The sequence below is a fragment of the Quercus lobata genome, chromosome 6 (genome assembly GCF_001633185.2).
Source record: "Quercus lobata isolate SW786 chromosome 6, ValleyOak3.0 Primary Assembly, whole genome shotgun sequence".
Taxonomy (NCBI): Eukaryota; Viridiplantae; Streptophyta; class Magnoliopsida; order Fagales; family Fagaceae; genus Quercus; species Quercus lobata.
This window is the reverse complement of record NC_044909.1, coordinates 7,216,571-7,328,596: the sequence shown is the minus strand read 5'-3', so window position 1 is coordinate 7,328,596 and position 112,026 is coordinate 7,216,571. Positions and strand designations below refer to the sequence as shown.

At 33.8% G+C, this 112,026-nt stretch overlaps 7 protein-coding genes across 18 annotated transcripts; 3 read left to right on the top strand and 4 right to left on the bottom strand.

Annotated features, from left to right (window-relative positions):
* Window positions 1-3,466: 3,466 nt before the first annotated feature.
* On the bottom strand, window positions 3,467-16,766 carry LOC115994766. 7 transcript variants are annotated; one of them, XM_031119018.1, is made up of 13 exons: window positions 16,433-16,766; window positions 14,027-14,139; window positions 13,556-13,642; window positions 11,688-11,734; window positions 10,336-10,393; window positions 9,739-9,852; window positions 9,369-9,491; window positions 7,350-7,461; window positions 6,820-6,908; window positions 6,015-6,122; window positions 5,549-5,763; window positions 4,589-4,802; window positions 3,467-3,920 (listed from the first exon to the last, which is right to left on the bottom strand). In XM_031119018.1, exons 2-13 carry the CDS (start codon window positions 14,109-14,111, stop codon window positions 3,868-3,870), a joined length of 1,305 nt encoding a protein of 434 aa, XP_030974878.1. In that variant the 5' UTR covers window positions 14,112-14,139; window positions 16,433-16,766; the 3' UTR covers window positions 3,467-3,867. The 7 variants fall into 7 exon arrangements, with proteins under 7 accessions (XP_030974878.1, XP_030974882.1, XP_030974877.1 ...); XM_031119022.1 differs by having other exon boundaries at window positions 6,841-6,908; XM_031119017.1 differs by having other exon boundaries at window positions 14,027-14,132.
* Window positions 16,767-37,906: 21,140 nt separating this feature from the next.
* LOC115994942 (sodium/hydrogen exchanger 2-like) lies at window positions 37,907-44,078 on the top strand. Of its 5 annotated transcripts, none has more exons than XM_031119289.1 (15): window positions 37,907-37,973; window positions 38,336-38,684; window positions 39,159-39,277; window positions 40,002-40,099; window positions 40,592-40,651; window positions 40,755-40,801; window positions 40,889-41,083; window positions 41,159-41,205; window positions 41,501-41,567; window positions 41,670-41,770; window positions 41,935-42,036; window positions 42,173-42,311; window positions 42,411-42,473; window positions 42,754-42,837; window positions 43,274-44,078. In XM_031119289.1, the coding sequence occupies exons 2-15, from the start codon at window positions 38,511-38,513 to the stop codon at window positions 43,598-43,600; spliced, it is 1,623 nt and encodes a 540-aa protein (XP_030975149.1). In that variant the 5' UTR covers window positions 37,907-37,973; window positions 38,336-38,510; the 3' UTR covers window positions 43,601-44,078. The 5 variants fall into 5 exon arrangements, with proteins under 5 accessions (XP_030975149.1, XP_030975150.1, XP_030975148.1 ...); XM_031119290.1 differs by lacking the exon at window positions 37,907-37,973 and having other exon boundaries at window positions 38,106-38,448; window positions 38,527-38,684; XM_031119288.1 differs by lacking the exon at window positions 37,907-37,973 and having other exon boundaries at window positions 38,106-38,684.
* Window positions 44,079-45,478: 1,400 nt separating this feature from the next.
* LOC115994943 (vesicle-associated protein 2-2-like) lies at window positions 45,479-51,163 on the bottom strand. 2 transcript variants are annotated; one of them, XM_031119293.1, is made up of 9 exons: window positions 50,789-51,163; window positions 49,610-49,662; window positions 48,877-48,947; window positions 48,514-48,595; window positions 47,980-48,095; window positions 47,728-47,910; window positions 47,288-47,482; window positions 46,771-46,848; window positions 45,479-45,845 (listed from the first exon to the last, which is right to left on the bottom strand). In XM_031119293.1, exons 1-9 carry the CDS (start codon window positions 50,800-50,802, stop codon window positions 45,723-45,725), a joined length of 915 nt encoding a protein of 304 aa, XP_030975153.1. In that variant the 5' UTR covers window positions 50,803-51,163; the 3' UTR covers window positions 45,479-45,722. The 2 variants fall into 2 exon arrangements, with proteins under 2 accessions (XP_030975153.1, XP_030975154.1); XM_031119294.1 differs by having other exon boundaries at window positions 45,479-45,833; window positions 50,789-51,160.
* A 14,334-nt stretch (window positions 51,164-65,497) lies between these two features.
* Window positions 65,498-68,743, top strand: LOC115994928 (acyl carrier protein 1, chloroplastic-like). The gene is made up of 4 exons (XM_031119270.1): window positions 65,498-65,715; window positions 66,841-66,948; window positions 67,402-67,524; window positions 68,386-68,743. The coding sequence occupies exons 1-4, from the start codon at window positions 65,662-65,664 to the stop codon at window positions 68,512-68,514; spliced, it is 414 nt and encodes a 137-aa protein (XP_030975130.1). The 5' UTR covers window positions 65,498-65,661; the 3' UTR covers window positions 68,515-68,743.
* Window positions 68,744-81,793: 13,050 nt separating this feature from the next.
* On the bottom strand, window positions 81,794-82,544 carry LOC115950888 (classical arabinogalactan protein 27). The gene is given in 2 exon segments (XM_031068165.1): window positions 81,794-82,053; window positions 82,055-82,544. Coding segments are annotated over 2 exon segments (441 nt in total). The 5' UTR covers window positions 82,457-82,544; the 3' UTR covers window positions 81,794-82,014.
* A 1,303-nt stretch (window positions 82,545-83,847) lies between these two features.
* LOC115994832 (serine/threonine-protein kinase RUNKEL) lies at window positions 83,848-91,320 on the bottom strand. The gene is made up of 11 exons (XM_031119111.1): window positions 91,010-91,320; window positions 90,803-90,892; window positions 90,257-90,309; window positions 90,033-90,108; window positions 89,080-89,141; window positions 88,902-88,980; window positions 88,746-88,805; window positions 86,953-88,596; window positions 85,834-86,703; window positions 84,089-85,221; window positions 83,848-84,005 (listed from the first exon to the last, which is right to left on the bottom strand). The coding sequence occupies exons 1-10, from the start codon at window positions 91,055-91,057 to the stop codon at window positions 84,106-84,108; spliced, it is 4,098 nt and encodes a 1,365-aa protein (XP_030974971.1). The 5' UTR covers window positions 91,058-91,320; the 3' UTR covers window positions 83,848-84,005; window positions 84,089-84,105.
* Window positions 91,321-97,426: 6,106 nt separating this feature from the next.
* Window positions 97,427-98,374, top strand: LOC115949747 (F-box protein At3g56470-like). The gene has a single exon (XM_031067032.1). It carries the CDS (start codon window positions 97,427-97,429, stop codon window positions 98,372-98,374), a length of 948 nt encoding a protein of 315 aa, XP_030922892.1.
* The last annotated feature ends 13,652 nt before the right edge of the window (window positions 98,375-112,026 follow it).

Genomic DNA, 112,026 nt, shown 5'->3' with positions numbered 1-112,026 from the left:
AAATGAAACCTTTAGAATTTTGATGTATATACGTGGGTAGGCATCAGAGAATCCGATCGTATTTGTATTGACTACACCAATTGGAAAAGGATTTTTTTTTTTTTGTTAATCATATAAAGTTGTGAACAGAATATAACATATATAAAGCTACAAGAATCCGAAGCTTTACCTTGAGCAAAGAGGAAGATTAGGGTTTTTGTCTGTTAATCTATCTTAATATTTGTCTAATCAAATCACACGGGACTAAAAAATAATTTTTTCTTCATATTCGGATCCAAAAGGTGACTAGTAAATGAATAAATAAACATCAATATAAACAGTGACCATCAATCAGCAAGGCGACTAAAAGCGAATAATGAATACGAGACCTCATGCAGAATAAACGCGGTTGTAAGCCAATGAATTTTACATTAAAAAAATATATTAAGAAGGATTCCTAAAACAATTTGCTTCAAGGTAAAAGTAAAACAGAATAAGGAAGGAAAAAGTTCTAACTATTTGTCCAATTTTTTTTTTTTTTTTTTTGGACAAACGAAGATATCCAAACCTCTCCAAATATCCCACACGTAAATTAATTTTATGGAGGTAACCCAAAGATGCTTGCAAGAGATTTCGAATTCAAGATCTCGTGAAACCTTAAGTGTCATTAAGTCAATCCAGGTTTGCCCAAAACAGTTTAGATGTTTCAAAATTTTATATTATTTGCCCAAAGTTTATTTCTAGTTTATTCAATTTATTTAGTCTTAAGTATATTTTTTTAAACTTCAGTTTTATTCAACTTGTTTTTCAAACCCCATAAAACAAATAAAGTACGCTCTCCAAACCAAAAACCGTACCATTTCCTTTACCATTTACCATGCATCGTTAAATATTCTCAAAAAACCAATAATACAAAACCAAAACAGAAGATTGTTTTCCTTGTATCCTCGTGGGCGTCGTGTTTGGGAGCTGTCATTTCTCATTATTATATTTCCTAGGAAAGCAAGATATTTCTATGCTCCCCATAGGACAGCACAGCTAGAAACGATAAATATAATATAATAAGCATAGCAGCCCAATTGGAACAGAGAATATGCATCTATGAAAGGAAAAGGATATGAATACTCAAATGTCCACCCCTCGTTCAATTTGCTCAGGAAAACGCAAGTGGATACCAATTCATTGGTAAAGTGACTTTCTTTTCAAAGGTTAAAAAAATATATGACACTTTGAACAAAGAAAAAGACAGATACCAGCCTTACTAACCATGTGAACAATACGATAATAACAAAGACAGAAGCTACCTCTCCACAATCTTACCACTTATCTTTAGTGCCCCACTATTTAATTGCTTAAATATAAGCAAATTGTCAAAGCATTTAGTGACATGATTTTCATGATGGGCTATGAACAAGACCAACGTTTGTCACGTTTGCTCCATCGTTAGGCCTATTAGGGAAGTGGCAAGATTAAAACCGCTAAGAAAACATCTTAGCAATAAAAATTTACCTCACCATTGTTTGTAATTTTTATGATTAACCAAAAACCAACTCTTTTTTTCCCCAAGAAAGAGTAGCTAGAGTACTCAATAAGTTGAACCCTCAGGGCTAAGATGATATGAAATTTGATTCAAAGATCATTGGCAAATCAAAAATCAATTCCTAGTCTAGATCCTATTTGGCTTAGCTTAAAGAATACACTTTATGCTGCTTAAACAATTCTCTTTTTTTTTTTTTTTGGGGGGGGGGGGGTGGGGGAATCCCTCCATCACATTTGATTAATGAATAGGTTTATACATTTAAAATTTTGAAAATATTAGTTAAGCCATATGATTATGTGATAGTAGAGAATATCCGTACAACTAAGGGTCTGTTTGGATACCCTTATATTGCTAAGAATTAAAAACTTATTACTGAAAATATTGTAGCAAAATAATTTTTAAAATACAAAATATTGTAGCAAACTTTATTGCTACATTTTTCAATACTTGGCTGGTTAGTGAACAATGCCGTAGGACCCAATAAAAAAACGCAAACGGCAAAATCATTGCTTGGCAAATGCACACTAAGTGTCTAAATCGTGGTGGATTGGCATTTGAGACCCATTAAGTGGATGTGCAACTTACCAATTAAAATAAGAAAAGATTTGGGTGGGGGGTGGGAGAGGGGGGATATTGGGTATCCATATTGAGTACATGCATTTAAAGCTTACAAGAGGTCCATACCGTCAAATGCAGATGTGGAGATTATGGAGAAATTTTTTTTTTTTTTTTTGGTTAAGTATGGAGAAATTATTTAATCTTAGAGGAGGAATCCTCCCTCCTCTCATAAGATGTGGGCCCTATCTTCCCGTAAGAGTGAATAATTTTTCAAGATTATGAGAGGCTATAAATCAAGTATCATATACTATTAGCAGTACAACCTTCGGTAAAATTGGGGGGGGGGGGGGTGTGGGTATTTGAGAGTGTTGCAGGCATTTAAAACCTATAGATGTGGAGATTATGGAGAAATTATTCAGTCTTGCAGGAGTCCTCTCATAAGATGTGGGCCCTATCTTCCCGTAAGAGTGAATAATTTCTCGAGATTATGAGATGCTATAAATCAGGTATCATATACTATCAGCAATACAAGATTCGGTAAAATGAGTGGCAGCACCCTAGCTGGCCCTTTGCGCCGCACCATGAACCAAAACCACAGATTCCTGTAGAGTAATGTCACCATCAGAATACATACTCTGATCATTTTATACAAAATATAAATCCTAAAAGTTGCAACTGAATGCTTGCCCAATGTATCCTACAGTTCATAAGAGAGTAGATTTTTTTTTACCGTACGAGAAACTACTTTATAATTTAAATCCCAGGCATTAGCACAAACAAAAGAAGCTGTCCAAGTCTGTTGCTGTCACTCAAACATTAGTCTTATGCCACTTAATTTGGATAATCGAGAATAGCAACTTACCAGGTCCCGCCTGATGGAGATTCCTAATTGATATCTCATTGAATTGGAGCACCAGGTCTGCACTCCCACCAAACCTTGAATAGCCACAACAAAAATGACATGTATTCATGAAATTCACTTTACTATCCTTCAGATGCTGCCATCATCAATGACATTATAAAGATATAAGATCTTAAGTGAGTTTTGCCACCTGAAAAAAAATAATAAAAGAAAAATAAAATCTTCAAAAGAATTAAGAGGAACTCAATGGTCTGTTGTCGTCATTCTGCAGCCTCGTTTAGCTTACCCACATTACTACCCGTCCAAAAAGAGCGAAATATTTCATTTCAAAAACTTACTTCCAGCCCCTTTGCTTCTGGCAGTAGAGGTTGGTCAACTGTGATTGGAAATTCAGCAGAAGCTTGAAATCCAGATAAGGGCAGTTCTTCCTTTACAAGATCCTAGAAGATCTAACACCATAATAAATCATTATCACAGATTCACAATGAAAACAAAAATTCAGAACACATGGAAGGCAAAGTGCTTGCTGTTGCACTCACTCAAGGCTCTTCAATTTTTATTTTTGCTGAGATTTTATTTATTTAATTTTCTTTTCCAATTATTACCTTGGCAAATCCTGCTTTTTTACAAAATAAAATATGAACACTTGATCAATATAAATACTGTAAGGAAGAGAAAATATACAATTGGCAAAGCCAAAAAAAAAAAAAAACTCTTCCTACTCCAATCTAAATCGGGAGAAAATGCCGAAATAAAATTTCCTCCATTTTCATTAACTATGAACATAGGTCAGAGATCAAGTAATGCAGAAGGCTGGAATAAACAATTTGACTCATTTGCTTTATCAGTTTCAAAATGGGATTCTAATTCCTAACCTCATGTATTGGGCTAATTACACCTTTGCCTAGCAAAAATCCCACCAGGACTCCTATATAACAGGAACACTTCCATTTGGCTGCTGCATGGTCCCCAGTGGTTTTCCTACAAGACCAAAAGACATCACGCATATGTACAACTTACTTGCCAGCTTTATAGTAGATTGCACCATAAATAACATGGAAAAAGAAAACAAATGAAAAACGAAGGGAGTATACATATGCTGATAAACAAGTGGGTTCCAGTTAGCTCAGTCTCTTATCGTTGAATAAGAGATCTTGGGTTCGAACCCTGCCTAAACCAAAAACCGATTGGTGCCTGATAATAAGAGTAATTATCATGGAATAGATGGCATAGGTTAAAATCCTATCATATCTATCAAAGTCACAAAAAAAAAGGGATAAACAAGCTGTGCATATTTTTGTCAGTAGCATTGCTTCTGTCGAAGGGATGCAAAAATTTGAGATATTGAACCTAATAAGGCCCATAAGTTGTGGTAAAAACAGTTATTGTCAAAATGAAGTGAGCTCATTCACAAAAACATTGCACCCCCTCTACCTGCTTATGAGCTTAGCAAACAAGTTCCACACCCCCCCCCCCCCAAAAAAAAAAAAAAAAAACAAAAAAGCTCCTAATTTCTTAGCTTAGAGCCAAAGATCATGCCTAGAATTAGCAACTGATCCAGAAATGAAGAAATTTATATATTTATTTGATAAGCAACAAATGAAAATTTTATAAATGTGGAACTGCAGTAAACCTTAGCAACAGACTACCTGAATTTCCTGCCAATGAATAAGGCTTTGAAATATAGTTGCTTCTCATCGATCCAACAGGAGCAGGCTGAGGCCTCAGAACATTATCAACAGTAAACTGATTTGAGAAGCTACCGGCTGAGAGGTATCCTCCAGATTTACCCAAGCATACTTCTGAACTCTGTGCAAGAATTTGATCAGGACTTCGCACAGAAGACAAGGTGTTTGTATGTCCCTGCTTTTCAAGGAATAATAACAGCTTTATGTCCTTTGTAATAAATTCATGCAATCTGCAGGATGTCAAGAAGTGTACTGATAAAATAAATATATGAAATGCACTAATCATAGCTTTATGTGGCTATATCACATACATAAGAGGTTCATCTTACACTTCTAATCTCTTTTTGTTATGATTACTAACATCAAACATAGAGAGTCAATTAGTAAGTTATTATATTGCAGGAATTCTAGAGTTATGACAACAGCATTACTAAAATGAGTAACATTGTAAAAGAAGATATGTTAATAACAATGAGTAGGAACTCTGTGAATTTAGTTTTTTTTTTTTTTTTTTAGAGTGTGAATTTAGTCGATAAGCCACTCTACATCTTTTGTTCTTTTCTTTTTCTTTTTTTTTTTTTCTTTTTTTCACTTTCTACATGCTTAAAAATATGAAGAGAGAGTACAAAAAAGGAAATTTTCAAATCACAAACAAAAAAAGAAGATTCATAAATTCATTTCACATGCCTTGCACCCTTTCTTGCTATTCAATTGAAAGAAAGCAAGATATTGGAAATTGTACAAATGTAGCTTTCAAAAAATCAAAACAAAGTGATGCCTGGAGGATGCATAACGACTCGATATTTCAAATGATCTCTCTTTCATAAATTTCTATTGATAAAAGAACAAGCCATGTACAACTCCCTGCAACAAGTGCATGTGTACATAATCAGCCGAAAGTAATAAAGAACAGGGACAAACCTTCCTGTTGAGCTTGTCACCCATTGTTTCAGCAGAAGAGTCCCTTGGAGATGAAACTTGTAAGGGCATTGTGTTTTCCTGTATTGTTTTTGAACTTGGCATGTCACTGCAAAGTTTCTTAGTTGATGCCTCACAGTAGAGATGATTAAGTGCTGAACGGAGACGGTTGTTTCTTTGTGAGTAGTATATTTTGGTAGCAAGAGGAACTGGAATATCTGATTGGATTACATCACAATAATCATTGTCACTGTGGATCCAGAAAGCACTCCAAAGTCAACAAATCAGAGAAAAATAAAAGTTTAGGATGACTTTCCAAAACTAATACATGTGTATTAGGCTACAGGATAGTAGTTGCAATATTCATCAACATGATTCAGTGAAATAATATAGCAGAATATATATATATATATATATATATAGCAGACTATATAAACCAGACACCCCCCCCCCCCAAAAAAAAAAGAACCTTTTGTCGGCAGGCACGATTGATGGATTTGCCCACACTTTTTATAGCCAATCATACAATCATTAGGCATTTCACCTTCTGAATTTGTCCCTTTCGGAGAATCCCTGCCTGCACACAAGCATGGGAAACAAGTTGCACATGAACATACAAAGCAATATCATACATGAGTACCAATATCTATGTGAAAATATGTATGAATATAGTCTGATATATGAACCATAACAATGAATTGAAAAAATTTCCAATAAAAAAATAAAAATGAAGTTAAGATTGAAAACTGACATTCTTAAAATTGCTATGATTAGAATTACCGCATCTATTATTCAACAGTAATTGTGGTCTTCATAGATTTTATCAAGTAAGGATATAGACAACATCTAAAGCAGAAGATGCATAACTAGACGTAGTCATTAGAAGGAGAGCCACAAGGATAAAGATAAAACTAAGAAATAGAATGCAAGAGGAAATTTTTCTCCCAAGCCCCACCAAAGACAGTATTAGCATCAGATAGAAAGCTGTTGGTGACAAAATATCTTAGTTGAAAGCAGAAGCTATTGAATTACATTACACTTTAATAATTCAAGAAAATTCTAGAATTTTCATAAGATATAGGTTCAATGCCTATAAGATTGATGATTTATATATATATATATATATATATAAAAATTATAAGATTGATGATTCTTGATTTGATAGGCATTACTATTTGACTGTCTATTCATTAGATAAACGCTATTAGAGAATATTCTGCTCTAAAATTGCCAAGGAAACAGCATTACTTCAACAAATATAAATTTAGCCTTACAGGGGAACACATCCAACGTACTTGTGCTTTTTGTAACAACAGATGCTGTTTCTAGATCATTTGATAGAAGTCCATGAGCAGTTGTTATCCTACAAGGCCAATAAAGAGAATGCATAATATATTAAAAACCAACAATAAAATTTCATAAGGTTCCATAGAAGTAGCATGAATGAAGAATTTTTTTGAACTTTTTTCATTGATAAGTTACCATGCACCAAATAGGCCTTGAACCCATCACCTCACCCTCCAACCCAATCTTTTGCAATTAGCTCAAAAGAACTTTGATAAGATCTCTATCTTTGACTTCTTTATTGAAAAAGGTGTCTTGAACATAAGAATGCAATATTTTTATGGATGGCATGAGACCAACCATAATGTATAGAGAATATAGATGACTTAATGAAACAAATAAGCACTCTAATGCACTATGTATGTTCAAAATCCAGATATAAATTTTTTCAAGTAGTTGAAAAAATGCAGATAATAAGTATTCAAAGAATTGTAACATCACAGGAACAAAGAAAGCATACAATTTAGAACGTTTTGTTGGAGGAGGCATTACACAGGCTGAGTGGTCCATATTTCCAGAAATAACTCTTGAAACATCCATCATAGGTGCTGCATCTGCACGTGCTGAGTTTCCTTTAAAAAAATTATTAAAAAAAAAAGTTTAAGTAATTAACCAATCTAGACTGAAACAGTGAAGTCTACAACTTCTTTGCAAACACAAACTTTTTTTTTTGATAGGTAGGGAAAAAAAAGTTTGCGTTTGCAACAAAGTTATAGACAAACTTGTACGCAGAATGTAAACAGTAATGAATTATTAACAAATTTACAACATATACTAGGCTATATCACTAAGCCAAAAAGAATGCAAAGAAAAATGAATACAACTTAGCTTAACTCAAGAAATCTGTAGTCCCAAGTCCCAACTGTATGGGGTTTGCTGCATGATGTTTATAATGAATAGACTAAATTTTATGTTCACGGACAAGACTACAGATTATTTATTTAAATGAGAGAAAAAAAAAATGACTACTTATGTGAGAAAGCATTTCCATAAGAAGCCACACAGATACACAAAGAATTAAAGTTCAGTTCCCTCTACAAACATTGAACATATCTTTTCAAGTTGTAGGATACAGTGGTATATTACATCACCATGTTTACTCTACCAGTGAAAGGTCTAGCGATATAATCATATAATATAACAATCATTTAAAAGGGAAGGGGGACAAGAAAAGAATGAGGGGTCCTTTATAATACCATTTTAGTCAAAGGAGTTACTAAACATCATAAGCATCACTGTTTACAGCATTAACTTAGATTTGAAAGGTGTTTACAGGAATCAACCAAAGCCCTTTTTTTTTTTGTGGGGGGTGTGGATAATAATCAACCAAGGTTAAGGCAGGCAAAAAAAAAAATGAGATAGTAATATTATGACAACAATAAGTTTGTTTGACAAAATGATTTTACGTATCAACCAAGACAAAAGATACAAAAGAAAGCCACTAAAATGGAAACAAATATCTCATCTACACCACAAACATCAAATAGAATACAAGGTCACAGGCCTCTTCCATATCTCATTATGACATTTTTTATAAAGTGTTCAAATAAAAATCTGTGGAAGTACCTCCAAAGAGCCCTTCCATAGTAGCTGCTGTCTAATCTTAAAGGTTCTACTATAGTTCCTATTTCTTTTGTCCTAACCTTATATACAGTAAACAAGAAATTTAGAACAGTTATCTACTGAATTAATCACCAAATCTAGCTACAAGAAATGGTTGAATAATGGTTTCAATCTATGGAGTATTTTTAACTTTTTTTTTTTTGACAACTGGAAAATTTTCGATCAAAATTTTTTACCTTAGTTCCACAGTAGCAGAGAAATATAACATCTGACCTTCAATAGCTATTAGATGATCATTAGGGTGATCCTATTGTCAATGGAGGCTAATATTACACTTGATCTCTCAAAAAAATTGAAATCCAAATGCAGGGGAAAAACTAGAATGAATATAAATAAAGGAAACTTCTTATGGATAATTCCTTTGAATGATATAGACGAAGATATATATCCCTTCGCTGATATCCCTTCGCTGATATGCTTTATGTTTGGAAGTTCTATTCTCAAAGCATTGATGTGTTTACCACCATATATTGATTAGAGTAACAATGCACAGGTTTCTCTAATTCTTTCTGATGTACCTCTCTGTCTCTGTCTCAGTCTCTCTCTCTCTCTCTCTCTCTCTCTCTCTCTCTCTCTTGTTTGTGATTTTGGATTAACCTCAGCTTTTATCTTTCTTAAATATTACTATTACTATATTGAAATTTCTTCCCAGGAATTTGCTCAGTTTTTATTTTATGGCTAGAATATTACTAAATGGATATCAGTTTTGGCAGGTGGGGGGTCATTTGCCATAGGTTTTACAGCCTAGAGGCGAGTCCAAAGGACACTTCTTTAAAAAGGTTCCCAAGTTATAAAATATATATATATATATATTACTGAATGGATATGAGGATGTAAATAGAGCAAATGATGTTACTTTTTGCATCCATGGCAAAGGAAGCCATTCGAACTTGACTCCCCAACTGGTATTCTGATGCAGCAGTGTCATCAGCATCCACGGGTTCAGACTTTTCTTGCTCCCCAACCGGAGTAGCTTGGTCTAAGAGATGTCAAGAACCATAAAATAAATTTCATCCAGCAACAGAATATAAAATTCAAAACTCAAATAATCCAGAAAATGTTTCCAAACAAAACAATTGATTTGCTAAATAGCTCCAGATATTAGGGTATTTTTCATTTCAGGAAAAAAAATGAAAAAGAAAATATTATCATAAGAGAACAATTGTCTGAGACACCAAGAAGCTTGTCATTTAAACCCGTGCAAGATTTTTCATTTTAAAGGATACTAGCATAAGCAGTAAGTAATTTCTTCCTCTCCTTCCTTGGAGGTTTTCTGTTCCCTGTACTGCCATTAAGCTCCAAAATAACTTCTTCTGTACAATTCAACGACCTACAGAGTTCTGAAAAAATAAAAAATAAAAAAGAAAAAGAAAAAATCCACCTTCAGTGAAGCACCAGAACCAACATCCACAAAGACTTACAGCTAAGATCCCAACTAGTAACATTTGGCAACCGATTGGGAAACACCCCACATAAGTCAACAAACATTAAGTTCTAAAAGAAACTGGGTCCTCAATTAGGTGTGAAATTGGGGGTCATGTACACAATTTATCACATGCAGAACATATCTATGGCTCTGTGACTATTGCAATGACAATCAGAATTTAGGCAATAACCAATAAATAGGAATTACTGCCCAACAACCCTTTCCCTTTTTGTACAACTTCTATTCTCAAATTCCATGTAGGTGCATGGATATGTTTTGGCTGATTATAAAGCATACGAAGTGACACTAAGACTAATTTTCTAAACCAACAAAAATTATTAAAAATGAAATAAAAAAAATGGGGAAGGGAGGGGGAAGGTGGGAAAAGCCTCCAAACCTGCATGAGCCGCATATTGACTGGCCTTTACTGGCTTCTTGCAAGCATTGCAACATACCTTGACATTCATATAAAAGAAGTAAATATAAATCTTATGTGAAAAGCAGATCTGCCATGTGAACAATTACAAACAGAATCCAAATCAATCACATTTCTCAATTAGTTGATGTAACTAACAGGTCCAAATTTAAAAATGTACTAAACAAGCTACTCTCGTTTTAGGTGAGGTATTCATCCAAATTCACATAAAAACCTGTCCTAACAAAGGACTCTTCAATATGAAATAAAGAGAAAACATACTATGACTATTTGACACCAAAAGAAATAAGCAACAAGGTTGAGAGATTGCTAAATCAGGCATAAGATTACATTTTAAAAAATAACAGTTTCACAGGATCATGTGATTTTTTCTTTCAAAATCTGTTAGAAGCAAAGGCAAAGCGTTACAGCTTGCCATATAAACTACATACATTAAATCAAAAGGCTTTTAACGAGCCTTTGATCTAAGCCTCCATTTTATTTTATTTTGGTCATTATCCGGGGATGCACTAGTCCCATTTTTTCTTCATTAAAGTAACACACAAACCACTTATTTCATATGCAAACCAATGACTCAAGACCATAGATCATAGCAACTGCTAACTCCAAATAATCACAAATTCATGCAAACTTCTTTGAAAAGAGGGTTAATTTAGTTAACCAGATGATCAAGACTAGTTTCTAATAATTTCTGTTTGGAGAAGCTTACTAAGTCATTACCACACATAAATTACAGTAGGCTCCCTTATGATCATATTAGATATTTTGCAAGCATTTAACACCCTTCACATGCAAAATACCCATCTTGTGGTCAGAATTATATATAAATTTAAAATAAATAAATAAATCCATATTTCCTTTAAAATTTTCCCATATGATCAGATTAAAGATTTTGCAAGCATTTTCCATCCTTTGCATGCAAAAAAATGGCTTGAACTTCATAGAAATTCTATTTTTCCTTTTTCTTTTTATAAGTAAAGAAACATTTATTGCAAGAAGACTACTTCATGTACTTTTCTTTTTTTTATCAGACTAATTTATGTACATTTGACATAAAGAAGCCTAAAGAATCACAAATAAGCAAAAATTTTAAATTTTCAAATATCACCCAGACCAACTAAGGGGGAAATTATTTTTTTTATATAAGTAACTAACAGGGAAAAATATTGTAGCCTTTTAGGAGGAAAACAAAAAAGGCAAAGAACTATCATGTATATATGAAAACAATCTCTACAAGACCAGCTTCTATACCATAATGTCATGAAGCAGTAAAATGTTGATATAAAATGATTTATAAAGATGCCAAATCTTACCAAATTCAAAGGTTCAGACATAGGCTTCAAACCAAAGACATGCATATCTGCAAAAGGAAATCATCAAAAAACTTCACCAAAGCAATAAAGTCAGCAAGCAATTTTTTTTTATAGATAATAAGAGTTTTATTGATGAAAAGAACAATGTGTTTACGATTGTAAACTCACTACCCTTGAAACAAATACAATCAAATCATAAGGAACGTCTAATAGAGATAAGGAAATCAAACAAGGAACTACAATGCGTAAGACCCCAAATACGAAACCACTCAAACAGAGTCCTAGCAAGCAAGTTCTTCAACATATCTATAGGTCTCTCAATGTCCTCAAAAATTCAGGCATTGCGTTCCTTCCATACTAACCACATAAAGCAATAAAGTCAGCAAGCAACAAGGTCAGAATGCCCCAATCTGCCACTTAATTAACCCTATGAGCATGATTTCTTTTATATATATCTTTGATAAGTAAGTTTTGGCCCAAAGGAAGGGGGAAGGCATGGTCCTCAGTTGATTTTGCTACCCCTTGGGATTAGTTTCTTTTATATTTTCTCACTGGTGTGCAGGAACTTCTTTGTGTGTGTGATTGACAAATCAGTCACGCAAAGCACATGAATCTATCAAATCAACAACAGACCATAAGGACTGACTGTGCAAAACTGTCATCCAATCCAACAAAGTTCTAAAGAAAAATATATAAAAGATCAGGCATAGTTTTCTCTATGTCTTCAAAACTCCAGTTGTTCCTCTCTGTCCACAGACACCACTTCAAACAATGTGGGGCAGCCATCCATAAATGAACATTCAGACGACGCCGAAAATGGCCTGGCCAACGTTTTACTGCTTCGTGACACTGTTAGGCACTGATCAAGGAATTTTTTTTCCAATAGTACAAACAAATGGAGAAAAGCATCCATTCAAATATTTTAATTCATCACAGCTTGGCATTGTGAGCTTAGAGTTTGAGGCTTTGTCAGAAGATGTAATCTGAAATGAGGAGGAAAAAGCAGCAGAGCTTTCACTCTACACATCTTTTTCTCTTCTTTCATTCTTTCTTAATTTTATAGATTTTGAATAGCTTTCCCAAGCAGCATGGCCTCTACATAGTAGTTTCATCATTTCTTGAAGGACTACTACTGCTCTCTTTTTTTATTGATAAGTAAATCAATTATGTTAATGAAAAAAGGAAGGTTTTCAAACCCAAACTGAACTGCCCAGTCCAACTGGGTTAACCACAACCAGATTTCAAGCCGGCCTTTTTTACTTAGAAAATAATGTATTTTAAATCATATGAGAAAACGGGCTGCCCAAACTGCCAGTTGCTGAACCATTCACTGGTTTGACCGGTTCATGGAAGTGACTTTTTGTAAAAATTGACAAAGGGTGCCATGGGGTTTCAAACCTCATATGGGCCCCCCCAGAACTACCATCATGCATGGGAACAAATGGGTTTATTTGCATTATACCCAACAATTCCCTTAAAAATCAGAAGTAATATGAATCTATGAAACATACAGACTAGACGGTCAACTTCCATCCCAAGCCAATTATAAGAAAAGGGGCCAACAAACCATTTCATCCTCTCTACAGATCACTCAGACCTCTAATGACAAACAATCATATCCAGTTTTTGTTCCCAGTTAAAATGAATGCCACGTTGCTAATATTCTTTAATTCTTTTGATACAAAAATGTAGTGTTTGCAACATCAAATGATATTAAAAGTTATGCCAGAAACCCGCACTACAATCACCTCTTTATTTTAAAGACTACAACAGTATATGACTTTCATGTAAAAGGAAAAATGATCATTAAATTGAAGAACATGCAAAAAATGTTGGATATAGCACTTCAAGAAAATTGAAAAAATTACCTTCTTCGTCAAGCAAATTTGCTTCATCTGCCTCACGTAGTTCTCTACAGATGTATTGAGCAGCTAATTTCAGGTGCCCAACTTCCTCTGCCAAAGGAGGAGGAAGATGGTGATAAGAATTCAAGTTAGAAGTATACATACATAAAGGTATACACACACATAGATATAAATCAAGTTTAAAAGTTGAACAGATTAATTTGAAAACAAATTAACTAAGTTCTCATTATTGGAAGCCTTCATCATTTCATAACTTCTGGCATAAGATTTCTACTAACAAGCTCTTTTTATTCCATATTTTCCAAAAACTAGAAATACACACTCTACACAAATAGAGAGAGAGAAGCGAAAATTCATACAAACAGAAGTTTAATATGTTTACTAGCATAGATTGAACATACTATCTTGCACATTATGCAAACAGGTGAGACTATAGAAAGACCGTATAACTATAAAACCTCATGGTAACCATACCTGCCATGGTTTGCGAGTAGCTCCCAGCTGCAAGAACCCTTGCCATGACTGCCATTCTCCCACTTCCACCAAGAGAGCATACCATTGAGAAAAGTAACTTGTATATCTGTACACTAAAATTAGCAAAATCAGCATAGAATGACCCATTTTGTTTCTTGAATGAGTGAATTTAACCCCAAGGGGAACATTCAAACCAGTGACCTCCGCTTTATGAAACGCAATCCCTTGCCAATTGTAATACCCCTTGGGGTTGGAATGGCCAATATTAAATTGTGAACAACGATAGTATTGTAATCCCAATTACATCAGCATTACCACATATTACTTGCTAATCAACTCCATCAAACAAAACAACAGACCATCACACACATAATCATAAGTACACTCGTAGAGCAGAGAAATTCAGAAAGCTCACGCTTTTAAATAATATTAGTATCAGGGTCCATCATAAGAATGCATTACACAATCTGACTCTGAATGCTGCTAGCTTAAATTAAAATAGACATGCTATATATGTTACACATAATTACGTATTTAAATAAGTACATAAAACTCTCTTAAAACAATTTCCACTATATACTTTACAAGAATACTTCAACTTGACTAAACTTTGATGCTCTTATTGGCAATATAATTGTTTATTGTTTCAATGAGTATTATTACATACAACAATAAAATTATTGAAGTTGGTATTCTTAGTTCCATACTCTAATGTTTATAATTAAACAACTACTTTTCATCTTTATATTATGATCCTGATTTTTTTCTTTGATCTACTAAAATTTTTATATCATTGGGACATATAATGTAAGTATAGTACACAAATCTTATATTTCAAATTAACAAAAAAAAAAAAATCATTTTAATTATTTAAATTACATGAGACAATAAATACTTTTTTTTGTTAGTTTGCTTTTTCATTTTTCAGATACATAAGTGAAAGGAGGAATATAATAAACATCCTCTCATTCATTTACTTATTTTTTATTGTGCTTGAAAACATAGTTAAAGTAGGAAAAGTGTACTAAATATATTAAACAATTAATTAGTTGGTTTTTTATAAAAAAATATCTTATGAAATTATATTAAAATAGCATAAGAATGCTACTAAATCGGATTTTTATTTTTTGATTAGTAAAATTTATTAATAACGAAAAGAACTACCCAGGTACACTAGATGTGTGCACCTGGTACAACAAAAAAATAAATAAATAAATAAAATAAAAACACAACAACAACGGCAGCAAAAATACAAGAAGAAACAAAGCTAACAAATGCCCAAAAAGTCTAAAGCCTTGATAGTAAACGCCACAGAATGTGAAGTCCAATCATAAAGAGTCTTCAGCAAAGAATGCTTCAATTTCGCCGCACTTAGCTCAATTGCTGCAAGACAATGGGTCTTACGCTCTCTCAAAGACAACACATAAGACACAGAGGGGCTGCTTGCCAAATACCACCAACCCCATGCTTTCCTATCCGCAGCTAGCAAATCATGCACCTACTTTTGCATTACCAAACAGAAACCAAAGATACAAAACAACACAAACCACACCTCCCAAGCCACATCACAATGTAAGAATCAATAATTCACATCCTCCCTATTCTTCTTACACACGTAACACCACTCCATAACAATGATGCCCCTCTGTCTTAGCCATTCGTCTAGACCCAAATTTTTTTGTTCAAATCCTTAATATAATTGTATCGCATGTCTATTTACAATTTTTAAATTTCCAATTTTTTATGACAAATTTTAAAACATTTTTGCTGTTAGTCCCAAATTTTACATTCAAATCCGTAATATACTTGTACAGATGTCTATTTACATTGATTTAATTTCCAATTTTTTATGACAAATTTTAAAACATGTTTGCTGTTCTTTTGATCCCGAATTTTACAATCAAATCCATAATATACTCATACAGATGTATATTTACATTTTTTTTTTAATTTCCATTTTTGTATCAAAATTTAAGACATTTTTTCCGTTATTTTAGTCCCGAATTTTTCATTCAAATCCGTAATATACTTTTTTTTTTTAATTTCCATTTTTTATGCCGAATTTTAAACATTTTTTCAAAACCTTGAACCAAATGACATACTATATACATTCAATCCCAAACATTACTCTTACACTTTACATTACGAGAACGAAACGCATTTCACAATTGCACGCATAATTAACCACTAGAAATCCAACAACACCAACATTGGCAGTATAATCGTTGTGAAAACAATGTTTTCAGGATCATGCAATTCAGGCACAAAAGGAACGGAGAATCTAGATCAACTCACCAAGTTCAAAAAGCAACAAACGCGTACAATCCAAAGCTTACTCAAAGAATCGCATTCTAACAAATCCGAAACTTCAAAATTCACCAAATTAAACCGAAGATAAAAACTCACCTCAATACGCGAAAAAAAAAATCTCCACGAAAACACACCGATTGAACCCCGAAAATTTTGTCCGAGGATTCGTAGAGCTGGAAACGAAAACGACGATCTCCGTACAAGAAGTGGAGGTGAATGTGAGAGAATAGAGAAAGCGTGGTAATGGAGGAAACGGAAACCCTAAGAGCTAGAGAGAATTTGATTTTGCAAAACGAAAGCTGTGTTTTGCACTCTCTTTGCTCTTCTCTCTCCTCAGGGAGGAGAAGAGGGAAGAGGTGGCAAAGCTGGAAAAGAAAAATAAAAAAGAGAGAGAGAAACTAAATTCTGAATTGTGTTTGTGCGACAGTGTTGTTGTACTTTTACAACAGACGCAAATTTTGGATATGTAGTAGTAAAATATTTCGATTTATTCGAGGAGAACCGTCGTCGTTTTGACTTCCCAAACTCCTTTCAACCAAATTTTTTATTTAAAATAAATAAAATAAAGTTTTTGGATAGTACCGGTGCTTTCGATTCTTTTTCTTTTCTTTTTTCTTTTTTTTTTAAATGAGGTACTTTTGCATTTTAAAACTCCTATTTTATCGCTAAGTAATAGTTTATTCTTTGGCCCACCAAGCTACTTTGTCACCAAATATGTTAATGTGAATGGAAGAAGCATTATCTGAAAGTTGATCATTAATATAAGTAAGTTCGTTGTATTTCATTTAAGAAAAATCTTATTTTTTGTAACTCGGTGTTTTTGCTCTCAAAATGTATTCAAAAGAGGTGTCAAACAAAAGCACAAGTAAAAATAGGTTTATTTATCCTAAATTCATATTCAAGAAATTGATAAACGATATTTTGGCTTGGGGAACCAAACAAACAACCACTTTTTATAAGAAAACATTTATTAAAAAAAAAAATCATGAATACATTTCAAAGCTAATATTTAACCCTTTTTTTAGAACATGTTTCAAAACTCAAAATCGAACAAGGCCCTAGAGTGAGTATCATGTTTCTTATGAGGTCCCATATTCATAATTTTATCAATTAAAGCTCAAGACTTATGAAATTGTTTCAATTTAAAATTTGTGTCCATCTTTAATGATGTGTGGCTTTAAAGGAGTTCCATACTTGAGTTTGGATGGGTGGATTGGTTAGTTTATGAATGTTGAGATATAAAAGTGGGTTTCCTGCTTGCCTTAGGATTTTTTTGGCATATATATATAAATATATATATATATATTTTTTTTTTTTGAAAGCGGATTTTTTTGGCATATTAGATTGTGTTTTGGTGTCAATTTGTTATAAAAATGTGATCATGTGTGTGTCCCGAGTTTGTCGACCATGGTAGGGTTTGGCCATGACTAACATCACAAACGATAACCCATAACTTTGATTATACAAACTATCTAGTACTTAATGGAGTGACCATTATGCCAAGATTGCATTATGGCATCTTTAAGGGATATTCTAATTATTCACTTGATTGGAAGTTTAGTAGGAATGCATTGAATGCTTATAAGGGAATGTCTATTATATTTCGTTCATATTTTGGGGATATTCCAACAATTCTATTGTTTGGGAGTTTATTAGAAATTAACTAAATGCTTACGAGGGAATGTCTATTCCATTGCATTCTATTTCTTCCTAGAATTCCCCATTTTTTAGGAGGAACACTTATTCCTTCATTTAGGAGGAGGGAAATGAATAAAATGGAAATAATTAATTTGGAATATTCTTTCCATTCATTTGTTTGAGAGCTCGAATGAAATAAATTGTTAGATCATCCCCTTGATTGAAATTTTAATAAAATATTTACTAAAACTTCCAAAATACCCTTAATACATTTTTCATGTTAATGTTACAGCAACGTTGTTATACAATGATTTCATTCCATTCATTAAAATGTCACTCCCAAAAAAGGTTTCTTATATTTTATTAATTTATTTTAAGACATTCAAACAAAATTACTCAATTTCATTCAATTCTTTTATTCTTCTTTCCTTTACATCAATTAAACAGATTCAACTAAATTCTATTTCTTTATAATTTACTCGCCCTATTCTTTTTTTTTTCTTTTTTTTTTTTTTTTTTGAGAAAGAAAGACAATGATATTAAAGATGAACCCGAAGGTCAGATCATACAAAAGTAGAGATGTCTGGAGGAACAGACTCCATCCAAACATCTAAAGAACAGGATAATCTGGCTCTCTGGGCTAAGGCATGCGCTACCGCATTTCCTTGCCTACCAATATGAGAGAAAGAACAACTCACAAAAGAGTCTGAAAGAGACAAAATGTCTTTTAAGATGTGCCCACCCTGTGAGTGGGACACATTACTATCCTATAAAAACTTAATAACAGTGGAAGAGTCTCCTTCAAAAACAGAGTTGTAAAAACCCATTTCAGTGGAGAAAAGCACTGCACGTCGTGCAGCAAGGGTCTCCATTAACTCCGCTACTTAAGGTTTCACAATTTTCTCAGAAAGGGCGGCCATGATCTCTCCCTCCGAATTCCTAATCACCACACCAATTCCAGCACTATCCGATTCCCCAAACAAAGCACCATCAAAATTAATTTTAACCCGGTTTTCACACGGAGGACTCCAACGGACTGTTGTTGCTGCTCTTCTCACTGGAGGTATCGACTGTCCATTCCAATCTGCATAATTTTGCAGATAATTCTCTGCGAAAATAGCTAACCTGTCAAGAGGTACCGTGGCTGTTTGAAGCTTGGACTTGTTTCGGTGGCGCCATACAGTCCAAGCTGTGACAACAAACAAAGGGAATAGCCTGGGATTTCCCTGCATTAATTGAACCAGGTCCGAAAAAGAACCATCCACACCCCGAGAATTATCCGTCCACCCAAAACTCCTTTACCATACCTGACGGACTTTTGAACAACCCCACAGAGCATGTTTAACATCTTCAGGATGAGCGGAGCAGAGATGGCACACATTCTCTTAAATGATGGTTCGCTTCATCAAATTTGCCTTAGTGGGTAACGAGTTGGAACAGGCCTTCCATAGAAAATGTTTAATCTTTCCAGGAACTTTGAGCTTCCAAACCCCCTTCCACAACTTCCTCTGAGCTTCAGCTATTTGCGGGTCGAGCCCATCTGTCTGTTGATCTTCACAAAGGATTTTGTAGCCCAACTTTACTGAATAAGAACCATTTTTTTCAGCAGGCCAAACAAAGGTATCGGTCTGGGAGGTGATGCAAAGGGGCAAGGATTTTATGCTATGTGCATCAGGGGGATAAAAGCTTTGATCAATCAACCCAAGGTTCCACCACCCCGAGTTGGGATCGATAAGCCCATCACCTGTAGCAGTCGGAGAAAGAGTGCCTCTGTGGAAAAGGATCCTACTTGCATTAGAATTTGGTAACCAAGCATCATGGAAAATCCGAATACTTTTACCATCCCCCATTCTCCAATGGCCATTTCTTTCAATTAGATTTTTTGAGCGAAGGATGCTTTTCCATGCAAATGACCCTGTGGCTGACTTTGCTTTAAACACGCTGCCATTTGGAAAATATTTGGCTTTGAACACTTTGTAGAAAAGGGATTCCATATCATGTATCAATCTCCAAACATGCATAGCTAACATTGCTTCATTAAGCTTACAGAGATCTTTAAAACCGAAACCACCATCTAATTTTGGCTTGCATAAGACCTCCCACTTCTTCCAGTGAATTTTCCTTCTATCACCCCTTTGTCCCCACCAAAATTTTCGAATAAGCATTTCAATGTCTTGGCAAAGTCCCACCGGAAGATGAAAGCAACTCATAGCAAAGGTGGCAATAGCTTGAACAACTGCTTTCAACAACACTTCTTTGCCCGCTTGAGAAAGTAATTTCTCCTTCCACCCTTGAAGTTTTCCCCACACCCTATCTTTGATGTAATTCAAACTAGCTTTCTTATTTCTTCCCACCACCGCTGGCAATCCCAAGTATTTCTCATACTCCTTAATCTCAGCAACACCCAACAAATTTTTAATAGTCTCTTTTGTGAAATCCGAGACATTTTTGCTAAAGAAAAGGGTGGTTTTTGTCGAGTTAATTTTTTGACCCGAAGCTCTCTCGTAAAGACTCAATAGGGTTTGGATGACTCTCACATCCTTAACCCGAGCTCGATAAAAAAGGAGACTGTCATCCGCAAAAAACAAGTGAGAAATCTTTGGACCGGAGCGACAAAGAGAAAAACCCTCAATCTGACCACCATCAACCGCATGTTGAATAAGCCCGTTCAAACCCTCCGAGCACAGTAGAAAGAGATATGGAGACAAGGGATCCCCTTGCCGAATACCTCTAGATGGAATGATGTGGCCTTTAGGTTCACCGTTAACCAAAATGGAGTAAGAAACCGATTGGATGCACCCCATTATTCACCCTATCCAAGTAGGATGGAAACCCATTTTCTCCATGATCTTCTTCAGAAAACCCCACTCCAACCTATCATAGGCCTTGCTCATGTCTAGTTTTAGGGCCACATGTCCCACTTTTCCCACCTTCTTCATCTTCATATGGTGGAGAGTCTCAAAAGCCACCAATATATTATCTGAGATGGCTTTGTCCGGTTGAAAAGCGCTTTGAGATTCAGAGATAATCTGGGCAACAGTCTTTTTAATCTGTTAGCCAACACTTTAGAGATAAGTTTAAATAAGACATTACAAAGCGCAATAAGGCGGAATTCAGAAATAAATTCCGGGCTCTTGACTTTGGGAATAAGTGTAATATAAGTATGGTTAAGACAAGGCACTACCTCATTGGAATTTAGACAGAATAAAACAGCCTTAACAATATCATCACCAATACTATCCCAATAATGTTGGAAAAAAATTGGGGGCATACCATCGGGGCCGGGGGCTTTTAAAGGTGCCATTTGTTTAAGAGCTATTTCAACCTCCTCTTTTGTAAAGGCTTCCACCAAGCTATCATTCATGTCTGCACTCACCACCCTTTTAGTATGTTGGACCACCGACTCCATGTCACACGGGTTTGAAGAGGAGAATAGCTTACTGTAAAAATCTACAATCATGGCTGAGACATTTTCCTCTCTTGAAAACAAAACCCCATTTAGGTCGTGAAGCTCATTAATAGAGTTACGGCGGAAGCGTTGGGACGCCCTATTATGAAAGTACTTCGTGTTGCTATCTCCCGAGACCAACTAATGAGTGCGGCTTCTCTGTTGCCACATTTGCTCTTCCATGCGAAGGAGATCATTTACTTCGGATTTTAATTGCATGAAAACATCTACACTGCCCCCCTGTAATGCCGCTATCTCTGCTTTACCCAACAACTTCTTCTTATCCACTAAGGTCCGGGAAATATTGCACACTGAATTCTTGCTCCACTTCTTAAGATTTGATTGGCACCTATCAATTTTACCCATAACAGCTGCCATGGGAGAACCCGAATGTGTTGCAGCCCAAGATTGAGCCACTGTGTCATGACAACCTTCTTGCTCAAGCCAAAATTGTTCAAATCGCCACGGCCACTGAGATTTCACTAGAATGCCCTCGAGAAGGATTACAATAGGGTTGTGATTGGACTGCCCACAAACCAAGGATTGGACTTTTGTTGCAGGAAAACGCTCAACCCAATCAGCCGTACTTACTGCTCTATCGAGGCGTTCCCAGATGCCACCTGAGGGATAATTCTTAAACCATGTAAACTTCTTCCCACTGAAACCCAAATCTAACAAGCCGCATTCATCTAAAACTTCTCTGAACTTTTGCATCTGACCGTAAGGGTGAGGACGCCCAACTTTCTTCTCATGAGACTTCACAAGTTCATTGAAGTCCCCTCCACACAACCAAGGAAGGGAAAACTGATTATGAAGGTTTCTCAACAAATTCCAAGAAATAGAGTGACGATGAGTCTCTGGGGTTCCATAAAAACCCGTAAATCTCCAGGCTTTTTCAGTACCCCCACTGATCACTGTATCAATGTGATTGAGAGAGGAAGAAACAACCCGTAAATCAAAATCTTTTTTCCAAAAATGGGCTAAGCCACCACCATTATTCACTTTCGAAACACCAAAGTAATGACCGAATTGTAAAGAATCGCGAATGCTTACTAGCCTAGCTTCAACCAGCCATGTTTCGGCTAAGAACACAACTATAGGATCTTGTGCCCGGATAATATCCCCGAGCTCTTGAACTGTTTGCCGGTTCCTAAGCCCACGACAGTTCCAAAATAGGATACTCATAATCTTTGGCAGGGCTGGGATCCAGCCGCCGCCAAAAATTCAGAATTTTCCTTATCATCCTGAGAAATTATGTATTTCTTGTTTGGTGTTTCAACCAAAACAGAAGCCACATCCAAAGCTCTTTTTTGTCCTGCATGTGCAAGCACAACATCCTTACTGCCTGGAGAAGAACGCAATACACGTGACCACTTTGAGCCTGCAGCACTAGAGCCTTGCCTTGTTGACCGGTGATTAGAAATATCAGCTAACATGGGGCAATGGGTCACGTGAAGGTTTTGTTTCAAAAAGTGCTCATGCTGTATCCTTGACTTGGTAGAGTCAGTTGACATGTTGGCTTTACTTTCTTCCTGATAGGGCCCACTAGATATTTCAAAAGGAGCATCCAATGTTGCTTGCTGGGGATATATATGCTCTAAAGTTTCGTGGGTCCCTACATGCCCTTCAAAAGTATTTGCATCCTTAGCCACTTTATCACCCATCCTGTGCTTCCCCTCAAAACCTGGTGGGTACTCTTCCACAGATCCTAATAGCTCAGTCACAACATGACAATTGGTGCAGAGAGACGTGGGAGAGGAGATTACCTCGGGGTGTGTCTTCCCCAGATCATGCACATGAACCTTTTCCCACAGCATCACGTCTGCCAACTCAGTTCGGGTACCAAGTGTGCCTGGCAAACTTGCACTCAAAGGGGAAGGTTCTTTTCCCACCTTTTCCTTTGACACGGTAGCCTTGCCACTTCCATGTAACGTCCCTGCCAGCTTTCTCTAAAGTTTCGTGGGTCCCTACATGCCCTTCAAAAGTATTTGCATCCTTAGCCACTTTATCACCCATCCTGTGCTTCCCCTCAAAACCTGGTGGGCACTCTTCCGCAGATCCTAACAGCTCAGTCACAACATGACAATTGATGCAGAGAGACGTGGGAGAAGAGATTACCTCGGGGTGTGTCTTCCCCATATCATGCACATGAACCTTTTCCCATAGCATCACGTCTGCCAACTCAGTTCGGGTACCAAGTGTGCCTGGCAAACTTGCACTCAAAGGGGAAGGTTCTTTTCCCACCTTTTCCTTTGACCCGGTAGCCTTGCCACTTCCATGTAACGTCCCTGCCAGCTTTCTCTAAAGTTTCGTGGGTCCCTACATGCCCTTCAAAAGTATTTGCATCCTTAGCTACTTTATCACCTATCCTGTGCTTCCCCTTAAAACCTGGTGGGCACTCTTCCACAGATCCTAACAGCTCAGTCACAACATGACAATTGGTGCAGAGAGACGTGGGAGAGGAGATTACCTCGGGGTGTGTCTTCCCCAGATCATGCACATGAACCTTTTCCCACAGCATCACGTTTGCCAACTCAGTTCGGGTACCAAGTGTGCCTGGCAAACTTGCACTCAAAGGGGAAGGTTCTTTTCCCACCTTTTCCTCTGACCCGGTAGCCTTGCCACTTCCATGTAACGTCCCTGCCAGCTTTTTTGGCTCCTCCAAGGACGTTTCTTCACCCGACAAACCACTGTTGCCTTGAGAAGACTGTTGAGGTGTACCCTCTTCTTTCTTTTCCCTAGGCAAGTCGGACGAGACAGGAGGCGTTTCCAGCCAACCTCCGACCGCCCCACTTCTGTGATCTTGGTTTACTCCTCCACCATGTTTGGCTGGTTCATTCGGGTACCTCCTAATAGGGTCGCCTCTCAACCATGCCCCATACTGAAGGCTTCCATCCCCCGATTGGTTATTACCAGGAGATAATGGGCATTCTCTAAGGGTGTGACTGAGCAGACCACACCGGTAACAGAAGTTTGGAAGTTGTTCAAACTTTAGCTGGACCCACCTTGCTTCACCTCCTTCAATGGTGACTTTTTTACCTCGAATAAGTCTTTTTGTAACGTCGATTCGAACTCTCACCCTAAGACATTTGCCCTAGTTCACTCCTGATTCTGGGACATCAACCTCCATGACCGTCCCTAAGGTGGACCCAATCTCCCATCTGGTTTCCTTTGTTCTACTCTTCAGAGGAAGATTGAAAATCTGAACCCAGAATGGTGCCCATTTTATTTCAATCTCCTTTGGTGTTAACTCACCTTTAAACTCTTGTAATAGCACCAACTGTTTTTCAAAACTCCAAGGGCACATATCAAGAATTTTCTTCTTGTCTTTACCATCTCCAAACTCAACCAGAAACAAGTCAGCTTCTAGCTCAGAGATATTGACCCGCTTGTTTGTTTTCCACAACATCCGTAAGTTTTTCCTCAGTGTATCTAAACTAATGCTTCTTGGGGACATAATCTTCATAATAACACAGTTTTTTCCTACTTCTTTTGCAGCTTTTGTGCTACTGCTCCCCAGTTCAACACCTTCACCCTCCTCCTCCGTGAAGGACAGCTTCCTTAACAACACCTCCAGTTCCTCTGCCATTAGTAGCCTTCTCTCTCTGACCACCACACTACGGTGCTTGTGACTAATAAAAAACCATGACCCGACCTTACCAAAGGAAGGACACTAAAACTCTTGCAAGACTGAAACTGCTACTACGTGCATGAAACACGAGAGCACTCTTAAAACATGAGAGCACTTGTGACCATTTACTCACCCTATTCAATTCTATTATTTGATAAACTCCCAAATGACTTTTATTTCATTTCCATTAATTATTTTTTAAACTCTCAAGCACATTAGAAACAATATACCTTGTTTTATTCAATTTCATTCATTTATTGTATATATTTTTTTGCTAAACATTTATTGTCTATCTATTCCAAATCTTTCTTATTTGTTTTGTTTTTTTAATAAACTCTCAAACATAGTGTAAGAATTTCATTTTTTTTTTAAATAGTGTAAGAAAATATGAAAATATTATTCGTAAGTGAATAAATCAACAAAAGAAGCCAAGAAAACAAAAAGTTCAACATCGATTCAGACCAATAGTGGCCCAATATTGTCCACCATGGTCATATAGTATTTGTTGGGTGCCATTTAGATGAGAACGAGCAAGCCCTCGTAAACTAGAAGACTAGTCTGGAACATCTAACTCACTAATGGGCTTAGAACGGCTTCACACCCCTCTGGCTCTGGGCTCGTTTTTACCCAACAAGCAGATGATTAAAATCCCAAGCCCGTTCCCATTTTAAATATAAAAAATAAAAAGCTAAATGCAAAACTAATCCCCTAAGTAGGGGTGTGTATGAGTCGGGTTGGGTCGGTCGGGTTAAGGGAATTATTTGACCAAACCCACTATGATGAGTTAAAAAAAATTCAACCCAACTCAACCCATCACATAAGTCCAACCCAACCCATATGGGTTGGGTCAGGTCGAGTTGAACCCAAGGATTGGACAATTTTTTTTATTACTATTATTGTTAAATTGAAAAGGAAAAAACATATCACACCTACCACCTGAGTTAATAAATAGAATATACATTAATATATGAACTAATATTTAAACTCAGTTATACATTAATATATGAACTAATATACATTAATGTTGGCTTTTATATAGGATAGGAGGAAGAGTTGGTTATTTCAAAAAATTTATTAATTATATAATATATATTAAATATATGTGTGGGTTGGATTGAGTTTGGCGGGTTTGGAATTTTATGATCCCAACCCAATTCGACCTGTTATCAAAAAAAATTTTGTAACCCAACCCAACCCACCATGCCCTTAAAACTGACCCAACCCGGCGAGTTGGGTCGGGTCAGGTTGGTTTTGGTGGGTCGGTGGGTTGGCTGCACACCCCTACCTCTAAGTTTCTCCAAATTTCATTACAATCCTTTAACTTTGCTTTTGTTTATTTCAGTATTTTAAATTTCATATTTATTCAATTAAAATCTTTCCGTCAACTTTTGTTAAAATTTGTTGAAAAAAACAAATCTAGAAAATATTTTTCAATCATTAATTGAATTTTTTTAATTTGAAACTAAATTTAAAAAATTTAAAAATTTATCACAACATATAACAAATTCTTATGAAAAACTTTAATTGAATAAATTTGAAAGTTAGAGGATTGAAATGAACGAAAGTAAAGTTAAGACTGAAATGAAATCTATAGAAACTTGGAGGATTGCTTTACATTTTAGAAAATAATAATAATAATAATAATCCCAAGCACGTTTAGAGCCACATTTTCCTGCATATTCTCCTAAAAATTTATTTATTTATTTATCCTTAAAAATAAAATAAAAAACTTTTAATTTCATTTTCATTAAACAATACATTATAGAGGATTTGACTATTGTGATTTCATTCATAAAAAATAAATAAAAAATTTTATTACATACTTGCTATTGCACATTTCATACACAATCCATTTGAAATTGTGTTTTAAAAACATGATTTCGGTCTATGTGACAGTGTGTACTGAGACTATGTTCCTATCATTAGTTATAAATATAAAGAAGACCATTGTGAGTTTGTGGATAGGGAGTCAAGAGACTCAAAACCTTTGATCCAACGACTATTCCCTTTCAATCTACTCGTTGTGTTAATTTTAGAGTTGTCAATATCATGCCAAAGACCGTATTGACCAAATGAACAAAATATTTCAATACCAACTAATACGAATGTACTATTTTGCGATTACTACTATCAATAAACGAATAAATAAATATGTTTATGAATAGTTAAAATCCACATTTTTTATAATTATAATATATTAGTTAAGTACTTTTTTTTTTTTTGAGAAACAATTAGTTAAGTACATCAGTCCAATTTATTAGCCCAAATAGCAGGTTTTATAACCTAATTTTATTTATTAAAATAATGTGTGTGTATATATATTTATTTATTTATATATATATTTTTTTGTTCATGTACTAGCCAAAACATCAAGAATGTTTAAACCACCTGAAAAACTCCTAGTAAATTGATATCTTTATTAAATACATTTTATGGTTTGGTATACAATACATATCCCCTAATACAAATACATTTTGGCAAATTAATATGATTGCTCATAGTCTAGCTAATTATTCTAGAAATGTCTCAGATTATGTTGTGTGGATGGAGGTTATTTCACCACAATCTCTCAATATATTTCAGGCGGATTTAGCCAACTTTGCTTAATAAAATTTCAGTCTTTCCCTAACAAAAAGAAAAAATTAACTCTTTTCTCAAGGCAAGATTTGGGAGGGGAAAAAAGGGTGGGGTTATTATAATACTTTTTTCTTTTCTTTTATTGAGATAGGTAAGAGAGTAGGGTAGAAGAAGATGGAGTTCAAATCAAGATATGAAGCACAAAAGACGGTATTATCAATTTATTATTGGGGCATCACTTGAGCCCCTATAATGCACATTTAAAAAATAAATAAAAAAAGAAGAAAGGTACACATGTTAATTATTCAAGATAGTTGCATTTGTTGTTATTGATATTTGTATACAATTTAAATTTTTTTGAAGAAAAATGCTAAAGCCACTGGAAATTTTAATAAAAACCTTACAAATTAACATTGTAATGAATGTGATTAGTATAACATGAAAATGGTAATAAACAAATTTCTTATGTACATTTTTTTTTTTTTTTTTTTTTTTTATTTAAAAAATGACACATCATTTTTTTTTCATTTTGTAAACATTTGTGGTAAAATTTGTAGTAGCCAAAACATTACTCATTTTGAAAAAAAAAAAAAATCATATAATATTAAATGCATTTTCCATAAAAATTTCAAATTTTAATTCCACTGAAGTTTGGAGGAATCAAAGAGAATAAAATTAGATTTATGAAATGTTTACTAAAACATCCAAAATACACTTAATACAATCTGCTTGTTATAGTAACGTTGTTATACAATGGTTTCGTTTCTTTTCATTAAAATGACATTCCCAAAGAATATTACTTATATTTCATTCATTTATTTTAAATGACAAAATTAGTTATAAAATTAGTTGTAATCTTAAGGTACAACCTTACTCAATATTTTTTTATTGGAGGTAAATTTTGACAAATCCACTATTGAATTACATTTTTTTATATCCTCCATGCTTGCAAAATTTCTAGAAAATAAAAAATTAATAGCTATGTCATCAATAAATTATTTAAATTGCAAGTTTTTTTAGTTTAAAATTATGCATAAAATATAAGTTTATAGATTATATAGTAAATAATATCTAATTAACACGTGTATTAAGGGCATAAAGAGTATGCAATTCAATGGTTAGATTTTCAAAATATGCAGTAATGTTGTAGTTTTAGGTTACAACAATTTTGTGGTTAAGCTTTGTCCTATGTTAAAACATCCAGACAAAATTGCTTAATTTCATTCAATTGTTTTATTTTGTTTTGTTTTTTGTTTTTTTTTTTCCTTTCCACCACTTAAATAGATTCCACTCAATTCTATTTATTTATGATTTACTCATTCTATTCAATTCTATTATTTGATGAACTCCCATTCGACCTTTATTTCATTTCCATTTATTCTTTTATAAACTCTTAAACACATTAGAAATAATATAGCGCATTTCGTTTAATTTCATTCCTTTATTGTCTATCTATTCCAAATCTTTCTTCTTCTTCTTTTTATAAACTCTCAAACATAGTGTAAGAATTCCATTATAAAAAAAACAGTGTAAGAAAATACTCTTGGTAAATGAATAAATTAACAAAAGAAGCAAAGAAAACTACAAATTCAAACCCTCAAAAAAAAAAAAAAAAAAAATCAACATAGGCTCAGAGCAATATTGGGGCCCAATATAGTATTTGTTGGGCGCCATTCAGATGAGAACGAGCAAGCCCTCGTGAACTAGAAGATTTGTTTGGAACATCAGACTCACTACTGGGCCTACAATGGCTTCATACGAACCCTTTGGGTAAGTTTTGACCCAACAAGCTAATGATTAAAATCCCAAGCCCGTTCCCAAAAAAGTTTTTTAAAAAATCTCAAGCACTTTAGAGCCACGTTTTCCTGCGTATACTCTCCTAAAAATTTACTTATTTATTATTTTTCCTTAAAAATAAAAAAATTTTAATTTCATTTCTGTTAAACAATACATTATAGAGGGATCCAAGTCATCTGCCTATTGTGATTTCATTCATAAAAAATAAATAGAAAATTTATTACACACTCGTTATTGCACATTTCATACGCATTCTCTTTTGAAATTATGTTTTAAAAACATGATTTCCGTTCATTTGACAATTTCAAAAAATAATAATAATAATAATAAAGACTATTGTGAGTCTGTGGATTGGAAGTCAAAACCTTTGATCCAACCACTATTCCCTTTCAACCTATGTGTCATGTTAATTTAGAGTTGTCAATATTATACCAAAGAAAGTATTGACCAATACATATCCACCTGAAAAACTCCCAGTAAATAAATATCTCTATTAAATATATTTTATTTTTTGGTATACGATACATATCCACTAATACAGATACATTTTGACAAATTAATATGATTGTTCACAGTCTAGCCAAGTATGCTAGAAATGTATCAAATTATGTTGTGTAGATGGAGGATATTCTTCCACAATTTCTCAATGTATTTCAAGCAGATTTAGCTAGCTTTGCTTAAGAAAAGTTCAGTATTTTCCCTCAAAAAAGAAAAAAAGAAAAAATTAACTCTCTTCTCAAGACAAGATTTGGGTGGTGAAAAAAGGGTGGGGTTATTATAATACTTTTTTTCTTCTTTTTTCTGTTATTGAGATAGGTAAGAGAGTAGAGAAGAAGGAGATGGAGTTCAAATCAAGATATGAAGCACAAAAGATGGTATTATCAATTTATTATTGGGACACCACTCCTATAATGCACATTTAAAAAAGAAAAGAAAAAAGAAAGGTATACATGTTAATTATTCAAGATAGTTGCATACTTGTATTTGTCGTTATTGATATTTGTATATAATTTAATTTTTTTAGAAGAAAAATGCTATAACCACCGGAAGTTTTAATATAAAACATTACAAATTGATGTTGTAATAAATGTGATTAGTATAACATGAACAAGGTAATAAACAAATTTCTTATGTACTTTTTGTTTTTTTTTTGTTTTTGTATTGTAGTTAGAAATTGACACATCTTTTTTTTTTTTTTTTTTTTTTTTTGAGAAGAAATTGAAACATCATATTGTAAACCTTTTGGTAAAATTTGTAGTAGCTAGAACATCTCTTTTTGAAAGAAAAAAAAATCATATAATATTAAATGCATTTTCCATAAAAATCTCAAATTTAAATTCCACCGAAGTTTAGAGGAATCGAAGAGAATGAAATTAGATTTATGAAATGTTTACTAAAATTTCCAAAATACACATAATACATTCCGCATGTTATAGTAACATTGTTATACAATAATTTTGTTTCATTCATTAAAATGACACTCCCAAAAAATGTTACTTATATTTTATTCATTTATTTTAAAACATCTAAACAAAATTGCTTAATTTCATTCAAATCTTTTATTTTTCTTTAATTTCCATCACTTAAATAGATTCCACTCAATTCTATTTATTTATGATTTACTCATTTTATTCAATTCTATTATTTGACAAAACTCCCAATCGAACTTTATTTCATTTCTATTCATTCTTTTATAAACTCTTAAATGCATTAGAAATAATATACCACTTTTCGTTCAATTTCATTCATTTACTATCTATCTACTCTAAATCTTTCTTCTTCTTCTTTTTATAAACTCTCAAACATAGTGTAAGAATTCCTTTAAAAAAATATAGAGTAAGAAAATATGAAAATACTCTTGGTAAAATGAATAAATTAACAAAAGAAGCAAAGAAAACAACAATTTCAACATAGGCTCAGAGCAATATTGGCCCAATATTTTCCACCATAGTCATATAGTATTTGTTGGGCGCCATTCAAATGAGAACGAGCAAGCCCTGTGAACTAGAAGATTGGTCTGGAACATCAGACTCACAAATGGGCCTAGAATGGCTTCATACGAACCCTCTGGGTAGGTTTTGACCCAACAAGCTAATGATTAAAATCGCAAGCCCGTTCCCAAAAAAAAAAAAAAAAAAAAAAATCTCAAGCACTTTAGAGCCACGTTTTCCTGCATATACTCTCCTAAAAATTTACTTATTTATTTTTCCTTAAAAATAAAAAACTTTTAATTTCATTTCCATTAAACTATACATTATAGAGGGATCCGAGTCATCCAACTATTGTGATTTCATTCATAAAAAATATATAGAAAATTTATTACACACTTGTTATTGCACATTCCGTACACACTCTCTTTTTAAATTATGTCTTAAAAACATGATTTTAGTTCATGTGACAATTTCAAATAATAATAATAATAATAATAATAAAAATAAAGACTATTGTGAGTCTGCAGATAGGAAGTCAAAACCTTTGATCCAACAATTATTCCCTTTCAATCTATGTGTCGTGTTAATTTTAGAGTTGTCAATACTATACCAAAGAAAGTATTGACCAAATGAACAAAATATTCCAATACAGACTAATAAGGAAGTACTATTTCAAGATTACTACTACAAATAAATTCTTCATGTACTTGCCGAAATATCAAGAATGATCAAACCACCTGAAATACTCCTCGTAAAGTCGATATTTTTATTCAATACGTTTTATGGTTCGGTATACAATACAATTTGGCAAATTAAGTTAACTCGCTTCTCAAGGCAAGATTTGGGAGGGGGACAAATGGGTGGAATTATTATATTGATTTTATTATTATTTTTTTTTAGATAGGTGAATAGTAAGTGGGAGGAAAATAGAATTTAACGCAAGATATAAAGCACTTCAAAAGATGGTATTATCATTTGGCCTATAATGTACATTTAAAAAAAATGCATGTGTATTAATTATTCAAGATAGTTGCATTTATTGTAACTGATATGTGTATATAATTTTTTTTTGAGAAGGGATATGTGTATATAATTAATTTTTTTTTTTTTAAAAAATGCTAAAGCTACAGATATTTGGTGTCACATGAACAAAGTAATAAACAAATTCCGTTATGTACTTAAAAAAAAAAAATTTGTAGTTAAAAATTGACACATGATTTTGTAAAGCCTTTGTGGTCAAATACATCACTCATTTTGAAATATTAAATATGTTTAAGTTATACCCTTGAGATACTTGTTAGTAAAATCTAAAGATATATATATATATATATATATATACGAGGAACTGGTAAGAAAAATTCTATAAATGAACTAAATCAGCTTGAAATACATCATCCAGCTCAGTAAGTAAATCTTCTACTCATACATCAAGATTTGTAGATAAAATTGCTTTTCTAGCAAAGGAATGAGCAAGCTGGTTGCCCTCCCTTTTTAGTGTTTTTTTGATGGGATCCCTTTTTAGTTTTTACATGTCTGAAACTATATTTATGAAAAACCTTTGACAGCATCCAAATCTCTTCACTAACATAACCAAACATAGTTTTTGACGGTACCCAAATCAAAAGAAATATTTTATGTGCTTTTGTTTTGGGTATCATTGACATTAATTGGTCAAATGAAACAACCTATTTTAGTTTGTTAAGGCGGTACATTCTTTTTTATTTTATTTTATTTTTATATATTAAAGACTTCTTATGTGACGGAATTGCTAGGGCCTATGGGGCACTAATAAAGTTTCTAAGACAACAATAATTTTCTCATGTAGTGGCACTCCCCCACCATAATAGATAATTTGCGTACAAATTTTCCAGAGGGAACTATGAAAATGAAAGGCATTTATTAAGGGTCACGAAAGCCGACAGGCATATGTGAAGGGCATTACAAAAGGCAATATTAAGATGAAAAAATTAAAAATTTGCATGAACTTTGGATTTTATTTCCAACTCTTTAGCAGTAGTAAGATAGATATATAACTGTGCTCCTTTGAATAATATTCATTACGCTAATTTTTAGTGTAAGCGGCGATTGAAATTCATATATTTTTTTTTTACTAAATTTTTATCTAGAGTTGTTACTTTTCCCCCTATGCATGGATAAGAATACACATCACAATGTATTGTATCTCTTTTTGGTGATTATAATTTGTATGGCTATTTCCCACAAAAGGCAAGTTACTAGGATTCCTTCTGTTTGCATTAGTAAATCTAAAATTCCAGAAGGCCAGGGTGCACTTTTCTGACACACCTTCTTCATAATTACTCAACCAAACGTGAACATATATCAATGCCTAGCTAGGTGAAGCCATAATCGACACTATCATCACACAAGATCCACGCGAGGGACTCAACAAACTAAATCAGTGGGAAGGGTCCATGGTTTAAATCTTGGCAACATGGTTGGAGATTACTCAAAAAGATGGGACCATAATAGAAACAATAAGTCTATAGTATAGACACAAATATGTCCATATTTGCTTTTTTCATAATTATTTAGTTGTCATATGTTATGAATTATGATTGATGCTAATAAAAAGAAGAGAAAGACTATGTCCACAATATTTTTATAACAAATTATAGATGGTAAGTTGTTATTGGTTCTAATTTGAACCTACCATTTAAATTATTTTTTTGCTAACCGATAATAACCTATAAAAATCTGCCACTTAGAATTTATTGTAAAAATATTGTGAATATAACATTTCTCTAAAAATGATGCCAAAAGTGATCTTGTGAGTAAAACTGATATTGGTTATAACAAAAATTTGTGTCCTTAAAACATAGCCACGTGGCGAGATTAGTGATAATATGGACCTTAGATTCATCATATAATCCCCCAATATGTATAAAATTAACAACCTTGTCGGAATTAAGAGAGTCAGTAATCATGGCTTGCTGGCCAAAACATGCACCAATATTACTCATTTAATACTGCAAAGTGACTAACAAAGTAACAATCCGTACCATTCAAAAAAAAAAAGTGTTGTTTAAAAAGAAATATATATATCCCATAACAAAGAGTTTCTTTAAGGATTATTATGATCGGCCGGGGCCGTACAACACCGAGCAATAACCATCCAAAGTGGGAAACCAAGTTAAGTGCTACTTTCAGCATGGGGCAGAGAAGAGGGTCCCCTATGTCAAAGGTTTTGCTATGGCACATATAATTAAGCTTCCAAATTCTATTTTTATTGTAGCAGATTTGTGTATGGTTATGATTAAATTCGTGGAAGCAGCTTTTTAAATTATCGAGGTTGAATATGAAAGCACATATATTAGTGTTAAAAAACGTTTGTAATATGGAACATTGTCATGCTCAAGTAATAATAGACGTAGCATGGGAAGCTTTATTGGTTGTTCATCATAAAAAATAAAAATAAAAAATAGCATGGGAAGCTTTATTGGTTGGTGAGATGGTCTTTCAAAATGAGGTTTAGATAAAGTGTTTATTAGTCGGTAATTGACTATTTGGATTGAGAAGAGTAAAGTAGAGTAGGGTAGAATTAACTTAAAATTAACTTATTTTTAACCAACTCTACTCTATTCCCTCTACTTTTCCTCCCTCCTTCCTCAATCCAAATGGATCTTAAGCAAAATCTTATCAATTTATCTAGTAACAGAAATTTTTTCCAATTTTGTTATAATATTTTCTTCTATGCAATACATCATAACTTATTCAGCAAAAAAAAAAAAAATCACTTTAACAAATTGTAAAAAATATTGCGAGTAATTATTATTACTTACACATGAATCCATAATTTTTCTTCATCAATCACACCCTACCACCTCATAATTATGGGCAAGAAGTTGTGAAAAATTTTGTGATATTAGACTTTTCCAAATATTTCAAAACAGAAAACCATGTCTCTATGAGGTGGGCAATAGTGATATTAAAATAAGTGAAAAAAAAAAAAAAAAAAGGTGCATTGACTAGAACAGGATCAACGAATCCGGCAAACAAAAATTGATAACTTTCAAACCTTAAAAACCTAAAAAGTTTTTAATTTTTAGTTTTTTAATTTTTTAATTTTTTTAATTTTTTTTTTTAAAATTTTAATAGCTAATGTCAAACAACCACAAGATGCCCTGTATTGCTTAACGAGGATAACATAGTCGGCGTAGGATGGGTGAAAATTCAAAATTTATATCAATTATGTTTTGGGTGATTGGACTTTGAAATCAATAGCATCTCACACAGAAATCTTCACTTTTTCTTACACGTATACCCAAAATCCCCAACAATGTAATCCACGCATACATATTCTTTGTTCCCCTCAATCAATAACGCTATGTATATATGGTACAATATTCTTGTTCCTGATAAGTGATAATTTCCCATATTCTTGGTTCTTCAGCACCAGCCACCAATTGATTCATGTACGCAATTATTCACTAATACCCACATACATAAACATGATCCTTCCATTCAAAATGCATGGTCCTTTTCTTAGGCTACTTTCCTAACCTTATGACGATGATATTGACAACCACTAGAAGATGTAAGCATCCCCTAGTTCTCTTCTCCCTCTGTATTGCACGTATGCCAATGGGTCAAGAACATTGGCATTGCATTTTCTCCACTATATATATATGTAATGCTCATAGTCATATGGAACTAATTTTAAACAAGAAAAAACAAAGGGGAATTGAGAAGAATGGAATAATGTACTTTTACAGTGTGCCATTGTAAGTTGTGAATGGAAAGGATGGGGAGCATTGAGCAAGTATGGAAATAGATCAATGAATTACACTATCGCAAATGGACATCGTGTAGTAAAATGTCCCCTCAAGAATGATGTCTTCCTTTGAATATATCTATATATGCAACGAGGAGAGAAAATCGTGTAGTAATATGTCCCCTCATGAATGATATCCTCGTTTAAATATATCTTTAGATGCTAGGAGGAGAGAAAAATGCAGGCATTAAGCCAATCTTAAAAATAAAAAAAATATATAAAAAAAATAAAGAAGAAGTTACAACTTGCTTTGTTTACCCAAAAATAAAACTTGATTTATTTGATTGCAAGCTGAAGTTGAAACACATCGAAACAAAATTTGGATTTGGATGTGCTTATCTTCAGGCAGAGGCTAAAGTTCATGACTTCAATGCTTTCTTTGCACTAAACCTGATAAGATGCTAAAATGTAACAATTTTTAGACATAATAACAACATACTATTGGGTCTAGTGCAAAAGATACTGGACCTAAGCTAAACCATTCATAATTTATTTATTTTTGTTTATCACTTACAAATATAATTTTTATATAGAAAAAGTTGAGATCTAAAATGTTGTAAGTTGCATTTTAGGTTGAAAATAAGCTTTTAGCACATGAAAATTAAAGAATATTTTGAAAAATTAAACCGAAAGAGAGAGGGGTTTTGTCCTTTTATGGGTATAATGCTTTTGTAAGTGGCCAATCACACTGTGAACAGCTTTGGATTTTGAATTGAGAAGTTACTCAAGAGAGAGAGAGAGAGAGAGAGAGAGAGAGAGAGAAATAATAATACAGATAATCTCCTCGTTACTAGTGGATGAAAGAAATCATTCAAGGAAAAAAACAAAGAGACAATACAGATTAAAATTTTGCCAGCATGGTCAAAATGACAAATTGTAACCTACTCTTCATTGGTTTGTAAACCTAACCAATGACAAACAATCTATGACAAGTACTTTCTTATTTTGAGAACCATCTATCACAAGTACTTGACTACTTGTTCCACAGTAAAACAAGTAAAAGTTTAATACAACTTGTATACCTTATATTACTAATGTACAACTTACATTACTAATGTATTGTATGTAACTGTTTTAAATGTGTCAAACCAATCAGTATAGTTTGATGTTAAAGTTCTTTGAAAAAGTGCACAATTTGAAATTGTACTTTTACACATTACACCACACCGAAAGTTGGTGTAATTCACTATTTACTTTTCAAATTTTTTGCACTCTTTTTTTTAAACCGTAAAAAGAATAGAAGAGGGTTACGTTTATAACATTTTTATAATAAATTATAGGTGGTTAGTTGTTATTTGTTCAAATTTAAATTTATCACTGATGTTACTTTTTTAACTCAACGATAACAACCAGTAACAATTTATCACTTAAAATTTGTTATAAAAATATTGTAAAAATATTGTGAATATATTATTTTTCAAAAGAATACCCATGAAACTTCCTCTTATAATTCACTAATTTAAATTCTTATCTCAATTTTGATGAAAACCCAAAAAAGAAAAAAGAAAAATTTCAAAGCCAAGAGTTACCAAAAATGTATAAGATTCTATTCAAACGACACAATGATCCAAGTGGGGCTCACATTCCTTCTTAACTCTCTCCCCCGACTTTACTTCCAAAATCTAGCAGGCCTAGCAAAAAATCACATACAATGAGTCACCATTGTCCTAGATTATCTCAGCCGTAGATCTCTCATCATAACATTTTGCCAACCTCAATCAACGGTCAATATTCTTCCAAGTTCAAACTTCCTTGCCTTATATATAAATATCTTTCGCGGCCTCTCACTTTCCATAGTTCGTGTTTCTCTCACTGTCCTAACTGTAATAAACTCTATCTCTCTCTCTCTCTTTCTCTTTTTTAAAGTTCCAGTTTTTTCTCTTCCTAGATTTGCTCTTCTTTAAAAGATTTGCTTAAACTATGGATTCATTAGTGTTCAAAATTTGGATCTAAATTTAATCATTTCTCTTTTTCTTTTTGGTTCTTAAGAACAAAAAAAAGTAGCTTCCAAGCTTGTATATATTATTAACAACAGAAAGTCATCTCTGTTTGGTTAATGAGAAAACTCAGGAAAGGAAAAGAAAATTCCTAATTTTACTTTTGTTGTTGTATACAGTGTATATGTGTATGTGGGTGTGTGTGTTTTCAATGTTTTTTTTGACGTTTTGTTTGGTTTTTTGGGCAGAGATTGGTGGCGGTTGAAGCGTCTAAAATGCGAGTTCTGAGAGATCCAAAGTCCAAGCTTTGAACAAAGAATATTGTTTCCTCAAATTTTTACTACTACTGCTACTGCTACTGGTACTAGTAGTAGACTAGTAGCGCTAGAGCTGGTGGTGTATATATAAAATTATATATAATATATGGCAATGGACACAGGAGCTTTCTTAACGAAATTGGAGATGGTGACAACCTCTGATCACAGCTCAGTTGTCTCGATGAACCTCTTCGTCGCGCTTCTTTGCGCGTGCATAGTCATCGGCCACTTGTTGGAGGAGAATCGCTGGATGAACGAGTCCATTACTGCACTCGCTATTGTAAGTTTATGTTTATATATACACACACACATACACGAACATATATGCAGTGCTAGAATTTTGGGGTCAGTTATGAATCCTTAATAGACTAAGCAGAATTATGTGTTTATATTAAAGTGTATGTTTTAATGTGAGTTGATATACATACATACACCTACAACAACGATAATAACAACAAAGGCTCAGTCTTAAAACTTTGGGGTGCTTGCCGCACATGCTTGGCGCGGTTGTTACTTCACAAGTATAAATACTTGTACGATGTGGGAGGTAAAGGCTGAAATTCAAGTATCTAGGAAGGAGCTTCACACACATATACACTTAGATTAAGTTAGAGTTCTATCTTGTATAAAAAATAAATAAATAAAAACTTTGGGGTGCTCAAGAGACTATGCAGGATTGGAATTATGTAGGTATATATGTTAATGTGTATGTTTAAATGTATGAGTGTGAAAGTAAATTTGTGTCTGATGGCAGGGTTTGGGTACTGGAATTGTTATACTACTCACTACAGGAGGGAAAAGCTCACATCTATTGGTTTTTAGTGAAGATCTTTTCTTTATTTATCTTCTTCCGCCCATCATTTTCAATGCCGGGTGAGTTTGATTTTCTTTTCTTTTTTTACTTTTTTTTTTTTTTTGAGGGGGGGTGTGGGGAGGGGGTTCACATTTGTTATTTTTTGTGTTATAGGAGGGTCAATTTGAATTTTTAGAGAGACTTTCTTATGAGATTGGTTACATTGGTTATTTGGATGGTTTAAAATAATTTCTATTAATGAGTAATTATCAAAAAATAATAATAATTTCTATTAATGAGTGAATTTGTACTATTGTATTTTTTATTTATGCGTTGAATGAATATAACAGCCAGTGGAATTAAGGATTAAAGATTTGAATTTGGTTCTTAATGTGTTAATTGGAATTATGCTGTACTCAAGCTTGATAAAGCTGGTAATCATGAAATGCTACATAGATTTAGCTTGCAATCTTGCAAGGTGAAAAACACAGCCTCATCCAAGAAGAAGTCAAGAACATGAACTCTCCTTTTTTTCCATTAAAATGATTAAGCCTTGGTTTCACTAATTTCTATGGCTTTTTAGCTGCTTCCACTGTATATTGTATTTTTCAACTAGCACCTGTAATAAGATTAAATTGGTGCAAGCAGGGAAGAAAAAGTTTAAGCAACACTGTTAACTTTCACTAAAAAAGCATCAAGTCCAAAAGAAAACAGAAGAAAATATTATTAACTGTTTGGACAGACGCACCCATTAATGAGAGTGATCTTTTTCTTCTTTAATCTTTTTCCTATTATCCTAACCAGGTTCCAGGTGAAGAAGAAGCAATTTTTTCGCAACTTCATGACCATAATGCTGTTTGGTGCAGTTGGTACTCTGATATCATTTGCCATAATATCATTAGGTACACTCAATAGCATTATATCATTAATTGTTGCAGCTTTAGCTTGTGCATAAATTTTAGCTTAATTGTTTCAGGACTGCCAATGCTTTAAAAATAATGGCTTTCAATCAATTGTGTATGTCACCAATTAAACTTTGCCATTATTGCTGTGTTCAAGCTCCTAATTGGGAGATATATATCTTCATCTACGTGTATGCATGCTGTACACATCCCCCCCCCCCCCCCCTCCCTTCACACATACACACAATCTTTTAAACTTCTTTTTGTGTATTTGTAAGACACTTGAATGTAGACAATCAAATTCATTCAGAAGTTATGGAAGTCACTGCTGAAGGAAATACATTCTTTTGTGGGTTCGTCAAGTAATCAGTGATTCATCACATAGATTTCCCATTTTTTAATCATGAAGAATGCATATGCTATTTTGTATTGATAAGTACTGAATTCTAGTTGTGTTTCTAATCATGTTCATGATTTTGTTTTTGGACCTAGGTGCTATACACTTTTTCCAGAAAATGAATATTGGTTCCCTAAAGATAGGAGATATTCTCGGTATAGTCATTATTACACTTTTTTAATAAGAATTATTCTTCATCCTGTCTTCTATTGGGATAGCTTTCCTTCCCGTTTACTTATTTCATTCCCTTGATTGCAGCAATTGGAGCAATATTTTCTGCAACAGATTCTGTTTGCACCTTGCAGGTATAAATGGCATTGAAGTTGAGGTCCTTATTAGTTATTACGATTTACAAAAAAGATACTTTAGAGTAATCCGCTCCATTTGTGCAGGTGCTCAATCAGGATGAGACACCTTTGCTGTACAGTGTGGTTTTTGGAGAAGGTGTAGTAAATGATGCCACATCAGTGGTGCTTTTCAATGCAATCCAGAGCTTTGACCTGTATCACATCGACTCAGTTATTGCTTTGCAGTTTATTGGAAGCTTTTTGTATCTATTTATCACAAGCACCATGCTGGGAGTTCTAGTAAGTCTCTCTCTGGTCACATGTGCATACTTGTGATTGTACACTATCTAATGACATTTTGTTTATCTCTTGCAGGCTGGACTGCTTAGTGCATTCATGATTAAAAAGCTCTATTTTGGCAGGTCAGTATCGTCATGTTGTCTACATTGAAATACCTAACTGTTCTTTAATGCAAGATGGAAGTATAGAAAAAAAAAAAGTTACCAGTGACAGCAGTGCAGCTTCAAATGAATTAGAATCTCGTTTATTCCCCATCTCTACCTGAGCTGCCATTATATAGTTGATGTGATATGGGAGTTTTGTTGTTAGCTATTATCTTTTTTAAATGACAGGAAATATTCCTACTGTTTCCAGGTAATGCTTTCATAAGTTTCTTATATTTTGTGTTTTGTTTTGTTTTTCAAATGATCAAAACAGGCACTCTACTGACCGTGAAGTTGCTCTTATGATACTCATGGCTTACCTCTCATATATGCTAGCTGAAGTAAGATTTTCCACCACTTATGAGGCATATAACATTGCATTTTGTTATTTTTGAACTTATCTGACAGTCTAACCATGATTAAATATTTAATTTGTCTTGCAGCTATTTTATTTAAGTGCTATTCTCACCGTATTCTTTTGTGGAATTGTTATGTCGCATTACACTTGGCATAATGTGACTGAAAGTTCAAGAGTGACTACAAAGTATGTTTAATCTCCAAAGTTTTTATTATGTACAATTGGGTTTAATCTCCAAAGTTTTTATTATGTACAATTGGCACACATTCTTGTTCATTGTTTTCATTTAGGAGAATCTGGGTTAGCTGTACAATTTCTGATGTTTCAGTTCTCTTTATCAATTATTGCAGGCATGCTTTTGCCACATTGTCATTTGTTGCTGAGATCTTTATATTTCTTTATGTTGGAATGGATGCCTTGGATATTGATAAGTGGAGATTTATAAGCGACAGGTAAAGGTTAATACATATGAAGGAGATTGGCTGCCATGAATCACCTCTCTTGGTCGTAATATATAAGGGAGCACGTTTACCTTTTGTTAAACGTGAGGGTAACTTTGATTTGTTTTCTGTTGATCATTCCCCTCAGCCCTGGAAAATCAGTTGCAGTGAGTTCAATTCTGCTGGGACTGGTTCTGGTTGGAAGAGCGGCCTTTGTTTTCCCCTTATCATTCTTATCCAACTTGACCAAGAATTCTCCACATGATAGAATCAGCTTAAAGCAACAAGTATGTTCATTTTGCAAATTTGCTCTTACAGTCTTTACAGTCTTGATGCTTTTAGAGAAATTGATTTATTACATGTGTCTTTGGATCTTTGTTTTGCAGGTTACAATTTGGTGGGCTGGTCTGATGCGTGGTGCTGTTTCTATGGCACTTGCTTATAATCAGGTAAAAGATCAAATAATCTCCTTTTCTATGGACTGTTACATTGGACAACTTCATAATCTGAAGTGGGTGATGAGGTTCATCTAGAAAATACTAAGAGCCACAAACTTCAGTTTATGTAGTTCTCTGTCTTTTCCTCATACCAATGGTTCAATGAGGTGGGGTCCATGGAGGTTTTATGCTCCTTGGTACCCTGCAGATATCTGAATTACAGATGGGGAACTACAATTATAATTATAATCATAATCATGATGATGAAGAACTCTTATTTTTATGCTTGCAGTTTACTAGGTCAGGGCATACTCAATTGCATTTAAATGCAATCATGATCACCAGTACTATATCAGTTGTTCTTTTCAGCACAGTGGTAAGACATCACCTCATTTCTCTGTAGAAACCAGTAGGCAACCTACAATCAAGCCCACATGTCCAGCTTAAAACATGCCCCAAGAGAGAGCTTGTGGTTTCTCCAACTTCAACTGTGTATTATATACTATTAAACAAATTACTTCTTAAATCCATATTCTTGGCTTGAAATTAAGACTGTGAATGGAAAACGTACCTCATCTTATCATGATCTCAACTTACTTTTGCAGTTCTAAAGTTTGAACTGGACATTGTGGTATTGGACTGTAAATGTTACATTTAATGATGGTCTTATTTTGACAATATAGTCATAATTATATTATGGGAGAATCCATGAAAACTTGAAGTTCATTCAAGATTTCTTTCCTTGTCATTCACGAAAAATAGGTTTTTATTTTTTATTTTTTTATTATCCTCCTATTTGTGGAACTGTGCAGGTGTTTGGGTTGATGACTAAACCACTTGTGAGGATCTTGCTTCCTCCATCAAAACAAATCACCAGCGTGATCTCTTCTGAACCATCTTCTCCTAAATCCGTCATTGTGCCACTTCTCAGCAATGGACATGAATCAGAGGCTGACAAGGGCAGCCAGCATGTAACTCGCCCAACTAGCTTACGGATGCTTCTGAGCATCCCTTCTCACACTGTTCACCATTACTGGCGAAAATTTGATGATTCTTTCATGCGGCCTGTTTTTGGTGGTCGGGGTTTTGTACCCTTTATTCCTGGCTCACCAATTGAAGATGTTGTTCAGTGGCATTGATAAGTATATCCAACTGAAGATATGAAAAGTACTAATTTCTGAAACTTACAAGTAGGACATGATACTCGACAAAAAGAAAGAAAGAAAAAAAGATAGGGCATTAAATCGGCTATGTGTGTGCAATATGTTGATATTGAAGAGATTTCATAGAGGGTGTTAACAGCATTTTGATTCAGCTTGGGCTGCGTGTAATTTGATTTTGTGTGGGGTGATTCGAAAGTTTGTGTCTATATAGTTTGTCAATGAGGTTGTCAAAGAGGTTGTGTCCTTGACAGTATAGAGTATACACAGCTTTGCAAGTTTTGCTTGATTGTCTTACAAAAAACATGTATTGATTGTATTCTATAATTGGTCAATGATATTCTCTAATGTATTTTTTTCCCTGATGTATTGTAGTCTTGTAGAAGCATGATCGCCTTTACTGGTCATATGGCTGTGTAACTAAATTCTGCTGTAAAGAAAATGGGGAAGGTGTGGAATCTGGTGCATGTTAATAGAGTGTACAAAAATAAAAAGTTTTCTCACTCCTTGAATTTATTGTTTAAAAAAGAGTTAAAAGGAAAATATAATCCATGCACCTTAAAAAACATGGAATTTCTAGAATATATGGTTGATGACACTTGGCCTTTTATTTTCAAGACTCCAAATAACAATGAAAGTAGAAGTTAAAAAATATTGAAGTATCAAATTCCGAAATAAAAATCTGTGCAAGTGTTTTAGTTTATTCTCTACCAATCACATGTTGCCGCATGATCTTTTTTTCCTTGTTTTGTTCCTCATAAAGTATCGAAGTTTTTTCTTTGTTTTTTTGAGAAACATGAAGTATGTAATACTTATTAGAACACACAAAGTTGATGGTGCATAAAATGGATGGAAAGTATGAAACACAAGCTTGGGACGAGATTTTTATTAAAACTCCCTTGGATATTATGCTAACCTTCCTCATCAATTTTGTAAAAATTATAGAAGATCCAGCTATACCCAAAATTTTCTTATGGTCCACCCCAACATTACCAACTTCTTCGACTGTTTTTGTATATCAATGGGACCTTCCTCATATGATAATTTTAATGTGCCTAATTTCCCTTCTATTTGCAATCAGCACTTGTTGCTTTAGCTAATTGTCCACCCTTTCCAAGTATGATTTCTATGTTATGTATGGCTGTGCCGAATGGCATGTTGGTTTTAACCCATATCAAGATGTTCCATTAATGGCTAATAATTTTTAAAATAAGAAAATCATTATTTTCTAGATTGACTACTTTGCCCTTGCCTGTGTATGTGGCGTGTAACATCGCCTAATTCAAACACAAATCCTTCAAAAGTTTATTTACTTATTTATTTGATAATTCGATAGTTGAGAGTAAGAGAATTTGAACCTTATACATCTCTGTTGGAAATATCAGGAGGTGCCAAGTTAAGCTATAAAACTACTGGCAAATCCGTTGAAAGTTGGAACAAAAGAGTGTTAGACAAGAAAACCGGAGAAGAGGATCAAGAACATGAATGCAATGGTTGAGGGGCTTCAAAGGCATGATGGGGACAACGACAACATAAGAAGAGACAAAATTCCCTTTCTTTTATTCATATAATTTCTTATTTCCTATCCAACAACACCAACTCCACACACCCCCCCCCCCCCCCCAAAAAAAAACCCCCACCCCTCTCCGGCAGGGCGGTGCACACCAAAAAAAACTCTCCAATAGCCCAATCTTTAGTTAGGGTTTAAACCCTAACAATGGTTGGCATCAAATTTGATTTGCAAGTTGTGGTTGAAAAGCCATATGTTACCCAACTAAAATAAAGTCCTTTAATATTTTCTCGATCCCAAACCGTTAAAATCCAAAAAAGAATCACAGTGTTAGGGGAAAAAAAACCTAAAAACACAATAATCTCATTGCAATATGAATACAACCAACCACAAGAAAATTTCCGATATTTCTATTACTTATCTCTTCAGTTTTTATGCACAACTCATAGAGGCTACTATATCACATGTTAAGTACCAAAACAGTATTTGTGGTGTCAGACCATTTTAATTACATAAAATCGGATCCTCTTCTGTATACTAAAGACCCGCGTTCCTTCTCAGAATGTCCAATGCCAGGGCCACAGAACGCCTCTATAGATGCATAAGGTATCCAAGTGCCACGCTGACAAGAGCAACCATACAGACATACAGTAGGGGGAAGCCCACCTGAGCTCGTTTCACACTGTTCTTCCTCAACATCTCCTGCATAGAAGCCTATTTGAAGTCTCTCAAAATGGAAAACAAACTTTGAAAAATGACCAGCAATCAACTAAGAGTAAATTTTTCAATTTAACATTTGGTGCTGCTCTTTTTAATTTTTATGCATCCCCAAGCATTAGAACAATGGCAAGGACATGAAAAACGGCAAGAATCAAATGGAGGGAGCAAGAAGGAAATGAAGCTTAATAAAATTGCTGGTAAAAGAGGACAAAAAATGTGATGTGGATCAAGCAATATTGGCAAGCTTGAAGAACAAACACCAGAGGAACCAAAAGTAGTTCTCAAGATTAGTACTAAATTATATTAGTGGGGTATGAGGGTATTTCATAATTTTGATTGAATTTTAATAATTTCATGCCACATCTTGGGAAAGGTTATGGTAAAGCAATTATTTTAATTCTACGTAAAAAATTTAATGTAGGGGAGTCATGGATAAGTAATTACATTTTCAAGGAGGGATTTCTTATGAAATTTCATCAGGTGAAACTCTCATATTTTAAAATAGGTTAATAACTATAAACTTAATCACCTTTTTATAGATTAAATGCTAATAGTAATTTTTAGCCAAAAACAGAAAAAAAGCTTGAAGTATTCAGTAAGATTTCTGTTTTTAGAGGGGCATGCACTGTAATTGCATAATCAACTTTCCACAGTATATAATGAATCAAATCAATAAATCATCTTTTTTCCCCATTTATATTAATTTACCTTTCCCTTCAAGTAATCACTGCATGAAAGGGAGGTGTAAGTAAAATGTAAACTCGAACCTACAATCATTGCTATTAGTGTTAGCTTATCTACTTGTCTCAACCATTTTTTTCAGGCTCAAAAAGTTGGTGATGATAGAGAAATTGATACTGAACTTATAGCCTTTAAGTGAACAACATGATAGAAAAGGGTCCTGGAAAGTGTTACTCACCAATTCATGCTTTAGTCTATCCTTCTCTAGATTGGTCATGCGCCTCTCTTCTGTCAGCTTCATGATTGTAAATTCAGCCTGCCAAGAATCCCACAAATTTCCATTATTACATTCTTGGCTTCAAGGGAAAAATGCAAAAAGGTAGATTTCAGAGCAGTATAAAGAAATAGGAACTTCCGGTCAGTAAAGTTGAGGAACTCAATTTGGAATTGGAATATATAATAAAAGGTCATGTTTCTAGCCCAAATTAGGTGCATATCGACACATGATTGACCTTTCCCACTCTTCATGGACTTGGCTAGAAAGTTGACAACCAATAGGATATAGCCATCTCCAGATAAGTTCGCTCTTGAAAAAGCATATTATTACTCATGGAACCCAGATAATTTCCCAAACAGTCCTTATAAAGAGACTTATCACACCAGAATTTCTACCTCCAAACATGTACTAGAAAACATGTAAGACCACAGTTCGAGGTTCCCTGCTATATGTTAAATCCACAATGAAAGAAACTGACCTCTCTTAGCGTTGAATCCGTCACATTTAGCTTCAATTTCAAATCCTCAAAATCCTTGGCTAAATTCAGCTCAACATCATTCTTCTCCACTTTCAATTCCTCCACATTGTAAACAGGTCTAGAGTCCACAAAATCAACTGCTCTTAACTCATCCATATCCTCTGCAGTTTCAATCCCCTTAACATCCTCATCGACCTGGCACAACAAAAAGAATACATAATTTTTTGAGAGTCATCAGGCATGCTTCTTTTTATTTCCATTATAAGCAGGGGCAAACCAAATACTCTATGCTTCCAAGATCACATTTTTCTACAAATATATAGATTAACCATAGAAAAATGCCAATATGGACATGAGCCATAGGGCATAGTACACAAATAACACAACCGTAAACAATGCTAAAAGACTATAGCTCAAACCAATAGCATATGTGTAATTACCCTCTGAGGTGGAGGTATGTTTTCAACTCCACTCCGTACTATGTCTTTTTGCATTGAAGCTTCACAAGATGGATCTTGCTTCAATACTCCATTAATTGGTAGCAGTATTGGGGAAGGAGGTGGAACAGTTAGGATCACCCTAAGCTTCTTCTCTACAATGTATTTGCCACTATCTTTTGCAAACTGCCAAAAGAAGAAATTAGTTTACTAAATCAAGAGTAACCTAATTAGAAAGGTAACCATAAATCTTACCATGTCAGAAGTAATATCCTCCTCAGTTGACCCAAAGGGAATAACAGTGCTCTGAATCAGGAACTTGTCTTTGCATTGCATTTCAGGTGGAGCTGCACGCTGAGCTTGCATGGTAACTGTATATACCAAAAAAGTGAAGAGTAAAAGATCTACTATAGTTGGTAGCAGATATTTGGGGATGACACGAATTAATTTCTGATTTTATTTTCTAGTTCTGTTCAGTAGACGTTTTGTTGGAATTCTACTACTTTGTTCAAATTAGCTCTCTCTCAACATGTTTAACATGACGTTTCTAGGTATCACTTTTTAATAAACCAAAGCTGTTTAATTTCTGTTGTACAAAATGTTGCTCAAAAAACTGTGTTGCTTAAAGTAATGGCACATATGATGTAAGCAGTATATATAGAGAAAATGAGCCAACGACATAAACAGCAAAAAACTTTGCAGAAGGCAATATGTCAAAGCACATACTGAATCAGTAATAGAAAAGTAAAGGTGAGAATAAGTCAGGGCAAGGCAATATTGGGCATATACCTGTAAAATCACATGTCATTTTTGGCTTAATAACGCCTGTATTTGGCCGTACACAATACTTCTTCGGAGATGTCGTTTTGACCTGCCAACAAAATTTTGTAAGTCTTATAGTTATCCACCTATCTACTCCATCAAACTAAAGTTTCCTCAATTGGGTATTCTTTTCACAATTATTGGAGTATCAATCATATCAGACTAAACGCTGGGGAAGTTTATCAATCATAATTTTTTACTATAAAGAGTTTTTATTATTTTTTTTATTATTATTATTATTTTTTTTTTAATTTTTTTAATTTTTTTTTAAGGCTTGGAAGTTTTGAAAACACAAAAATACTGCATGATCCACATGACTAATCTTAGTACCTTAAAAGCAACATACTGATCAGAGTTATTGCCCAGTCGAATCGAGCATGAACTTTGTTTCTTCACCTCAACTAGAGAGAGAGAGAGATAGAGAGCTTGTCAGTATCATAAGCCTTAAGATAAATACAAATCAACTTATAACAAAATCTATTTACATTATTTTTGTATTGAACAACGATCACAAGCATTGCTTCTGAAACCAATAGACAACTTAAGCCAATAATTTATTTATTTTTATTTTTTGAAGTACAACTTCAGCTAAGAATTAGTAAGAAAATGCAGGTCATGTAATATGAAGAGGATTTCTTTTCCATAAGAAGAGCAGCATGAACTGGTGCAAACAAAAAAACATGTATCAAGTTAAAAAAAGAAAAAGAAAAGTTCATTGGAGATTTAATTGAATGCCACCAACTCCAAAGGTCAATGTGAGTCCATCTTCAAAGTTTGACACAGCTTCTTTTTTTTAACTAATCAATCCCCACGGACATTCAAGGAGTAATCAGTCTTATGCAAACAAAGTATCATTTTCAATCTCCATTTCAGAACTTACTAAGGTAGGAATCATAAGTGATCAACCTATGTGTATTAAAAATTACAAGCATGCCATATAGATTAATACATGAAACTATACAACCTTAATTTCCAGCTAGTACATTATTGTTTCTTTTGACATGGAAAAATAACTAGACAATTGTTGATATGCAAGACGTAGATTTTTGTAAGAGATACTTACACGTAAATTTGAGTTCCTGGGGCTGAATCTCCAAAATCTCCGTACTCATGACTCTAGATCACCAGAAACCAACCAATTAAATCAATAAACAACAATTGACAAACAAGCTTTAACATGAATCAATAATACCATTTTGACCATAATAATGCAGCAGATTCAAAACCCACTGAAGCACATTTGTAACTAACTGATCTATCTTTTAGGAGTAATTTATTGCACACACCTTGTATTCATGAGTCATGACCCTACTCCTTTTCTTTGAATGAATCTTCTTCTTCTTTTTTCTTTTTTTTTTTCTTTTTTTTTAAATTTATTTTTTATTTTTTAAATACACAAAAAATCTCTAAAATCCTCCGATGTCAATAAAGAAAAACACACACATGCACGCACACACACAAAAGCAATTACTTAGGATCAAAAAAATTGAAATGTTGCCAGTTCATGAAAACACTTAAAATCACTCTTTCAACATTGAATTCTGCTTATTTTGATTCCATGTATGAATCCAAAAATAGCCTAAAAATGTTATTTAAAGGCGTGTTTGGACTTCCAATATAGTTACACAAACAAGGCCCTTCAATTTTCGTCTAAACCCCAAATACGCATTTGTAACTAACTAATCTCTCTTTGAGATCGTAATTTTCCTCCATTGTAAGTTTTTAGTAGGAATTTAATGTTCACATCTTGTATTCATGACCCCACTCCTTTTCTTTGAATAAATCACATTTTCTCAGATGTCAATAAGAAAAAACACACGCGCGGGCGTGCACACACAAACAATTACTTAAGACCTGTTTGGACATTCCAAAATAAAATTGAAATGTTGCCAATTCATGAAAACACTTATTAGAATCAATCTTTCAACGTTGACTTCTGTTTATTTTGATTCCAGTTTAGTTATAAACAGCGAGACCATTTAATTTTCCATGTGAGTCCAAAAACAGCCTATTCAGTTATTTAAAGGCGTGTTTGGACTTTCAACGTAGTTACACAAACAAGGCCGTTCAATTTTCGTCTCAACCCCAAATACGCCCTTAACAAACTCTTTTCATTTCCTCTCTCTCTCACACACACACACAAAAATCTAGAACAAGAACAAGCACAAGCACAAGCAGAGAGATTAAACAATCAAAGACTCTCAAAGTTGGTTTTGAACAGAGAGAGAAAAAAAAAACTTACTTGGAAGTGGACATGCCCTAAAATTTGGAAAATGTGGATCAGAGACGAAGAACACGCGAATTAAACTGACGAGACTAATCGAAGTAGAAACAGTAAGAGGTACAGAGAGGTTTTCGGATTGCGACGCTTTCGCTTTGAAATTGAAATTGGAACTGCACAGAGAGAGAGAGAGAGAGAGAGAGAGAGAGAAGTAGTGTTGAAATGTTTAGGGTGGGTGATCTGAAACGAGATTTGTGTAGAAAAAGCAAAGAGAGTAGTGAAGGCAAAGAAAGAAAGAAGAGAAGAGGTGTTGGTTAGTGGTTAGTGGTTACTTGGTGTCTTTTCTGAGCGAACCGATGTCTTTGTGTCTCTTCTTCTTCTCTTTCTTTCTTTTTCTTTCAATTTCAAACCAACCCCGCTTTCTCTACTAGTCGGCTTGGCTCATCAGCCACTCCACTTTAAAAGTTCTTTATTGTATTTTTTTAAGGAGATTATTATTATTTTTCAATCCTAATTGTTCACCCTCGTTTACAATGTCCCTCCAAAATTTAGAAATGTACAAATTTTTTTTTTTTTTTTTGAAGTATAGAAATGTACAATTGAGTCATTGACCCTCCAATTTGAGAATGTTGTAAGTTGTACTTGTAAGGAAAAAATATTTGCAAAAGACGCGTGACTTTTACATGAGGTGGTACACCATGCATTTCTACTTGTTTCCCAAGGAATTTTTTTTTTCAAGGAAGAAATCTCAACCTAAAGAGCATAAAAAGACTATCATATCATAATAAATACCACACTGTCAATTTCAAGATTAAATTCAAGCCTTCTTTAAAAGCCAATATAAAGAATAATGGTCTATTTGGAAGTTTAAAAAAGAAGTGGGAGTAGAGTAAAGGGAGGGAGAGTAATTTAATTACTTTGTTTGGAAGTTTTTCAAGGAACGAGGGGGAGGGATTTGGAGGGGTTTCAACTACCTCTAACCTCTCATTTTTAATTCCTTCAAATTGGAGAGATTTAGAGGGAGAGTAGAGTAGATAAATTATTGACCATATGAATTCTCCAATTTACCATTTTTAAATTAACAAAATTACAAACTAATTATATAAATAATCTTTGTTTGTTTCTTGAGAAAATTTAAGTGAATGAAAAAAAATTTGAATCTCACTATTTAGACGCCACCGAGTCGTGGGTCGTCTGATCCATAAACAAAAACTGATCCACAAACAAATCACAAAGAAAACCAAAGAATGTTTGAGGCGTAGCGTTTGATGGATTTGCAAGACAATCCGAATTTCGAAGACCCAAAGTCATGGCTTTCAGGTGACAACAACAACAACAACAACATTAACTTGTCCCCGACTCACCTCCCGACGACTCACTCCTCACTCGCTCCAACTCCAAGTGGCAACAATGTTGATCGCGTCCTCTTCAAAGACCTCGTCGAGATCGTCCCTTTCGTCCAGTCCCTCATTGTATTGTCTCTCTCTCTCTCTCTCTCTGTTTGTCTTTTGAGAATATTGGGATAGAAAGTCAACGGAACATTTTCAATCATTTATTTTTTTGCAGTTTCCTTAATTGGGTTTTGTAAAGTAGGGATTTTCCTTTGATGGGTATTTGAAAGATGGAGAATTTGAACCCAAAAAAATGGAAATATGTTCATTTTTTAAGCAAAGGTTAATTATTGGTGTGTGTGGGTGCAGATTATTTGTTTATTTTTTATTTCTGTATTAATGGTATATATATGTTTTTTCTTTTTTTTTAGTTTTTGGGTATATACTTTATTTTGTTTTTTTTTTTAATTTTATTTATGCTTCTCCAAAAAAAAAAAAAAATCACTAACATATTCTAAGATTTGGATGAATGATAATCAGGTTCAAGACTTTACAAAATTGATAAATTAATCATAGACCAATGTTGCAAGTCCATTTTCAAATAGGGGTAAATTTGTCTATTTAAATTATTTCCTCTCCTCTCCATCTTAATTTTTAAAACATCCAAATAAGAGGAAATGCTAATTACTCTTTCTCCCTTACTAATTTTAAAAACATCCAAACAAGGTAGATGATAATTATTCTTCTCTATTCTCCTCCCTCTCTAAACTTCCAAATAGGCCATAACTCTCTCTCTCTCTCTCTCTCTCTCTCTCTCTCTCTCTCTCTCAAAATGAACATAATTAATAATGGATGAGGATTAGTAGTGCGTAGCCAATGTTGTCGATAAAATGATGTGACACTTTATATATTATTAATCTAGTAAAATAAAATCTTAATTGTTAAATGAACTTTGCCCATTTTCACTTAACTAAATTTCATGTGGCAATATGAAAACAACCATGGACTTGAATGGTCAAAATGTACTTTATTCTTATTAAATTTAATAGATATAAAAATATTTATTTTGTATTAGGAATTCTAGATAAATTTAAATTGCTCTTTTTACTTATATTTCCTATTTTTATTTTATTTAAAAAAAATACACACATTTTAATTATTTAGTAGCATATATTTATAGAGTTATTGTTGGAAACTCAAAAATGACACTAAAACTTGGAAGTCCTCTTTCTAATAGTTCTTATGCTTTAAATTGAGTGAGATAAAAGAGAGGAGAGGAGAAGAGAAGGAAAGATAACCAAATGTACCATATTTTAATATAACTAGAGTGGAATGATTTTCCAATTTATATATCATGATTCATGCATAATCCACTATTAAATGTTAAAATTTTGATATACTTGAACTTGAATTCATGACTTACTTTAGCCAACTTTTATTTGGTAAATTTAAGCTTAATCCAAAACTGGGACAAAAACAAAAATCATTTGTAGAATTGAACATGTTTTGATTGTAATGTGATAAGGCTCACATTCATTCATTCCATTAGTTCTCATTTGTTTTGTTTAGAGGAGAGAGATGAACTGGATCATCTTCCTCTTTTGTATATTTCTTATAAATCTCAGAAAAATGTAGGAAGTACAATTTTTGTAGCTTAGCCGTGAATCCGTGAGCCAAGCCAAATAGACATATGCAACTGCACTTTTAGTTCTCCCACCAAAAAAATATTACGAAGAAATAAAAGCAAACCCACCGAAAGTTAAGAAGAAAAAAAAAAAAATGGCTCTCTTTTTCTTTTTCTTTTTCTTTTTCTTTTTTTGGATCAGGAAATTGAAAGAAAAAGTGGACACCAAAAGTGAACAAACAAAAAATTAAAATAACAAAAAGAAGGTAAAAAGGAGAAAAGGAAGCACCAAAAGTGAACTAAAAAAAGGAATAACAAGAGAATCCTTTTTCAACACGAGGAATAAAAGTTTCTAATTTGACTTACTATTTTTCTCTTTTTCCTCCATTTTCTTTATAGTGTAGTAAGGGAGGAATTGACTACTCTTCTAAATAATGGCTTCATTTGAAAATGTATAATTTTAAAAGAAAGTAAAGGAAAAAAAACTTTCACCAAGCTCAATGTACATTTTAGACCCTGTTTAGTTTGAGGGAAATAAGAAGGAAAAGAAATATGAAGAGGAAAACAAGGGAGATGATAAGGAAATTTTGTTGTTTGGTTAAGGGAACTAGTATGGAAGAAAGGAAAAAGGTATGAAGTTGTTTTCAACTATTTGATTTGAGGGAAGAGAGGAGGAAAGGGAATAGGAGAAGGGAAAATGAGGAGAGGATAAGGAGATTTTGTTATTTGGTGGGAGGGTCATACAAACTATTATATTCCTCTCTGGCCCACTATTTTATTTCTTCCCAATTTGGGAGAAGAAGGAGAGAGTAATGATTCTTAAGGCCCACATAATGGTTATTTCCCTTCTCTTCCTACTTCGCAAACTAGTCAAGTACATGGAATGGAATAAGAAATTGTAGTTATTTTCCTTTTCTTTCCTCTCACCTATCATATTTTCTAAAGTAATTGACACTTACTATTATGGAAAGTGTAAAACTTTAATATATATATATACATATATCTTCTATAATATATTATTATTTAGACACGGCCATAAAATGAAATTTAAACTATCATTGCAACTTTGCAAGAGTGAAGAAGCCACATACAAAATGCCAAGAAAGGATTGGCACCTAAACAATCATATAGGAGTATTATATCTATTATATTAAAGTCAAAGCATAAACATAATTTAAATTAACTTCTAATTGTAATTTAATTTTGCTCTAAGTTTCTATTTTAATTTTCTTCTTTTTGATATCAAGTGACAATTTATAATACTTAATGCGAAAATCAAAAAAACACCTCACTCACTTAGATAAAACCCACCCCTTTTACTATTATTGAATGTTTTGGTGTGTAAGCATGAGTTACAACGTGTTAGATGTATAATATCATAGGGTACCATTATCTTACAACTCAAGAATAAAATAGCATGAAGCTATGTGATGCAATATAGCATTTTTGCCCAAATATGTCTAACAACCACCCCCCCCCCAAAAAAAAAACACACACACACACACACAGAGGAATCATTGAATCAGGATCAGCAACTATTAACTAAAATAAAATTGTGTTACTATGCTTCTCCAAAAATGGATAACAGTGTAGCTGATTCATAATCATTTTTGTACTCTGTTAGCCTTACAACTAATGAAAATGATTTGCATTTGGGTTATTTTTTTGCCAAAAAACTTATACATTTATTTGTTGAAAATTGACCCCTAAAAAAAAAACTATAATTATATCTAAAGAAGTGAGATTCTAAAAAGTTATACATAAACAAATAAACAGATAAACAAATAGAAAATAGTTAATAAAAATACATATAAATATTACCTAGTTCATTGATACTGTTATTAGCATATAATCATGGCAAGATATGCCAAGTTAGGCAATATGTTTAGCAACTACGCTAAACTTCCAATTTTTAGGTCGGTCTCATTTACTACCATCTGTGTTGGGCGAGTTGGTACTTCCCCAAGCCTTTAGGCTCTAAGGGTTTGAAGATGTAAGTTCGAGTGGTCCTAGGGTGAGAGGGGGGAGGGAGGTAAAGGTTGGGTCATGGGTGTTGGGGTTATTTTATTAAGTGAAAATTTCAAACCAATCTCAAATCAAAAAATGAAAAAGAAAAAGAAAAAAGAAGATGTCGGTCACATTTAATTATTGTTTTGGTACTTATATTGGTGGAAGGGATAGTTGGTTAGAAGTTGAAGCCATACTTTCGTAGCAGAATTAATGAGCGGCCTAACGGGACCCATGGCCATTGGCACCACCATTCTTGTTAACCTAAACTAGCTAATTCTCACTTTTTAATATATATATATATATATATATATATATATATATAACTCTCACTTCCTCCATGTATGCAACCTAATTTCATTTTCGGGGGTTAAAGAACGAATAAAAATATTTCTGAAATTTAAAATTGAAAAATAACATTTAAAAATTATACGAATTTTATAAATTCATATTTATTATATCATTGTATTTTCAATATTTTTCTAATTCATGAAAAAAAAAATCACATTTGGAAATATGTGTCATAGACAATAAATTCAAATCATAGATAATATATGCTAAGTATGATTCGGATCTACTATTATCTCTTTATAATAAAAAAATATATGAGAAATTATTTTTTAAAAAGCATACCTGCATATTTAATAGTAGTAAATTAATCATTGAACCACTAGTTTGGATGGCACTTCCAGTTATCCCAGCATGAAGAGTGCATGCTCATAGCATTGGGGCATGATCTCCTATAGGAGTAATTATTAGATGTTCTCGAAGTATGATGATATGATTCTTCCTCTCACAATCATAGTATATTCCACTAATTAAATTCATGGTGGAATTTATCATGAATATGAAAACGAAAAGCACCGCGTCACCATGTTATGAAAGCATTCCAATAATTTTCCCTCCTTAAGCTATATTTCAGACTTTCAGTTAAAGAAAAAAACAAGTAATTCTTAGATACTCTCGAGATACAATGATTGGTGTTTCCTCTTCTCACATTTATGATGGAGTCTACTATAAATATGAGAGAAATGAACACTCTTTCATTATACTTCGAGAGTACCTAAATATTTCCTAGAAAAATCACTCATGAGAAAGGAGCTCCATCCGAATAGAATGTCCTTAATATGTTTTGAGGAACTTGGGCGAGTGCCCTTAATCTGTTAATTTTCCAATTGTCCTTACTTTTTTACGATCTATTAGTATCTTATTTAAGGGATATGGGCAAGATATTTGGGAAATGGGGTTAGGTGTGATGGAAAAAAAAAGGGGGGGGGGGTTGGCAAGGGGCAAGTTTCTCTCCTTTGTTATGAAATTGGAAATGTTTAATTCATGACAAAGGCTAAGCTTTTATGGATATACATTTATACATTATGCTATGTCATTTAAGATTTCATTTCTAATTCATTTTAAATTACACGATACTATTCTATAGTAAATAATAAAAATGTTAAAAACTTTGTAATTTAATTAGTTGACATTTTTTGGTATTTTGAAGGGAGACATCCAAGATTTGAATTTGTCTCTTCCATTTTAACTATTGAATTATCAAAAAAATAAAAATAAAAGAACATGCAATTCTATATTAATCTTATATTTATAAGCTATTAAAGCTTCTCCATTAAGGAAAAAGGAAAAGAAAAAAAAAAAGAAAAAAGAAAAAAGAAAAAGACAAATGATAGATATAATAGCAAAATAAAATGAGTACAAACGTAAAATTAAGCAAACTCATGAGGTTGAACTGAATAGATGCAAATGCAACTTAGGAAATTTCAGGCCTCTTAGAAGTTAGAACATTCACATAAGGCGAGGTATTGCAAGTTTCAATTAAATTCTTACTCACTGTCAACCAACTGAGATCTAAAATATCCCATATCATGTTAAGAACAAGCTAGCCAAAATTTTCGAAAGCTGCGATACCTAGCTTAAGTTTGGCCAAAATTTATTGTATTTGTACAATTTGTATATTGTTACCTCCTAACTGACTAATCATTTTGTTGTTTTTAGCATTTTTCACTTCAAGTCTTCAATTGTCCGATGTCGCTCTCTCCAACCTTCCACGGCTACGTTTTCCATGACGTCAAGAAAGTGTAACTGTAAAAAGTAAATATAGAGAGTTATCTAAAATAAAAAGATTGAATGGGTTTTGTATAGAATTTAACAAGACTTTATCGAGCGTTGCTATAAATGCTCTACGCATGTCACAGCCCATAATGTGTTACGCACTTATGGGCTCTAGTCTAGGGGCTGTTAACACATTATGGGCTCTAGTCTAGGGGCTGTTATTGCATAGTTCCGGACTATACAATAATTTTTACTAGCATAATGTGCCATTATGTGCACCCAACCTTTGGGACCCAACTACCCAAAGGCTTGATGCATTCCATTAGACTAAACTAGGGAACTGCCAAGTTAGTTTGATCCTTTTTTTTTTCTTTTTTACAATGACTTTTTTCAACCCCAAAAAAGAGAGTAAAGTCTCTTTTTTTTTTTTTAGGAACGAAAAAAAGGGGACTCATGTGCTGTAGTCATTGTCCCACGTCCCACGGTACAGTTGGGTAAGTCCATGGGTACCACCAGCTCGAACCAGAAGGAGTAAAGTCTCTCTTATTTAAAAAAATAAAAATAAATACCAAACTGAGAAAGAATAAAAAAATAAAAAGTTCAAAACTTTACCAAAAAAAGCATTTAGGCATGCACTTATACACAGGCAATTTCACAACGTGCCCAGATGGAAATTTGTCATCTATATATATATATATATATATATATATTTTAAAAGTCAATTGTAGGTTTGTATGAAAATAAAAAATAACGATATTAATTGCAATTTACCACTTTATCAAGTAGTAGAAAAAGTGTGTTTCTAAGGCTGCGTTTGGTTAAATGTAAAATATTTTTCGAGTGTAAAATATTTCCAAGTAAAAATATTTTTGGGAAAGGAAAATATTTTCAAGTTTTTAGTTGCATTCCAAAAAATGCTTTGGAAAATATTTTCTAGTGTTTGGTTGTGTTGCTGAAAATGATCTTTGCTACCATTTTTATTGTGTTTCTCACATTTTCTTGGGATCCAAACAAATATTATTACAAAGAATCAAAATATATAAACAACACAAGAAACAAAAATCAAAACAAAAAAATCAAAATCACAAGACCAATCGTGAGAGAGGGACAGAGAGAGAGATCGGTTTGTGGGTGCGACTCGCCGGTGGACGAGATGGGTCGATTTGAAGGTGGCGGCTTGATCTAGGATTGAGTCACTCACTGGGTGGGTCAATCTAGGAGTGGGTTGCTCACATGGTGGACAGATCGGCTCAAGGGTGGGTCAGTGGAGTGGGATAGGTCGCTGGAGTGGGATGGGTCGGTGAGGATGAGGGATGGGTTGATCGGTTCATGGGTTCGTGGCGCGATCTCACCGTCGCATGGAGGAGACAAGGGCGACGATCTAACTGGCGCGATCTCGAACTCAACGGTGCGATCTCTCTCTCTCTCTCTCTATTTGCATGTCTGTGAGTCCTTTCTCTCTCTCTCTTTCTCTCTTTGCGCGTCTCCGGAAATGATTTGAAGGTAAATAGAAGTTGAAAATATTTTCTGGGTCAAAGGGGCTATTTTACGGTCAAAGTAAATGATTTTCTAGAAAACTCTATTTTTCATGCGCAACCAAACACATGGTTTCATGTAAAAGGATTTCCTAAAATTGTTTTCAGCCAAAACAAACGCAGCCTAACATAATTCAAAATTGGTTTAGCATCTTATAGAGTTATTAAGTTAACTATATCATGAAGTTCCTAAAATTCTATACCACGTTATCATTATTTAAATAAACGTTCACTATCATTATTGTGGGAGGTGGAATTCTTTAGGAAGGACCACAAAAGCCAGGGCGTTTCGCTGATACTAATCAGCACATACGCTCACCCAAATCTTTATGAACATGGCTCTCCCTGAGGGGTTTATCAATGACAATATGGTGATAAAGGCAGATTGAGTCCATATCAGCAGAGTAATCATTTTTTTTTTTTTTTTTTTTAAGTTTTTATGGTCATACTCTTATATAGAAATGGAAGGACTATTTATAGGCTTCCAATGTGGACATGTCTCACCAATCTCAAGATTTGGGACTAACATGACCTTTATCATTCTAACATAATGACCTGTAGAGTGCAACTAGGCAGTTCCGTCCTACCTAATAAGGGGATAGATTGCAACACCATAAATTTGATGGAAAGGAGTTGTGGCGCATTAAATGTTGAGATGGTTGCGTATGGCAACTGATCATTCTTTTGAGGTGGAGCTGAATGGAGGACACTCCTTTTTAGGTAGAGCTCACCGGCATAGTGCTAGGATTGGTCCTCAAGATTCATGAGGCTAATGCCCCTTTCTAGCTTTCAAGTCTCTCTCTGTTCTTATATAAACCACCACACTTTTTTTTATTTACATGTTCAAGATTGGTTCTCTTTTCCTTCTCAAAAAAAGAAAAGAAAAGTTTGGTTCTCTTTTTTGTTAAACAAACTCAAGTTATTTCTTAAATTACTTAATTTCCCATTTGATAAAACCATGACTAAATTTTTTCACTAGGGTGTGTTTGTTTTGGGTGAAAATGGTATCAGGAAATCATTTTCCGTAAAATAGGCTGTTTGGTTGGTTTGGAAAATTGAATTTTCCAGAAATCATTTTCAGTTGACCGTAAAATAGTAGCGTTGACCACGGAAATTCATTTCCGTTCCTATTTTCACTTCAAATGATTTCCGGAACTGGGGACGCGCAAGGGAGAACGAGAGAGCTCACAGACGCGTCGTCAATCGCGATCTCGCGAAACGTCGATTGACGCGAACAGTGCTTCGCGCGCCGTCGATCGCAATCTCGTGAAGCACCGCGCCGTTCGCGAGATCGCGATCGATGCGAACGGTGTTTCGCGCGCCGTCAATCGCGCCGTCGATCGCGAGATCACACCGTGTTCTTCTGGGTTTTGTCCGTGTTTTTCTGGGTTTTGCCTCTTCCTTCTTCTTTTCCAAACACTAGAAAATATTTTCTGAAATTTTTTTTGAAATGCAACCAAACACATGAAAACATTTTCCTTTTCGGAAAATAGCATTTCCAGAAAATAGAATATTTTCCGGAAATGCTTTTACACGAACCAAACACAGCCTAATTCACAAATGTATGAACCTTTACCACGGATGGATAATTATATTATCAACAAATTCCAAATAATAATTTGATTTTATGCGAACTCATTTACAAACTTACACATTCAAATCTCAAGTATGTCTAAATATGTCTAAGTATAATTTTATACTATGACGACACAACAACAACAACACCATTATTATTATTATCGACAACAACAACAACATTATTATTATTATCGAGTTTCAATGTTTACAAGCTTGTTCTCGAATACATTATAATATTTAAGCTTACTTATTTAACATTCTAGTTTAAACTTAGGCTTGGACTTGGGCTTGGGCTTGAGCTTCACTTATTTGTTACATAAATGAATATAAACAAACATTTCTAAGAAGTCAAACTCGAATTATTTATAAATAACTTGATTTATTTTCAATCTTATTTAAAATGGATAGATAATAGGAATTCTAGAGAATACTCATTAATTGCTCAAACTTTATATTAATTTTTTTTTTTTTTTTTGAGGGAACAAACTTTATATTACTTCAGAACATTAGTAATATAATAACCATTCGGCTAATTTCATTAATATTTGAAAGCCCAATCCAAAAGAAAAAGACCAGTATTGGGCTAGTATGTAGCTAGACCAATTTAAATTTTAGCTTAATTTTATAATTAGGCCGATGCAAATAGTGGTTGAAAGTTGTTGTGGCTACGATGTTAAGCACGTGCTTCTCTTGGAACTCTACGAGAGGACACCTGTAACTTCGTTTCCACATGGGTGTTTTATGTCATACATTGCGAGTAGAACCTGCCATGGCATTTCACACGCTGCACCACACATGTTTCACATTTCCTTGCAATGTGAAACACCAACACCAACACCATTCTGCCAAGGCCGGCTGAACAGTAAAAACAATAGATGCAGTCGCCCTCAAGAAAAAAAAAAAAAAAAAACTCCTGAATTTTAATCAATAGTGTTATTTATAATTAATAAATAAAATAATATTTTTTTTATCAAATGAAAAATAAACAAAAAAGAGAGAAAAATGTTACGTCCATAATATTTTTCACAACACTTTTACAACAAATGCTAAATAATAAGTTGTTATAGCCTGTTATTGATGGCAAAAATAATAATTATAGTGATGTTTTCAAATAGAAAACAAGAAGCAACTTAAAACCTAGGATTTGTTGTGAAAAATATTGTGAATGTTGCACTTCTAAAAAATAAAACAATAATAAGAGTTGAGTTAACAAATTTTTACTAATTTTCATCTAAGTCTACCATTAATCCCACTCTTTTATTTACCACTATCAATCTGCCACATCAACAAGTATGAAAAGTTTTGTCAAATTTTTTGTGTCTATAAAATTTCTAAAAAAAAAAAATTCTATGTTGTTCATGTTAATTAGTAGTAATTTTACATATAAAACAATATAATCAATTTTCGCCTAAACCCCTAGATGCATCAAGCTGCCCTACATTTCGCATAAACCTACAAATAAAAGATCTATTAACTGACTTCAACATCTCATCATGGAAAAGGTAAGCATATAAAATTTTTTTAGAGGTCCACTTGTCCAAACAAGAGCCCAGAAGACCTATAAAATGTAAACACTGAATCGGAGAGCACCAGTGTAATGCTGAAGTAAATTCCTTCTATGCTAAAGTCAAAACTCCGTAAGGAATAAAGATGTGAACAAAACGATGAGTTTTATGGTGTTTTCTCTTATATTTTAGGGAATGTGCGGATTGTTGCTTATATAGAGGTCTCTTAAGGCCACTCATTTGACAAATTATACAATTCTCATTTCACTAAAAAACTCTCATCTTTCTAAAATTGCTAAGTTAGCTTATGAAAAAAAAGTTTGACTAACTCAATAATTTTAAACAAGTGTAAGTCTTGTAGTGAAATGATAGACAGATGACGTGATCCACTATGAATATCAAATAATATCTCCACTCCTTCCTTTATTCTTTTTCATTATCTTTTGTTTTGGAATAATGAGAACTACGACATTTATGGGGAGCACAAATCTAGTGATTTAGGCCAATAATTGAAGGGTTGATGCCTGATGGGCTAGAATTTCAGATCTTAATTTAGGAGAGTGTATCTTTCTGTATTAAGGTTTGGTTTAAATGACTTCATCTATTAGGTCTTCAATTGATGAACCATTGTTTACTTGCAATTAGGGGGTTGTCCATTTTGCCTTGTGCTGTGAGCGAGCATATTGACCATAGTTGGAAGAGCTACTTTCATCCCATAAGATACCTTCTCCATTAACAATCGAGTGCAATCCTTGAAAATACGACTCTTTCTTATGAAGCTAAATTCCCCAAAGTGAGTTACCTTGATCAATGAATGAGTTATGGTGAATCTCCATTTCCACCCAAAAGAAAAGGCAAAAACCTTGAAACACTCCAATCATGGCATGGGAGGATCTATTGGGAAATTTAACAAACTTCAAAGTAAGACACCTCTCATTAATGTCTAATTCCAAAGCAATAAGTCTGTATGGACAGAAAACTTCATCGAAATTTTCACAAATTTTTTTTTTTGGGTGGATGGGTCCAAGTAAAAGTTGATGACAATATGACACCCTATGTGAAAGAGTGAAAATTTCGGTCTATATAGCAGCTCTCTTTACATAGTGCATTTGTAAATGAAATATATAATATTCTAAATCCATTTATTATATACTCTGTTTATCACCACGTCGAAAGGAAAGCATGTTGGCGTCATAACCTTTGGCTGAGCAACCTTATCGGATATATTATAGGGTAAAGTTGTAGATTTTTAGAAATATTAAGGTATTATTTACAATATTTTGCTTTTTTTGGGGGGCTAAACTGCAAACGGGTGAAACTACACCCCTAAAGTTTTTTTTTTATTTTTATTTTTTTTTATTTTTAATTTCATTATTATTTTTATTTAGTTCATTGTAATTTTAGAAATTTCATTTTGATTTTTTAAAGTTTTTTTAGGCTAAAAAATGACGTGGCATAATGAAAATGATGTAATATCATTTTATTAGATGAATTAAATTTACATGACAAGTTTGTGTGATATTTAACTGAAAATATGGACGAAACGGCTACTTATGCAAATAAAATATAACTTTTACATAGTAAAATTCAAATTCTGAAATTTAATAGTATAAAATCCAAAGACCTCAAGCTTTAGGGGTGTTTTTGGTATTTTTAACATTTGTTTTTTTAGTATTTTTGTTGTCAACAACAACAATAAAACTAAACAAATAACTCACCCTGGCACAATTATAATTTTTCAAGAGTCATCATTTTCCACTGGAGAGGGAAAAAAAAGATCAATGGTTACATGACTTAAAGAAAATATATGTAAAATAATTTACATTTTCCCCCAATATTACAAAAATTTGTACGAATAATTCAAAATAAAAAAGATACATAGTTTTTGGTTTTTACATTTCAAAAGATCTCAAAATTTGATTGATATTAGGATTTTTCACCAACTGATTCGCATCATTGGTCATTTGATGGTCAAAAGATTTTTTAATCCACAAAAATTAATGGAATTTAGTGTCATGGGCAAAATTGGCAATATGAAAACCTCAGGGACTTACAAAGAATAATTGAAACTTAGGGGATGTTTTTACAACTAACCAAAATCACATGGGGTGTTTTCACATTTAGACATTTTCTTAATTTGTATACTAAATTTCATATTGATAGAATATTATTTAATCTATAAACCCATATTTTGCATATAATATGTGAAAATTCAAACATTTTCATAGTTGAGATTGTCACTCTCCTCTTATCATTTTAATTGTAAATTTGAATGACATAAAAAGAAAGTAGAATCTTGTCAAGATACACTTTCCAAAAAAAAAAAAAAAAAGTATAAATTGAATTCAATGAGTAATACTACAGATATAAACTATTTTAAAATATTTTTACAAACTATTATCGTGATCAACTTCTTACTAGTTCTTATCTAGGCCCATCACCAATATCACATTTTCATTTACTAATAATCATTCATCATATCAACAGTTTGTAAAGAAATTTATAAAAAGTTTGTAACTCTAGCATTTTTCGAATTCAATATACAATAATAAAATTTAGATACAATTTCTTAAATGTTGTTAAGGACTTTCAATTAATTTCAAAAAAGAAAATGTTGTGAGTGTAACTGTTGTCTTTTGATTAACCCTTGTCCGGTACGTAATAAAATGGTTTAACTTACCTCCAATACTTTTAAAAAAAAAATTCATTTTATTTTAATAAGAAATTGTCATATCATCCACTAACTAAATAAAGTATGGAGATTAAAACCCACTACCACTTGCTATTATATATTTAAAACAAAAAGACATATCTAGTTAAAAAAAAAAAAGTAAATCTATAATAAAAAAATGTGCTATTTTTTTAAAAGGACCATTGAATTTAACTAAGAAGTCAATTGGTCCTTAATGAGTGCACCTAAAAGTTGTAGGTATTGAGTTCCTCCAAAAAAAAAAAAAAGTTGTAGGTATTGCATAATAATCTCCGCAAGCAAACGGTAGAAAAAGGCAAAAATTAAGAAAGGAGAAGCCAAACACTCCCCAATAAGAGTGTTCGATACTAACGATGCTCAACAAACCTCAACAAACAACACAGAAAAAAACGAGCTGGGCTTTCTATATATAACGTTGTCAAAAACCCCTCTTCTCTCACACACACTCTCAACACACAACCTTCGTGCTCTCCGTCTCTCCCAAAACCCCATTTCTCTTTCTCTCTCTACAACCTCAGATCTCTCTCTCTCTCTCTCTCAATGGCCTCTGTTACAGGAACTTCGATTTCCATGGCCTCCTTCAAGGCCAGCTTGGTAATGATATTTCGATCTTCTTTTTTGTTATTTGTTTTTCTTTTATAATTCAATCAGTGAATCGTTGTTTTCAGATTTATGATTTTTTTTTAATTGTTTGATATTTGTTTTATAATCATACTGTGGTTCTGCTTAGTGATTCAGATCTTCGTTTTATAAGCTCTATTTTCCTTTTTAATTGAAGGAAAACTAGAAATGTTTGATATTGATCTTGAATGTTAAAGTGGGTTATGTATTTGTGGTTGTTGCAATTTGTGTTATTGGATCGGTTTCTTCAATATTGATGTTTATAATTTGCATCTTATAACTAAGGAATGATTAAGTTTCAATTAAGTTCTTGTTTACTGGCTATTATTTTAATTTATGTGACTAAGATTCTGATATGTTGTGTATGATTAAAAGTATCAATGATTTATGAGACAAATATTTTTACTTTATATTCTACCAAAGAAAATTTTGTAGTCGGTAAAATATACAGGACCGTTTTTAGTCTCTCTCTAACTCTTTGTTTTCTGTTGATGTTATTCAGAGTTTGGACTTTGAATTATTTAATTTCGAACATAACTATTTCATTGGTCAACCGGTAAATTCTCTTGGGGTCAAACAAAGGACCTGGTTTCGAATCACAACTATCCCAAAAATCAATTGGCGTTTTGGCCTAATAGTAAAGAGGAATTATCATGGAGTGAATATATATATATATATATATATATTATCATGGAGTGAATATATATATATATATATAATTTTGAATGTTCATAGCATGCCATGTATTAAGAAGACCCATTTGCAAAAAATGGGTCTCATATAGTGTGATCAGCCTGATTTGATGGTACTAGAAAATCCTATTTTTATGGTTGGCGGATACGGCTTTAGACTGTTTGGAGATAAGACCATTCAAATTAGATGTTTAGTAGATTAATTGATGCTTGTTGTGTAAAAATAGAGAGATTAAGTCAATTTTTTTACTTTAATCTAAACAAATATTGTCAGTTGCCAGAACTGATGACTGGATTTTACTTTTCAAATTGTTGAAAATATATGAGGATAATCATTTTTTTTTTAATAAAAATTCTTTCCATTTTTGGGTCTTAATTCAGTTATTGTGGTTGATTGGCTAACCAGGCACCAAGCAGCAGGACCTCTAATCTGAAATCAGTTTCCTTTCCTAATAGTGGGAAAAGCTTCACAACTCTTAGGATGCAGCCAGCACGTTTCCGTATTTCTTGTGCGGTAATTTCTTCACTATTCCAGAACATATCAAATTTATCAATATTTTGACCTTTCAACAATCATGGTATATTGTTCTTTGCATTCTAGATATATTCACTAGCATTGTATTAACTGATTCATCATTTGTTTGTCAAACAAAAGCCTATCATAACCTTGACGAGGTTAACCTAACGAGTCCAGTGGCATTCAGTCAGAAAGTTTTCCTAATTATCTAAAATGTATCATGAACAATGTGCTACATGTGATTGTCAGGGTTGTTCATAATTGGGTGTTTCTCTCCCGACCTATTGTATAAGCTGCTTTTGTCTTTGGGTTATCCATGTGAACATTTGTTTTCTTTGGACATACTATGTGGTTTTAAATAATGAAACTAGTACATATATATATAGATTTCAAGCATAGTGTTTGTATGTTGATGTAACCAGCAACAAGAATGCTAATGCTCCTGTGCAGGCCAAACCAGAGACAGTGACAAAGGTGTGTGAAATTGTGAAGAAGCAGCTAGCTCTACCTGATGATTCCGCAGTCACTGGAGAGTCAAAATTTGCTGCCCTTGGAGCTGATTCTCTTGACACGGTACCGTAATATCTACCCAAGAAACATCTGTTATATTTGCCTGTACATATTGTTTTGTTCTGATGCAACTCTTTATTAAAGGCCCGTTGTTTATTTTGTTACTGTACAACCATCAAGCAACTTTGATATTGCTGTTGTACTTGTTTGGAAAGGTAATGCTTGAATATATCTGAAATGAGAGGGAAATCAAGGCTCTGTTTGGTAGAGTAGTTAAACAACACATTTTCAGTTTTTAAACAACAGTACACACTTTTTCATCCACACGTATTTCAAAAAACTACTAACAACATTATTCAAACTCCTCTACCAAATGGGCCCCAAATTCTCTGAATGTAGATGTGTTCGCTTAACCTTTTAACTTGTACCTTCTCCAAGAATAACAATAAGTCAATAATTTGCTTCAGCTTATTTCTACTATTTTGTTTATCTTGCTGAGGCATTTTACATTTAACTTCACATGCTGCCTTAAAGAAAGCAATATACATGGAGTTATCATTGATAATGATTGATTCTTTATCAAACTGTATTTATTGTCTTCCTTCTGAATCGATTTCCTGATAAAATGCACTCAATCTCTATAGCCAATATTGTGCTACTACTTTTATTTTATTGCTTGACCTCACTGAAGAATATGTAACAATAAAAAAAAAATCCTTATACTTTATTCCACTACCAATCAGCATACATCTCATGAGAATGGTGGTATAAAAATGAAGTGACATCCAATATAAGAGGAAACTAGAATGAAAAGAGTGGGTTGAGTGGGGGGTTCTTGATTTAATGAATCATGTGATTTTAATACATGTGGATGGTCTTATTCATTGTAAGTCTTAACTCATGAAAATACCTCTTTCCGAACAGGTTGAGATTGTGATGGGACTTGAGGAGGAGTTTGGGATCAGTGTGGAAGAAGATAGTGCACAGAGCATTGCCACTGTTCAAGATGCAGCAGATCTGATTGAGAAGCTCATTGAGAATAAGGGTGCTTAAAATAGTTTGAGAGAGATCATTGAGAAGGTTGCTTAAAATAGTTTGAGAGAATGTCAGACATTTTTCTATATTAGTCTATCTAGAGTTTTATATTTCATGCAGTTCTTTTAAACTCAGTTTGCATGTCTTGCTCGTGGAGCTTGTAGCGTTCTCAAAAGAACTCACCTGGGACTCTTATGTCCCTCACTTTTTTTATTTGTCTAGAACTTTGATGCCTCCGTTTCATATCTTGCTTGGGTATGTCTTCTCTCTCTCTCTCTCTCTCTCTCTCTCTCATTTTGGTCCAAAGGTTGGGATTCCTAGCTTTCTATCCATAAATTACTTATCTAGATATTATATAGTATGGATTTAGTGCCCTCCATAGGAAATATAGCCTCTGATATAGAGCTTTAAAGACTCGAGTTCTTTATAGCACGTTTGGATAGTAGGATTTTTTTTTTTTTTTTTTTTTAATGAAAAAAAAAATTCAAGGACTTGAATTTGGATTTGCCACTTTTATCCAAAATCAATGGATTTGAAATCAAAACATTTCAAAACTATTGATTTAAAATTCAAATTCAAATGCAACGTTAGTGTTTGGCAATATCTACTAAAATAGCTTTTAAAGTACTCTTTTGCGCAATTTCTACCGAAAGAGCTTTCAAAGGGAAAAGTACTCTTTTTGGAAGTGAGTTAGGCGGCCTTTGGGAAAAAAGTACTCTTTTTGGATCAAAGCAACCAAGAACATTAGCCAAGCCAATGGGTAAACTCTATTAGTAGATCTACTTGCCCAAACTAGACTACATTAATCTAGGTTCAATGTAAGACGCTTCTATGTTATCCAAAATAGTTTCTACTTTCTACTTCCTAGGAAGATTCGAGTGACCATTTAGATCTTCCATATAAATCATGGAGTCAGGTGTTGAAGGTTGGATTTTGATATCAGGTATTGGTATAGGGCGTGGATACTAAATTGCATGGCAAGAGCTATTGGGATTTGGGGTTTGCCGTTCTTCCTTATCATTTGATTACCTCTCTCGAAGCCTAATCCTTCTCACATTTTTTAAATCCCATCACTTATAGATAGTTTAAAATTAAACCTTATAATTTAGGATTTCAAATTAAACCCTAAAATTTTAAATCTACTCTGATTCAAACTTTCTCTTTATCTCTTGTCCTGTTACCAATAGGAGTTGGAGTTTGAATTTAATTTGTAAATTAAAAAACTTTAGGTTTAAATTGCAATTTCCTGACCTCCCCCGCTTTTTTTTTTTTTTTCACTTTTTAAATAAAATGAAAAGTTCACCTTCTAAAAATTTCTTTGTTATTAGTATGAAACTTTTCACTCACATTTTCAAGCATGGTAGCAAGCATGCATAACTATGTACAAGTGAGCATCTCTCTCTCTCTCTCTCTCTCTCTCTCTCTCTCTATATATATATATATATATATATATATCCATTCCAATTGAGATCTTCGAGTGCTAATCAAGTGCAGTGCCAGTAGGCGGAGAACGTTGGCAATAAAAGCCCATGTTGCTATATACCAATTTTGAAGCTATGGCTCGCATAAAATATCTAGTTTGGGCCCATGCTAAATAATATGGTATTTTACATAAGTTTTTATTTTGATAATTTTGACAGAGGTGCAACCAGTTATAACTTAATAAGTTGGGGCTTAAATTATCCAACATGTCAATCAATATGATTTAAATAAAATTCTGATTGCCTAGCCTAGTGACGCAGGATTGTACCAAGTGGGGTATTAAAGTAGTTAGATTTATATGGTGAGCTTCGATGTAGTTGGCCTTTGAAGGAAGATATTCTATTAAACACTAGAATACTGTCTCCGTGCATACAGGATCCAAACTAAATTCTCCTATCTCTTTCTTTCACCTTCTCCTATGCATGTGCCTGGCCCATTTTCTCCTACACATGGTGGCGCTACAGCCAGCCCAGGGGGTTCATTCGAACCCCCTGACCTAGCCAAAAAATAAATAAAAAAATTATATGAAATTTTTTTTTTGACCCCTAAATAAAAAATTTGAACACCTTGAACCTAAATTTTGTTTAAACCTAGCTAAAATAAGTTTGAATATAATTATCTTAGTTCTACTTTCACAATAATGGTTAAGTGGTACTCCTTCCGTCCCAATTTGTTTGTCGTGTTTCAAAAATTCAACTTTTTAAGGAAACATTATTTATTGTGTTTTCTATCGTATAAAAATATGTAAGTTTTCAAAATTATCCTTAAATAAATTTATCAAAAATGGTTTTGGCAATAAAGTAGGGGCATAATAGTAACAATAATTAATTAATGGATTTTCATTTTAGAAATAGGACAATAATTTGGGACATTCCAAAATGGAATAGAGAACAAACAAATTGGGGCGGAGAGTATGTTGTAATTGGTTTTTATCTAAACTCACAACTGACATCACTTTTTTATATGCCTTTAACAACTTACCACCTAGATTTTATTATGAAAGTATTGCGTCAATTCTTCATTAAACAAAATAAATAAATAAACCTTCTCTTCGAATTATTCCTAACTCCGATACTATTGACTTTCCTAGAAAAAAATCTTGGAGCTGCCACTACTCCTACATTACATTCTAGCCCAATAAATTTCCCTTGCTTATAAATTAATAAGGACTTTCTTTCCTTATTTGTGTGGGATTACAAATTTGATAACACACTATAAAGTGGTGGGCTGTGCTAGTAGTGTTGTGCTGTTTCCTGCTGCACTAGGCCTAAGTTTTATGGATAAGGGAGTCAGGACCGGTCCAACTGCAATTCAATTTGGTCTGGTTTGTGCGCAAACTATGCCTGGTTTGCCAGGAACGTGCTTACGGCAGGCAGAACTGTTTCAAATAAGTTGTGGCAGACAGACATAATAACAAAAAATAAAATATTTGGCTACTTAGTAGGAAATGACCAAATGATCCTAAGCACAATCACAATAATAACAATCACTTTTACAAAAAAGAAAGAACAAAAGGGGGCAAATAGTAATATGTATGAGTTAATCAGGAGATAAAGAAATCAGTTTAAATCCGGTCCGTAGGAGCAAAACCAGAGAGGAAAGAACGTTCCTTCTCAACGCAATTAATCTCCAAGAAAAGTCTTGCCGTGGAGATTAACTACCTTGAGGGGAACGGACATAAATGGTTGATGCACAAGGGCTTCTTTTGGTTTTGACAGAGAGCAGGATTTCGTGAGGGAGAGAGGGAATCAATCTACCAATGCATGCTTGCCGTTCTAACTCTGCCTCTATTTTCTTTCTGGTTGTTTTCTTTCTTTCCCTTTCACTTATTTCTTTTCTATTTCGGGGTATCTCTTTTCGAATTCCTATTTCTTAGTTATGGTTCCCGTTGTTGCTCTGTTTTTTGTTCACGACAAGGTTCTTTTTTTATAGTGCCTACCGTGACCGGATTTTACTGTTTTAGCCCTTAACCTACTTTGTTTGGTCTAAGTGTACTGGCCGACCACCACTGGTCTATCTGTGTGCCACCCCCCATCACCAGACAAAGAAGGGTATTTTGTTTGTTTGTCTACCGTGGCACCCTTTCCTGCTACGGTCTGGGTTCTTTCTCTTTCCCTATCCCTCATGACATGCACCTAGTGGTTCCAACTCAGCTTGCTTCTTTTGGGTAGTATGTCATCCCAGCAGGAAACTTCCTCCAAAAGAGCCGGAGCCGGAACCGGAACCTTAAAAATAGATTTTTCCCCTCCCCACCATCAAACCATGTCCTCTTACCTCTGACTCATAACCTCACCATGTCCTGTATTGGCTGGGTACAGGCTGGTGGTGTTTGGGCCTTTTACGTGCCTCCCTTCCATGTGTGTCCAAAATCTGCTTGTTGGTCGTTCGTCTGCAGTGGTCTGGAGGCTTGCCTGCATAGTCTGTTATTCGTTCCTTTTGACCTTTTATGTGAGCTGCTTTTCGATTTCCCGCTCCCCCTGAGGAGCTGGGCTTTATTTGATACTGGGTCTTACATTTCTTTCAGCCCGTTTCTTGATTACCCTCATTTCCTGCCATACTACTCTGTCATTCCTGTTGTAATGACTCAATCCTGCTGGGCCTCTTTAGGCCAGCCGTTTACTCTTTCCCTTAGTGGCTTGGTATAGCCATTTGTTTTCCTACTCAAGGGCTCCTGTGTCCCTTTTGTCTTCCTCTTGGGCATTGTTGGCCCATTTGCTTTCTTTGGGCTTCATTGGCCCTTTTACTAACTTTGCATCCCCATGGATTTTTACTAACTTCATTGGACTTCCTTGGCCCAATTACCTTATTCTCATCCTTGGGGTTCATGGGCCTGCCATTAACTCCTTACTTTCTTTGTTTGCATTACTTTGGGCTTGCGGTAGTCTTTTCTCACTTTTTTACATTATATACTGCCCATGGGTATGCTATTTCTCTCTTTCCGGGTTTCTTAAAGCCCACTTGCCTCTTCAAGGCCCATCTGTTTATTTCATAGGCTTGTGATCTATTATTCCTGCCACTTGGGCCTAATGGTTTTGCCATCTGTTTGCCAATTCTTTGTTGCCTTTGTCGTTGGGCTTCTTCTTCCTACTTGGATTCTCGAAAATGACCCTCAACACACACTAACTACTCAATTACTCCATTAAACTCTCATACTTAATTATCAACTTATTATTTATTTCATAAAAAAACTTATTATTTATTAAAATATCAATCCTCCAACAATAAGACTATGCATATGCATTATTTAAACAATCATACGATTCACTTAAAAATGTGTGGGAATAATTTACATATAAATGGTTTCTTTAATTGCTACATAATAGAACCTCCACTTCAGTTTGGAGCCAAACTTTTCTCTTCCTTTAAATGCCAATTTTTTATTATTCCTTGTCTTCTATACTCTCACACAGAACTCTTTTTCTCCCTCACTGGCCTCCCATTTCACCCTCTCTTTCTCACACTTTCAACATTAATTTCATATATTAAAGGCCAACTGATTCTAATATGAAATTAATGTTTTACGAAGGAATTTCCAAATTTGGGAATATCATTTCAGGGGTTTGATGAGGAAGGAAGCTGAGACTTTTGGCAGTGATTAAGAACAAATGGAGGATTATAGAAATTAATGCAGATCCAAGCAAGCAAATCCCAAGACAAATAAGGGTGCAAGGGAGTTGAAAGTATTGCTAGTGCTGTGGTGGTAAAGTCATGGGAACTGGATCTTTCTTTGGCTTTAGTTCTTTTTGAAAACCAATCGTTTTTTGGTGTAGGTGAAATTAAATTCCAGATCTCTTATTCAACCATCAGAGACTTTACTAGTTGAACTAATTGGAACCTACTAGTCTATCCACATTTAACAAGTGAAATAGGTAATATGTACGGACAATGTACACTAACAAGTGCATGCTAATAACTGCCCAGAGAATTTAGCTAAAAATTACAAGATTTTTGCTAGGGAGAATGTTAACAAGCACGTTAAGGTTCTCCTTAGTGGGTCCCATATAAATAAATAAAAATTGAGTAAATTAGAGAAAAAGCATGACATGACTTGTAAGGAAAAATTGGACAAATTTGCCCTCTTAATATGGGACACGGCTGGCACTAGCTGAGGACTCTTTTTTCTTTGGACAAAATTGCTCTCTTAACACATTTCCCTCCCTTTTACTTTTTATTTCCCACCAAATCTTATTTTACCAATATTTTACCATCCACTTTCTTTCACTTTACCAATATCAATTTCTTCCCCTTTACCAAATATCAAAGAGAAGAAGAGATGAAGAAATGTCAATAAAGGATTGAGGAATAATTAAACAAGGTAACACTATTGTATTTTAGTTTATTCATAGTTATTTTTAAAAAATAGGTTAAAATTAATATGTTGTTAATTTTTATTTTTGATACATGTATATTGTAGCACTAATGGATGGGGATGTAGTTGCAAAAGATTGCTTTAACATAAATGAACCACTTTATGAAGGTATTGTAATTTCATTTTAGTTGTGATTAACATTTCATTTATCATAGAATATTTTTAAACTCTTGTTTTTATATAGCACCAAAATTAATATGATGTTAATTTTTATTTCTAATACATGTATTATAGCATCAATGGATGAGAATGTAGTTGCAAGTGAGAGTCATTACCTTACTCCAAAATATTGTTTTGACTTAAATGAACCCCTTCAAGAAGTTATTATAATTTTATTTTATTTGTACATTTACATTTTATTTATCATAGAATATGATGTTTATATTTTAAACTCTTGTTTTAATATAGCACCAATGGATTACAATGTAGATGCAAGTGAGGCTCATCAATTTGTTCCAATGGATTGTTTTGACTTAAATGAATTGTCTCAAGAAGGTATTATTATTTTTTATGGTTCCTTGGAGATCAATAGGTTGAAAGTCTCGGGCGTTGATGATCTTAGGAATTGATTCTGAAAAGGCAAATACTAAGTCAGAGGAGACCAGTGGGGACCGGCCAAAAGTCCTCTGATGATAAAGTCAGTGGATTTGTGATTCCAAGTAAAAAGGAAGTATTTTGTGAAAAGTGTCTGAATATGCCTTACCTTCTCATCGATGAATGCTTATATAGCATATGTGAAATGGTTATTTGTTTAATAACCGTTCCTATTGTCGATGAGTTTAGAGGATTCGGAGGTAACTTCCATAACCGCCATGGAAGTTACCTTATTTGAACCGGTTAATGGAGAACTTGGCACATAACAGTTCAACTTGTCCCTTACGCTCGGTGGAGATTAAAGTCGTCCAAAGTCCAACACGTTCAGCCCAATGAACTCGTCCATCCTTTATTAAGGACGGACGAGGCTATTAGGGACGACTTTTCCTCCTACATTCACTTTTTCCTAATTCTGTGTAGAGCTTGTCCGTCCAAACGTTTCTAAGGACGGACAAGCTTCTCATGGGACCTCGTCCGTCTAAAGATGGACGAGGTCATCAGGGATGCTTAAGACGATCACTACATGTGCTTGGTTCGCCCTAGTTGGTCTTTCATTGGACGAGCCATATGGACGAGCTCAGGAGTTGGTGTTTTTTGTAACACCATCAATTTTCATTTTATTTGTAATATATAATTCATATATCACATAATATGATGTTGATTGTTTTTTTAATTTTTGTTTTAATATAGCACAAGTTGATGATGATTTAATTGCAAGTGAGGTTCATGGAAGTGTTTCAAAGAATTGTGTTGAATTAAATGAGCTTCCAAATGATGGAAAAATTAATAATACTTATGGAGATGAAATTATTGAAGAACATGAAGATATAAATTCAATAGAAAATGAGTTTGAGCCTTTTGTTGGTCAATGTTTTCCTAGTGAAGAAGAAGCTTTCATTTTCTATAAAAATTATGTAAATTGATATGGTTTTACAATTCAAAAAGGTCGTACTAAGAAAAAAAAAAGGAGAAATAGTAAGAAGTGATTTCTTTTGTCATCGACAAGGTAAACAACCACTAAAAATAGTGGATCCATCTAAAGAGCAACGAAATAGGAAATCTTTAAAATGTGGATATAATGCTCATTTAAGTATCATTTTGAGAAAGTCATTTGATATTTTTCCTCGAGAATGGCACATCACTAAGTTTGTTGTAGACCACAATCATGATTTGTTCTCCCCTTCGGAAGTACGATTTCTTCTAACCAATTGAGTTATCACTATAGATGATGAAAAACACATTTTCTTATTGAAAGAAGCTGGACTTTCAATTAAAGAGGTAATGCGTGTTATGGAACTTGAGAGGCATTTGAAACATGGACAACTTCCATTTTTCAAAGGGATATTCGTAATCTTCATGTGAAAATGAGGAGGAAGAATGCAAAGAATGATGCCATAGATCTTCTACAATTTTGCAAAGTTGCTAAAGAAGAGAACTCAAGATTCCAATATGCATTTACAACCGATGAAGAAAATAGATTGGACCATATTTTTTGGTCACCTACTCATTGTTTTGATTGGTACCAAAAATATGGAGATGTGGTTGTTTTTTATACTACTTATAAGGTGAATGCTTATGATATGCCTTTTGGTATTTTTATTGGTGTCAATAATCATGGAAAGACAATTCTTTTTGATTGTGCATTTCTTTGAAATGAAACAATAAGTGTCTTACGACGGTTAATGAAGGTACATTCTTTGTCTTATAAATTTGTACATTTATTTTTTAAATTTTATTTGATTAATTAGTAGAATAATTACGTATATCCTTTGAAATATTTTCATGTTTTAGTAAATTGGTATTTGATTAGCAAACTTTTGCATGTTTAATGAGGAATCAACCCAAGGCAATTTTGACGACCAAGATCCATAGATTACAGAGGCAATATCAAAAGAATTGCTGGCTAGAAAGCATGCCTTTTGTATATGGCATATTACCGCTAAATTTAGCGGTTGGTTTACATCAATTCTTTGTAATCAATATTCAAATTGGTGCATGGATTTCTATAAGTTATACAAGTTAGAGTCATGTGAAGATTTTGACAATTAATGGCTTTAAGTTATGACAAAATATGACATGCTCTCTAACAAACATGTAATTGATTTATATCAAATCAAGCACTTTTGGGTACCATGTTACCTTCGTGGGCATTTTTTTGGTGGAATGACAACAACCGGAAGATCGAAAAGTATAAATGCATTTATTAAATGGATTGTTAGTTCTCACACAAACTTGATCCAACTCATCAAACAAGTAAGTCATTATTTACCATTGACTTCTTTTGTTGTATTTTTTTTTTTTTTGTTAATATTTGTAGTCTTTATGTGTCATGCAAAAGTTTTTAATTTATTTTACTATTTGTAATTTTAGGGTGATCTTGCCATTGAAGATATTGAGCAAACACGATCACATGATACAATGTTGGAGACATATAGAGGTTCTTCTTTAAAATCAATGTCACTGTTAGAAGACCAAGCACATAGTGTTTTGACGCCCTATGCTTTCAAGATTTTTCAAGAGGAATTTCGGAGAGCAATACAATATTCGGTGCTTCAAGAAAATGGTATTGGATTTGTGCTACAATATTATAAAGATGAAACTAGTCAAAGGCACAAAGTATTATGGGATGGTAAGATGACATATTGTAGTTGCAAAAATTTTGAATTTTGGGGTATACTTTGTCATCATGTACTTAGTGTATTCCTTCAAAAAGATTGTTACCAAATTCCATCATTGTATTTACCACCACGTTGGTGTCGTGAAGCATCATTAAGTGAAAAGGAATTGCTAGTGGTGGATGATGAAAATTTAGTGGACAAGGAAAATATGGTTGATGCTAATGTTAATGATATGATTGATGGAGATTGCTTCATTAATTGTCCTCCGCTCTCAAAGACAAAAGGTTGTCTGAAGCAAAAAACGAATAAAAGGTGGAAGATAATTAGGAAGGAAAAAGAAGTCTTGTGGCCTTTGCAAGCATGTTGAGCATAACATCTCAACATGTTCGGAGAAAAATAATTGTACTTCCTCAAATGGTGCCAAAAAAAGAAAAAAAAATGTACTTCAAGTGAAATTGGATTGAATCCAATAGTTTTTTTGAAATGTTAGGCATAAACTCTTGAGCTTGTAAAAGAAAAAAATTATGACAATATTTTGTTTGTTAATTTTGACAATGTTATGTCATTGGACAATATTAATTTTGACAATATAATGCCATTGTTAATTTTGACACTTCTCATGTTTTTTTTTTTTTTGGTTTTACATTTCCATTTTGACAATATTATGCTAGTGAATATTCACATTATCATTTTCAATATTATGTCATTTTACTAAAAAACTTCTTTCTACCTTTTTTTTTTTTTTTTTAAATAATGAATTTACTTAAATTTTTATAAGGGATTCAATAAATACTAATTTAAATTAAATATTCTTGAAGAAATTTAAATCATGCTTAAATTGCCCATTTATAAGGGATTCAAACCTAAACTCTAATCCATGCTGATATTACATTGTTAGTCCCTGATATTTATCTACCAGTGCTTTAGTCCCTAAAGTATCAAGTGAATGTTATTGGTCTTTAAAGTATCAACTTTGACAATTTAATGTATTTGTTATTGTTTTAACTTTCTTTTTTGGTGTACCCATAGCATAAACAATTCAATCAAAATTAATATTTTTCTTCGGGTTGAGGAGTATTTTCAATTCTACCCACCATAGTCAGGTTGAAAAAAGATCTAACCCAACCTAGCCCACCTAGATCGGGTTGGAATTTTTTTTTAAAAATAAATAAATAAAAATTGATTGAGCATTCAAACAATACCAATACAAACAACACTGATACAAATAAGAGAAAATTTATAACCTAATAAGCTTGAGCCTACTACCAAACTAACATAAACTATTTTATTAGTGCTTCAAAGTTAGTAGGATATCATACAATTCTATCCTAACTCGGTTGATAAACAAAAGAATAAATAATAAAATTACATAATATTTTTTTAAAAAAAATATATTAAATATAGGTGGATCGGGTTAGGCAAATTTATTGACTTACCAACCTCCAAAAACTGACCCAAACTAATAGGTTAGGTTGAATTTGATGGTGTTACAAAAAATACCAACTCCTGAGCTTGTCCATATGGGTTGTCCAATGAAAGACCAACTAGGGCGAACCAAGCACATGTAGTGATCGTCTCAAGTGTCCCTGATGACCTTGTTCGTCTTTAGACGGATGAGGTCCCATGAGAAGCTTGTATGTCCTTAGAAACGTTTGGACGGACGAGCTCTACACGGAATTAGGAAAAAGTGAATGCAGGAGTAAAAGTCGTCCCTAATAGCCTCGTCCGTCCTTAATAAAGGATGGACGAGTTCATTGGGCTGAACGTGTTGGACTTTGGATGACTTTGATCTCCACTGAGTGTAAGGGATGAGTTGAACTGCTATGTGCCAAGTTCTCCATTAATCGGTACAAATAAGGTAACTTCCATGGCGGTTATGGAAGTTACCTCCGAATCCTCTGAACTCCTCGACAATATGAACGGTTATTAAACAAATAATCGTTTCACATACGCTATATAAGCATTCATTGATGAGAAAGTAAGGCATATTCAAACACTTTTCACAAAATACTTCATTTTTACTTGGAATCACAAATCCACTGACTTTATCATCGGAGAACTTTTGGCCGGTCCCCACCGGTCTCCTCTGACTTAGTGTTTGCTTTTTCAAGATCAATTCCTAAGATCATCAGCACCCAAGACTTTCAACCTACTGATCTCCAAGGAACCATCAGAATTAGTTTGGTTTTGGCAGATCGACGACTTGGTTGACACCCCTAGCCTTTTATAGTAGAATAAATAAAGGGTAAAGAGTTGAAAAAGAAATTTTAAAATTTGAGTTTCCTTTAATGCGCTTGTGAATTTATGTTCTCTTATCCTTCCTTATTTGTTTGGTTACAAATCTTCATCTTCTTTTTTCGTCTTTTAATTTCTTAATTGATCTTCCCATCTTTTTTTCATTAGTTTTTCTTTTTCATTAATGGTAGATAAAAAAATATTAATGTCACTAGTAGATTCAGATAATAACTAATAACAACTTATTACGTAGATTTTATTATGAAATTGTTATGAAAATATTGTGTAAATAGCACAAAAATCACAAAAACTTATATTTTATAATGCATAATTTTTTTTGACGAAATAAAGTGCATCTATTATGCATAATTTTAAACTACAAAAACTTAAAATTTAAAAAATTTATTGATGATATAACTATTAACAATAAAATGTGACAATATTTTCACAATATTTTTTGTTTTTAGTTGTGGTCAATCCTAATATAATATTTTATTATTTTATTTTCACGTATGAAAGACTTGACAACTCAACTATTGTGAAAATTTTGTTATAATATGTTGTATTGTAATACCATTTGTAATTTTTATTTTGTAAAATTCCATCCATGAAAGACACGTATCCCATCAAGTCACCTTTTACTCTAATTTATTTATTTTTACTTCTCCTTTTTTTTCTCAACCACACGTTTTGTTTCACCCTTACACTTACCCATCCTTTCGGCTTCTCCTTTTTCATCATTTAAAATTTTCTCCATATGAAACTCTTGGCTCCACTTCCTTGTCTTCTATTTTTTTTTTTTTTCACAGCTTTCTTTTCTAACTCAATTCGTCTCCTCCTTGATTTCCCCTCCATCAACCCAGTTCGTCTCCCTCAAAAAAAATTTATCTTCTCCCATATGTTCTTATGGGTTTTTCTTTTTTGGATGTACTGATGTTGGTTGTTTTTCTGTGAGATGGTTTTTTTTTTTTTTTGGGATGTATTGATGTTAAATGTTTCTTGTGAGATGGGTTTTTTTTTTTTTTTTTTTAATCTACTGATGCTGGTTGTTTCCTGAGGATTGTGATTTTAGTTTTATTTTTTTATTTTTTTTATGTTGGTTGTTTCCTGTGAGAGGATTGTGATTTCAGTTTTTTCTTTTCTGTAAAGATGTTTGGTTTTGTTTTCTGTGAAAGACGCATGAGTGCTTGACTAGGCCTGAGTTGGTGAGAGATGTGAAAAAGGGTATTTTGGTCTCTTTGTTCATTTTTTTTCTTTTCCTATAGAGCTGACCCACATTTGATAAAAAAACACATAAAAGCTGTGTAGAAGACTGCAAAAAAAGATGGATATTAACAGGCATCGTAAGCTGTCCGTTAACCCAACTTTTTTATTAATGTATGTCTTTAAAGAATTTATTTAGTTATTTAAAAAAAAAATAACGAAAAAAAGAGAGACTAAATTTTTTTGCCAAATTTTTAAATTTTTTATAAAAAGTTTTATAAAATTGATGATTAATACCTAAATTACAAAACCAGATGAATGGTCATTATATGAAAAAGTTGCTCGCTCCAGTTGACAAATCGGGAAAAAGTGGCGTAAAAATCTATATATGAGAAGCTCTGTGCCACTGACTACTCGACATGCATGTTAATTTGGTCGGAGACATAACTCAGTGTACGTAGAAAAAAAACACACAGCGACTCCCTCATTGGATAAAAGATGCTGACGGTGGAAAGAGACATAGCAGTTCGCCAAATACAACCACCATTAAATTTGACTTTCATTACCTAACATGTGAGTTGTATGCAACTGATTCCTCCTTTGATGATGAGACAACTCACTTGTGTGTCTCACATGCACTCGAAATGGAAATACTTTTTTCCCATATGGTTGTGGATCAAAGCCATGTGACATGCACATTATAGCATGAAATCAACTATGTAGCTTCTCCTTTTGGTGCCAATTAGTGGGAGTTTTCGATCCAAAGAAAAAGAAAATAGCAACTTGGAGCAGGAAATTTAAAATTGACACTAGTACAATAATGACTGACAATAAAACTAGTCTCTTAATACAACTCATTTCTACTCAAAAATCAATCACAATAGCTTACAGTCACAATATTGGACGAGACAATAGCTACATACATTGTATCATATGCTGTAAAGAATGAAAGATTAGCATCAACAAGGAGTGGGAAGCTACAAGAATTATGGATTTCATGTAGCCCTTAAGTTACTACTATATCTTAACTGGCTGCATACACCAATATGCAGCTAAAACCTGCAAAAACAATATTCAAATATGAAACCAAGAATTTAGATTCTGCAGAGGAAGCCGGCATTGACCCAGATGGCGACAATGCAGAATCGGGTCCAAGTAAATCCAACTCGTCCGGATTTGGAGGGCTTGGGCTTGAAGGAATGGTGGGTATGGATGATCCAGTTGAAGTAGGGACTTCACCACCAGGAGAAGGCAAAAGTGGAGCAATGTCAGGGGATATTTCTTGGAAAGGAGGAAGAGATGGAGGAGAGTTTGTCAAGAATGATGGTGTAGTTGAGATAGTGTTGGAGGCATCAGAATTAAGGTTCGGAGATAAAGAAAGCAAAGGTGAGACCATGAAAGCCATGATGATGTTGATGAGTGCTCCTAAATGAAACCAAAAGGAGGCCATTCTAATCATGAAGAAATCAATTTCACCCTTATTGGAGGTTGTTATATACTTAAAAAAAGTAATGAATATTTTCCTAAGGAAAAGCAGAGGAACTTTGGTGAATGTAACTATGTGGGCTATAATGGAAGTTATGATTTGGGGCCTTAAAAAGGTATGACTACTAAGTTCTAGGTAGGGCCAAGTGCCAAATGGTTAGTGGTTAAGGGATGAAGATGAGAAAAAACAGGTTGGCATGTATGGGAAAGAGACAATGATCATTAGACTTTTGTAGTGATTTGTTTGGTAGTATAGGATTTCCTTTTTGCCTTTTAGCCCGTGATGGTGGGCTCTCCCTGAATTAATAATCAATTGGAATCCTAACGCCTAATCCATCCATCTAGTTGATTATGAAAATGACAAAATCCACAACCAAAACCAAAGTAAGATAAAATGTCACATCATTCATTGCAGGTCATTGGAGATGCTGGAAAAGAGTATTTGGAACCAGTAAATTTACAAGTTTGCAATACACGCAAGCGCTATTCTAAGTTGTATTAGATTTTCCACGATTATTCGAAGTTAAAAATGAGCTGTAAACTTAAGAGTGTTCAGCTTGTATTCGTGTTTGATCACATATGTATTTAATTAATTCATTGGTAAGAAAATACAGACAAACTAAAAATATTAAAAAAATTATCAGAGAATTTTGTAATTCTGCATAGAAAAACAACCAATTGGAGGGTGAAAATTTTTATAAGGTAGATGAAAACTTTATGAACATCAAACTTTAATCAAGGTAGTAAGTACTACTGTTTTGAAATTATGAATAGAAAACCAACTAATTGGAGGGTGAAAATTTTGTATTAGGTAAATGAAGACTTTATGAACATCAAACTTTAATACTAGTACTGAAAATATTTGCAGTCACATGGGACCTTAAGACACTGCATACCCATGAGGGCCATGACCCAACCCATTTAAAGACAAAAAAAGTAACCTCTCCCCTAGCCCCAAATCACGGGATTTCACCAAATTGGTCATCATTTAGCAGCCTATAGATGCCAAAGGTTGTCTCTTCAAGTTCATAAAATGAAATTGAAAGATACAATATCTGCCAAACTGCCGATGCCAAAGCATGCGGTGGGTGCTGATAGAATGCATGAACTGTGACTTTTTACTACAGGGAAAAGAAAATACTATTGAATAACTGTTCTCAACAAAAAATAAAATAAATAACAGTACCAGTAACAGAGATGCTTCCATTGCCTTTATCCAATGGAACTGAGCATATTTAATTCCTATAAAAAAAAAAGTATATATATTTCATTTTATACCGACATCACCATAGCTTTGAAGTTTGAACAAAAGAAGAAAGGAAAGACTACAGTGATTTGATTGAATCAATATTAAGAGAATTCTAGAAAAAAAAATATTCAATTTAATAGGTCAAGAAAGATACAAAGTATACTTAAAATTATACAATTGAGCTATGAGCAAAAATGCATAACATTATACAGAAAAATTTTGACATCCTGAAGCATGTCTAACGTTTTCACAAATCAATGAATGTTCACTATACCTGCAAACAAGAAGCAATCAACAGATTGAGAAACCATAAATTTTATGAAACAAAACAATAGATTAATGAAACAAATATACTACCTTGAGAACATCAATGATCAAACGCACCGAGGTAGCCGCTGCAGTTCCAATGCCACATTCAAAGCAGCATTGGCTAAAGCAGGTACACCTGAACTTTTAAGTTCAGATACAATAGCTTCAACCCTTGAAATCTCATGTACAGAAATTGATAATATCATTGCTTGTGAGAGATATTGCCTACAAGAATAACCAAGAGCATGCAACACCCGCAGCACAAGCAAGCGAGAGGTGGCCCTGCTTGAAGACTCGAGAATTGCGCTAACCTTAGGGAGATTAGTCAGAAGACCAGTGGTGGCTTCCCTTGGAGCTGCCTTAAGCAACAATACCACACATTCAGAGGCTATATCTGCAACATTTGCTTCATGGGACTCGCTTAACTCCAGCAGTACACCTACATTGCTACCAAAGTCCATAATGTCTCTTATGCTTTGCTGCTGATCGACTGCACTGTTTGCCTCCGCAGAACCATCACTTAAGAGAGTTGGTTCTTTTGTGTAGATGAAGCCTTTTCTGCTGCTGATTGATCGTAGAAGGAAAGCCCTACACAGGCCAAGAGTTGGTTCAAGAAAATCCTCCATATCCTTTGCATAAACAAATTCCAAGAGGTTTCCAATCCTCCTGACTACTTTTAGTTGGGAGAGTAATTTGGATTCCATTTCAGGAGCAGATGCCAGAGCCAGACACAGCTTGACATTGTTTACATTTGCACTGGAGAGATCACCGAGCAAAAACTCAAAGCATTGCGAAACTATCTTCAGATGTAGAATGTTTGAAATTCTAATGTAGTTAAACTCAATGAACATCACAAGAAGCTTTTGTGCATACATTGGAATGGGATCTTCATCTTCAATCAAAGCAGGGTAGAGAGGGAGGAAATGTGTATTAGCTATGGACTTCAAATCTTCTGATCTTTGCTCATCATTAAATGGTTCGTCAAAAAAAATGACCATTACATCAAACAAAATTTTCAGGCACAAAAATCTGGCATCACCATCCTTGTTTCCCTTATACAGAACAGCTAAGCTGGGGAGAATTTCGCGAATGAAAATGAAAGGGTTTTCAAGAATTACAGGGGACTCTTCTGTCACAGATTCAAGAACTCGAAGAAGGGTTATTTGGAAGTCATCCCTGCCCTGGAAATCAAATAATAAAGGCAAATTGCATATTAGATCAACATCACATCATTATTTTTTGGTCAAGGTTAGAAGTTCACCATATAGCCAAGATAATTGTGTCAATCTCATCCTACAAATCATTTCCGATTGCCATGAGCCTTTTCATTTAGTTTTTAACTTATTTTGTTTATGTATAGCTTCTTAAAACCTCACATTTTCGAATATAAGTATACTTTAACCCATTTTCAGCAAAAGCCAAAGAAGCTGATGCCAAACGAATACTAGTTAAAGATATCTACCTAAGGAACCATTTCATGTTTTTTTAGTGATTAATTTAGCAAAAAGTGGTTCACTAAACATGGCAGACTTGTGCAGTCAGTTTACCAATCACATCCACCACTACTTCATCTTACCAAGACAGTATTCAAGCCCCTGGCAAGTTGCACATTTTCCAAGTTTTCAGACATTGACTGTTGAAAGAGCTAGCCAACTATACAGATTTTAGCATCAGTACTCCTTGAAACTTTAACAGAAATGCAACTCAACTCAGATGAGAAATGAGGCTATCTTGTCAAATGCAGAAACTATATATAATTAAAATTGGAAAATGGCTCAGCTGCAGCCACCTACCTGAAATGGGGTCTCAACAAGTTTGATTAAATTTGCCAACTGCTGCAGGACATGATGGCTGACTACCTTGCGCTTAAAAGATGAGCTCCCGAGTAGATGAAGAACAACAGGAAACATATGAATATTAGTCTTTGGAGCAGTTCGACTGCTGAGAGCAGAGATATGCCCATGGCGCCTTCCTGCCATTATTTGCTGAATATCTCCAGTTATGGTATCCAATAAACCTGGTATAGTGGATGCCACAACATTCACAAATGCATCTAAACACTGCTTCACAAAGTTGTCCTTCTCTTTTGCTAGCCTGTCCACAGCAGAAAGCAACCTAGCATTGCACAAAAAGTGTGGCAGCCATCTCCTACCATTCTTGCAAAGGAGAGCCACAAATACAAGTGCCTTTCCCTTCAAAACTTCACTACCCTGCTCAATGAGAGACAAAAGGCTCGGGACAAGGTTCTTATCCTCCGCCAAAGGTAGAAGATACCGACCAATGCTAGTGAACATATGGCTTCCAAGCATGGCCATGTTTAAAAGGTTCAAGCTAATTTGCTGCTCACGTGGACTGCCCTTGACAAGGGCAGATGCAATTTCCTTGAAGGAAAGTTTCTCTATAACTGATTGAATGCTAGAAGGATTGAAACGAACCAAGCGGACCAAACATGATCCTGCTGTGAGTCTCATGCTCTCCTGTTTCCCTGAAGCCCTATATATATAGCTCACATTACTAATCACATCCTGGCTGGTGAAACGAGCTCCCCAATGCCCTCCTTGACTGCAGATATTCTCAATTGTCCTCAACGCATAAAGTTGAGTCATATCATCCTCACCTTTTCGTAATATTGATGACACTAATGAAATCAATGAATTTGAAACCTGCCCCAAGGAATGTGAGTTATCTATAAAGAAAATGATGTAGAAGAACATGAAGATTGCACAAAGGACTCAACACCATCTCTATAAAGTAAAAGTTATCTTAGTATATCATTCATGAGACTTCAAGCAATAGGTAGATATGTTACGATTTTTTTTACTTAAAGAATTGAAGAGTCAAATTTAGATTAATTAAGTGCCAAACAATTTGGCACACACACAAAGGTTATGGCAATCAAATAGGAAGCTAACCTGCCAGCCAGATGTGGATTTATAGTCCTTTGATGGAGATTCAGGTGGATTATTATCTCTAGTTTGATCATTTTGAGTTGATATATAGAATAGCAGCTCACCTAAAGCAGCCATAGAAAACCTCCTCACTTTATCCTGCTTATCCCTAAGGCCATCAGAAAGTGAACCTAAAATCCCAGAATTTGCCAAATCATCTTCAATAAAAGTTGAATGCCTTATCAGCAAGCCAACCAGTGATGCAAGTTGAACACGTAAAGCAGAGACCTTGGATTGTCTGAGCATTTTAACAAGAATGAGCATTATTGGCCCATTAGTCAAGATATTAGCTGCATCAGCACTAGTGCTCAACATCTCAAGGTATCTGATCACATTCTGCTTCTCCCCAATGCTAGTGTTCCCACTAAAAATGGACGTAATCCTACCATTCAGGGCATCCAACTGCTCTTTAGGCATCTTCACAAAATCCGATGCTTGTAAGGCCTCAAAAGGAAGTGAAGGAATCACCTCCAATAGTTTATCAGCTTTTCTGCTAGGCATTACAGGTCTGACTGAGAGATCAGATGGATGCCAAAAAACCTGGGAAATGTTATTAGAAGATTTTGAAGAATCAGAGTCAGGGACCGATCCTGAACCATCTTTAATTCTCTGATTTTTAAGCTGAGGACTGACACTGGGAGGGGTAGCAGCCACTTCAATATGCTCTGAAGATGATTCCTGGTCCAGTGGTTTTGATTCATCTGAGGCAGGCATATTAACAGGAGTATCAAATTGATGTGTGTTATTTTCAACATCTTCTACCTTCCCCTGATGCTGATCTTGACTTGACATCTTGTCTTCGGGCGTACAAGTAATGCTATCAGATTCATCATGTGCCTCATCTTCAGTATTTTCATTAAAATCAAGTTCCATATCAGTATTCTCAATTTTGACTTCAGCATCATTTTCAGAGCCATTAGGCAAGGGCCTCCTGTAGTTTTCCTTCTCGTTCTCCCTCTGTAAGTTTGTCTTTGCTATTCTTGAAAGTCTTAAAAGATTCACACCTCTAGTGGCATTAGGACGGTTTTTCTGCTTCTCCTCAACTACTCTACCAGAAGCCTTGGTCTGAGTTCTGCGGCCACTTTGTGTACCCTTGATTGGTGTCTCATAGCCTCTTGGTCCTAAAACAGAATTCTCATCCTGTTTCGGAGCCCCTTGTACATCTTTTTCACGGTACTTAGGAGGGGTCTTGTTTTGGAGAGATTTATCGCCATTACGTTCTGAAAGACATGGTCTAGCATATTGTTCTATCATGTTAGTGAAAGCAGGCTGAGGAGGTAAAGGCACTGGAGTGAATCTAGTTCTCCAAAAAGCATGTCCACAAAGCTCAGGCCATTGAATTCTTTCTGCTGGATCTTTTACTAGCAAAGAATTGATTAGATTGACAAAAGGGCGGCTTGGATTACCCGGGAGAGGTGGAACTGGATCTGAGAGGATGGATTTTACTAGTTGAGTAAATTCTCCCCCCATGAAGGGAGGCCTCCCTGCATAACACTCATATAGTACACAACCAAGGGCCCAGAAATCAGATGCATAAGAATGGACACCCCCATCCTCAAACAGCTCAGGAGCCATGTAAAATGGTGTTCCACGTTTAGCTTGCGGCAACTAAACAAGTTCATAAGAATCAAACTACATCAGAAACTGTTTAATAATAGAAAAAAAATGGTAGATGGAGAACTTCAAAATAATTATCATCAAGTCAATTTAAACTTTGTATACAACACCAACTATTGCAATAGTTGGTAAAAACATACCGAGGAAGAAGGAGTTTTCGATATTTCACTTAATTTTCTAGCCAACCCAAAATCACATAGCTGCAAGGCATAATGATACAAGAATAATTATTCAAGTCGATATCATAACCACTGGCAGTAGCCTAACTATACAAGAAAAATAACATGTGAAAGCACCTTTGTACGTCCATTTTCGTCCAATAAGATGTTTGAGGGCTTCAAATCACAATAAATAATTCCCTTGGAATGCAAATACCTGACAATAGAGATGATTTTCTCAACATAGCTCAAGAATAATACATGTACTAACTCTACCCTAAATAATAAAAAGGAAAATCAATGCTAATTTGCATACTGCAAAGCTTTGAGAAGGTCACGTGCAATATCATGAATTGAATCTTCTGGTAGTTGACTATCCTGCATCTCAGTCACGAAAATGTTAGTAATGTGAATCATGCCATTATAAGCATGCTTCAGCTCAGATATTACATACCCATATTACATATCCTTGTTTCTATGTTAACTGTATAAACCCAGAATAAATGAAAATTTCAAATGATAGTATGACATGGTATTAAAAGTATTTTGCCACAGCATTGATTATGATATTTCCCCATGCTTTACAGCCAAAGTTTAATGATATATGATCTCTGAATTAGATTAACTCAAAGGGGATAGAGTCAAAGAAAGATGAAGAAACATTGAAGCCAGTGAAATGATGAAACAATTGCATCACTTTAAATTGGCAAGCTTCAAAAATGCTATAATGCATTGTGCAGGAACTATTATGAGTTTCTAAGAAGAATATGTTACACATCCACACTTTCCCCTTTCCAATGTTCTAGTGATTTATAAACCATAGAAAACACTAATCAGCTTCATTGAAGTCAATCTTATATATATATATATAGAGAGAGAGAGAGATAATAAATTGATAACCATTATTGCCTAATTGAAAAGGAGATAACATTACGAGGGTCATGACCCAAAAGGAGTTGATTGAACACTAGGACACAAAAATTGTCTTTGGTACACAAAAACCAGTGTAACAAGGACACTCATAATTTATCGGTTAAGCTCATTAGGCAACAACACCTACATCCACAGTCCACATCCATAGTTAAATCGCATTTTTGAAGATGTTGTATTCAATAACTCATATCTGCATTTGGTTGACGCCCAAGGGTGTGTCCTTGTACATACTTCCTATATAAGCAGTTGGATTACCCACAGCATTATTGATAAAATTAAAAGACCAGAAAACTTCCAAGTCCTTTCCTGCTCAGCCTTTCAAAAGAAATGCATTACCTGACGTAATAAGGTCATGAGATCTCCTCCGACACAGTACTCCAAAACTAACCACAAGTGAGCAGATGTTTCATACCTGATATACAAGTTTAAAGAACGATGGAGATTGTGGGCACATAATAATTCAAATATAAATTCCAAAAGGAAGAACAAAACTGAAATTTCAGAAGCAATCATCTAGTCAAGTGGCTAATTCTGTGTTTCTGTATTTGAACAAGCATTACCACGAGTAAAATTGGAGTACATTTGGGTGATCTAGAGAGTGGAGAACCCTAACCTGCACGCAATGCACCACAAAAGGACAAATCAATTCAAATAAACAAAAAATGCAAACCCATGTGTTCGGATTAAATTATTTTCATCAATTTATTTTGTTTATTGTGTGAAACTATCGCTCTTCCTTCAAAAACGCAATACTTTAAAAGGCTGTACATCGTCTTCTGATGTGAAAATAAACTCCAAACAAAGCCTTATACCATTATATGAACTCATTGTATTGCAAAAGTACTTCCTAAACAAAAACAAAAGGGCAACTCAATTAACATACTTGTTTGGCATCAAATTAAAAGTAATACTATATTCGATCCAAATAAATAATAATATAAATTCCAGAATTAGTAACTCAAAAATTGTGATCAGATAAAGAAAAAAATTCACTCCAACCAAACCAAGCATCAACATGTTTAAAATTAAAACAGTGCTTGCATTTTCAGGGATCAACAAAATTTACACAAATCGATTCCAAAAAAAATGGAAAATCGTTGGCTTACTTCTTGAAGAACCTTGCTCTTCTGCACCTTATCGACGCTCTTAATCGCGAAGTACTCGATGGTCTTCTTCTTTCTACCTTTGTACACAGTCTACAAAATCCAAAATTGGAAACAAACAAACACATTAATAAATAAATCAAACTAGGTTAAGTTACTGTAATTGGGAAAATTTGAAAATAGAAACTTCGGTTTGAGCAAGAATGGTACCGAGTATTTGCCTCTGCCAATGGCTTGGTAGATGTGGTAGTGGTTCATTGTGGCTGAGCTAGGGTTTCGATTTGAGTTTCAGAGAAAAAGAGAGAGAGAGAGTTAGGAAAATTTTGAGATTGGGAATTTGGGTTTCGATGTGATTATTAGTGTATAAAACACTGCTTTTTACTGTGAATAATATTGATTGATTGGTCAAATGTGAGAGATGGAGAATGGAGACAGTCAGATAGGGACTGTGTGAGAATGAGTGAGCGGGAACATAGAGAAATGAATTAAAAATTTAAAATCAATTTTGTAAAATTTGAGTTTAGTTTAGGGGATAAGGTAGGCCTTGTATCCAAACAGGAATGGATGGGAATCAAAATCAATACGTTGAAAATTTGAATTTGTGGGGAATGGGGGAGTGCGTTGTGGAAGCGGGTACACTGTACAGGTGAACTTGAGTGCCAATTAACGCTCGCCACGTCATTTTGTCATTTTGTAACGTGATGAGATAGAGTTGTATTCGTTTTTCTCATTAAACAAAATTGAGTTTATTTATGGATTATTTAATTAACTTATTTGTTTTCAAATTTAATAAATACTATTTTTTTTTTTGAGAATGTACTAAATTTTAATTGAAATTATATTATTTGAGTTAATTATATAAAATTATTTTTATTTTTCAATTTATAAAAATTAGATTCATCAATATTATATATTTTTGAAATTTGTACAAAGTAGTATTTGATTGAATGAGGAAACTCTCAAAATCTATTCTTTAATTGAGTAAATGTTATAACATAATCATTAATCATAATAATAGTTATTGGAATATGTATCTCAGTATATGTAAGGGTCCGTTTGGTAAAAAAAATTGAAAATTGTTTCGTGTTATTTAAATGCTCAAATATGTGAGGCCTAAAAGTTATGTTTATTTAAATTATAGCTCTCGCTTTAGGTGATTTAAAGCATATATTTAGAAAACTCCTTCAAATGTGTTTTCATAACTCAAGTAAAAATTTTGAGTGGCATTATTATAAATATTTTTAAAAATGTAGACCCCCACATTGTGTCACCAAAAGTAATTTTTTTCTTCAAAATTCATACTCATACTAAACACCCAATTGTGTTTTATTAATTTATTTGTTTCCTACCATAATAAAAACTAAATTATAGCATAAATTATATTATATGAATTAATTAAAAAAATGATTTTGTTGATCAAATTATTCAAAATAGATTCACCAATATTATATTGTTTTGAAGTTTGAGATTGTGTAACAAAGCACTCAAAATCTATTATTGAATTTGAGTTTATATTACGACATAAACATCAATCATAGTAGTTATCAACAAGGTTGGCTCAATGCATTTTGAAGCCTGACCCATGAAGAATTGAGTCCCACCATGGAAATCCTAAAAGGGGCTACCCAACCAAGGAATTTAGTGAAAGTGTTTTCTATATTATATATATTTGTTTTTCCATTTAACATTATTTTATTAATTATTTTGTTAGCTGGCATGTTTTCAAAACTAATTTGGAAACTAGCATCTTGAGTGCCTTAGACTCGAGTTTAGTGAAGAAACTTGAATCTAACATATTCGAGTTCTATTTGCTAGCAACAACTGATATGGAATTTTTAATCCACATGGAAGTTTAATCGATCCACCTGGAACTCGAGGCTATAACCCTTGATTTGTTTAAATCAAACTCGAGCCCCTAAGGGTAAGTTGCTGAGTTTATATCCCAAAAGAAATAAAGTCTTAGAGACTTGATATTACTTTCAGGAATTTGAGCATCTAAGACTTGAGTTTCATGTGGAAAATAGTCCAAGTCAGCAATCAGCAACCACCCATAGGAATGCAGTTGCAAGTACTTGTGATGGTGGAGCTTAGAAGATGTTAGTTTGATCCATGTATAGGTAGATACTAGTCGCTAACCCGTACTATACACGGGAACCTATCTATTTGTGAGGTAGACTAAAATAATTTTATAAAAAATTTAATAAACTATATCATTGCATGATTTGCTCTTGTATGATTTCAATTTGTGTTACAATTTGATGAAGAAGTCATTGCTTGAATGTATAATGGCTTACAAAAAATTTGTCAGATAGCTTCAGATACTGCAAAAAAAAAAAAAAAAAAAAACTCAAAAATTTAGATATTAAAACTTCTGGAAGACCAAAAAATATTAAGAATCAGATGATTTACTGCTTAGAAATTATTGAAACAAAACTAAATATGTATGATTAAACAATAGAGAAATATAAGAGAAAGATGAGTTACATTCGAAAGAATAATTTCAATTATTGCAAGCTTTTTTATCTTGTAAAAAAGGACTAAAGAGAGTTTGGTGGTTTATGTACGAAAATTACTTTTAAAAAAATTAATGAAAAACCATAATATATATATATATATATATTTAACAAAGAAGAGGAGAAGAAAATAACATAAGAAGAGCTCATACCTCTACTCGGCTTAAAAAAAAAAAAAAAAAAATTAGGTTTCGCTTTGCTTTTATAGTGTTCATGATTAACTTCGCAAATTTGGAGATAAATTACCAATGTTTGAGTTTAAGTTTAAGTTGGACTTGTTAGAGAGATAGAGTTTCATTCATTAAGTTTGGATTAAATAGAAATTATTTTGTTTAAAAAAAATGATAATGATGAGTTTGAGTTTAAGTTGAACTTGTTAGAGAGATAGAGTTTCACTCCTTGTTAAGTTTAGACTAAACAAAAATAATTTTATGTAAATATTGTTTTGACGTGGAAAATTGTGAGAGTTTCAGAGGTTTCGGTTATATATATATATATATATATGTATGTATAGGGGTAATTACAATTTACCCACTTGTGGTTTCATTTTTGACATTTTACCTACTTGTGGTTCATTTTGTATATACTCCGTAACCTACCTCTAATTATTCCGTTACTCTAACATGTTTTATCAAAAAATTAAACAATAAATCAGATCAAATACTTCTCTCCCACACACTCTCTCACGCTTGCTCCCCTATTCTAAACCCTTGATTCTACATTGCTATCCACCTGATTTCTAGACCGAGAAATCTATTGGGTTTTGTTTGTGCAAGGACACCAAGGAAGGAGACCCACTGATTCTGGAAGAAGGGTTGGATAGTGAAGATACTGGAGCCTACGGTAATTTGTAGTAATCTTTCTATCACTTTTTTTTTTTTGTGTTACCATGTGAAGTATTTGCCAATATGAAGCAAGTTCTATTTCTGCAGAGTCTATTCATGAAAATCATATTGGAGTTTTTAAAAGTAGTTTTTGTATTAATCATAGGTAAAATGATATGTAAATTTCACATAATATGGAGCAATTGTTACATTGCTTGAGTTATGAACCCCACCCTGAATTTGCTTGTACAATACCCTCCACAAATGACAAACTTATAAATATATGCACTAACCTTGTCCATGTGGGACTCTGGCGACGAGTTGCCTGTCAGATTTCATAGGCATTTAACAGCTTTTTTGAATTTGGAACTATGATACTAAAAGCAATTTAAAATTATTTTGTAACCTTTTTTTTTTCATTCTAAATTTAGGGACACTTGCTGCAAGGATGAATTTATGGGTCTCCTTCCAGAATCCATGGGTCTTCTTCTTTGGTGTCCTTGCAGAAACAAAACCCAGTTGATTTCTTGGTTTAAAAATCAAGTGAGTAGCAATGTAAAATCAAGGGTTTAGAATAGGTGAGCAAGCGTGAGAGAGTGTGTGGGAGATGAGTGTTTGATCTGATCTCTTGTTTGATTTTTTGATGATACCTGTTAGAGTGACAGAGTAATTAGAGGTGAGTTATGGAGCACATGTGGGTAAGTTAAATTTGAGGCAAACTACAGAGGTGGGTAAGTTGTAATTATTGTTAGGTGTAAATGCACTTTTAGTCCTATATTTTGACTTTTTTTCATTCTGGTTCCTACATTTTTATTTTACTACTTTTAATCCTTAAACCAATTAACGCGTGACATTTAAGTTCTTACCGTCACCTAACTAACAGAAAAAGCTAACGTGACTGATGGCACATTAAAATAATAATTAAAAAAAAATCTATTTTGACATTAAAAAATACCACATAAGCATCTAAATTAAAAAATTTAATTTATTAATTTTAACTAAATAAAAAAATTAAAAACAAAAAATCGCATGAATTGAGACCTAAAAGTACCTTGAACAAGAACAATAAGAACACAAATCTAGAATTAAGAATAAGAACATTTTCCTTTATTTGATATTTTCTCTTTCTTTTTTCTTCTTAGAAAACAAACACAAAATTAAGCAAGAACACAAACACAAATGCAGATAAATCCAGCAAGAACACAAACACAAATCCAGCAAGAATACAAACACAAACCCATCAATCCATCTTCAGCAAAACCATCAACAACCCAATTCGCTTACCTCCATCTACACAAACTCCTAGTACAAACAAGCTCAAATGAAAAAAACCCAATAACAAAAGCTAAATCCTAAACCAAAGATATGAGTAATCGATTCTAGTGGAAGTAAAATCGAGAGGCCGAAGTGTTGAACCAGAGAAACCAAACACAGAACCCACCACCAAAACTAGATCTGAAACCTCCAAATCATAGATCTGAACGACCAAACCTAAATCCCAGATCTGAAACCCGTCAACAAAACCTAACGATCTGAAACCTCCAAACCCATACCTCCATCGATCAGCGACCTCCACCATAGCTCTTAAGGTCCCTCCCTTCTCTCACTACATCCGCCACGTGGTAGACCGAGACGTCTCGCACCGAAAAATCTTCGAGACTGAACCAATCGTATTCGACTCCACCACCAAGCTCCGCTGTCACTGGCCTTGCGTTGTGCCATCGCCGGCCATACCGCCGCCAGCAACTGATCACATCATCTCTTTAACCTAGATCAATCTCAGCCTCTTTCTATCTCAAACCCAAATCAAACCCATCGCACCCGACTTCACAAACCTCACCACCAACGGCTTCGTCATTTCAGCAATGGATTTAAAGAGAGAGCTCACCTTCAGTCAGCCCGTAGAGAGAGAGCTTGAGAGATTCCAATTATTATTTTGGGTAAATATGGGTTTGTAATGAGAATGTGGAATGTGAAAGGACTGTAAATTTGGGTTTGTAATGAGAATGAGAGATTTTAATTTTGTAAGGACTTTGGGTTTGTTGAAGGTGTTTTAAATCTTTGAAGGTAGGAGGGACTGGCGGGTTAGAAGTTTATGGGTTCTTCATGTTCTTTCCCAAAAAAAAAAAAGAAAAAAAGAAGAAACAAAATTTATTTAATTCTTTTCTTTTCTTTTTTAAAAAATAAGTTTAGAATTATTATTATTATTTTATCTGATGTGGACTTTTTTTATATATAAATTACTGTGAAATAAAAGGGCAGGAAGCCCTTATCAAAAAACAAAAAAAGGGGCAGGAAGCCCATGTGGCATGGGTGATAAGTGTCAGGTGGATTTTTAGGGTCTATTTGGATAGAACTTATTTTGCTGAATCTGAAAATTGAAAACACTGTAATAAAATAATTTTTAAATGTGTGAATAGTACCGTGAGACCCATTTTTAATGAAAAAGTTGTTAAAAAGTGTAATTTGTGAGTCCGTGAACAGTGCATATGTGCATTGTTCACTGCAGAAAGTCAACATTTGCGGTTACTGTTCAATGAACAGTAACCGCAATACTCCAAAACGCGTGCTCCAAAAAAAAAAAAAAAAAAAGGAAAACGCAGCAACTATAAACGCAGCAAAGAAAACGCCGTATCCAAACATACAATTAATAATATTTTAATTCTTCTGTTAGCCACATTAGCTTTTTCTGTTAGTTCGGTGACGGTAAGGACTTAAATGTCACGCGTTAATTGGTTTAGGGACTAAAAGTAATAAAATAAAATGTAGGGACTAAAAATACATTTACACCTTATTATTAATAACACTTCCTATTATTACTTATTAAGTAAAATATTAATTCTTTCTCAAAAAAAAAAAAGTAAAATATTAATATAGCATGTTAAGACATAATTCTTAAAAGAATTTAAACTCGGTGTATTAAAAATGTGATATGATAAAATATGATCAATAAGTCTAGACTCTAAAATTACTCAAAAGAATTATTTTGTTGACATAATAAGTTATAAATAGTAAATGATAAAATAATTATTAATGGCGATACAAATGACAGCCAATAAAAACCTATTATATTATTATGTCAATAAAATCAATGAAAAATTTATTGCTTCTAAAAAATAGCGAGTACTTCCCATTAAAAATTAAAATAATATGGTAAAATAAAAACCCCGAGTCACAGACTCACAAAACCTAACTACGACGGAACAGAATGCTACCCATCTCCCAAGTCAGAACCTAACACCGCCTCCCATCTCCCAAGCCAGAGCTTGTTCTAGAAAAGTTTCACATAGATGGATCTACAAATATCTGGTAGAGCGGCCATGGAAATCAAAGAAGAAGAAGAAGAAAAAAGTTGGTGTTTGCTTCCTGATTTGGTGGTATGGATGATCAAAGATAGGTTAGGTTTTGTTGATAATACGCAGATGGCATGTGTTTGCCGCAATTGGTGGCGAGCGTCTACTGTCTATCCAAATCAGCCAGCGGCTCCAACGGCTTATATCATGTATCCGCCGGAACCAGACAACGACGATGAACTCAGTTGCCGCGAGTTCATATGCGTCTCGACTCCGACTCCAACAACAATGACAAACGAAAATTGTGAAAAGCTCACCACCGAATTTGTTGGAGCTGAACTTGTTTTCTCCAAACGCAAGTGGCTTCTCATGAAACGAAAAAACTCCTTTTTCTTGATTCACCTTTTCACAAAGGTTAGAATTAACCTACCCGATGTGGGTTCGTTTGGAGATTTTGTGGGTTCGTTTACCTTTCTTGATCAACAGGAACACCAACCTCATCGTGTGTTTCTTTATACAAATCAGCATCACAAAGTGTGGCTTAGAATAGCCCAAATTCCTGGTGATAAAAAATGGACAGAGTATAATTTTGTGGATCATAGGATTAAATCTAGAAGCGCTAAAAGTGTACTAGCTATTGGACAAAAAGTGTTTTGCTTTGATTTCACAGGACGATTGATCATCTACGACATGGTCAGAAATATGTGGAAAATGGTGGATCAACCGGAGCATTGGCACGTTAGATGCTATATGGTGGAGCATCAAGGGGAAATCTTCAGATTTTCTTCCAGAAGTGATCGTCTCAAACAATCTCGTCCCAACTTTGATTGCACTTTTAGGTACAATGACGATTCCACTGCGTGGGAGAGGCTAAGCTACAATGATGTCAAGGACATGGACACTAGTTGGTTCTTGTCGAAGTTTCAAGGCTGCTTTTCTGCCTAAGGACAAGGTTTCAATGTTTACTATTTCACCAAACGAACTTTTGATGATAAGTTGCAATATGCAATGATGATACATACAACTTCACGTCTTTGTGTTTCCCCTTATTATTTCCGTAGATCACCCTGTTGGGCTAGACTACCCGGTTGGGTTAATTTAAATTGAATAGCAGCATGACTATGATTGTTTTTGGATTTGTTTATGTTGTTTCGCTTTCCATCCTTAGAACATTCACACCAAATGTATGAAAATTGCTATATTGTCATTTTAGCATCAAAACCACACAAAAAAAGCTCCGAAGTTAATATATATATATATATATATATATATTAATGTGTTGGTAGTTGTGGTTGTTGTTTATTGTGTTGGATATATTATTTTATTGTGTTATTTGTATTATTTTAATGTGTTGAATGTTAAAATAAAACTTTTGATATTGGGTGTTAGATAAAGTAGTATTTTGAGTTGCTAAAAACTATATTTTTTAGCAATTTGTTGTGAATGCTCTTAGACTTTTTTTTTTTTTGGGAAATGCTTAGACCCATTTTATTTCGGTAGAGCACCCGATTGGGCTAATTTTAAATTGAATAGCACAGCATTTGATTGTTATCCCTGATTTTTTTTTTTTTGGGCAAAAACAATAGTAGACTTTATTAAAAATCAAGTTGTACAATGGGAAAGAAAAAATATGGGCATCTTTCTAACCAAACAATGTCCGCTCTTCCTCTTTTGTAGCACTAGCCAAAATTAAGGTATAGCACGATTACGTATACTGTTAAAATAATTTTAAAATTAAAAACAGAAAACAAAAACAAAACTATCTCTAATTAAAACTCTATCCAAATTCAAGAGATCAACAAGTTCATGCAAAATTGCATTCCACTGTCAATCTGTCACCTTGAAAAAACTAATTCTCTGACAGAATAGTAAAGCCAATCTCATCACCGAAGCTGATGAACTTCCACATACTCCAGTCTATAACTGTCAACCCGAGATCAGAGAACCTTGGAGGAGGGAACTTTATTCTTAAACCAATTATGGGGACTGTAAAAACCAGTTGTCAAAACCAATTTCTTCTTTAATCTGTGAAACCCATCCATATCCAAACGAGTTTCAGATAGAAAAAAAGAATTTTGGGACCTTCTTCTCTCACCAATCAGCAAAGTTTTTGTACTGCCTCTGGGATCCTAAGCCCTCGGCAATTAAGACTTAAATCTTCATGTTGGAGAAGGGGGCAGAAAATTGCCCCCAACAAATGTCTGAAAAGCACACAGATCGTCAGTGCAGATAGCTTATTTTTTGTGAATTGATGAGTCCACAAATGAGGAAGCTGATGATGGACGTTTACACAATTGATGGAGTTTAGTCGAGTTATTGAGAGAAGCTTGATTATTGGAACTATGTATGATACATTTCCATGATCTCAGAGAAGATTTGTTTTGGCCCGGCAAATTCTCAATATAATTGAAAATTATCTCCATCTCCATATTTATATTTGAATTTTTCCTAATAGAATTTTTGTTATCCATATCTGGCAACGTTTTCACATCAATTACGGTACCCACACCCGTATCATTCTCAACTTCCAGTTGTTGCCCAGTATTCCAAACCAGAGACATATTTGACCTCATAGTTACTAGAAGAGTCCTAGGATCAAGCTTATTCAAAATTTGTCCCACCAAGTCATTAGGAGCCACCAAACTATTGACCTTCAGATTCCCCAATGATTTTGAATTCGAAAGTGAGGAAGAATCTGGGTTTTGAGAGGGACCAGGGACTTTTGAATTAACATGACCCTTCGAAAGTTTTGGATTATCCAGTTGTTGTCTAGCTGTCTTCATGTTGGATTCTCCAACAATCAGAGGATGCGGTGGCTGGTGGTGGATGTAAGAGTGTCCAACTACACCTTCTTCCCCCTCAGAGACATGTATGTCCTCGTCATCATAATCAATGAATCTGGACTAGCTGAAATCTCCTTTTCTTTGATTGGTTTTTGGAGCCATTGCACGTAGCCATGGACCAAATTGAAATTCATCATCCTCTGCAAAAAGACAACCTTTATGCACCTTTTTGACATTCCTGATCCTGACGACCAATTATGCCACACTGATAACAAAAAGTAGGCAAGTTTTCGTACTTAAAAATGACCCAACGTTCTTCCACATCTTCGATATAAATCATTTTTCCTCTCATTAGAGGTTTGGTGATATCAATATCACCCGAATCCAAAGAAAAGGACCCCAAGCGAGACCATTTTTTAGGGCATCAACCAAAACCGGGACCCCAATCTTGTTGGCAATCTAGTACCAACATATTTGTTCATGCTTTTAATGGGAATGTTGAAAACCCGAATCCAAAAATGGAGTATTGTAAAGAAGCATTACTTGGATTTAGGTCACCATTAAAGTGCTTCAATGAAATCGATCTCCAATTAAAGGACCAAGGACTTCTGTCGAGAACCTCCACCATGTCCTCTTCGCTTACAAAGATAGCCACAAACAAATTGTTTCCAACCTCTTTAATAGTAACACCATGTGGAAAAAAAAAAAAAAAAACCCTTAATACTTTTTGAAATTTCACACGATTTACCATAAATATTGTACACTGGATAGATTTTGGATTAATATTGGGTAAATTACAAATTTGGTCTTATTCCTTTACATCATATTTTAATTGGATCCCTAATCTTTCAATTGTATCAATTTGTTTCCCAATATTTTCAGTGTCATGTTAATTTAGTTCTTACCGTTAGGGGTGTTTACCAAACCGCATAAACAGCACAAACCGCAAAAATCGCACCAAAACCGCCCGCAAAATAGCATAACTGCACCGCACCGCACCACAAGTAATAGTGCACCGCACCGCACCCTCTTTATATATATTAATATATTTAATTATTTTTATTATTAAATATATTATTAATAGTTTAATAACCCTACTTTTCAAAAAAAAAAAGAAGTTTGATAACCCTAGCAAGTGTTGATTAAGAAAGCCAGCCCAAAATAAAGAAAAACTAGCTCAATAGTTTAAAACTTGGACAAAAATAAAGAGAAAAATTAGTTTTGGGCTGGGTAGAAAAAGCCAAAAATTTGAAATATATACCAATTTCAAATTATTCAAACCACATCTTATACATCGCACCACATATGTGACCGCAAAAATGAGGTGCGGTGCGGTTATGGTTTTGGCTAAACTTTAAATCGCACCGCACCACACCGCACCGCACATGTGACCGCAAAAATAAGATGCGGTACAGTTATTGTTTTAGCTAAACTGCACCGCAAAGTGCGGTGCTAAAAATGACCTAAAACCGCACCGCACCGCACTGCGAACACGTTACACCCCTACTTGCCGTTATCTCTTGAATGAAAAAAGTTAATGTGTCAAACAAAATAAATAAATAAAATTTCTACACACATCAACTGCCAACTGTACTCCCACCTCATAATTATAAAAAAAAGGAAAAAAAAAAACCACTTCAAATGTTCACACGTTGTGGAAAATTCTAAAATCTCACTTCTTCTCTCTCTCTCTTTAGATATGTCTCCCTCTACCTCACTTTCACTCTCCCTAACTTCTTTCTTTCATTTAGTTTTCCTTTACTTTCTCATGAACTAAACAGGTTAAAAACTTGAAAAGTTGACTTCTTGCAATGGTTTGGAACGTGTTGAATTCTTCAATTATGAATGAAACATGGCCGAAGTTTTGCTTTGGAACCCATCCTACTAGAAGTTACAGGTACATGCCAAATTCAAGACCAAGACCAAGACCTAGGCCTCTTCCCAATGAGTATTGTTCTGTTTGGATATCGCTTATTTTGCTGAAACTGAAAACTTATTGCTGAAAGTACTGTAAATAAAGATAAAAGTTAGTTGAAATAGTACAATAAGACTCATGAATAATACCAAAAAGTGCAGTAGAGTCCATAAATAGTAACAAAAATAAGTTTAATAGTAAAATAATTTTAATTTTTCATTCTTATCCAAAAGCCCACTGCTGCTCTTTTGGTTTCAGCTATGATTATTTCACTAATGATTACAAAATATTAAGGCCCTACGCTTTTATCATAATATTCAAATAATTTTCAAAGGCGGGTTGGACTTCAACTTAACATTAACAAGTAACAACAGATCATATTCAGGTCAAAATGTTTTCGCTCAAGACCTTTACTTGGAGGACGATTCTTCATGAAAAGAACAGCATCTGTACCTACAAATTTCCTCTTAGCCCACACAATAATGCCTACCTTAATGGGGCTATTAAAACGGTTAAATCTTACAGTAAGCCTAATTCTATCATTTATGTTGATTTAGCGGGGGGAAATATTTCATTAATTTCCATGGCCATGCCCAAAAGCAGAAAGGACTTTTGCCTATCACAAATCAGAGTTATGGATTTTTGGAGAGCACCTCTATCTACCTCTGTCCTATCCCAATAACTTATGTGTTGAGCTATGGCCTATGGGTGACAAAGGAATCTTGTTGGACTATATCGCTCATAATTTCATTTAGTTTTTTTCAACCCGTTTGGTTCGTGAGAAAGAAAAGGAAAAGTAAATAAAAGAAATAAGAAGTTAGGGAGAGTGAGCGTGAGAGAGAAGAGAGGTGAATTTGACAAGAGAGGTAGTTTGAGATTTTAGAATTTTCCCAAATCTCACGTGTGAACGTTTGAAGTGTTTTTTTTTTTTTTTTTTTTTCAAATTCTGAGGTGGCAATATAGCTAGTAGTTGATGTGTACAGAAAATATGTTTTTTTATTATTCAGTATGACACATTAGCTTTTCCAAGGAAAATGAGAAGAACTAAATTGACACGATACTAAAAATGTTAGGAACCAAATTGATACAATTGAAAGATTAGAAACAAAATTGAAATATAATGTAAAACATAGGAACCAACTTTATAATTTACCCATTATTATTTGATATCAATCATAATAAAAAAAAATATATATTTGGTATCAATCGTTAAAAAAAATAAATAAATAAAAACTTTATTAGTGTGTGGGCCAAAAACTTATTTAGAAGGTATGGACATTAATGGAGAACTGTGGAGCTTCAAATGTAGGCTGAATTAAAAGAGTGGGCTTAGGCTAAGTGTATATGTGCAGGGATTGGGTCTGAGTAATATAGAGGCAAAATTTGCTGAAAAGCATTTTTTTGAAAAAATATTAGCAAAAAAGCATGCGGATGAAACATTTTAGTAAGTTAGACTGTTTTTTTTTTTTTTTTTTTTTTTTTTTTTTAAATTGGAACTCGAGTCTATGAAACTCGAGTTCCAAGATTTTTCACAAGGAACTCGAGTTTAGGAAACTCGAGTTTTGTTCAAATGGAACTTGAGTTTCCTAGACTTGAGTTCCACGTTTTTTTTTTTTTTTGGTCCATGTCAGACTTCATGCAAGAGGGAATTGGGTTGGAACTCGAGTTTGTTAAACTCGAGTTCCAAAAACAGTCCAACTTACTAAAATCTTTCATCCGCATGCTATGCACCAAATTTTTTTTCTAAAAAGCTACTATTTGGCAAATTTTGCCGTATATAGACCGGGGCTTGAACCAAAAGGCTGAACCCATGGTTGAGCCTCATATCACTCTCGGTCTAGGCCTAAGGTTTAGAGGGCTGGCTGAATTGGGTTGCAACACCTAATAGGCTCAGCCCATGCTAGGAAGTAATGGGCAGAATTGGGTCACATCCAGCCTAACATGCATATCTATTTGGTATCAATAAACTCTCAGTGTGCGTTTGGAGATTGTTGAAAAGAAATTAACCTTTTTATTTTTTGTCTCAATTTATTATTATTTTTTTTTGTGTATAAATAATCTAGTTTTTAGCCTTTTATATATATATATATATATATATATAAATAAACTAGCTTTTAAGCTTTTGTAACCTATTTAACAGAGGTTACTGATTTTTCAAAAAATATAAAAACAAAAAAGTTACCGAAAAGCGAAAACTATATCTTTTGATATATACTATACAAATAAATTACTAGAAATAAGCAATTCCTAAACATTTTATGAGGCAAGTTTGGATTAGTATTTTAGAAAAAGTGTATTTGCTTATGCACAAAGCAAAAAGTTTATAAATGATGGGATTTACATTCCTATTATTTAAAGTCTCACCATTCATAAATTCCTTGTTTGACTAACTCTGTATAATATGTTCTTAGAATTTTCTATTGCACTCAATAATACTTGCTCAAAAAATACTAAAAATGGAAGAAAGATCAAACACAGTAATAGTATAAATGAAGATAGCTCCATTCAATATTAATTATAAAGAAATAACATAATATCCATAAAGGAAACTATAAAGTATACTTGGATGTTTATACTTGATAAGAAGTGCTAAAAAAAATAAGAGGCTAGTAGGGATGGCCATACCCATTGGGTAATGGATATCTAACCGATCTAATCCAAATATTTTGGGTAATACCTAGTTCTTAATAGGTAAAAGGTGATTGGGTAGGATTTGGATATTACCCAAAATTTTTGGGTAGGGTTTGGGTATTACCCATTTAACTAATTAAATCTAACCCAAACCCAACTTAACCAAATTATTATGGGTAAACCCTAATCCATCCAATAATTTAAACTACCAAATTGCCCCTAAAACTTGAAAACAACCAAAGTACTCCTAAAATCCTCTAAAATTGCTGAAATGTACCCTAAACCTGAAAAATGATCAAAATACCCCTGAAACCTGAAAATTACCAAAATACCCTCTAAACCTAAAAAATGACCAAAGTAGCCCCAAAACATAAAAAATTACCAAAATACTACTGAAACCTAAAAAATTACCAAAATACATTCAAAAACTAAAAATTATCAAAATATCCCCTAAACCTAAAAAAATTACCAAAATATCCCCTAAACCTAAAAAAATTACTAAAATACCTTTGAAACCTAAAAAATGACCAAAATACTCCGTAAAACTAAAAATTATTAAAATACCCCCCTCAACCTAAAAATAACCGAAATACTCCTGAAACCTTAAAAAATGACCGGAATACCATTGAAACCTATAAAATAACTGAAATACCCCTGAAACCTAAAAAATGACAAAATACCCCCAAAACCTATAAAATGACAAAAATGCCCCTAAAACCTATAAGATGATAAAAATACACCCTAAACCTAAAAATGACTAAAATAGCCTCGAAACCTAAAAAATGACCGAAATACCCTTAAAGCTTAAAAAATAACCAAAATACCCCCAAAACCTAAAAAAAGTGACCAAAATATCTCCAAAACCTAGAAAATTAGAGAAATAGCCCAAAATCTAAAAATTATCGAAATATCCCTAAAACCTAAAAAATGACAAAAATACCCCATAACCTAAATAAATGACTGAAATACCCATAGAATCTAAAAAATGACCAAAATAACCTCAAAACCTAAAAAATTACCGAAATTCTCTCAAAACCTACAAAATGACTAAAATATTCTTAGAACCTTTAATTTGACAAAATACCCCAAGCCTCTATTTTGGTAATTTAAGAGGTTTCAGGTGTATTTTGGTCATCTTAGAGGTTTAGGAGTATTTTGGCCACTTTAAAAGTTTCAAGGATATTTTGGTCATTTTAGATATTTTGAGGGGGTATTTTGGTCATTTTAGATATTTTGAGGGGGTATTTTGGTCATTTTAGATATTTTGAGGGGGTACTTTGGTCATTTTAGAGGTTTATGGCTATTTTGGTCGTTTTATAGGTTTCAGAGTATTTTTGGTAAATTTAGAGGTTTGGGGTTATTTTTTATCATTAAAAAGGTTTTGGTATTTTGGTCATTTTAGGTTTTGAGTGTATTTTTATCATCATATAGGTTTTAGGGGCATTTTTGTCATTTTATAGGTTTCAGGGGGTATTTTGGTCATTTTATATGTTTTGGGGGGGGGTATTTCAGTCATTTTTTTAGGTTTCAGGGGTATTTAAGTCACTTTTTAACTTTAGGGGGGTGTTTTGGTAATTTTAAAGTTTCGGGGGTATTTTGGAAATTTTTTAGGTTTATGGGTAGTTTGGTCATTTTTTAGGTTTAGGGGGTTATTTTGGTAATTTTTAGTGGTTTTTGAGTATATTTGGTGATTTCAGAGGTATTTTGGTCATTTTAGAAGTTTCATGGGTATTTTGCTCATTTTAGAGATATTGGGATATTTTGGTCATTTTAGTGGTTTTTGAGCATAATTGGTGATTTTAGAGATATCAAGGGTATTTTGGTCATTTTAGTGGTTTTTGAGCATAATTTGTGATTTTAGAGATATCAAGGGTATTTTGGTTATTTTAGAGATTTCATGTGTATTTTGCTCATTTTAGAGATTTTGAGGATATTTTGGTCATTTTAGTGGTTTTTAAGCATATTTGGTGATTTTATAGAAATCGGGTTTAGGTAGGGTATGGATATCCACGGGTAAACAAATTGGGTAACAATTGAGTATGGGTACTCACTGGATAAGGTAATCGTTATCCAAGGATAAATTAATTGGGTTGGATATGGGTATACTTTAACCATACCCTACCCATGGCCAAAAATACTTGCTCAAAAAATTACAGAGAATGGAAGAAAGATCAAACACAGTAATAGTATAAACTAGTCGCTAACCCGTGCAATGCACGGGATAAAATCTTATGAAAGTATAGTTTATACATATATTAGTTAAAAATGAATAAAAATCAATATTTATATGAAATAAAGATACACATATTTTGAAAAAAAAAAAAAAAAAAAACCAAATTGTATGTGTGTGTATGTATATATATATAAAGATGAAACAAAGGTGCACTATTTATATTTCTATCACATTTAAAGTTTTATAAAATATGGAATAACAAAATAAAACAACAATATTGACAAAAAGAAATTTCTAAGTTTCACCGTGGCTTTTAGGGAAAAAAACGCAAATAAAGTTGTGGGGCCCGGCCCAAAATAATTGGCTAGTCTAAACTACAGGCCCGTTCGAGAAGCATCCTGTCCGAGGAGAAGTCACAGATAAAGTATTATTCAAGCCCAATTGCGGTAAAAGAAACCTGTCTGAGGAGTAACTCTTCCTCAGACATTACGAAATCCGGTCAAAGATCTCGCCCCAACCATTGCAGTTCATCCTCCCTGCATATAAAAAGAATAAAACCCAAAATATCTCATGGAAAGTTGCCACCACCACATTAAATGTGCCACAACCACCTTCTTGACCGCATTAATGAGGAAAAGACCCCTGAACAGTACTACCTTGGCCACTGCAACTCACAAGGGAGTGATAGAGGTGTCTGATGGGACAGGTGCTCAAGTGGAGGCTTAGATGATCAATAAGTGTAAGGTTCAGATAAGAATGAGAGAGCTATATAATGTAGTGAAGTCCCTCAAAGAGGGGGGAGGGAGAAATGTATTCGGAACTGAAGAAATAGAATATTCAGTTAGATATTCATCCTTGTGTTCTTGTTCCTGCAACAATATTGTCCATGCATCAGACCGAATAAGCTCACTGAGGCTAAGTTCTTTGACCCATCCTCTACAAATATTTATTGTGGGTTGCGCCTTGGGCCAAGGCCTGATCAATAGGGTTTGGGCCAGGAAAATCGTGCAACTACAAAAGTAATATAAAAAAAATATTTTATAACACAAAGTATTCAAAACTCTCATTTTGACATAATTAATTAATAAATTAATAAAACAATAATGAGTAAAATTGTGGGACAACCAAAATAGTCAAACTTCTTTAGTTTGGTTTAAAATTCTCCATGTTGTTGAGTAATAGTTGGTTTAAAACTTTCCAAGTTACTAAGTAGTAGTCAGTTTGAAACTCTATGTCGTTGAGTAATAATTGATTTAAAACTCTTTAGTGTGAAGAGTAGTAATCGATTTAATAAATAAATTAATAAAAAAAAATGATGTTTAACATTGTGGGACTACCAAAACGTATGTTTTCTAAAACCTAAAATAAAATAAATTAATGAAAGCCGTCAAGTGTTCTCTTCGTATGGAGATGTGTTCAATCAATTTATACTATTTGTTCTCAATTCTTCAATGTATCTCATGCTCTATTATTACCCTATTTTGTAAAAGAAGATTGGAGATATACTACCTATTTTCCCTAACTTCAATAGGTTTATGATTACCCTTGCTCCTATATCACGGCCAAATTTTAACCTCAAGTAGAGAAGACAAACATCGACATTATCTAAGTGTTTTATCTGTCGTGGGATTTCGATGTTAGTCTAGGACTTGGGAAGTCATCTGATATGAGATTGTAAAATTGTATCGGGTGCAAATATAGAATAATAATAATAATAATAACAAAAAAAAAAAAAACCATTAAGCAAACACAGAAGTATTAGAAAAACTTAGATGAAAAAAGAGACATACCACCTTTAGCACCATGATACTTGTCCTAGGCCTCCCGTCAAGTCTGATGGGCAATCAAGAAGCATTGATTTGGGAGTGTTGGTTGGAATGCAGGGACTATCATGGAGCAATAATAATAATAATAATAACAAAAAAAATATACCAGAGAAAAACCATTAAGCAAAAACAGAAGTATTAGAAAAACTTAGATGAAAAAAGGGACATACCAAGATTAGGGTTTGTTAGTTGTAGATTTAGATTTGTAAAAACACCACCTTTAGCACCATGATACTTGTCCTAGGCCTCCCGTCAAGTTTGATGGGCAATCAAGAAGCATTGATTTGGGAGTGTTGGTTGGAATGCAGGGACTATCATGGAGCAAGGAAGAGAAGGGAAGTCTTACGTCTAGGGTTTGAGGAGGGACAAAAAAAAAGAAAAAAGTTTGAGAGAGGGAAGGTTGTAGTGGGTTGCGTTAGAGAAAACCTAGAATGCTTGGCTTTTATCCGGTTTTGTTTTTGAGTGAAATAGAGTTTTTAATTTTATTTTTATTTTTTTAAATTATATTGTGCTGACGTGGAAAATTGTGAAGGCTTCAGAAGCTTCGGTTTTATATATATATAGATGAAGATGCTCCATTCAATATTAATTATAAAGAAATAACATAACATCCATAAAGGAAACTATAAAGTATACGTGGATGTTTATACTTGATAAGAAGTGATAAAAAAAAAAAAAGAGGCTAGCACTAAAACCAAAAGATTAAATATTTGTCATCATATCACTAATCTTCAATATGTAATAATGAGAATCCATGGCAGTGCAAACTCTTCTTTCCAACTTTCTGAAAAAGGCCTTCCATTGCCGAAGTTCCCATGATATATAGTCTTCTTCATTAATTTTGATCTGCATAAAAAATGTATTCTTTATTAAAATGTGAGACATAAATGACTTTTGTATCAAATAAATAAAGGATTTTACTAATGTGTGCCTTTAGGGCACACAATAGTAAATCAATTTTGAAAAAAGTTTATCGAAAAATGAAAAAATTTTAACAAAATTTTCAATTCTCAATAAAACTTTTCAAAAAATGGATTTGTTAAGGCACACATTAACCGAACCCATAAATAAATATAGAAACAAAAGAAGAAGGTGAGAGACAACGTAAAAAATCAACTTCCCTTTAGTATGTATCACCATCCAGGAAATTAAACAAAGGTGGCCAAAAAAATTTCATTAATAAGAAATGATAGGATGGCACGACAAACATGGATGATTACATAACACGGCAACTAATAGAATACCAGTCTCGTTACACTCACCCAGTGATCCTTGAACCCACACCTTAATTAGGTGCCAATTGAGCTAGAGCTCAATGGCCAAGAGATATTTTCAAAAATTCAAAACTCCAAGATGAAGAATAATTGAAAATTGTTTAGCTTTAGAAAGTCTAGAAATCAGTAGTCCAAAGATATATAACTCACACCACTATTAGCAATCATATTCAAATCATAGCTCATAACTCCTTAATTCAGAAACAAACCTGTTAGAATTGGTGTGCACCAACTCTTACGAATGCACAGCTACAAGGACAATCTTCTTCAGAGCACTCCTTAAATGTTTCCCACTCTGGAGGAATAACATTATCAATCCAAATGCAGTCTATATCTGTATTTAGAGAACCAGCCAAGAGTGACCCTCGTCTTCCAATGTCAAATGAGGGATTGAATCTATAACCATTTCGGTTACCGACTGCATATGCAAAATGTTCTGCGTCAAACACTCTTTCCAAAATATATTCCCCATCCCTTTGTGTCAGCTCAAACCATTTTATACCCACTTCATCCATGTCATCCTCCAGCATAATAATGACGTATACAGCTGCTACGTCCACAACCAAAGAAGCGAAATACAACTTCAGTTCATTTGGATCAAAATGATCAGGCAATAATGCAATTGAAGAAACATATTCTCCCAGTCTATCTATATGAAAAATGTGAACTTGACCACTAGTGTCTAGACACAACAGCTTTCCCTCATGTAATACCAAACCACAAACACGTATATTAGTTGCCATATCCGCAGGTACAACATATCTCCTCCACCCCCGTTCTTCAGTGTGAAATAACACTTCCATCTCATCATCTTCGCTATGTTCAGCAAATATAGTTATATTGCCATATTCCAATGGAGAGCTGGAAAAAACTCCAATATGACCAGCAAGCTCCCATGGAACATCATGGAGACTATGATTTCTGCGGTTTACCACATCATAGTAGACGATGTGTCGTCTATAAGAAAATAGCAGCCATCCATCAATAGAATACCCTCTTAATTCAGCTTGATCTAATTCCAACCATGGTATGACAATGTCCACATGATCCCCTTGGTTTTGGATGTTGCAAACACGGAGAAAATTTGATTCGGGGTTGTGCACTATGAGGTAAGTGCCTGGAGTATTGACGGGCGTTATAAACATATTTGTGTTATAAAAAACCTGTAACATCATAAATTAGTCTTATCAAAATAATATACAACATCTAATATATCAACCCAAATGCCAAACAATTACAAAGCTACCCAAATACCTGAATATGATGCTGAAAATCATTTGGATGCAGAAATTTTTTAGGATGCTCATCATGCAACTTATGGATTATAGACAAATCTGCAACCAGTTCCTCACTGGAAATTTTGGGTCCCTATCAATTAAGAAACCATTTTCCAGTTAAGATTGTTAGATGATCATAAACACCAGTATCACCAGCATCAATACTAGAGTAACGTATCAGCTAATAGATCCCAATGACAAGAACTAATAAAAGAAGGCAATAATAAAAAGGGTAAAACTCTATTCCTTAAGTTCCTCTCTTAAATTTATCCATTTGTCCAATTAAAAAAATCAACAAACGGCCTTAAAGCTTTAAAAGACTAAATTTTATAGGAAAATTTTTAAGAGAAAGAAAGTTGTACAGAGATAGAGAGAGAGAAAGGCTGGTTAAGCCATAAAGAGAAGGAGCAGTTTCTGAAGGAGAACATGACCAAAACAATATTATTAAAATAAAGTCCAATTGTAGCTTTTACTGAAGCTTTTCTGAGATTTTAGTGTTGGAGTAATTTGATTGAAGAAGATGTCTGGTTTCCCACATTGTAGATGGGATTATTAACGCTGCGTGTGTTGATTTTTATAATTGGACAGATAGTTGAAGTTTAAGAGGGAATCTCCATTAAAACTTCATTCTATTCCCTTTCACTTAAACTCCCAAGAGAATGAATTTTCTATTCCCTCCATTAAAACTCCCAAATAAAGGAAGGTAAGAATATTTTCA

What these genes read in the sequence shown, in the direction of transcription:
- LOC115994928 (XM_031119270.1), top strand. Translation starts at nt 65,662, where the DNA reads ATGGCCTCTGTTACAGGAACTTCGATTTCCATGGCCTCCTTCAAGGCC. An exon ending in GTTTCCGTATTTCTTGTGCG is followed by an intron (nt 66,949 to 67,401) that starts GTAATTTCTTCA and finishes GCTCCTGTGCAG; the next exon opens with GCCAAACCAGAGACAGTGAC. An exon ending in GAGCTGATTCTCTTGACACG is followed by an intron (nt 67,525 to 68,385) that starts GTACCGTAATAT and finishes CTTTCCGAACAG; the next exon opens with GTTGAGATTGTGATGGGACT.
- LOC115994766 (XM_031119018.1), bottom strand. Translation starts at nt 14,111, where the DNA reads ATGGTATGCTCTCTTGGTGGAAGTGGGAGAATGGCAGTCATGGCAAGG. An exon ending in CTACTCGCAAACCATGGCAG is followed by an intron (nt 13,643 to 14,026) that starts GTATGGTTACCA and finishes CTCCTTTGGCAG; the next exon opens with AGGAAGTTGGGCACCTGAAA. An exon ending in GTGACAAGCTCAACAGGAAG is followed by an intron (nt 4,803 to 5,548) that starts GTTTGTCCCTGT and finishes CTTGAAAAGCAG; the next exon opens with GGACATACAAACACCTTGTC.
- LOC115994832 (XM_031119111.1), bottom strand. Translation starts at nt 91,057, where the DNA reads ATGAACCACTACCACATCTACCAAGCCATTGGCAGAGGCAAATACTCG. An exon ending in AGAGCAAGGTTCTTCAAGAA is followed by an intron (nt 90,310 to 90,802) that starts GTAAGCCAACGA and finishes CATTGCGTGCAG; the next exon opens with GTTAGGGTTCTCCACTCTCT. An exon ending in TCATGACCTTATTACGTCAG is followed by an intron (nt 89,142 to 90,032) that starts GTAATGCATTTC and finishes ACTGAGATGCAG; the next exon opens with GATAGTCAACTACCAGAAGA.
- LOC115949747 (XM_031067032.1), top strand. Translation starts at nt 97,427, where the DNA reads ATGGATCTACAAATATCTGGTAGAGCGGCCATGGAAATCAAAGAAGAA.
- LOC115994943 (XM_031119293.1), bottom strand. An exon ending in AATGACATGTGATTTTACAG is followed by an intron (nt 48,096 to 48,513) that starts GTATATGCCCAA and finishes TGGTATATACAG; the next exon opens with TTACCATGCAAGCTCAGCGT. An exon ending in AGGATATTACTTCTGACATG is followed by an intron (nt 47,911 to 47,979) that starts GTAAGATTTATG and finishes TTCTTTTGGCAG; the next exon opens with TTTGCAAAAGATAGTGGCAA.
- LOC115994942 (XM_031119289.1), top strand. Translation starts at nt 38,511, where the DNA reads ATGGCAATGGACACAGGAGCTTTCTTAACGAAATTGGAGATGGTGACA. An exon ending in ATTCTGTTTGCACCTTGCAG is followed by an intron (nt 40,802 to 40,888) that starts GTATAAATGGCA and finishes CCATTTGTGCAG; the next exon opens with GTGCTCAATCAGGATGAGAC. An exon ending in GAATCAGCTTAAAGCAACAA is followed by an intron (nt 42,312 to 42,410) that starts GTATGTTCATTT and finishes TTTGTTTTGCAG; the next exon opens with GTTACAATTTGGTGGGCTGG.